Genomic DNA, 144,179 nt, shown 5'->3' with positions numbered 1-144,179 from the left:
AAATATCCATTCCTATCACTGCAACTATATTTGCAAAGACAACTATAGGTTGAAAATACTTGGCATAGGCATCATCTCATCTTAAGAATATTTAAAAACAAATCCTTTCACGATTTTTCTTTGCTGACTGAAATCCCTTTTATGTGACATTGTCATCTTTGCCACAGCAATCACTTGTGCAAAAATAACTTTCAAATAATATTCCATGTGAATAAAATGAATCTACAGTTTCTTTTTGCTCCCAATTATTTATTGCTGTTTTGCAGTCAATCTCAAGGTATTTAATAATTTCAACAAAGCTACTATTAGGTCTTTACTTTCTTAAAGTTTTCTCTTGAATGTTTAAAAAAAAACTCAATCCAAACATTCATACCTTTCTTTATAACAACAACTTCTCATTTCTGGAGTCATTCCAGTGAAACTTCACTGCTCCCTTTCCATGGCCTAACATATATTTTATAATGGAGTATTGGAACATAATCCTGCCAGTTGACAGACATTGCTATTGGGTGCACTCATTTTTAAAGGTTTATATGCCTGCTCCTTTCGATCTCTCCATCCTTCCATTCTGTTAAGAATCTCACAACTTACAAACATATAAATATGGTCAAATGCTCTATCATTGTCCCCAGTGCCTCCTTATCCAATGACAGTCATGCAAATCTCCTGAGACAGGAATATGGGAATTGTAAACCGATCAACGTGGATCTAGTCCCCTCTTTGTAGTCACATGATAATGGAGTTGTTGACTGGCTACAGTGATAAATCTCCCTCATTAAGTTGACAACAGGTCCAGACATGAGCTGAGGAACACCCACTGGAGTGAAGAATTTTGGGAAAAGTAAGTACAAAGTCACTTACTTCTCTGAAACAATGTTATACACATTACATATCAAATCCCAAGTTGCTCATGTATTTTATCCTAAGTTTTTATTTTCTGAAAGAAACCTAACTTTCATTTGAAAGATTCAACATTAACTATTACCTTCTTCCAAACTGTAGGGGATTCTATGATTCTATTTGCCTCTCCTTTACTAAAATGTATTTTCACAGAATAGTTTGAACTTAGAAGTATGTGTTCTCATCAGTCTTTCTGATGTCGCCTCTCTATTCTCCCTCACTGCTGCACACCATCTGGACTGGTAATTTCCGGTACATTTCTTCTTGTTGTGGCCCTTCCTTGGAAACTTCTTCACTCATCTTTTAATCTTATTAATACTTATTAAGAATCACTGTCATTCATTTCACAGGACATTGTGGCATCTTTGTCTCTATCTGGTCCTATCCAATTATTGGCCACCCGTGTACATCTTACAGGGTTTGAAAGTCTTTACTATTTCTGTTACCCTGACCAACAGGCTTCTTTCCTAAGATCTCTGCTTGCTTATTTGCTTTGCCTCTAACACTTATCATAGTCTTATATTATTTTCAATGATTTATTAAATCCCTCATATATCTGAAGTAATCTGTTTTGTCCGCTTTATTCCTGATCAGAATGTGTTTAACCGGCACCTAAATCTTTTAGACCTAAATGTTTTCCATATCTAGGCCAATGATTAATTCATCCGAGTCAAACCTTACTTCATCCTCCTGAAAGTAGTCAATTTTCATTCTGACTGTCTTATCTTTAAAATTACTTTCTCTTAGAACTACTTCCAAGATGCATCTAATTAGGCTGCAGCCAAATTTCCACCATGATGCCGCTATGCTTCAGGTCACTTGCCTGTACTGTATCAATACATTGACCCAGGGTCAGGGCTGCATCCTTCCTTAATGGACATATAACATATAAAGGAAACAGCATTGGAAATTATCTAAGAACTACCCATACTTACAACACTGCCTTTCGTACAAAGCCCTCTGTCTGTAGAACTCATCCTTTGCTTCTTTTGCACTATTTAATCTACAATGAATTTTTCAATAAAGGAGCAGATTGCAATTTCTTAAAATTACCCAAGTTCTCACATTAATTTCTATGATGAAATTGTGTCTTATAATATAGCCACTTCTGACTTTTCTTCTTTTTCTCTCCTTCCCAAAAATATTATAATCAAGAACACTTAATTCCCAGTCATACCCGATCTAAAGCCAAGTTTCTGACAAAGTTATATGTCAAGTTCTTCCATTCTACTTAATCCATTTAAATTAAGATCATCTTTCTAATGATTTCCATATTTGAAAGTAACTCCTGCAATCCTGCCACAGCAGAATTCTCACTGTCCTCTCCCCTTCTTTTCCATTTTCTGCACTTTTCAGTTTCTTCTTAAGTTGGCCTACCTTCCCTGAAGTATGTCTATCCCCATCTGCATGAGCTTACTCTTTTAGACAACAGTTGGTTCTGATAAAACACGATAGTTCCTTTGTTGCACAATTTCACATTATAAGAAAATTGTACAATATCCGTGCCATTTAAGCTAATGGGGCTGGTGTTGCATTATAGCCAATACAGGTAAGGAATGTTCATATTCTACAAATTCTTCAATCACGTTAAAGCCAATTTGTGTAGAAGAAACATGCGAAATAGCAGAACCAACTGTACTTTGTCCCATAACTAAACTCATTTTAGGCAGATGAGGAAGAGACCAATACACAGAATTTTCTAGGCTCCAAAAATAATTAGTCTCATGACATGTTAGTAAGTAATCTGTTTATCAAACAGAACTATCCAAAAAAATTAAAGTCCTGTCCTTCTCATGAACCTTTCACAACCTCAGGACCAAAGCATTTTGCAGCCAATGAAATACTTCCAAAGTGTATTTATTGTTGTAAGTATGATTCCTACCACCTTAGGAAGCATACAAACCAATTTGCATGCAATTAGTTCCAACAAGTAGCGAATGGCAAATGAAAAGGTGATCTATTCTTTAGTCATGACATTGAGGGGGCAATATTGGTCAGGATTCCAGGCAAAACTCTCAGTGGTTAGCGCTCTTAGTCTGAACATTGGGGGGGTTCAAGTGTGACTGCAGATATTTAAGCACAAAAATATAGTCTAACACTCCCACTGTGGAAGTGTTAGACTATATTTTTGTGCTTAAATATCTGCAGTCACACTTGAACCTCCGATGTTCAGATTAAGAGCGCTAACCACTGAGAGTCACTACTAATGTGTGTCAATTTTGCCAAGGTTATTGAAAGTATTCATTTTAGTATACCAGCAGTCATTTAAAGTCCAACAGAAACCCACACAAAATTCACCAGACACTTGTTGGTGGGAGTGTTCAAGAGAACAAAGAATTATCTGACTCAGCTAAAACCCTTCAAGAGTGATTTTTTTTCTAAAGAACAGTTTAGAAAAATACTGCATCAGCTGATCTGCCACTGATTAAAAATCACACACGTGCAATTGAATCTATGCAAGTTATATCAGCTACAGCATCCCAAAAAAACAATTGATAGAAGCAAAGGGGACCTATAATTCCCTGCTGCTGGATAGGAGTGGGATGGCATGGTGGCTCAGTAGTGAGCACTGCTGCCTCATGGTGCCAGGGGCCCAGATTCAATTCCTTGGGTGACTGTCTATATGGAGTTTACATGTTGTCCCTGTGCCTGGGTGAATTTCCTCTGGATTCTCTAGTTTCATCCCACAAAACAAAGATGTGCAGGCTAGATAAATTAGCCATGGGAAATACAGGATTACAGGGATAAGGTAGGGGAGCTAGGTCCGGATGGGATGACCTTTGAAGGGTCAGTATGGGCAAAACGGCCTGCTCCCACACTGTAGGGATTCTATGAATGTTATTGAAGTAAGATTCCTAGCTATTGCACCAATGGATGATACTTTTCTTTCCTAAACCTAGGAGCGAAGGCCATTATTAACACATTAGAATTGGCATGTCAATGGTAGCCAATTGCAGCAGCAAGAAGGAGCATCCTACTCGAGGTTACCTGGAGGCTATTCAGGGGTCAGAGAACTAGTACCTGTGAAGAATTTTCAACTTATGTGGGAGTTATGTCATCTGATAAAGAAAGATAGTAAATGCTTATCTTCTGACAAGCACTAGGGATTTGGCTTTCAGCTGGCATGAGGCCATTTACGGTTGTCAAGGTTGATATACTCACTGAAGTAACTTGAAAACTGCTTCAGCCACATCCCCTCAAGACAATGGCAACTTGTGGGTGCTTCTGCACATAGACCTTCCCCAGACAAAGTATTTTGGAGACCATACAGAGAAAAATTAATGCACACTCCAATTCTTCCCCTTTTCCTTGAACAGATGTCCTTTCATCAAGGCCTGATTTTGAAAATGGCAGGGTTTGGATGGATAAAAATATTCAATGCACCTCCTATTGATTGGTTAGAGAATGATCTGAGAGCACCAGCCTGAGAACAACCTGCCCACACAAACTCATAACCATGGAATGTGCACAGGATCATAGAACAAGCCTGCTATGGAAGGAGGCCATTTTGTTATTGGAATTCACACTGGTTCTCTGAAAGAGCCTTTGGTTTTTTTACAAGTCACATTCAAAGAGTCATAGAGTCATAGAGATGTACAGCACGGAAACAGACTCTTCGGTCCAACTTGTCCATGCCGACCCAATCTAGTCCCACCTGCCAGCACCTGGCCCATATCCCTTTAAACCCTTCCTATTCATATACCCATCCAGATACCTTTTAAATGTTGTAGTTGTACTAGCTTCCACCACTTCATCTAGTAGCTCATTCCATACAGGAACCACCCTATGCATGAAAAAGTTGTCCCTTAGGTCTCTTTCATATCTTTCCCTTCTCACCCTAAACCTATACCCTCTAGTTCTGGACTCCCCCAACCCAGATAAGAGACTTTGTCTATTTATCCTATCCATGCCTCTCAGGATTTTATAAACTTCTATAAGGTTACCCCTCAGCCTCCGATGCTCCATGGAAAACAACCCCAGCCTATTCAACCTCTCCCTATAGCCCAAATCCTCTAACACTGGCAACATACTTGTAAACCTTTTCTGAACCCTTTCAAGTTTCACAATATCTTTCCGATAGGCTGGAGAACAGAATTGCACACAATATTCCAAAAGTGGCCTAACCAATGTCCTCTTCAGTAACAATATGATCTCCCAACTCCTGCACTCAATATTCTGACCAATAAAGGAAAGCATACCAAACGCCTTCTTCATTATCCTATCTACCAGCGATTCAACTTTCAAGGAGCTATGAAGCTGCACTCCAAGATCTCTTTGTTCAGCAACACTCCTAAGGACCTTACCATTAAGTGCATAAGTCTTGCTAAGATTTGCTTCCCAAAACGAAGCATCTCACATTTATCAGAAATAAACTCCATCAGCCATTTCTCAGCCCATTGGCCAATCTGATCAAGATCCCATTGTAATCTGAGGTAACCTTCTTCACTGTGCACTGCACCGCCAATTTTGGTGTCATCTGCAAACTTACTAACTGTACCTCTTATGCTCACATCCAAATCATTTATCTAAATGATAAAAAGTAGTGGATCCAGCACCAATCCTTGTGGCACTCCACTGGTCACAGGTTTCCAGTTTGAAAAACATCCCTCCACCACCACACTCTGTCTTCTACCTTTGAGCCAGTTCTGTATCCAAATAGCGAGTTCTCCTTGTATTCCATGAGATCTAACCTTGCTAATCAGTCTCCCATGGGGAACCTTGTTGAACACCTTACTGAAGTTTGTATAGATTACATCTACTTGTCTGCCGTCATCCATCCTCTTTGTTATTTCTTCAAAAAAACTCAATCAAGTTTATGAGACATGATTTCCCACCTCTGCTTCTCAAGCCATCAGCCAATGGGAAAAAATTCTCTTGAATAGCTCTGTCCAAACATGTTAGTACCTGAAGAAAGGATTATGCCCAAAACGTCGATTTTCCTGCTGCTTGGATGCTGCCTAACCTGCTGCGCTTTTCCAGCAACACATTTTTCAGCATGTTAGTACATTGCACACATCTACTCCAAACCTTCTCTTTTCTAAGGAGAACTACTTCAGCTCCTCAACCTATCCTTATAACTGAAGTTCCTCATCTCTGGAACCATTCTAATAAATCTGGAATAGAAACAGCAGGTCTGACAGTATATGTGAAGAGAAATCAGAGTTAACGTTTTGGGTCCAGTGACCCTTCCTCATGCAACTTCTGTTTTTGTTTCTGTTTTACAGCATCTGCAATTCTTTCTGTTTTTATCTCATAAATCTGGATATGTTTCTGCAGTGTCTCCACTGGTAGAAGAATGTAATTGCAGCATGATGCGATCATTTGAGTAGCTTCTATTATAAATGTGAACATATGAATCTTTAATGGAAAATTGTTGACAGGAAATATCATCAGATATAACAATTGATAAAGTATTATATGTAGTTCAAGTCACTCAAACTGTTGGATGCTGCATAGGTTAAATTTTGGAGTAATCCTTTACAGTGCTAATCAGAATCTCCTTAATAAATGGACTGATTGGACGAAAAACAGTGACAGGCTCTATTGTTTGCTTTTAATGATAATTAATCTGTGCAGTAATTCAATTTTAAGTAAATGTCAGAGCCTTTAATTAAAGAATGAATTAATCATTTCAAAAGTATGATGCCAGAAGCCATTTCGTCACTCAAAGGGTGGAGGAAATCTGAACTTGCTCTCTGTCCCAAAAAGCTGTTGAGTCTGAGAACATCGATTGAATTTTTCGAAACTGGAATTCAAAGATTTTGTCAGGTTACAATATTAAGAGTTTCAGAATCAAGGGAGGTCAATGAAGCTAAAATATATATCAGACAGGATCAAAATCAATAGTGAAGCAGCTTTCAGGGGCTAACTAACCTAATCCCTGCCCAATGTTCCTTTCCTGATCAATAAAAGTAACAGTTTTCCATTCAACATACAATTCTCAACAATGCAAAGAATTTTGCTTGCATGCTGAATGCATAAGCATAGGTTTGTGCAGTTATCAATACTATTTAGCGACTTCCACATTTACTTCCTGCTTTTGGTGATTATCCATTATTTAGTCAAGACATTCAGTCCAACTTGCATTTATGCCCACAAGTCCATCGCCCATGCACATTACTTCATCAAAGACTATACCCATAGGGCTGAAGGTCTAAGTCTCCTCCTTAAAGACATCTGAGATGCTATTCACCTCAATTCCACTATTTGATAGTGATTCCACTATCTAAAACTGGGCTTCCTACACTGGGGTTCAAGACACCACGTATGGCAACAAGCAGAAAGGTTAGGCTCGCTTCCTTTTCCCTTGTTTTAATATGATTCCTTTGCCCCCAGCCACTGCTCACTGGGGGCAAGGAAGGTGTGCCAGTTTTCAGAACCACAAAATGGAGTCACAGTGGGAAAAGGTTTAGGAAGCACTGGTCTAAAGACACTGAGTAAAGCATTTTTTAAACTGAATTATATTTGTGCAATAAAATGACTTCTTCATTTTAAGTAAAAAAAAATGTCTTGATGCTGGGAATGTTGTATAAATCACACAATTCTGGGCAAGGAAAGTAGAAATGAGCACTTCTCAACATCATGCCAAGTTGCAGACATTTTTGTACAACATCTGTTGAGGGAATTCTGTGTCATTTGAAAGAACGGTTTTTCAACTCCTTCTCACACTAGCCACTACTCGGCTGACACCCTGCGATGACTAAATGTATGTGAGGGAATGCCAAAGCAATACTGTAGAACAGGAGAAAATCCAGAGCAAATACATGAAATTGTATGGCAACACACCTGATTAAAAAAAAACTCAATTGAGTCCAATCACATCAGACTGTAAATCTTTCCAGTTCATGTCGTTACATCGCCAGTGATGACTTGATTCTGTCCAACCAATATTAAGGATAGAGATTAAACCCCATGTCCAGAATTCTTTGTCACCATTAAATGTCTGAGTGGAAAGTTTACCTCCAAGAAAGTTCAATAAAAAGATATGAGAGAAAACACAGAATAATAAGGAGATCAGAAAGTATTTTACCACTGAAGATCATAAGCATTGAGAGAATCAGGATGCATTAGGGTCCAATGGGTTTGCTCTCCCATTTCACAAGATCATGGTGGACTATGGTCAGAGAATTTGTTGGTTTATTGGTAGAACTTTTGCATAAGTCCTTCAATTGTGAATTGAAGTTCCATTCCATTGATTCAAGCACATAATCTAGGTTCACATTCCAGTGCATAAATGAGGGAAACTTGACTGTCAGAAGTGCAGTCTTTTGAATAGCTGTTAAACCCAAGATTTGTCTGCTCTCTCCAATGATTGTGAAAGACCTCTTGGCAACATTTTAAAAGGGAAGAGCATTCTAATTCGTATATTTATCCCTTAGCTAACAACTAACAAATTATTTCACTGTTATTGCATTGCTGCTGTTGGACATTTGCTGCAGCCAAACTGGTTGCCGTGTTTCCATGCATTGCAACAGTTATACATTGATTATTAACTGTAACAGACTATCCTCTGGATGTAAGTTTGCTCGCTGAGCTGAAAGGTTTGTTTTCAGATATTTCGTTACCATACTAGATGACATCAATAGTGAGCCTCTGGTGAAGCACTGGTGTTAGTGAACGGCACTATACACTTACAAACCTTTTTCCGTACAATCTTGTGCACTTGTGAACCATATGACAAATGCAGTTCATTACTTTTAACTTAGCTATAAATCAAGTTGTTGATTTTTGTGGCTTTTGACTGAAAGGTGCCATGCCAAAATATTTGTCCAACATTTTAGAACATAGAACATAGAACATAGAACAATACAGCACAGAATAGGCCCTTCGGCCCACGATGTTGTGCCGAACATCTATCCTAGATTAAGCACCCATCCATGTACCTATCCAATTGCCGCTTAAAGGTCGCCAATGATTCTGACTCTACCACTCCCACGGGCAGCACATTCCATGCCCCCACCATTCTCTGGGTAAAGAACCCACCCCTGACATCTCCCCTATACCTTCCACCCTTCACCTTAAATTTATGTCCCCTTGTAACACTCTGTTGTACCCGGGGTAAAGGTTTCTGACTGTCTACTCTATCTATTCCTCTGATCATCTTATAAACCTCTATCAAGTCACCCCTCATCCTTCGCCGTTCCAACGAGAAAAGGCCGAGAACTCTCAACCTATCCTCGTACGACCTATTCTCCATTCCAGGCAACATCCTGGTAAATCTTCTCTGCACCCTCTCCAAAGCTTCCACATCTTTCCTAAAGTGAGGCGACCAGAACTGCACACAGTACTCCAAATGTGGCCTAACCAAAGTCCTGTACAGCTGCAACATCACTTCACGACTCTTGAATTCAATCCCTCTGCAAATGAACACTAATACACCATAGGCCAAATTACAAGCTCTATCCACCTGAGTGGCAACTTTCAAAGATCTATGTACATAGACCCCAAGATCCCTCTGTTACTCCACCTGACTGAGAACCCTACCGTTAACCCTGTATTCCGCATTCTTATTTGTTCTTTCAAAATGGACAACCTCACACTTGGCAGGGTTGAACTCCATCTGCCACTCCTCAGCCCAGCTCTGCATCATATCTAAGTTCCTTTGCAGCCGACAACAGCCCTCCTCACTGTCCACAACTCCACCAATCTTCGTATCATCTGCAAATTTACTGACCCACCCTTCGACTCCCTCATCCAAGTCATTAATAAAAATTACAAACAGCAGAGGACCCAGAACTGATCCCTGCGGAACTCCACTTGTAACTGGGCTCCAGGCTGAATATTTACCATCTACCACCACTCTCTGACTTCGACCAGTTAGCCAGTTTTCTATCCAATTGGCCAAATTTCCCTCTATCCCATGCCTCCTGACTTTCCGCATAAGCCTACCATGGGGAACCTTATCAAATGCCTTACTAAAATCCATGTATACTACATCCACTGCTCTACCCTCATCCACATGCTTGGTCACCTCCTCAAAGAATTCAATAAGACTTGTAAGGCAAGACCTACCCTTCACAAATCCGTGCTGGCTGTCCCTAATCAAGCAGTGTCTTTCCAGATACTCATAAATCCTATCCCTCAGTACCCTTTCCATTACTTTGCCTACCACAGAAGTAAGACTAACTGGCCTGTAATTCCTGGGGTTATCCCTATTCCCTTTTTTGAACAGGGGCACAACATTCGCTACTCTCCAGTCCCCTGGTACCACCCCCATTGACAGTGAAGACGAAAAGATCATTGCCAACGGTACTGCAATTTCCTCTCTTGCTTCCCACATAACCCTAGGATATATCCCGTCAGGCCCGGGAGACTTGTCTATCCTCAAGTTGTTCAAAATGCCCAACACATCTTCCTTCCTAACAAGTATCTCTTCTAGCTTACCAGTCCGTTTCACACTCTCCTCTTCAACAATACGGTCCTTCTCATTCGTAAATACTGAAGAAAAGTACTCATTCAAGACCTCTCCTATCTCTTCCGACTCAATACACAATCTCCCACTACTGTCCTTGATCGGACCTACCCTCGTTCTCGTCATTCTCATGTTTCTCACATACGCATAAAATGCCTTGGGGTTATCCTTGATCCTATCCACCAAGGATTTTTCATGCCCTCTCTTAACTCTCCTAATCCCTTTCTTCAGGTCCCTTCTGGCTATCCTGTATCCCTCCACTGCACTGTCTGAACCCTGTTTCCTCAATCTTATGTAAGCCTCCTTCTTCCTCTTTACTAGACATTCAACCTCCCTCATCAACCAAGGCTCCCTCACACGACCATTTCTTTCCTGCCTGATAGGTACATACATATCAAGGACACGCCGTATCTGCTCCTTGAAAAAGTTCCACATTTCCACCACATCCTTCCCTGACAGCCTATGTTCCCAACTTATGCTCCTCAAATCCTGTCTTACAGCATCGTAATTTCCCTTCCCCCAATTGTAAAATCTACCCTGTTGTGCGCACCTATCTCTCTCCATAACCAAGGTGAAAGTCACAGAATTGTGGTCACCATCACCAAAGTGTTCACCCACTAACAAGCCCATCACTTGTCCCGTTTCATTACCGAGTACCAAATCCAATATGGCCTCCCCTCTGGTTGGACAATCTACATACTGAGTTAGAAAAGCTTCCTGGACACACTGCACAAACACCGCCCCATCCAATCTACTTGATCTAAAGAGCTTCCAATCAATATTTGGGAAGTTGAAGTCGCCCATGACTACGACCCTGTGGCTTCTGCACCTTTCCAAAATCTGTTTCCCAATCTGTTTCTGCACATCTCTGCTGCTATTGGGGGGCCTATAGTAAACACCCAACAAAGTGACTGCACCTTTCCTATTTCTGACTTCAGCCCATACTACCTCCAAAGGCAGATCCCCCTCAAACTTCCTTTCTGCAGCCGTTACACCATTTCTAATTAGCAATGCCACCCCCCCTCCTTTTTTACCACCCTGCCTAATCTTACTGAAACATCTGTAACCAGGAACCTCCAACAACCATTCCTGTCCCTCATCTATCCACGTTTCCGTGATGGCCACAACATCATAGTCCCAAGTACCGATCCACGCCTTAAGTTCACCCACCTTATTTCTGATACTCCTTGCGTTGAAGTATACGCACTTGAGCCAATCTCTGTGTCCGCAAGTATTCCCTGTCAGTGCTACCTTCTCCACAGCCTCCCTACATTCTTGGACATCCTGACAAACAGCTAGCTTACTTGCTGGACTACAAGTCCGGATCCCATCCCCCTGCCAAATTAGTTTAAACCCCCCCGAAGAGTGCTAGCAAACCTATCCCCCAGGATATTGGTGCCCTTCTGGTTCAGGTGCAACCCGTCCTGTTTGTATAGGTCCCATCTTCCCCAGAATGCAGTCCAATTGTCCAAATACTTGAAGCCCTCCCTCCTACACCATCCTTGCAGCCACATGTTCAACTGCACTACCTCCCTATTCCTTGCCTCACTGTCACGTGGCACCGGCAACAACCCAGAGATGACGACTCTGTCTGTCCTAGCTTTTAGCTTCCAGCCTAACTCCCTGAGCTCTTGAATGACCTCCCCACCCCTCTTCCTACCTATGTCGTTGGTGCCAATGTGTACCACGACTTCTGGCTGCACACCCTCCCCCTTAAGGATTCTGAAGACACGGTCCGAGATGTCTCGGACCCTGGCACCCGGGAGGCAACAAACCATCCAAGAGTCTCGCCCATGTCCACAGAACCACCTGTCCGTCCCTCTAACTAGAGAGTCTCCTATAACTAGCGCTCTCCTCCTCTCCCCCTTTCCCTTCTGAGTCTCAGAGCCAGACCTCACGCCACAGACCCCGTCACTGCAGCTTACACCTGCAAGGCTGTCCCCCCCACACTTCCTTGAGTCAACAGGTTGCCAATTTGCAGATGATGGTCATAAGATGGCTGAAGAATTTAATTAGCAATTGATTTGTAATTAAGGATACCAGAGAGCAGGGGAATCCTGAAGTGGTTGAGTATGAGATGCCTGACAGCATGCTTGAAAAAAGCAAATGTTTAGATAGATTAGGTAGAAGGAAGATGAAGTGCCAGGACCCAATGAAAAATATCCTAGAATTTGGAGACAGACAATTGCTGTATCGCATAAGTTATACTTTAGGCACAAATCTGTGTCAAAAACAAGAGACTAACTGAAGTAGAACCCATTTGTAAAATGGGAGACACAGATAATCTATGTAGTTACAAACCAGTTGATTTAGTATCTATGGTAGGTAAGATTTTGGTAAAGTCAAAAAGGAAACCAATGTAGTTAGTTCAAGTTTGAAAATCCGTCTTTGGTCAAGTCTTTAGTCATCTGACTTAATACCTTTCAATGCAGTTCGATGTCAAATGTTGTTTCATTGTGCTCCTTTGAAGAATTTTAGATGTTTTACATTAAGGTTGCTATGTAGATTCAAGTTTTTATATATGAACGTACAAAAAAGGAATAAGAGTAAGCCACTCAGTCCTTCCAATCTGCTTCACTGTTTAATAAGAATTTGGCTGATCTGATTTCAACTTCAACTCTATATTCCTGCACACCCCCTATAATCTTTTATCCTCTTGGCAATCAAGAATCGACCTACCACTGCCTCAAAAATATTTAAAGATTTTGTATCCACTGCCTTTTGAAAAAGATAATTCCAAAAATTTAAAATCTTCTGGAAGTAAAAAAATGCTTTCACATCTCATGTTTGAATAAAGACAGGAACAGGCATGGGCCATTCAGCCCATCCAACTTATCCCACTACTTTACATGATCATGGCTGATTGAACAATTCAATGCCTTCTGTTCTCCACATCTCCATAACCCTATGCACCACTGGTAATTAGAAATATATCAAACTCTATCTTAATCATCCTCAAAGGCAGAATGTCCACAACCCTCCATTGCATAGAATTCCAAAGGTTCACACCCAATGAGTAAGATAATTTCACCATTTCACCATTCCATTTATTTTTGAATGGTGCTGCCTGGTTTTAGATTTCTCAACCAAAGGAAATGCCTTAGCTGCATCTGCCTGTCTCTTCGTTTAAGTATTTGTAGCTTTCAATGAGATCACCCCTCATTCTTTGAAAGTCCAGAGTATCTAGATGGGGTTTGATGAACTTTTATTGCATCCCCTCTCTCACAATATCTTTCCTGAGATAAGGAGACCAAAATTGTACACAGTGCTCTAGATATGGCCTAACCAAGCTCTTATACATGCTAATTTTTCAAGGAACTAATTCTCTAAGTGATTTAAGTTCACTTAGATCCAGGTTTCCTGATTACTTCTATGTTGGCAGGTTTAAAATGTTTTTTCCTTTCCAGCCTCTTTCAACTTCCTTGCAGTCTCCTTCTCACAACCCTTTCCATTTGTAGCCTCCTTCCTTCTCAAAGTTTTTTCTCCTGTGCCCAAATATCCTCTTCTTCATGCTCTGCCATTCTTCTCCCCCTTGTACCTAATTACTGCTCCATCCCCTTATGTCTCCTTTCTTCTTTCTGTACACTCCCACTCTGGTGCCCTCTCCTTCTCCTCCTCAATGCATACCCTATCTTCATCTCATATCCTTGTTGCACCTTTCATTTCCACCCCACCAGCAACCCACTCTGACTTGGCCAACAGCAAACACTGCTCTCTGTACTCTCACCATCTGAGGGCCAGACTTGGTCAATGGAAGGGTACAGGCCAGATGGTTTAGGTGAGGAATAGTTGGAGGGATGTGGAGGAGAGCACTTGAGGAGGATAGGTGGGGAGAGGTAAGCAATGAGGGAAGTAAGAATCTTGGAGGGGATGAAAAAGGGGGAAAGGACAGGAGTAAAGTGAGAGTAGACTAGGAGAGGTGGGAAACAGTCATCAGGGAGAGGGAAAGGACAGAAGAGAGCAAGAAGGGGAGGGAATGGGGAAAAGGAGAAAATAAAAGAGAGGGAAAGAGGGAGGGAAAAGAAGATCAGATGAGGGAAAGGAGAAGGGACAGGGGGATTGGAATGGGAACAGAAGGGATGGGAGAACACAAGGACATTTCAAGCTGGAGGCAACCTCTGAAGACAATTTTTTAAAAGATTCAAATGTGGGCACAGCTGCCAAGCTATCAATATTGATAGAGACTTCTTACACAGTATTGCCTCATACCTACTGGATAGGTCAGAAAAAGGTGTCAATGTTCCTGGCCTGATGCTAGGGGGATATCGCCAGGCAATGTGTGTTTTGGCCTCATAAGTGTGGGGAGGAGGATGCTCCTGGCTGAGTCCCCAATATGCTCCCATGTCATGATTAGGTTAGATTCCCTGCAGTGGGTAAACAGGCCCTTTGGTCCAACAAGTCCACGCCGACTCTCCAAAGAGTAATCCACCAGACTCGTTTCCCTCTAACTAATGCACCTAATACAATGGGCAATTCACCTGACCTGCACATCTTTGGAAACCAGAGCACCTGGAGGAAACCCATGCAGATACGGGGAGAATGTGCAAGCTCCACACAGACAGTCAGCCAAGACTTGAATTGAACCTGGGACCCTGGTGCTGTCAGGGAACAGTGCTAACCACTGAGCCACCATGCCAACATGTTTAATTGTTCCTAATTAGTTAACAAATGATATAAGGTCTGAAAATGTGTTGCTGGAAAAGCGCAGCAGGTCAGGCAGCATCCAAGGAACAGGAGATTCGCGTTTCAACACTCCAGCATCTGCAGACCTCACTTTCTCCTCAAAAATGATATAAGGTGGACAGCTCATTTAAATATAGCTCTGGCAAGATCACTGAGAGTTGGATTGTATCAGGCAGACAACTCTAAACACAGTTTTCAGAAATTCCCCTCTGACCATCTTCCATGAGACAGCTAAATTCCCCTTATGACTCATGTAGCTTCTCCAACCAGAGAAACGGCTTCTCAGCATTTGCCAATCAAGTCCCCTCTGAATCTTACATGTTTCAATTTAGCCCATTACAATCTGTCCACAGGGTGTAACTGCGGAATCCCGCAAGGAATGAATGCTCCCGAACATCTGCTATTGGTGTGCTGTGTAAATACATGACACATAATACTAGGAAAATGAATTATAAAACTATCTTATTTTGGTTAATTTTGTACATGCTGATAAGCAATATGCATACTTATATTGGAGATAAAGAGACAAAAAAAAACAATGTGCATTTTTAGACATAATGTACAATGGTGTAATTTTTGGAAAATATGGAGAGGGATTGTTAATCAGGGTATTATATTAAAATATTTATGTTTGAATCCTTCAGTATATTTTATCTAAAATTTGCAGCCAATTCATAATTTTGATGATTGCTTGCCTTCTTTGCCTATTGCTATGTAATAATTAATGTCTTTACGTAGGAAGATGCATGTTTTCCAGCACAGAAAAAGTCAATTTAGCCCAACTTGTCCATACTGTTGGTTATGGTCTCCATGCACCACTTCCCACTTTCCTTCATTTTGTTCGATCAACAGATTCCTCTCTTCATGCGTTCCCTCCTATGTTTATCTGACTTTCCCTTAAACGCATCTTAGTGATTATTGAACTGCTCATTTTAATATTTAACTTAAATAAATTGTGAAATGTTCTAACTTTTCGCTGTGTAATGCTGAGTTTGATATACATACAAAGATTCTCACGGTTTTAAAATCTGAGGCGATAAGGATGGAGCCTTGAACATTTTCCCATGCATACTGTTCTTGGCTCCAATCCATGCTTTCCTTTCCCGTCCTATAACAGTAACAGTTTCCCTCTTCCATTTAGCAGATCATCACACTACCTCTGTTGAATTGCTATTCCTTGCAAAGCCTTCCATAACGTTTTCATCACTCAGGTAAAGGAAAAAGAAAGAAAATTTGACCAATCATTTTAACTGAATCATGCTATTGGAATTTGTTTATGAAAGGCTGATGATTGTTTGGAGTTTCTTTTAGTCATAATTTCATTGGTGTACCAATTCAAGGTCCGTCAACAGAACAGAGGTGAGCTTGAAATAACATGAAGGCAGGAAGCACTTAGACTACTTAGGGATTACCCAGTGATTAGATGTTAAATCATATTCAATTATATTTTCTGATGCATTCACTTTGATTTTGAAACACTTTGCTGCAGTAATGTTTCTTCTCACAGAAACCATGTGTGCTTTTTAGTTTCATTTGCCTTTGTTTTATGCTTTTAAAATATTGACTTGTTGACCTTAGAAACTTTGGGTCATTGGAATGTATATGTCTATCATGATCCTTTTGTGATCCTTTGTTCGTACTTGGTACCCTATGGAAATGTTTTCTCTGGACTGGTAGCCTTGGGGAGCTGATGGTGGGAAGTTAGAATGTAGTATTCCCCAGTATTGTGTCAATTTTTGTACAGTTTCACCGGAATGAATGAATATTATTGAGAAGAGGGGGTCTGTTGCAAACAGATTGGTTTGTACAGTCCCATTCGGGTTGCCTACCCTGCAGGATTATCTTGGAAACTTGGAATTTAAAGACCAATTTCTGGATGTGCTGCCAAGAATTCCATGGGATAGAAATCAGAGGCATGTTAAAAAGAAAACTGAATTTTCTTTATTAGTTATTCATTATGAAAATATTAATGATGAAGGATAAAGCAGTAGAGCAACAGGAAGTGAAAGGTCATGTTTTAAACCATTATAAGTAATTTGGTGGGAGATGACATCACAAAAAATTAGAACAAAATCCCTCTCACAGTAATGAACCTGATAGGTGATGATGAGAATGAAGGAGGAGCTATAGGGAGGATGGGATTGGTGGAAGTATGATCAAGGCAGGGGGGATGGTGGAGTATTTGGGGCGGGTGCTTGCTGTGTTGGAATATAGTGTGTAACTGAGGGAGGAGGGGTAATTGGGGTTAGGTGATGTTTGAAGGTTACCTTTTAATTCTTTGTCCTGGCAGTAACTGACTTTGGATACCAGCCTGTTTTGCTATCAGAACAAGTGGTACAAATGGCTCAGCTCCTACAAGGCCAGAAGCAGACACAGCAAAGTTACAAATCATGCCAATTCCTTTTAGTAACCTGTGTCACAGTGGAAATGTCACGTCCCTGTTGTTTTATACAATCTGATGCTGACTGCAGTAAAGCTGCCAATATAAAGCCATTTATTTCTCATCCGGGTGTGTTTCAAGGCCTGATCCAGAGTTAACTTTCTCACTGAGCGAGACTGTACTTGGAAGTGCTGTGATAGTATCTGTGTAATCTTACACAGATCACTAGAACACTGCCTTCCTCCAATTGTGTTTTCATGTGCAACCATCAATTTCCTTGGCTGCCTGAATCCTAAGTGCTGAGATGCCTTCATTAAACCTCTTTCATTGCATTCTCTTTTGAAACTATCGGTCAACCCTTTGGCCAAGCATTAGGTCAACAGTCCCAATACCTCCTTATGAACTTTGAGCTAAATTTTCTTGGATAATGTTTCCTTGAAATGGTTTTTTAAATTCAATCACGGGACGTGGGCATTGCTGGCTGCCCATCCCTGGTTGCCCTTCAGAAGGCTGTGGTGAGTTGCCTTTTGAACTGCTGCAGTCCTTGCGACAATACATGACAATAAACACATCTTATCAATGCAAATAGTTATTGTTGTTGGCTGATCACAGCAAATGGACCATTAATTCAATCTGCTGTTCCTAATCAACACATTCCAGCCCTTGGACTTAGCATGGCAAATAGAAGTAATACAATAATTTGGGAAAACTTGTTTTTAATGGTTTGCCCTTACCATACATCATTCAGTGGCTATAAATTTAAAATAACCCTTTCATTTGTGAATGTTCTGTGGACTCCTGAGAGATGCAAATCATTGGCATTTGGAGGCCATACTGGAACATGCAAGGCACTATATAAATGCAGATCCTTTTGTTTGCTTTCCTGAACTGAGGAGATAATAAATCTTCTGTTTATATTTTCTTTTCCCCAACATTACTGCCATACAACAGTAATGCTTATTTTCTGCAGCATCCATGTGTGTGTGTGTGTGTGTAGGTGCAAGACACAGTGAAAACACCAGTTGTGTAGATTGCTTTATTAATATTCCATCACCTGGAAAAGCATGTGGCCAAGGAACCAGTGACAAGCAGATCCTGGTAGAGGTAATGCCTATGTGAAAGAAAAAGTGAGGGGAGGGTGAAGATCAAATCAAAATAGAGTTGGAGGGGGAAATAAAGCACTCCACTCCCTGCAATGTCCACCTCTTCCTAAAGACATTGAGAGTATTGGTGGACACCACATGGTCCTTCTCTAGGGACACCTGGGCTCAAACATAGCCGCAGAAGAGTGGCAGGCAGTTAACTGTAATAATCCCATCCACAGCCCGCTCCTAGACAATGCAGATCCCTTTATCTGATCAGGCTTTGTTATTACCAACTTGTCCAAGTCAAATATCATCCATTCCTGCTCTGCCTGGACTAATTTTAATCCATTCTTATTGAGTACAATCACTTATACAGATTGAATAATTTTGTGCAATAAGTGCTTCACCTTTTTAAAAAATATTTTTTCATGTCATGTCTGTGTAGGACACAGTGAACAGCAACAAATGTGTAAATCTTTATTTATATTCCACCACCAGCAAGAAAGGAAACACACGAATGGCCAGTGACAAGCACTGCCCTTCTCATCAAAGGGCAATGCTGCGTGATCAAAAAGTGGCCCTACATGGAGGGCAGGGATTAAATCAAAATAGAGTCAGTGGGGAAAATAAAGCATTCCACATCCTGCAGTTCCCACCCCTCCCTGAAAACCTCAAGGGTGTTGGTAGACACCACGTGCTCCTTTTCCAAGGACACCTGCGCATGGACGTAACCATGGAAGAGGTGCAGGGACATTCCTGTTTAGTTTTTGTCTGGCTCTTTTTTAAAACAAGTGCATAAATCTTTATCTATACTCCACCACTGGGAAGAAAGGATACACCCAAGTGGCCAGTGACAAGTAATGCTGTTCACATCAAAGCGTAATGCTGCGCGATCAAGAAAGTGAAGGGGTTGGCAGGGATTAGATCAAAATAGAGTTGGAGAGGGAAATAAAACACTCCACACCTTGCAGTGCCCACCTCTCCCTAAAGACATCAAGAGTATTGGTGGACACCACATGCTCCTTCTCGAGGGACAGCTGGGCTCAAACATAGCTGCAGAAGAGTGGCAGGTAGTTGGCCGTAATAATCCCCTCCACAGTCCACTGCCTGATCAATGCTGATCCCTTTACCTGATCGGGCTTTGTTATTACCAACTTGTCTAAGTCAAGTATCATCCATTTCTGTTCTGCCTGGACTAATTTTAATCCATTCTGATTGAGTACCATCATTTACACCTATTGAATAATTTTGTGCAATAAGTATTTCATCATTAAGTGCAATCATGGCCCATTATCCCATTTGACTGATCATGAGTTAATGAAAGAGCAATTCAAATTATAAAACATCTTGGGGGCCCCTGTGTGTTATTGCATTTCAGGAGTGTTTGAGCACTATGTTATGGGATTAAGTTCAAATTGTAATTAATATATGCTGTGCTATTTATTGGTGTGTTCAGAATAATCACAATGGCGCACTCAAATCTTTGTGGACAGACCAACACAGGCCAAATGCTATTAACCTTAATGAGCAGTGTTTGATGATGGAGAACAAGTTCCTAGATTTCCCTGTCAATAAACCACTCTGACAGTCAAAACAAACACATAGAAGGACTATCTAAGAGCTGGCTGAATGCTAAAGCAGACTGGGCATTCTCAGCTTTCTTTTCAATACCTAATCTCTCCTCTTTCTTATTATTTGACTGCACAAAAGATCTCAAGGAGGACTGATTTGAACAAAGTAGTAAATTTTACCTTCCATTAAATATCCTGAATATTCACAAAATTAAACACTGTTCATCATTTGAGCCATGGTTCTGAATCAAAATGCCATTTATTTTCTTTCGTGAGTAGGACAAGGTCACTGTAGGTTAAGCTAGTAAAAAGTAGTTTGGGGTTTATATTAGAAAATAGAGTGCTTACAACACAAAATAGTTCTTTAAATAAACTAATGGGAGGAAAAGAATAAACACTGAAATAATTTGTAAAGCAACTTGCACCAAGCCTTATTCATCCATCACCCTCTCTCTGTTCTCTGACTCACGTTAGCTCATCTTTAAGCAACAGTTCAGTTTTGAAATAATTACATTTATTTTCAAATCCCTCTGTGGCTTTCCCCACCCTCCCCTTCAGTAACCCTCAAAGGTCTCTGCAATCCTCCAGTACTGACCATTTGTGCACTCCACATTCATTAGCAGAATTTTCCAGCAAGTAATTCCTCAGTATGTGGGAATTGACAGTGTGTTGTATCCCGATGCAATAACCACATGGCTAGCAGCTAAGATACAGTTAGGATGTGAGTCTTTCCTTTAGTATTTCTTCATGACTCAACATAGCTCAGCAGGCTCCAATTCAGAAGGTAGTGATCTCTAACTGTACTCTAAGGTGATGATACACCAGGTCCAAGAAACTGAATAATTGGTCTAGGTTTCCACTTTTCATATATTGAGTAGATTCTCTAGACTAACGTTTCAAGAAAGAAAGAAAAATGGAACTTTGCATTTATATATCATTGCTAATTTCTCCGGAGTGCCCCAAAGCATACTGCTGCCAATGAACTGCTTCTAAGACAGGGTTGTAGGGCTGAATCAGGTGGGCTGGCATTACAGAATGACAGAATCGTTACAGCTCAGAAAGAAGCTATTCGATGGGGGAAACCATCAGGCAGGGAGTGGGATTTTTTCCCAATGTTCAGCAAAGACCTACTCACTGATGCTCAATTTCGGTTCCACCAGGATCACTATGTTGCTGACCTCATTGCACCTTTAGTCTAAACATGGACAAAAGAACTGGACTCCAGGGGTGAGATGAGAATGACTCCCTTTAACATCAAAGAGGTATTTGATCAAAGCAGCATTCAGGTAACCACCTGATGAAGCAGTGCTTCAAAAGTTAGTGCTTCCAAATAAACCTAGGCGAAAGTGGGGACTGCAGATGCTGGAGATTAGAGTCAAGGTTAGAGTGGTGCTGGAAAAGCACAGCAGGTCAGGTAGCATCCAAGCAGCAGGAAAATCGATGTTTCTGGCAGGATTCCTGATGAAGGATTCCTGCCCGAAACTTCCAAATAAACCTGTTGGACTATAACCTGGTAATGTGTGATTTTTAGCCTTGTCCACCTCGGTCCAACACCGGCTCCTCCAAATCATAGTATTTGATCATGGAATGGATCAAGAAACCCTAGCAAAACTGAAGTCAATAAGAATAGGGGAGAAATTTCTGCTGGTTGAAATCATACCCAGAATAAAGGAACTTGGCTGTGGTAGTTGGTGGTCGATCAGCTCAGTCCCACGACATCACTACAGACATTTTTCGGGCTTATGTCCTCTGTCCAGTCATCTCCAGCCAGGTCAGAAATAGGGATGCTTGCTGATGTTTGTTAAATATTCAGTGCCATTTGTGGCTCCTCAGAATATTGAACAAGTGGTGTGTGTCCATATGCAGCAAGACTTGGGCAACATCCAGACTTGGGCTGGTATGTGGGAAGTAATATTGATACCATGCAAATACTAGGCAATGACCATCTTCAACAAGAGAGAATTTTATTGTGTCTTAGAATCAGAGTCATAGAAGCATTCAGCATGGAAACGGGTCCTTTGGTCCAACCAGTCTATGCCAAACATAATCCCAAATAGTCCCACCCCCCCTGCTCCTTGCCCATATTCCTTCAAACCTTTCCTACTCATGTACTTATCCAAGTGTCTTTTAAAAGTTGCAATTGTATCCACATCCACCACTTCCTCAGGAAGTTCATTCCACACATGAACCACCCTCTGTATAAAAGATTTGTCTTTTTAAAATCTCTGTCCTCTCACCTTAAAAATGTGTCCCTTTGTCGTGAAATCTTCTTCTTTATAATCAATGGCATTATCATCACTGAATTCCCTCCCAGTATCACCATTCTGGAGGTTACCATTAACCAACCATGTACAATAAATGCTGTGACTACAGGAGCAGGTCAGAAGCTAGGAACTCTGTGGAGAGTAAAAACATAAGAACTAAGATCGGGAGTATGCAATTCAGCCCCTCGAGCTTACTGCACCATTTGATATGGTCGTGGCTGATTTCATCTCAGCTTTAACACCACTTTCTTATCCAGTCTCCATAACCTTTCAACCTGTTACTAATTAAAATTCTGTCTATCTTTTCCTTAAATTTACTCAATGTCCATATCAACCACACGCTGGAGTAGTGAATTACACAAATTCACACCCTTCTGAGTTGAAAGTGCATTACTGTTACTTTACTACCATTGGATCAAAATTCTAAAATTTTGTAACAGTGCTGTAGGTGCACCTACACCACATGGACGACAGTGGTTCCATGGACTATAGTGGTTCCAGAAACAAAGTTAAAAACCACACAACATCTGTTTATCATCCAACAGGCTTATTTGAAAGTACAAGTTTTCAGAGTGCTACACCTTCATCAGGTAGCTAGAGGGGCAGGAACATAGGAATTTATAGTAAAAAAAAGTGTCATACAATTGATGCACAGTATTGAACAAACCTAGCTTGCTGTTAAGTCTTTTATTACTGAGAAAGGGGATGCAGGTTTTGAGTGACTAACATGTAAATCCCAGAACTTCTTTCAGTTCACAATCCCAAGATAACTTCAGGTTTTATAAAAACAAAGTGACATCTCAGTTCAGTCAATGCATTTCAGGTGTGAGGTTAGAGTTTGTCTGCATTCCAACCTAAGTCAGACTGGTTCTAGTTCCAAAGCAAGAATTTATAAAATGTCACATGGACTGACTGCTTACAGATTGTGTGCTTTTTGAACAAAATAGAACGTATCTACAAATACAAGTCTGCAAATGCAAATTCACGCCATAGGCTTATATGTGCGTGTGCATGCAGGTGAGGGCGAGAGAGTGAAAGATAGTGTGTATGTGTGTGTGAGAGTGTGTGTGCATAAGTGTGATGGAGCATACACACACACACACCACTCACACAAAGCATACACACACTTGTACACATGATTATACTCACATTGACCCTCTCTCAAACACAGTCCCCCTTAGACACGCGCACACACACCCACACTCACACTCACGCACACACCCTCTCATAGGCTTATACTTTGTTACACTCACACGCTCACACTCTATCAAGCACACACACACACACATATACACTCTCTCCTTCTCTCCTAATTCTAACTTTGGAAATAGAACCAAACTGACTTAGGACTGGGATACATCCAACTCTAAATTCACACCTTTAATGCATTGTCTGAGCTGTGATGTCACTTTTTTTATAAAGGTTTAAGGTATCTTGGGAATACGACTTGAAAACAAGTTCTGATATTTATATATTAATGAATCGAAACCTGCATCTCCTATTCTAACTAATTAAAGACTTAACAGCAATCTAGGTTTGTTCAATACTTCGCATCAGTTGTATGACACGTTGATCTTTTACTCAGTTCTGTGTCCTATGATCCTATTACCTGATGAAACAGCAGCACTCCGAAAGCTTGTACTTACAAATAAATCTGGCACCTCCAAATCATGGTTCCAGGAGGCAGCTCACCTGCATCTTCTTAAGGGTAATATAGGCAATGACTGCCACATCTTCTGAACAATTACAAAAACATTTCAATGGTCACCAGTTAGCTGGATTTTTAATTCAATAAGAAATTTGCCTAAACTGAAAGGAAATGCAATGCTACAGTCCGAAGCAATCCCTTAGCGAAGGAACTGACTGATCGGAACTGTCACTGCAGTCAATTCTGCCCTCTAATGTTAAGATTAGGCATTGCAGTAGGCCAAACAGGAAATATATTATTTCAATGAAAACAAACCCCACTATGACTTATTTAGATTTCCTTTGGTTCTGTTGAAATTGAACTTTATGTTCATCAGTTGAGTCTCCTTAAGAAAAGGTAATGTTCAAATTTATTCCTGCGATGATGACATTGATAAAACTATAGCTCTTTGTTTTCTGCATATTTCACACTTCATTAGAAGATAAATGAGGCCATCAGGTGAGTTTAAACTTCAAAAGCCCCCCACACTTTTTAATGAACATTAAAATCTTTGGACACGCATCTTAAAAACTGTGTGAACTTATGTAATTTTCACATACTTTCCTGCTGTCCTGAACCACATTCTCTCTACCCAATGCCACTAATATCTCAGTGTTCAGCCTGACTGGACCAGGTCATTAAAGAAAAAAAATGCTTAAATTTAGATTACAATCTTCATAACCTCCTGAACTGCTTTAGAACCAGTTAATAGTTTTGAAATATTGTCACTTACATGACTTGTTCACCTATCAATCCAGTACTTGCTGCCCTATACTGCCTGATTGTTTGGTAAGACCAGGACAATAAAATACTCATCCTTATTTTATTTAATCCTTCCTGGCCTTGTATCTAGCGGCTTCTGTAACCTCCTCAAGCCTTATAACCCTCTTTGATTTAAATGCCCCTCCAACTCCAACATCTTGTGTGTCGTCTGCTCCTTTCGTCATTCAACATCTTTTGATTGAGGGGGTTAGAATCCAATCCAAGCTGGGATTCATGAAGCATTTCCTTTTCAAAGTGGAAGAACAGGGCTAACATTTCAAAGACCGGTGGTCTGTCCAACCTGGACTGGAATAAAAGTAAACCAGGAAAAGTAAAGCGTAAGAAAAATGGAAAAACATCAATTCAGGCTAACTGGTTTGAATAATTGTGTACAAGTACAGGTATTTGAAATACAGGAGTTCTATCTGGAGAATATTAAACCAGTTCTGACCAGTTTTATGGGATCCAGTTCAACTAGTTTTACCATTAATGGAAATATGAAGGGTCAGAACTTATGGCATTCACTGTTTTTAATATTTAAATAACATTGCAACATTAGGCAACATTGAAAGTGTGGCTAACAATAAAAATCTAAATGCTGCTGTCTACGATTAGCTTTGTGGAAATGGCACCTTACCCTATAAGTCACCATTGAAATGTGTGGCATTTTTACTTGGATACAGTGTATAGTAAATATAGACTAACATTACAGAAAGTTGGTACTTGTCCACATCTGGAAATGTGTTGCTGGAAAAGTGCAGCAGGTCAGGCAGCATCCAAGGAGCAGGAGAGTCGACATTTCGGGCATGAGCCCTTCTTCAGGAATCCTGATTCCTGAAGAAGGGCTCATGTCCGAAACATCGATTCTCCTGCTCCTTGGATGCTGCCTGACCTGCTGTGCTTTTCCAGCAACACATTTCCAGCTCTGATCTCCAGCATCTGCAGTCCTCACTTTCTCCTAGAAGAACTTGTCCATATCTGCCTAAGAACACTTTTTAATGGCATGGTAAATATTAATTACTTACGAAAATCTTCTCTAGCCCTGAAAACTAACTTCTACAAGCATGACGTTGCAATTTTTTTGGTTTTAATTTTGTTGCAATAACTTCTTTAAAAATTTGCATTTTTATGTCTGTTTCTGATACCAATTTAATCTTCCATCTCTGTTTTCTACTCTGTACTTGAATTGCCAGTGAATATAATATTTTGACTCCTCCTGGTTCAGATGCTGAGCAATTCATTAACATTTCTTCAACATGATTGCTTAAAGAGGTCACTTACTTAGTTTGCACTAGGTATGGAGAGGGCACTGCACTGTTCACACTTTTTACTTGCAGTACTTACCTTGAAATATCTTACTGGAATTAAATAAACAAAAAACAAGAACTATGCAAAGCAGTTACAAATTTGTTGCATGGTTATGGTCAATTCTGACCTATTTTGGGAAAGAAAATCCATGCAACACAGAGAATCAGCAAATCCCACAGGGAAAGCTGCAGAATGCTTTATCATGTGTACCTTTCAGCACTAGTCAGCTGCCTTCCAAAAACAGATTTTCCACAGCACGGGAACGTAATCCTGCTAGTTTCTCCATGAACCTCTTATCCACCTGGGTTTGGGGTACGGGGCTGGGGTGGTGGGGACAAAGGACGTGGAAGAAGATATTCAGGTCCTAAAATTATTAAATTGAACATTGAGTCCTGAAGACTGCAGGACCCCCCAGGGGAAAATAGGAGGCTGTTCTACCAGCTGGCGCTGAACCTTGCTGGAGCATTGCTGTTGAAATGGCAACCAAAGAAAGCTTGGGTAATTTTTGTGGATACCTTTATCCGTCCTCACACTCCAGGCCCTATCATCTCATGAGCTGTTTTCAGTACAGTCAACATATTTTCACCTTCTTATGGCCCCTATTATCAGCTTTTCTCATTTTCTGGCATATCAATGTTTGGGCGGCACGGTGGCACAGTGGTTAGCACTGCTGCCTCACAGCGCCAGGGACCTGGGTTCAATTCCTGCCTCAGGCGACTGACTGTGTGGAGTTTGCACGTTCTCCCCGTGTCTGCGTGGGTTTCCTCCGGGTGCTCCAGTTTCCTCCCACAGTCGCAAAGATGTGCGGGTCAGGTGAATTGGCCATGCTAAATTGCCCGTAGTGTTAGGTAAGGGGTATATGTATGGGTGGGTTGCGCTTCGGCGGGTCGGTGTGGACTTGTTGGGCTGAAGGGCCTGTTTCCACACTGTAAGTAATCTAAAAAAAATTCCTTTGTTCACCTAACTATCTTTCCCTCTCTCTGGGCTCCATTACTACAATCATTACACGCCTTTTAACACCACCATCCCCAGCTCCCCATTCCCTACTCCTGACTTCAGCATATGTATTATATTTTGCTTGTTCCTACTGGTACTGATGAAGGGGCACTGCACCAAAAATGTTGACTCTGCTTTATCTCTACAGATGCTGACAGACCTTCTGAGTTTCTCCAGCAATTTCTGTATTTGCTTCAAATTTCCAGCATCCACATTTCTTGGTTTTATTTTACTCCTCATCTACCTGTACTGTCCCCATCTGGATACTTTAGCTTGCCACTTCTGGTTCAAACAATGCCTCCTTGTAATATTCCAGCTCTGCCGATTTTTCATTCTCTGCACAGTTATAATAAACTCTCTGTTCTCAAGGTTAATTCACAATACAATATTAGTTTTCAGTGTACTCATTCTGAGTAGATTTCTGTGTTGAGATAAAGACTAGCAGAACCAAGCATGGACCATGACTTTTCAGCATTGATATCAAACATTGTTAAGTTGGGTACAGCATGAGCAGGTGCAAAATAAAACTCTGCTTCACTTTTCATATGGATATATTTTCAACCTAACTTCAACATTAACTGCACCATGGGGACGTTTTCATTTCTTTCACCAGTCACCACTGGGCCTTTGGAATGACATTGTCAACTTGTGTCACTTTGGACGAAGGTTGACCCCAAAGGCCTTGATTTGGCCTGGACACAATCTCAGTCTCAGCTCGACAGGTAAGATTTTTTTCTCAGTCTGAGAAGGAAAGCAACCCAGGTTAACCAGGAGATGAGATTGAATATCTATCCATCCTTTATATTTGTGAGTCTTAAGGATGCTTGGAAGTTGAACCATTAGTCCCTTCCATCATTGTGATGATTGGCTCCAATATCATGGTAATGCACTTCAATATATTTTGTGCTCTTGGCTTATAACTAAACAGGAGGTGGTCCACTCTACCAGTTATTGATTATGATGGCATTCCTTTGAACTTCATCCATTCCTGGGGAACAAATCTCTACATTCTCCTCAGCAGCAAATCAAGTTCACGTGTTTCCTGGCAAGGTCAAAATTTTAAGCATATGATATAATATTTCTGTGGCCATTTTAGCCTTTTGTGAAGCTGTTCTCCTCAAATTGTAAGCATTGAACTTATATCTTATTTCCAAATTACATCGATAACATCAACATGCTGTTGTGCCATTGGATTCTCTGAACACAAAAGTGCTTCCTTGCCAGTTCATATATTAAAGTTGTAGGAAGTTTGTAGTCCTGTTGTCTGGAAGCATCCATGTGACATAGTAAACACCTGCAGGATAGTAATGTATTCATCAAATTAACTTGAAGCTGTGGAGTAAAAGAAATATTAGAAGAGAAACATTCTAACTTAGAAGTAAAAAATTCAAGATTCCTTTCAATCATTTTGAAGTGGAAATATTCTTTAAGTGATGAATCTTTATGCAGAAAATGGTATTTCCAACCATGATTCAGTGAATAGTGTTCTCACCTCTGAGTTAGGTATGGCTTCAAATACGAAGGAAATGCTACACTGTTGACGTTTCTATCTTTTGAATGAAAGGTTAAATTGAGATCATGTCTGCCTCACAGGTAGATGTAAAGGATCTCACAGTATAATTTCAAAGAGGGGACATTTACCAAATACATACATACATACAAATTAGGCCATTCAGTCACAAAGTCATAGAGTCTTATAGATGTACAGCTCGGAAATAAACCCTTTGGTCCAACTCGTCCATGCCGACCAGATATCTACAGACAATAGACAATAGACAATAGACAATGACAATAGGTGCAGGAGTAAGCCATTCTGCCCTTTGAGCCAGCACCACCATTCATTATGATCATGGCTGATCATCCTCAATCAGTATCCTGTTCCTGCCTTATCCCCATAACCTTTGATTCCACTATCCTTAAGAGCTCTATCCAACTCTTTCTTAAAACCCAATCCAGTCACATTTGCCAGCACCTGGCCCATATCCCTCTAATTGGATTAGTGGTGCTGAAGAGCACAGCAGTTCAGGCAGTACCCAGGAGCAGTAAAATCAACGTTTTGGGCAAAAGCCCTTCATCAGGACCTAGTTACCTAGTTTTTACCTTTTTACCATATCCCTCTAAACCTTTCCTATTCATATACTCATCCAGATGCTTTTTAAATGTTGCAATTGTACTAGCCTCCACCACTTCCTCTGGCAGCTCATTCCATACATGTACCATCCTCTGTGTGAAAAGTTTTCCCCTAGGTCTCTTTCATATCTTTCTCCTTTCACCCTAAATCTATGCCCTCTAGTTCTGGACTCACCCACCCCAGGGAAAAGACTTTGTCTATCCATGCCCCTCAAGATTTTATAAACATCCATAAGGTCACCCCTCAGCCTCCAAAATTCCAGGGAAAACAACCCCAGCCTATTCAACTCTCTTACAGCTCAAATCCTCCTATCCTGGCAACATCCTTGTAAATCTTTTCTGAACCCTTTCAAGTTTCACAACATCCTTCGATAGGAAGGAGACCAGAATTGCATGCAATATTCCAAAAGTGGCCTCACCAATGTCCTGTACAGCAGTAACATGACCTCTCAACTCCTGTACTCAATACTCTGACCAATGCAGGAAAGCACCTTTTCCACTGTCCTATCCACCTACGATTCTCCTTTCAAGGAGCTATGAACCTGCACTCCAAGGTCTCTTTGTTCAGCAACACTCTCAAGGACCTTACCATTAAGCGCATGAGTCCTGCTAAGATTTGCTTTCTCAAAATGCATTTATCTAAATTAAACTCCATCTGCCACACCTCATCAGACCATGTCTGAATTGATCGTAACCTCTAATCTGCAATCCCGCCTACCCCATATAACCTTTTAACCTCTTACTTAACAATCATTGATCTAAAAAAAAATGAGGATTCTTCTTCCATTAACTTTACAGTAAGACAGCACCAAGGAGTCATGACCCTCTGAGAGAAAATGTTTCACTTCGTCTCTGTCCAGGGTCCTAGCCAGTTAACAATTCTTAACCAAAATCACAAAAATGAGCAAATTGTTATCATTAACACATTGCTGTTTGTGGAATCTTGCTGTGAATAATTTGGCTGCTGTGTTACAATAGTGGGGAAAAAACAACAAATGTACTTAATTGGTTACAAGGACATAAAAGATATCTTGTCTATGCAAGTCATTTCTTCTTTGTATTCACTTAGTTTAATGACTCATCCAAAAGATGTCATCTCCGACATCACAGCATGCACACAGTTGCCCTTGGGAGTCAGTCTAGACTTTGTGCTGACAGTTTGGGAGTGGTGTTTGAACTCATGACCTTTGGAGTCAGCTGAACCATTTTTGACTTACCTGTGGACAAACTGCACAAACGATTCCCAATGGATCATTGTGAAACTTTATTTTGAATTTTTAAGTGAGTTACGAAATGTGTTTATAACATGAGTTTTAATTGTTTTTTAATTGTTCTTTTGATTTTAGTGATACTGTGTTTAATATAATTTAATACTGTATTCAATATAAGCAGAAAATCATATATCTTTGGTTGGGATACTGAACATTTCCTGACTGATAATTTAGGTTTTATGAGCTGTTGTAGCTCTGCAGATAGCTTGTTACTTGTGGGGCTTCAGAAAAGATTTATATCTCAGGAGGACTGGATTAAAAATATTTTAAAGTTCAATAGAGCTACTCATACCCGATGCTGCCCACAATGTACTTTTAACTGAAGTGCTTTTTAAAATTTGGATTTGATTTATATGTGAAATATGATTCAGTCACATTTACAGCCTTCTCATAGAATCTTACAGAATCAAGGAGACAATTTGGCCTATTGTACCAGTTTAATTCATCCCACTCTCCCCTGCTCTTTCTCCCATTGCCCTGCAAATTTTACCCTTTGAAACAAATTTCTTTAGGAAGCTACTACTAAATTTGCTTCCACCAACCCTTTCAGACGGTGCATTCCAGATCGCAACAGCTAACTGCAGAAAAACAAACCCAGAAGTTTTGCTCATCTCCTTTTGGTTCTTTAAGCAATTATCTTAAAAGTGTATCTGAAGTATATTGGGCCATATTCTGTGGCTTGTTTAAGGGGAGGTTTTACTTTGGTGGCAGAGTGCAGGCTGCAAGGAATTGTACATTATGTTAATCCATTAACCATAAAGTAAACACCTTATCTCCCATGGGGTTAAAGGTCACCTGAGCTGATGCAAGTTGTATGTAGTTCACAAGAGAAATCTGCCCACCTAAATTTAATTACACATTTAGAGAAAACATACGTATGCAGTGCTCTTTGACCTGAACCCAAGAGCTCTGCTCTGGGAAAATGTAGCTTTGCAAGTACATACAGTGATCCAGTTTAATGAAAAACTTTCTAAAAATATCCTCTCTTTTGACTGCCGTAGTCACTAGACAAGATTATATTGTAGGGCATAAATACTGATTTTATAACTCGACTCTTTGGTGCTAAGGACAGAGTATTTCCTACACTGGAGTTTTCTGCAACTGCAATTAAATGTGGCGGAAAACTGTGGCTTTCTCTAGCCTTTAGATTACCAGTGACTGCCCCTGAGGAATGTGAGTTGGCAGCTGGGGAGGCCAGGTCCTCACAGGTCTCAGATTGATGATGCAAGCCGACAGACCTTAGCATTTCAATATTCCATCACTGTATCCTGCAACACCTCAACCCTGGCTGCTGTGGGTGTCAGGTGGTGAAATTAATGAATGTTTGGAGGGAAATGGCAACAGCTAGATTGCATTGTACAATAAACATTAATTATACTTTGCATAATACCAAACCAACGAGAAAGGTATTAAAATGTGGCTGTCATTGTTTGTTTAGATCTAATTGTTTTGATGTCTTATTCCTGACATTATTAAAACCTGCTTTAAATCTCCAAACAAGGCGACAGATCAGAAAACATAGTGATTGATGTTTTGCTAGCAAGATCCCATCATTTTGGAGTATAACCTGATTTTGGGTCATTATTGACGAGTAATTATAGCGGGTTTTTCAGATAGTGTTGTGGTTAAAAAGCAGGAGATCTGTTTGCAATACATTTACATACGTAAAGGTTAAGTAAAAGTAGTTTGTTTTCATTTTTTTAGTGACGTGGGTTGGACTCCAGCAAAACTGCAGGACCAGTCAAACCTCACACAAGCATACCTTCTGTCTTCTGTTGCATCAAAAGCTGTTGACCATAAGATAGTAGAGTCATAGAGTCAGAGTCATAGAATCACACAGCATTGAAACAGACTCCTCAGTTCAATCATGCCAACTAGGTTTCCCAAACTAAACTGTTGTCATTTGCCTGAGTTTGGCCCAAATCTGTCTAAACTTTTCCTATTCATGTACCTATCCAAATATCTTTTAAATGCTGTAACTTTATTGCATCTACCACATATGAACCATGCTATGTGAACAAGTTGCCCCTCAGGTCCCTTTCAAATCTTTCTCCTCGCACCTTAAAAATATGTCCCCTAGTTTGAATTCCCCCACAATAGGGAAAGGACCTTTGCTATTCACCATATCTATGCCCCTCATGATTTTATAAACCTCTATAAGGTCACCCTTCAAACTTGTATACTTCAGTGAAAGAAGTCCCAGTCAATCCAGCCTCTCCTCATAATTTTTGTTTTCAAGTTGTTTGATCACCAGAATAAAGGCTCCCTATAAATGGCTCTGTCTCTTAGTGATGTCCCTTATTTTGGTAAAAATTTTCTCCCTTCCCTCCCTTGTATGGCTCAACAGTTCACCAGGTAAACTTGAGCAATGAATGGTGCAGTTGAAAATGTGTTGCTGGTTAAAGCACAGCAGGTTAGGCAGCATCCAAGGAACAGGAAATTCGACGTTTCGGGCATAAGCCCTTCATGTCATTCCTGATGAAGGGCTTATGCCCGAAACGTCGAATTTCCTATTCCTTGGATGCTGCCTAACCTGCTGTGCTTTAACCAGCAACACATTTTCAACTGTGATCTCCAGCATCTGCAGACCTCATTTTTTACCCAATGAATGGTGCAGTCAGACACCAGATCTTAATGTTTTACATCAATACAAATGAGCTTCATTGTAGTTCTACCATTTTTTTGCCTGTATCCAGCCCCAGCTGCAGCAAGAGGAGACAAGAGTTCAATTAGAATCAGGTACGTCTCAGGGGGAAATTTACCAAAACTCAGCTGTGTGTCAATTTCGGGGAATTTCTTGGAGGATTTCTCAGGCTACTTGTCCTTTGAACCATACCACGTTAGAGTCCCTTTTTAAGGGAGGGCCTTTCTTTCCCTGACGCCCAATGTAGCAAAACTTCTTGACATTGCTGAATGTGGGAGCATCACATGGTGGAAAGCCTTTAAATGGTTGTTAATTAAACTTTAATTAAACAACAGGAAAAGCAAAGAAACAACAAACAAAAAAGCTGTATTTAGTTCTGTGACTAAATAGGGGCTGTTTACCTTTCAAATGACAATGAATCCACAGTATATAATGATAGCTTCACCTAATTCATATCCACTGGAACTGGGTATCAATGAAGCCCTCTCAAACTTGTAGCGCTTGATTTTATATTGCTCTATAATGCTGATGTTTCTCCTGCATGTCCTCTGTCTGCCTGGGAGACTGCTGCTACTCTCTCAGCTTTTCAGCGTCCCTCTTTGTTTCTGATGCAAGGATTATGCAGCTCACACTGTATGGACATTATTGTAAGCCCAACACCACATCACCACTCACCCCCAAAAAACATCACCAGATCACTCCAAACATCAGAACCTCACCTTCAGGAGACTACACGATGCTCTTGCTGGGAGAATGGGCTGCACTGTATCTACGCTCAGCCTGTGATCAAGGATTCATATCAGAGTTATCAGCCAAGGCTGCAGATGGTAGCTCTTGTCTCTCCAACAGCCATCCCTGTAAATACCTGGACATTGAAATGGAAAAGGAATCTGAAAATTGTCAAGCATATAGCCATCATTTCAGTTTACCTGGTGCAGATCTCTAACTAATAGCACTGATGATGGTAAATTAACCAGTTGTTCTATGGTGCTGAAACCAGCGGTTCTATGATATGATGCTCTCAACATGACATTTATACAGTCTTTAACACCCTGAATATGCTCAAGCCAGCCATATCGACAAAGTCTTATGCCTGGACTGCAGCATTGAACTCTTCCTGGGGAAATGAGGTGAAGCAGTGTCATCTGGCAGAAATCGGTAACAGCCTTAATTGAGAGGTCCCACATAGCTCCCTAGATGTTCCATGGAAGCAGCCAGTTGCTCAAAATCCAATGTCAGTTAACAGGCCCTGCCTGTGCCTGTGTCCCAAGTTGTCCTCATTTAGTAATCGACCACATGCTTCATCCCTCTGGAGGAAATGACACTGACAGACTCCGGGCATCCTGTCCCTCCTTTGCCTCCTGGGGAGACCTTCTCCTGTGACCTCTTTATGTGAAGACTGTTTGGCAGCTGCTGTTGGTCCTGGGATTTGAAGTTGATGATACTGAGTCTTCTTCTCATCGTCTCTTTACACTTACACGTTCTTATTTCCATAGATGGTCCGCAAAGCTGAGTGGCAGGAAGTTGGGTGTGACATTATAGGAGGTTTCACAGGCTACATGAAGGCTGATGTGAATGCTCCTTCCCAGACCCTCTGAGATTTGTGAATTTGGAGTGTACTAACTAAGTAGTAGCACTTGTAGATTGCAGATTTAAAAGGAAAGAAAGAGTTGCATTTATATAGCAGCCTTGATGGCACTTCATTACCAATGAAATAGAGTCACTGTTTTACTGCAGGAAAGGCAGTGACTAATTGGAGCACAGAAATGTAGTACAAACTGTGATGTGCTCATGGTGGACATCTGTTGGAGCATTTTCTTACTCCCCTTTGAAATAGTGACATCTGAGAGACAGCAAATGGGATTCTCAACTGGACCACAACACACCAATGGTGCAGTGCTTCCTCAACTCTGCACTGGTCTGTTGCCCTAAATATTGTGACTCAAGTCTCTGGAATGGACTTGAAACAATAACCTTCTAGGTGTCAGTGATATTAGTGCTATCAATTGAATCATAGCCAAATAAGGGAAAATATTCTTGAAGTACACAGAAAAAAAATTGGTTAGCTTGGGAATATGTGGAATAAAATTTTATTTCAGTATGATAAAGGTATAGGAAGGAGGAAAAGCATGTTAGTCAGCTTATCAAGCAATGCGGCTTGAGATCAAGTTTTGCATGAAAACATTCCTATGAAAAGCCTTAAGATGTAACAGTTAAGTTATTGCTGTTTCAAATAAGAATGTGAGGAGCATCATTTATCCTAGACAATCAACCAATTCTTGTATTTCCATTGGAGTCTGGGACATATACTAGACAAGCTTTCAGAGATAATGCAAATACTATTCAAGTATTGGGTGGAGCAGGCTTCCAAGAAATTTACCAAAGGATGAAGAATTATTTTTCACAAAAAAATTCAGTTTTTTTGCAGCTTTCAGCAATTTAGAAGATTTAAAAGCTATTTTGCGGTCAAAGGGAGTAGTCAGGCCATTGGTATTAGAATATCACGAGGACTAAAAGGGTTCAAGTCATTAAAAATATGTGGTACCACTTACTGGTCCTACAAGAAATATGAAGGGCAAACCTATGTTTTGGTGCCCCCATGTGGCACACTTTTGCTCAGCATTTATCATCAACTAACACCAAACAGAGAATTAAGTGATGTAATGGTAAGTGCATTATTTGTGTAATTCAAAGGTCTAGGCTAGACCTTTGGAGAAATGTGTTCAAATTCCACCATGGTATCTGGGGAAAATATAAGTTTAACAAAAATCTGGAATAAACGCTTGATTCATTTTGAAATTACTGGACTGATTATAAAAAAACCATCAAGTTCTCTCAAGCTCTTCAAGGAAGGAAATATGCCACCCCTACCTAATCAGGCTTGTATAGAGTCCACAGACTGTAGTGATTATAATGAGGTCAGCCAGGTGTACTTCATGGAATTTGAGTTCCCTGATTGGGACTGTTAATCTGGTCCAATTGGAGCCCTAGCTGACAGATCCTGATACTCTGAGAGCCGGCCCAGTTTCAAGGACTCTCCATGTGTGAATAAAGAGTGACTTGCTGATGAGATACTGTCCTCTGTGGAGTTATTTTACAAACCAACACCACAATGTTGTTGACTCTTAATTGTCCTCTAGAATAGTTCAGGAGGCAAGTTGTAGGCAGTTTATTCATTAGATGCTCAGAGGTAGTTAGGAATGGGGAATAAATGTTCACATTGCCAATGATGCTCTGAATGAATACTTCTTTAAAAAAATACTTAACTGCTGATTGGGGGTACTTGCTCTGTGCAGATTGGCTGCTGTGTTTCCTACTTTAACAGAGTCAGAGGTCACACAATTATGACAGAGACGAGGAGGAATTTCTTCTCTTAGGGGACAGTAAGTCGGTGGAATTCTTTAACTCAGAGGGCTGTTGAGGATGGGTCACTAATGTATTCAAGGCTGAGGTAGATAGTTTTTTTTAATCAGTAAGGGAATTGTGGAGTTTGAGGAAAAGGAAGAGAAACTTTAGGATTATCAGATCAGGCATGATGTAATTGAACAGTAAAGCAGATTTGATGGGCTGAATGGCCTATTTTTGTCCTATGCCTTTTGGTCTTATTAGAACAGTAACTACACTTGAAAATTACTTCACTAATTGTAAAGTGTTTTGAAATGTCTAAGACTGTGGAAGTCACAACAAAATTGCAAGTCCTTTTTCTTCAAGCTGTATTTTTAAGAGATTCTTATTTGGCACTGGTATAGTTTACGACGGAACCTGATCTACACTGAGTAGCAGACAGCATGATGGGTTGCTACAGTTGGTTTAACAGCACTTTAGTTGAGAAGAGTAAAATAGGCCAGGATTCCTGCTGTCTGCAGGTTGAACAAGGATAGGATGACACTTGGCTGGGACTCCATGGACAATCCTCTGCTGCTGTCATATTAACAATAAGGTAAGAGATGATACACGTGCATATGGAAATATTCATTGCAGAGGAGTCAGGGGAAGATGTCGCTGGTTTTGAGCTGAATGCAGCACAGAGAGGTAAAAGGGACAGAAAACATTGTATGCCTTTAGTGTAGTCTATCTAATTTGTTTTGTCTGTGGACAGAAAATCAGATTATCTCTTTCTGAGTAAATAATCCTTCCTGACTTAACTTCTTCAACAGGTAACACACAGGCAACAGCAATCGGTATTCATGGGAAGTAAAGTGAAAGAACGAGAGAAGGAAGGAAGTAAACTAATAAATTCTAATAATACTGAAGAAACTGCTGAAATTCAGAAAAAGTGCAATCAAACATGGGTGGCACGATGGCACAGTGGTTAGCACTGCTACCTCACAGCGCCAGAGACCTGGGTTCAATTCCTGCCTCAGGCGACTGATTGTGTGGAGTTTGTACATTCTCCCCGTGCCAGTGTAGATTTCCTCCCACAGTCCAAAAATGTGCAGGTTGGGTGAATTGGCCATGCTAAATTGCCCATAGTGTTAGGTGAAGGGGTGAATGTAGGGTTGTGCTTCGGGCTGAAGGGCTTGTTTCCACACTGTAAATAATCTAATCTAATGCCCAGCATTAATGAACTTCCAATAGGCTCTTGGTAGAAGTGGCAAGAAGCAAAGCAGGAAATCTTTATCAAAGCAACACTCCAGAAATCAGATCTATCATTCTGGTGTGGACAAGATAATGCGGCTTATTAGATCTACATTATTATTCCACTACATCTATTCCCCAAAATATGGCTGAAGTGAATGTGTACAGAAGTCCATAAATTAATCCTTTAGAAGAAAGAAGTAAAACGTAACTGGCTAAACAGACCTTGGATGAACTCCAATAAATAAAAAAAAGTTGCATTTATATCGTAACTTTCACAAACACAGGGCATCCCAAAGCTCTTTACAGTCAAGTACGTTTTGAAGCTCAGCCATTGTTGTAATGCAGGAAAACATGATGGCCATTTTATGTACAATAAGGCCCCACAAATAGTGATGAAATAAATATTCAGGTATTCAGTTTCTCAGCACTGTTGGGTGTAGGATACATTCTAATCAGAGCTATTCTGTTCTGTATCTAGTAGTGGTTTAGAATCTTTTACAAACTGTTCGGAAGATATTTTGCCCAGGATTGCTCGGTCCCCAACGCCTTATCTTCACCATGGACATCCAGTCCCTGTACACCTCCATCCCCCATCACGAAGGACTCAAAGCCCTCCGCTTCTTTCTTTTCCGCCGTACCAACCTGTACCCTTTCACTGACAATCTCCTTCGACTGACTGAACTGGTCCTCACCCTGAACAGCTTCTCTTTCCAATCCTCCCACTTCCTCCAAACCAAAGGAGTAGCCATGGGCACCCGCATGGGCCCCAGCTATGCCTGCCTCTCCGTAGAATATGTGGAACAGTCCATCTTCTGCAGCTACACTGGCACCACCCCCCACCTTTTCCTCCGCTACATCGATGACTGTATTGGCGCTGCCTCGTGTCCCACGAGGAGGTTGAGCAGTTCATCCACTTCACCAACACCTTCCACCCCGACCTCAAATTTACCTGGACCGTCTCAAACTCCTCCCCTTCCTAGACCTTTCCGTTTCTATCTCGGGCGACCGTACCAACACGGACATTTACTATAAACCGACCGACTCCCACAGCTACCTAGACTACACATCCTCCCACCCTGCCCCCTGTAAAAACGCCATCCCATATTCCCAATTCCTTCGTCTCCACCGCATCTGCTCCCAGGAGGACCAGTTCCAATACCGTACAACCCAGATGGCCTCCTTCTTCAAAGACCACAATTTCCCCCCAGACGTGATCGATGATGCCCTCCACCGCATCTCCTTTACTTCCCGCTCCTCCGCCCTTGAGTCCCGCCCCTCCAATCGCTACCAGGACAGAACCCCACTGGTCCTCACCTACCACCCCACCAATCTCCATACACATCATATCATCCGTCGTCATTTCCGCCACCTCCAAACGGACCCCACCACCAGAGATATATTTCCCTCCCCTCCCCTATCAGCATTCTGAAAATACCACTCCCTCCTTGACTCCCTTGTCAGGTCCACACACCCCACCAACCCAACTTCCACTCCCGGCACCTTCCCCTGCAACCGCAAGAAATGCAAAACTTGCGCCCACAACTCCCCCCTTATTTCCCTCCAAGGCCCCAAGGGATCCTTCCATATCCACCACAAAGTCACCTGCACCTCCACACACACCATTTACTGCATCCGCTGCACCCGATGTGGCCTCCTCTATATTGGGGAGACAGGCCGCCTACTTGCGGAACGTTCAACACTTCAACTCCGCCTCCCATTCCACCAAGGATATGCAGGCCCTTAGACTCCTCCATCACCAGACCATAGCAACATGACGGCTGGAGGAAGAGCGCCTCATCTTCCACCTAGGAACCCTCCAACCACAAGGGATGAACTCAGATTTCTCCAGTTTCCTCATTTCCCCTCCCCCCACCTTGTCTCAGTCAAATCCCTCGAAGTCAGCACCGCTTTTCTAACCTGCAATTTTCTTCGTGACCTCCCCGCTCCCACCCCCACTCCGGCCTATCACCCTCACCTTGATCTCCTTCCACCTATCGCATTTCCAATGCCCCTCCCCCAAGTCCCTCCTCCCTACCTTTTATCTTAGCCTGCTGGACACACTTTCCTCATTTCTGAAGAAGGGCTCATGCCCAAAACGTCAATTCTCCTGCTCCTTGGATGCTGCCTGACCTGCTGCGCTTTTCCAGCAACACATTTTCAGCCCAGGATTATTTTTTGCCAATTATCTGAAATATCTTTGCTCTGGTTCCAACCATGTTGTTAGTGTAAACAGTTTCTGCCAATCAAAGAATTTTTTTTATTTCAAAAATATACTTTATTCATAAAATTATCTACAAGTACATACAAATGTTCTAAATCATATCTGTACAGTCTCTACAGAGAAAAACACAAAAAAAAATTGGAATTTTGACATTTCTCAGAGCTTCTTTCCAGTTGCAAAATCTAAGGCAGTTTCTACTAATGCAAAAAACTACTTATGTTCATTTTGACGCAAAAAAAAACTCCTCATAATTTTGTATGTGCATATTAAATGTTCTCTTCTCTTGTATAAGAATGATACTAACTTCTCTTATCTATCCATTTAACTAAAACATTGTATAGTGCCATCATAAATATTGCATGGCTCAGAGGTATATTACGTTGAAGAAACAGCAGTGAGTTTGTCTTTGCTGTTTAGGGTTTTGAGAGCAATATTTCTCCATCAAAGGTGCATCAGAACTTTTCAAGGGAATTTGCAAAAAAATTCCAGAAGTACGTGAATAAATGGTAACCGGTAGTAGAATGTGTGATTTCGGAATCGAATGGATTGTTTGATTTACCTCAGAGTTGACACTGAGAAACACTAAGTATGGCAGCAAGATTGCTGGGTAAATTCATAATTCCAAGACTGGAAAGAGGCAGTGATCACACTCCGGCTTATTCAGAGTGGTCTGGTGGGATCAGCTCAGGTGGGAGGGGGGAGTGGAGGTGCCAGGTCATGTTGGAGGGATTTGGTGCTGGGAGGTCAGTGGGATGGGGAGTGTGTGTGCCAGTTCTGATGTGATTGGGTTGTGTATTATTGGAATGTAGACCAGTAGGGTTGGGTCCTAATGGGGGTAAACAGGATGACAAATCTGGGGAGGTCAGGTGACATGGGGTAGGGGTTTGCTCAGTCCGGCGGGTTTCGGTCATTGGAAGCAGGGCAACTACTGAGCCCAGTGGTGTCAGATTGGATCATGTAGGTGTCTGGGTTGTGAGTTACAGTTTGGGGTTCAGTTGTAAGTCAGGGGTTCCGTTTAATAGTTACCTAGGAGTCAAGTATGTTTTAATTTTCTAACTATTCTGGGGTAACTATTAAACTAGAGTGAAAGGCAACTCTCTAAATTCTCTGCCCATAAGGAATGTTTTTGGAGGATATAAGATGCTCAGTATTTGCCAATCAGCATGTTGAATTTTCTGGGCAATTCCTTGGGGTTTTTTTTTTTGCCACATACTCCCAATGCACATCTGAGCTGCTGCAATGACTATTTGGCCATTGGAATATCAAGGCTATTTTAAAACAATGCATCAATAGACATCAAAATCTACTAAGGAGAACCTGCTAGTCAAGCACCTTATATCCTGACTCCCCCGGTGACCCTGACTGACGCCTCCATATGGTTTTGATGGACTGCAGATGGAAGAAAATACTATAAAAAGACATTGCAAAACAAATGTTTAACTCTCCATTAAAACAGATGTCCAGAAAAAATATTGAACACAACTTGTATTTGTACAGCACCTTTTAATGTTGTAAAACATAAAATGCCCTGCAGACATTACCAAGCCAAATTTGACACTGGACTGCATAAGGGGATATTGAACAGATGATCAAAATCTTGGTCAAAGTGTTAGTTTTTAAGAATCCTCCTTAAACAGGAGAGTGAGTCGGAGAGATTTACTCTGACGATTCCAGAGTTTAGGTACTTAGCATCCAAAGGCATGGTCAACAGTGGTATGGTGAAGGAAATCCTGGATATGCAAAAGACTGTAATTGAAGGAATACCAATTTCTTCGTGAATTGTTGAGCTACAGCAGGTTACAGAATTAGGGAGAGGCCAGAGTAAGGAGGAATTTCAACAAATGGGTGGAAAATTTTAAATGCAAGCTCATGCTTGACAGTAAGCCAAATTAGTGAATAGTGAGACGTCTACCATCTTGAAAGAGAAAGAGCTGAAGTGGTGACCAACCAGTTGTTATGTTCAGATTATTAAGCCAACTGTCAAATGAGGGACTGTGGAACTGTGTAAAAATCACCTCCTAAACAATGAGGTAGGAGGACACGAGACAGTAATCATGGTTTCAGCAATGACAGACCCAGTCGTGAAGGGCTGAATATAGTTCAATAGTATGTGTTAGATCAGTTGTTTGATCATAGAATTTAGTAACAATTCTGAATTCATAGAATTCAGTTACAATTCTGAAGCTAAGTTAACCAACTGTCACAATTCTTAGGAAAATATGCTGATATTCAATTCCCACAATTCCCAAGATCATCACAAGAGTTGAAGATTTAATCAAATTACTGAAACATTCCCAATTTACCCATGTGATGGACTTAAGTTTACTGAAAACACTGACTAGGTTTCTGTACTTAAGCAGAAAGTATTATTTGTTACAAGGAAATCAATTCTAACTAAAGAGAAGACAAAATATGAATTATCAAGTGATAATTCTGCTAACTTAAGCACTATCCACTTCTTAAATCCCTACACAGACATTCAGAATGACCTGAACATATAAACAAGCACAACAAGGAGGAATGATACTGGGGAATCGCAGCTCGATAGCTCTAGTTCACAGGATTCGATGAACAGTCCCTTCTGCCCTTCATGAAATATCCATCTATTCTAACTCCATTTTCCTGCACTTGGCCAGTGGACCTGTATGTTATGGTGTTTCAAGTGTCCATGAATGAGCTGCCAGAAGAAGTAGTGGAGCTTGGTACAATTACAAGATTTAAAAGGCATCTGGATGGGTATATGAATAGGAAGGATTTAGATGGATATGGGCCGAAAGCTGGAAAATGGGACGAGATCAATTTAGGACATCTGGTCAACATGGATGAATTGAACCAAACTGTCTATCCTGTGCTGTACATCTCTATAACTCACTGATAGAAGCGTATACAATTACAACATTTAAAAGGCGTTTGGACAAGTACACAAAAAGTAAAGATTTAGAGATATTAGCCAAAAACAAGCAAAAGGGACTAGTTCAGTTCAGGAAACTTGGTTGGCATGGATGAGTTGGGCTGAATCATCTGTTTCCATGGTATATGACTTGATGCCTGTATTTATATAGTTCTTCAATGTATTGAGAATTCCCACTTCTCCAAACTTTCAAGCAATGAATTTCAGATACTGTGAAAAAAATCTTTCTTCAAATGTCATTTGCACCTCCTTACCTTAAAACTGTGTTCCCTGGTTATTTACCCAGTACTAGGAGGGAAGGTTTCTTCTTAAATACCATGTCCAAGCTTACGTTCCCCCGCCCCTGCCCCACCCCAAACTTTGCAATCTTCAACCAGCCTTCTCTGTTTTAAAGAAAACTGCCTCTCTTTATTCTCTCTTCATTGCTGAATCACTCCAGCCCAGGCAACACCCCGTGAATCTCTTCTGCACCCTCTCCAGTGCAATCACATCCTTCCTGTGGAATGGGAACCAGAACTACACAGAGTGCTCCAGCTTAATTAATGTAATATACAGCTCCATCATAACTTCCCTGCTCTTGTAATCAATGCTTTGACTAATAAAGACAAATATCCAAATGCGTTCTGAAATACTTGTCCTGTTGTATTCAAGAATCTATGGACATCCTCTGATCCATTGTATTTCCTACATTCAGAGCATACTCCCTTGCCTTGTTTGTGTTACCAAAGTGCATGGACTCACACTTTTTGACTAAATTCCATTTGACACTGTTTTGTCCATCTGATGAATCCATTTATATTGTCTAACACTTACCTCCTCACTACTTACCACACCAGCAATTTCTGTATCATCTGTGAACTGATAACCCCTACATTTTATATCCAGATCTTTAACGTACACAACAAACAGCAAGAGATTCAGACCAAACCCTGCAGAATGACATTGGACACAGGCTCCTAGTCACAAAACACCCTTCCACCTTCACATGTTGCATCCTGCTGTTAAGCAAATTTTGGATTCATTTTGCCAAATTGTCCTAAATCCCATGGTCTTAGCTTCTTAAACATTCTGCCATGTGAGAAATTGTCAAAAGTCTTACTGAAGTCTATACAGACTTCAACAACTGCGCAACCCCTTATTTACATACCAGTCACCTCATCAATATAATTTGTTCAAATTTGTTAAAGATGATTTTTCCCTTATGACGTCTTGATGACAACCCATGATTAATCCTTGCCTCTACAGTGTCCCAACTACATATATTAGACTTACTGACCTGTATTTCTTAGTTTGTCTCTACCAGCCTTCCTGAATAGTGGTACTACATCAGCTGTCCTCCAGTCTTCTGGAACCCCTAGTGCGGCCAGAGAGGATTTCAAAATTAATTTCAAAGCCCCAGCAAACTCTTCCTTTGCATCCCACAGCAGCTTGGGATGCATCTCATCTGAACCTAAGAATTTATCTACTTTCAGGCCTGTTAAGACTGCTAATATCACCTCTTTCTCAGTGCTAATTTGTTCAATACCTTTGGATTTTCTTTAATGTTGCAGACCAGTGATTTTTCAAGTCTGCTTTTTACTCTCCTAATTTTTTTTTTGAACAACCCACTTCACTTACGACACTTTTCTCAGAAATCTGCTGTTTGAGACTTTGACATCTATCGGGAGTTTCCTTTCTTTACAATCTAATCCTGTGTATCGCTTGACATTCAGGCTTCTTTGCACTTGTTAGCCCTTCCCTTTATATTTATGAGAACATGTTGGCCTTGCACAGTCACTATTACCCTTTTGTATGTCTCCCACCCTAATATAGATTTTCCTGCAAATAGCTTCTCTTAGAGCATTTGGCAAGATTCTGTCTTACCTGATTAAAATCTGTCCCCCCAGTTAAGAACTTTTATTTCCAATCCATCTTTATGAATAAAGACAATCACCTTAAAACTTACTGAATTATGTTCACTCGCACTGAAATGCTCCCCCCCTCCTGCCTCACTGACCACTTACCTGATTTTATTTCCTAAAATTAGGTCCAGCTTGTGCAGGATTTTTTATTTGCTGGCTTAAAAAGCTATTATTTCCTATTATCTTTACACTTCTTTTGAGATTTGCCTACCTATCTGTCTTACTATATCTTCCTGACTGTTGGGGTCTATAGTATACCCCCAGCAATGTGGTTGCCCCATTTTTGTTTTTACATTCTGCTATATGGCCTCATTTGAGGAATCTTCTAAGATGTCAACCCTCTTTAATGATGTAATTCACTCTTTAATCAATAGTAGAACACAATCTCCTCTTTTAAAAACCCATATCTCACAGAAAGATTCTATAAGCTGAAATATTAAGCTGTCAGTCCTGTCCCTCCCTCAGTTATGTCTCACCCAAATCATATCCTCATGTCTTAACCGACACACCAATTAATTTGCTTTGCTTACAAGACTCTGCATTAAAATTAATGGCATCCAACCTTGCCATTCTCCCTTGTGCCTAATCTTTACTGTATTCATGCTGCCTTCTAGACAGATTTGTTTTGTCTTCTATACTTGTCTGAGCATCACCGCCTACTGTACCTTCACTCCATATCTCATCCTCCCAATCTACCCAGTTTAAAGTCCCACTGCCCTAAGGGTGGCATGGTGGCTCAGTGGTTAGCACTGCTGCCTCACAGTACCAGGGTCCCAGGTTCAATTCCAGCCTTGGGTGACTGTCTGTGTGGGTTTTGCACATTCTCCCCATGTCTGCGTGGGTTTCCTCCCACAGTCCAAAGATGTGCAGGTCAAGAGAATCAATCTACATTGCCCATAGTCAGAGGGAAATGGGTCTGGGTGGGTTACTCTTCGGAGGGTTGGTGCAGACTTGTTGGGCCGAAGGCCCTGTTTCCACACTGTAGAGAATCTAATCTAATCTAAAGTCCCCCAACCCCACCCCACTATTAGCAAGTATGTTGATCCATTCTGATTCAGGTACAACCTGTCAGACTTGTACAGATTCCATCTTAGTGGGCGGCACGGTGGCACAGTGGTTAGCACTGCTGCCTCACAGCGCCTGTAGACCTGGGTTCAATTCCCGACTCAGGCGACTGACTGTGTGGAGTTTGCACGTTCTCCCCGTGTCTGCGTGGGTTTCCTCCGGGTGCTCCGGTTTCCTCCCACAGTCCAAAGATGTGCGGGTTAGGTGAATTGGCCAAGCTAAATTGCCCGTAGTGTTAGGTAAGGGGTAAATGTAGGGGTATGGGTGGGTTGCGCTTCGGCGGGTCGGTGTGGACTTGTTGGGCCGAAGGGCCTGTTTCCACACTGTAAATCTAATCTTGTCCAAAAACGAACCCAGTGATCCAGGAATCTAAAGCCCTCCCTACTGCTTCAACACTTCAGCCAGATCAACATCTCGTCCATTGACCTATTCCTACCCTTATTAGCATGTGGCACAGGGGGTACTGCAGAGATTGCAATTTTGAAATCCTACTTTCTAATCTACTATAGAGCTTTCTAAATTCTTGTTGCAGGATCTCATCCTTCTTTCGACTTATGTCATTGGTGCTAATGTGAACCACAGTCTCTGGCTGTTCACTCCTTCCTTCAAAATGCCCTGCAGCTATTCAGTGACATGCTTGCCTCTAGCCACAGGGAGGTAACATACAATCCTGGAGTTACATGTGTGGCCACAGAAATGCCTTCACTATTGAATCACCTATCACCATTTTTCTCCTAACTTTTCTGTTCCCATCTTGTGCATACTTCCATGCTGAGGACTCATGGTCTCCACAATTGATCCTGATTGCACCAACCAATCTGTCTGTGGAATAAGTTTACTCTGCACACAACCATGTTGCAGTGACATTTTAGACATCTTCCTCCCACTGTTTGAAAAAAGCAATGGTATAAACATAACTTACAATGAGGTCCAATAACCTTTTATTTAAAGTACAGTAACTCCTTCCACAGTCCTTGGTTTAAAGCAATCATTTTCCTATTTTGGTCCACAGTTCAAAATAAAGAATACAAAAATGTGGTTTTTCATGACATACAACAGCAACTTTTCAGTTTAGGCCCTAGGACTCCTAAGAGCAATGTCCGAGATCCATTTACCCACTTATTCAAGAACGTTTTTTTCATTGTTAGGCCAGAAATTAGGAATGTTTGAAGATGACTGCTTTGGGTTCAGTACCATTCCTGCGTGCACCAAGACATGAACAACGTTCAGGCTTGGACTGAAAGTGCCAAGTAAAACTTAAGCTACACAAGTGCTAGGCCACAACCATCTCCAAAAAGAGTGAGTCTAACCATCATCCTCTTGACATACAGTACCTTTACCATCACTGAATCTCCCACCAGCAGCATCCTGGGGTTACCATTCACTAAGACATTAACTGGACCAGCCATGCAGGTGTAAAAGCTCGACTGAGCTGACAGAGACTAGGAATTCACTTTCTGATTCTCCAGAGCTTGTTTGCCATCTACAAGGTAGAAGCCAGGAGTGTTGTATTGTCCATTTGTATAGATATATGCAGCTACAATAACACTCAAAATGATCTGTACTATTCAGATAAAAATAGTTGATTCCGTTGACAGCCCATCCACTATGTTAAATATCTACTTCTACCACAATTTCTGCAAGTGTGCATCATCTGTAGGATGTACTTCAAACCCACCAAGACTTCTTCAGTGGTACCACTATGTCTGTATCTTCCACCATCTAGACCCACATGAGAACAGGTCTATGGGAAAGTTCTTATCTTTGAGTTGAACCCCCACCACCTCCAAGTCACATACAATGAGGACTCTAACCATTCCTTCATTGTTGCTAAAATCCTGGAACTCCCTAAAAACAGTATCTGTTCACTTTCACAAGGCAGTTCATGGGAACTTGCTGCTACATTTCCGACATTGCACAAACGGCAAGTTTCAAAAGTACTTAGTTGGATATAAAGCACTTTAGGACATCCTGAAGGTGTGAAAAAATGTTTTTAAATGCAAATATTTCTCTTTCCTATTCTGTTAATCAGATTTTATTTGCACTTCAGGTCATCACCTGTTGGTGGCGCTGTCAGCCTGACTTTACCAAGTCTTTGCAACAAGATACCTATTGCTGGTAAGAGATGCAGATAATGGCGAGTGTTCAGCAGGTCCCAGTGTCATTGGTATTCCCTCATGTGGTTTAGTTTCCCACTTGTACTCTGTTTATATATCCACTCCTGGCTTGACCTTGCCATTACAACATGAAGTGGAATTTGCTTTATGAGCAATTAGTTTTGCACAGGTTGTCAAATGTTGTAGTAAACTCTGCTAATACTAATATTACAATTTGTTTGTTTTTTTTTATCGACACTCTGATCTTTAACTGACCATACCTCTTCAAATCAAACCGTGTTAATCAAATTTCCTTTCCTCGTTATTTATGTATTTCATTATCTGTATTTCTCACCTTTACTTTTGACTAATTTTAATACACAATCATGTCAGACAAAACTTTATTTCCTAATTTTAATTTTATCCCCAATACAAACCACTAAATTTAAAAAATGGAAAATACAGGAATAATACTTTCACCATGACAGTAAAACAATAGCTTCCACTTACAAAGCATCTTTCCTAATTTCAAGTCAAGACAAAGCACATTGCAGCCAATGAAGACAAATTAATCAGATTATTCAAGTAGTTGCACAGTAGGAAATATGACAAACAATCTGTATGCAATGAGATCCCACAAACAGCAATCTGATGGTAATTGGAAAATCAGTTTTAATGATAATGATTGAGGAATAGGACAGCAGGAATTCCTCCTTTAATCTCTGTCAACTGGATTTTCCAAGTCTACCTGATAAAGCAGATAGGAGATTCAAGTCGAATTGAAAAGATGACCTGTCCGCCAGTGCAGTGCTCCTTTAGTACTGCACTGGAGTGTCAAACTGGACTTTTGTATCAATTCATGGAGGTTCAACTCCCAAAAGTTCCCCGACATATATCTACTTGGTGTACGGAAGCATATACCTACTTCTTCTCACCATTCACCACAAACAACACATTCACTACACTATATCCTTTCAACTGATAGTATTCCTTCATACAGTCATAAAATCTTGCAATATGAAACAGACCCATTAGTTCAACCAATCCATACTGAACATAATCCCAAACTAAACTAGTCCCACCTGCCCGCTCCTTGCTCGTATTCCTCCAAACCTTTCCATGTACTAAATTCCATGTTCATGTACTAAATCTAAATGTCTTTTAAACGTTGTTTTCAAAAGCACCGTGTCAATTGGGAAGAGAGTACCACGAATCAAGACCCACTATTCCAGAAGTCATGACAAGTGTATAACTACCCAGTTAAACCACCATGATGATCAATTTGTTTGACAGACTGCTATTCTGAACAAAAGCAATGCAAATCAAATTTTGTCATTAACAAGAAAATGACTTTATTGTCAAGAAACTTATTCTTTAATACTGGCAAAAACTGGATTATTAATATACTTACATTATAAGCCTTTTCTAAGAAAACACACTCTCATTCATAACTGAGGTAGGCAAAGAAAAATACTGTTGATGGAAATGTCAACAGAGAAAAACAATTCCAGTGGTTCAAGACCATAAAGGTGGAAAGTTATTTCTCACAGCTCTTTTGATTTGTGTACTCATGATGTAATGCTGTTGCAGAGCGATGGTCAATCTTTGATTCAGTAGTTGATTAACTGGACCGAGGCTTTTTTCTTGGATCAGATCTCTGGGGTTTTTTTTATTTTAGTTTTACTTGTAGAGATAAAGAGTGAAAGATATTTCTTCCACAGCAAATTTCTGGATGTCACTCAATGCACTCACAAGTCTATAACAAACTGCAGCTGTTGTTAGGTAGCTTTTCATTCATTTGAAAGCTCTGTTACTACTTTTTCTCACAAAGAATCAATTTCATTGCTGTGAAAAGTAAAACAGAGTGGAATCTTAGAGGAGTCTCAACAGTGTAAAACACGATGAGATTTGTGGCAGAATCAGATGAAAAGTCTGGCCAGGCCTATCACAACATTCCTGAAGAAAGGCTTATGCCAGAAACTTCGATTCTCCTGTTCCTTGGATGCTGCCTGACCTGCTGTGCTTTTCCAGCAACACATTTTTCAGCTCTGATCTCCAGCATCTGCAGTCCTCACTTTCTCCTCTTACAACAACAGGAGCGTATCACTTCATCTTTTCTACTTTGTCAAGCAGCATGTTACGTTTCTCACTAGACAGTGGTGAATTGCCAATTCAAGCTTAATAAATGCCTTGTTGATAGTTCAACTTGCCTTGATAATACCTAGAGTCAAAAAGTGCTGGAAAAGCACAGTAGATCACGCAGCATCTGAGGAGCAGAAGAGTCAACATTTCGAGCATAGCCCTTCATCAAGAATGTGGACCCGGGGCGGTGGATTAGGGGTGGGGGGAGCTGAGAGATAATACCCAGCTTCCTATCTTACCAAATGTGCCGAACAAACTACATATTGAGAAAACTCAGTGTGATACCCAGATTGCGTTTCTGGCAACATCAGCTCAGTGCTTGTTTTTGAGGGACTTCATTTGCTTAGGACCAACCAACATCTTAGGACAGGATTTCCAGGTATCTGCGATTTGGAGATGCCAGTGTTGGACTGGGGTGTACAAAGTTAAAAATCACACAACACCAGGTTGTAGTCCAACAGGTTTAATTGGAAGCACACTAGCTTTCGGAGCGACGCTCCTTCATCAGGTATCTGCTGCATGCACCCTCGTTCATGGACCTTGGCATCAGCATTTGCCATCTGCTCGTGACCATCGTGGCACCTCTCCAATTCAGTTGCTGACCGTTCAGGTAGTGCAGACTTGTATTGCAGGACACACCAGCAACAAGCATTGAAAGGCAGTAGCAGGAACATTTTGTACGCACTGACATTGACTCAGCTCATGGATTGAATGAAGCTGCATCTCAGGGCTGCTTGCTTGCTGTGTTTGTGCTCACTCAATTAGCACATACCTGCATGCTTACACTTGCCGTACCTTGCCACGTCTGTTAGCCCATTGCCAAAAGCTGCCAGTACTGATGTTTTAGGGGCTCTTTAGTGCAGACTTACAGACAGGCTGCATGTCATGCTTGCCAGTAGGGATCAGTCCTGGGGAAGGGGCGTGATATCTTGCTGTAGTACACAATGAAATGTCAATCTAACACCTACAACATGTTCAAGATGCCTGCATAGCAAACACCCTACATGTTCATTCAAATAAATACCCATATCAGTGGGGGATGGTCCTCAGTCCAGTGAAGGAGGTCCGGTACTGTCAGTCATGGTCATATTCTGCATACAGTCCAAGGGCTTGGTCACAGTCAGTCTTCAGCTTGGAATATTTCCCATCAAGGGATCTGTCTGATTATATAGTCTGGGCAGTGAGAAACAGGCCATTCTATAGAGTGAGCAGCAACACTCAAAGGACTTCTATAATGTCAGTCTGAGAGCTGCAAAAATAACAATCAGGGTCTGGTCTGTGATGTCCATGGTCTACACATTGGAGTTGGTCAGAGCCTGGGACAAGTCCATTGGCTTGAGGGTGTGTCTATCGATCATCACAGAGGGTGGAAGGAGAAGCCTCTTGGGCCAGGAGAAGGGATCATTGCCAAAAAAGACTGGAGAAGGAAGCAGAAGCCTTTGTGGTGGTTGGAACAAGTACAGTCATGGGGGAAACTCTAGGTTTATGAAGGGTTTGTGGAACAGCATTGGAGGGCATGGTAGGCTACTGTAGATGCAGGTTATTGACACCACCACAGCCTCCACAGTGGGAGCATAAAGGAATAAGGTGGGCATTGTTAAAGTGTAATGTCAAAGTTCATGGGCAAGGAAGGCAGCTGGAGGTAAGGTTCAATGTTGTTGTGGTTCTGTTTGCCGAGCTGGGAGTTTTTGTTGCAAACGTTTCGTCCCCTTTCTAGGTGACATCCTCAGTGCTTGGGAGCCTCCTGTGAAGCGCTTCTGTCATGTTTCCTTCAGCATTTATATTGGCTTGTCTCTGCCACTTCCGGTTGTCAGTTGCTGTCCGCTGCAGTGGCTAGTATATTGGGTCCAGTCGATGTGTTTGTTGATAGAATCAGTGGATGAGTGCCATGCCTCTAGGAATTCCCTGGCTTGTCCTATAATAGTAGTGTTGTCCCAGTCGAATTCATGTTGTTTGACATCTGAGTGTGTGGCTACTAAGGATAGTTTCAATATTACGCTTCTCCACAATGGGGGGGTGGGAGGGTGGAAAAGGGATGTTAGGTTAGTGCAAGGTAAAAGGTGGCATGGAGGTTCAGAATGGGGAAAGTCAGTGTCAATTTAATGGGTGAAATCACGCTACCCATATCTACTGGACATTTGGACACTGACAGGGTAAATATATGATGGATCTGTTTGCTAATTCTAATTACATTTAATTTGTAAACATTTTTTTGCACATAAGCAATGCAAGAAGGATGAACATGGTGATGCACAAAACACTTGTCAAAGGAGGATTAAACCTTGCCATTGTTGCTCCCAAACTAACGTTGGCATCTCAGTAAAGCAGGATTTAGCAGCAATAACTGAAATAGAGGCAAATGTTGGTCAGAAGCACCCCATTACTTATGGAACTTCCAAGGGTGCCGTGGGATGAGGGGAATTTCATATGTCATGTAAGTATGATGTCAATAATGAATGCAATGTGAAGTGAAATGGTTGTGATGGATCTGGATGGAAAAGCTTCCTCTTGGCATTAGTTCTCAGCTGGAGAACCACTTTTGCCAAGTCGGTGCACATTCTGCGACCAGAGCTGTGGTGAACTGGATGATATGGCTCTGTCAGGCTGGTTTCACACCTTGATATGGTTTGGGAGGGCTCTCTGGTATAGTTTGGTGAGAGTGCTGCACCATCCTGGTATATAGCATTCTTCCCAATTGGACCAAACAACTAGGTGATGTGACAGATGCTGAGGAACTGGGGGAGCATGAACAGTCATCCAAAGAGAGGATAGTGAGAAGGAGGAACCTCTCCTTATGAATGACAGAGTTCAGCTGCATTAGTCCTTGCAAGATAGACATGACCTGATTGACACATGAGTGCTGTCAAAGTAATGGTTAAAAATCACACAACACCAGGTTTTAGTCCAAAGCACTGCTTTCAAAGCGCTGCTTCTTCATCAGGTGGTTGTGGAGCAGAATCATAAGACACAGAATTTATAGCAACGGGGTTGCACTGTCATGGAATAAAATAATAATCAAATTTAACTTAAGCCTTTAATCATTTAGAATGATCATGTTAGTTTCAATTCCTTCATATGTAAATCCCATAACTTCTTTAAACTTACACAGTCAAGATAGCACTGAACAATAGGTGCCATCTCAGCTTAGATAATGCATAGAAGGTGTGAAGTTAAAGTCTGTCTGTGTCCGAATGTTAGGTCAGGCTGATTCCATTTCTAAAGTGGGATTTACAGAATTGTACATGAATTTATGCAGTTTTTGAGCAAAATGAAATGTAATTCTGCAAGTACAAATTCACCCCACAATTTGTACTTGCAGAATTACATTTTATTTGCTCAAAAAGCTACCTTGAGAATGTTACTTTTAAAGAAGTTCTGGGATTTACATATGAAGGAATTTAAAATAACATGATCATTCTAAATAGTGTTGAAAATCACACAGCTCAAAGTTATAGTCCAGCAAATTTATTTGGAAGCACTAGCTATCGGAGCACTGCTCCTTCATCAGGAATGAAAGGCTGAAGTTAAATATGTTTAATATTAATTCCATGACACTGCAAACCTGTTGCTATAAATTCTGTGTCTTATGATTCTGCTCCATAACCACCTGATGAAGATGCAGCCCTTCGAAAGCTAGTGCTTTCAAATAAATCTGCTGGACTATAACCTGGCATTGTGTGATTTTTAACTTTGTTCACTCCAGTCCAACACCGGCATCTCCAAATCAAGGTCACGTTTGGCATTGTGGGTGTAAACTGAAGCTTGAGTGAATTTTCTCTTGTTCCCTTTGACTGACTAATAACAAAGCTAATTCAGATTTGTCAATTTCTGGCCTGTATATGATATCCCTTTACTGGATGTCAACGAGAGATTTTAAAGAGTAGTTTGAGTCTTGTATTCAGTATTACAAAGCGATCTTTTTTCAGAGTTCTCTACCACACACGTTACAATGGATACATGCAACATTGACATCGGTGCTAGCCCCATTTCCTCTGCCCTACACATCCAATCCTATGAATACACATTCAACGGTGGACAACTTCATGGTCAACCTCAGGTCCTCCTATCATCTTGTGATGTTTGCCAGACCCCCTTTAACCTGTCCTTGAGCTCTTACAATACATCTTATGGACCACATTGCAACACCAATTGTTATGTTCCTTCCTAGACATTTGCCAGCTGTTTACTGGTAACTTTACAATGATTCTCCAAGAGTATTTATTGAAATCAGTCTCTGCATTCAAGGCTAATTGCTGATAGAAATCTAATTAAAATTTCCAATGTTTGATACATTAAAACTACTATTATTGCATGAATGTGTCCACTCTAATATTTAATTATAATTATTTAAATTCCCCATCTAAGGTGAATCATGCTTTCTCCAATTCATTTAAAAATTGGAGGCAGTTTTCCTCTGAGCTGCCTTGTCAGAGTTTTACAGTCTGCATTCTAGCTCCATTTTACTAAGACTCAGAGGCATTTTGTTGTCTGTGTGCAAAGCCCATGAATTGTGGCAAGGTGGCTCAGTGGTTAGCACTGCTGCCTCATAGTACCAAGGACCTGGGTTTGATTCCAGGTTTGGGCGACTATCTGTCTGGAGTTTGCACATCCTCCCTGTATCTGCGTGGGTTTCCTCTAGATGCTCTGGTTTCCTCCCACAGTCCAAAGAGGTGCGGGTTAGGTGAATTGGCCATGCTAAATTGTCTACTATGTTCAGGGATTTATAGGTTTCTTCTTAGTCATGAGAAACGTAAGGTAATGGGTCTGGATGAGATACTCTTCGGAGGGGCAGTGTGGACTTGCTAGGCCAAGGGGCCTGTTTCCATACTGTAGGGATTCTAATTCTAATTGAGCTAGATGAAATGTTGCATCAGCTACAATTTTCTCCCAGCATTTTGTGTCACAGAATCATATAAACTCTACAGTATGGAAGCAGGCCATTTAGTTCATCGAGTCCACACAGATCCTCCGAAGAACATCCCATCCTGCTACACTCCACGACACTATCTCTGTAACCCTGCATTTCCCAGGGTTAATCCACCCAGCCTGCACATTCCTTTACACTATGGGCAATTTAGCATGGCCAATCCACCTAATCTGCACATCTTTGAATGGTCTATTAAAAAACCAACAATAGCCATTTTGTCTTACTCAGCCATGGGTATCTGCAATACTGGATTATGACACAACGTGGGTAACCATTGGGCACGGGGGACAGAGTTTCAGGGACTCTGAAATGTATCTAAGAACAAGAAAACTTGGTGACGTGGAATTTAAAGGGTGACTAGGGTAAGATCATGGAGGTGTATATCTGAGGGAATTCCATGCGTCATGTGACTTACGTTGCTGGTGAGGGTAATGGTAAATGGCCAATACTTCTCTGGGTTCATGGCAGTCGAGAGTGTAGTGCTGGAAAAGCGCAGCAGGTCAGGCAGCATCTGAGAATCAGGAGAGCCGATATTTTGGGCAAAAGCCTTTCATCAGGACTGAGGCTGTGAGCCGGGGGTGGGGTGGTGAGATAAATGGGAGGAGGGCGGGTTTGGGGAAAAGGTAGTTGAGAGTGCAATAGATTAATGAAGGTGGGGATAATGGTGATAGGTCAGTGGGGATGGTAGAACTGATAAGTGGGAAGGAAGATGGATAGATAGTACAGGTCATGAGGGCGGTGCCGAGTTGGAAGGTTGGATCTGGGATAAGGTGGGCGGGGGGGGGGGGGGGGGGGGGGGGGGGGGGGAAGAGGGGAAATGCCAATTTTTTGATAATGATCTTTCGGCAGATATCTGCTGAGTGGAAAGTTGTCCTGGGAATAGCACATTGTAAGATGGGGTTATAATTGATTGTGAAGGATGCCACAAAGGCAGGGAAGTAGTTAATGTGGTGCGCTTGGTAAGATACAGTAAAAATATCTCATTAAATCTCACTGTGAGAATCCCTCCAAAACACTTAATACTACTTGCATTTATCCAATAACATAAGATTCAGCCATTAGTCTTATGTCATAGTAATGTAAACCATACAATTCCACTTGATCGTCAAGTTACAGGGGAAAAAGACTCTTCCAGTATTGGTTAGCTATATAACAATGCTCATCTTCCATTTTCCAGTTTACAATCCAAAAGGAAAAAGAAATGTGGTCCCTTACAAATGTCCCAATTTTTTTTAGATGCTTAAGAACTGCCTTAAATTCTGAAGCCCTGTCCCCATTCTCTTCCACAGTATTTTTATTTTAACCCATCCATGCTTCTCCATTGCGACCCATATACGAAAATAATTTAATAAGTACAGTGGACATATTAATTACTTTAATAAAAGAAATCTAATTGAACTGCATTTTATGCTATTAAGGAGTAAACATAATTTGAAAATACACACAGAGGTTATTTAGCACAAAGATAAATGCAGTTTGGCACAAGTAAACACAATTTGAAACGACTGATGAAAAATAAGAGAAGGAAATTGCATCCAATGGTTTGAGAATCACAAGCTAGTGATCAGAGATTGTTGAAAAAGCACACTGACATGAAAAATAAGTATAATAAATTTTTTATATATAGTAAATATTTTTGTATGCAAGCAACTAATGCCTGAGTAATACTCACACCAGCCTTTATTTATTTTCTAATTAAACATTTAACATTCATCTATCACAAATACCATTGTGGGAGTAGTTTCCACTTGTTTTTGCACCCAGATTCCAGTGCAGAATTGGCTGAAATAGCACAGCAGATTGGGGAATTTTACACATTAGTAAGTTACTCTCAAAAGCACCTACACTCATATTTTCTGTGATTCAAGATTCAATTTTCTCAATTCCGGCTCTGCTCACACACATGGCCACACCACTGGCTGGAATTGTGAAATCTGCTACTTTAACTAATTCAGGAAACACTTGTCAAACTGTACTCATTTTTGGTGGTGGCAGTAGACATATTTTAATAGGTTTTCAATTTGCAAAATATTTAATATACAAATAAACAGGTTAGTGTACACCGGTGAAACTTTTAAATGGTTTGGTACATTTCTGTAAAATCATTTACAATCAACCCAAAAATACTGATCAAAAAATATACCCACTTATTGGTAAGCAAACCTGTCTGGAAACCTCGAAAACACAATCCCTTTTTTCTCATGTCGCTCGTGGTCAACTGGACCTTTCTACACAAACACTGGTTTGCTTCCTTTTTCTCCAATAATTGTTTAAATGAAAGATTAAACAAAGAACAAATTACCTGTGTACAGTAGACAATAACTGATATAGCTGCCTACAATATACATGTGATGCTGCCGTAATGTGTTGAGATCTAAACCTTGTAGCAGTTATTTGCTGCCTTTGCTGACACTGTCACACACTGTGTGCTACTGATTTACAGTGATCTATCCACCAACAACCCAGATCCCCTCTCAGTGACAAATCCTGTAGAATTTCACCATTTAGTTCATGTTGCTATAGATCAAGAAGAAAGCTTGCAATTTTGAGGCAACTAAAAATGGATAACGTGACTACCTTAACAGCGATGCCAATGTAATGAGAATGATTTTTAAAATAACATTGTCATTGGTTACTTTGTAAAGAAGATTAGGAATGCTGATGTAAAACATTGTTATCCGACCATTTCCTTGCATATGTTCAGTGAAAGGCCACATTTAAAGTTAATACAGAAATCTTTCAAGTATCTAACTTTGGGTCTGAGGTAATAAATTTAAGTTAGTATGTCCTATAAATGAAATTTCCAAATCAGCTTTCTCTGTTCTATTTTGTATATCTTGTTATCACCTAAGGTAATTACCAAAATTTGACTTTGGAGTCTATCAGCAATTCAAACTTATTCAACCATATGGTTAGATCATGGTTGATTTGTAATTTAGCACCATTTACTTGCCTTGGCTCTATAATGCTGAATACCTTCTCGAACAAAACTCCACTTCCAATCTCTGTATTGAAACTGAGTGGCTCCATGGCCTTAGAGTGGACAGAGTTCTAGATTTTCATTAATGTTTTTGTGAAGTGTTTCCTGAACAGTCTAGCTCTAATTTTAAAGGTTATACACCTTGTCCTTGATTCACACATCAGAGGAAAATGATTCTCTCTTGTTAATCATTAACCATCTCAGTTATCTTCCATACCCCCTTCATTTTCTGAACTCGAGGGAATACAAGGCTAGTATTAGATTAGATTACTTACAGTGTGGAAACAGGCCCTTCGGCCCAATAAGTCCACACCAACCCGCCGAAGCACAACCCACCCATACCCCTGCATTTACCCCTTTACCTAACATTACCTGGCCAATTCACCTAACCTGCACATCTTTGGACTGTGGGAGGAAACCAGAGCACCCGGAGGAAACCCGCACAGACACAGGGAGAATGTGCAAACTTCACACAGTCAGTCGCCTGAGTCAGGAATTGAACCCAGGTCTCCGGTGCTGTGAGGCAGCAGTGCTAACCACTGTGCCACCATGCAGCCCACTATTTTTTTTATAAATGAACCAGATATTCTGAAGGCTGATGTTCTTTATTAGATTAGATTACTTACAGTGTGGAAACAGGCCCTTCGGCCCAAAAGGTTGCTTGGAAATTAAACTGTTGTTTTCTCTTTTTAGAATATAAAATGATAGTTTTAAATGAAAACAGTGCCTGGACAATCTGTGCACTGTTTATAATGAATAACAAATTTTATGAGGATGGGTGCATCATATTTCAGCTCCCTAGAAATAGAAAGCTGGCCCCTTATTGTTACCATTCAGCTTTTTGAGAGATGTAGCATCTGAATATATTTAAATGCTAACTGTACTTGCAGTCAAAATCTAACTGAATAAAACTACCTACAAGTTATCAAGAGAAACTTCAGCAAGAGGGAAACTTGTCACTTTAAATGCCAATGATTCCCTTAATGATACTGGTGCTGGCAATCTAAAGATCCCTTTATCGGTCTGAGGGTATTAAGTTATTGAATTTCCTCCCAAAGGTTCTCCACCTCACTAACTCTCTCTCCAACTTTCAGACACTCTTTAAATCCATCTATTTGATCTAGTCTTTGGTCACCCACCGTAATATCAGTGCTGAATTATGTGTGGTAATCACCCCTGTGAAGTGCCTTGCAACGCTGTACTAAAGATAAAGGTGTGATATATATACAAATTGATTTTGTGAAGTTAAATCCATAACAAGTTATGAAGTTACGTACAACAGCTCTGGTCAGTTGCGGGCTGGCATCTGAGGGGGAAACAAAAAAAATGATCATGAAAGTTGCTAGGCTATCATAAAACCCACTTGGTTGAGTAATATCATTTAGGCCAGAGGAACCTGCTCTCTAATTCAGTTTGGTCTACCTGATACTCCAATATCCACATAAAGCAGTTGACTTTTAAAGCTGTCTAGAAAACTACTTAGTTGTTAAAAAGATTAATCTAGAAGCAATCGTCCCCCCTTTCCTTCTACATTTCAGGCAGTAGTTTCCAGGCAGTAGCAAGATAATAACTGGGCAATCTTATTTTAATTGTGAGAATAAAGCACTGCCTGTACAGAAACCATCACACTATATTCCTCAGCTATCAAACAGCTGACTGCTGGGCTTTTATAAATTTTTGCAGTTTGCGTGACTTTTGAATGGATCCTTTCTTTGGAATTATATTTTCCTCCACCTCCAAAGATTTTTGAAAATTAACATATTCACCCATTTGTTAGTCTGGAAGTAACAAATTTGTAGGTTGTCTCAGCCACTGTGTCGGAATTTGTCAGAGCTAGCAAATGGGAGTAGAGTTTTTACAGCAGGATGTTAGATATGGATTGACATGAGCCTTTTCAGTGAGTTGTAAGTTTTTGATTAAACGACGTTTCTCCTCAGGTTTGTATTTACATCGTATCAACCAACAGAAAAATGCCTCAAGAAAGAACTGTGTAATTATTGTAATATTAAGCTAACACAGTGTGGCATAGGTATGTGTTAAATAGAAAGTGGGCTACACCACTGCTGCTTCATTCGGAGGCTCACTGAAGATGTTACCTAGTTTGGTGACAAAACATTTGAAAATGAATCTTCCAGCTCAGCAAGCAGAATTACATTCAGAACCTCAACCAGAGCTACAAATCTTCTCAAAACTCACTAATACAAATGTGTTCTATTGGATATCCTCTTCACATTTTTGTTCTTTTTTCAGTTTCTTTAATAGCACTGACTTCAAAGACTCTGTGGTGAAACCCATACTTGGCATTGTTAAGAACAATATATAACTTTATGTTGCATTTATATTTTGTGTGTTAAGAAAGGGAAAATATGCTGTATTTGTATGTTTGAATGTTCTTCTGGTTTGGTGATGAGAAGTCTGGAGGTCTGTTCGATTGCATTCATTTTAATGAGGTTTTAATTGCTTGAGGTGAATAGTTCTGTAAAATAAAAAAGTGGAGAAGGGAAGTATGCTGTTGCTTAGTGACAGGTGTCCAATGACAAGTAGAGAAAGACAGAATAATACTAAACAAGTCAGTCAGGCCATGTATGATATGTGCCAGAGAATGAGGCTAGACAGAGGGAGTAGAATCTTCCCAGTTTCAGAATGGTAGGCCATGGAGAGAAATTTAGGAAATGCAGGAGAGATGTCTAACAAGGACTTCCTAGATGCCAAGAGCAAAACGTTCCATTTTACAACCAAATGTTGAACACTGAGCTAACATTCCCACTAGTGAGTGATGAAAGGCCTATAAAAATACATGACCACTCATTAACAGCCTGTTTAATAATTAATTGCACCTCATTAATATGCATTTTCCCATTCTAAAAGCTGCTGAACAGAAACAAGACACTGAAAATTTCCATCGTGGAAATCAGTGGTTAACTCCCGTTAAAGCTTGCTCCTCCAGAGTTGCATTTTGGATATCAAGAACCAGTATCACAGGATGCATTCCATGGACAGTGACTGCTTCACACACAATCTATGTCCATGGACTTTGACATCCGACTCATACATTGCATCTTCATGGCATATTTACGTATCATATAGTTGTGCACTGTCATACTACTCTCTTGAGTGCACCGGATCTTCCATGGTAATGCTGCTGGCAAGACTCTTTGCACCCAGGGACAGGCATCCAGCTCACAGACTGTACTAGGATGCTCTCAATATTATTTTCTTGCACCCTTAGTGTTCATTCACTTTGTACTAACTTGGACTTTCACAGTATCTGTGCCTTACCACTAGTCCCTCAGCCACAGTTAACAGGAGGATGCCAGATGAAAGAAAAACACCTAGTGGCTGCACAGAGCCAAAAAGGAACCAATTGCAATTGTATCAGCCAGAGTCTGAGCAAAGAGCCTTACTGTAGAGATCGTGGTAATACTTCACTGAGGTTTAAGTGTTTGTGTTTGAATACTTTTCTGATGACTGTCATGAACTCTCTCCAACCTTTTTCTTTAGCTAGTGTATTACAAATCATGTTAATTTTTCTGGTGCAATCAATGTTTTATTCTTTGTGTTAAAAGTAGAGCTTCTTGTGAATATATTCAGTAACTGATGTATATTGTTAAAACACAGTCAGAATCTAAACGTCAAAGTTTAATTCTGGGATCTGACTTGTCCAATATTAACACCATTTGAAATCATAACAGCATGGACACACATTTAGTAGTATTGCATCAGCAGCCAGTTATAAATCCGGACTATATTTAATTCCATGTCAATAGAACCTGTAATGGGCAGCAGATTGTAATACCATCCAGTTTACATTCCCCTCAAGTAAAGTTTCACAGCCACTCATTCCTGATTATTTTCATACTTATTCACAGATTACTCAGACACTGTGAATATAGAACCCTAGCTCTCAATCTCCCTTGCTTAACACCATTATACAACACTTCTGTTGGCAGCAGGTAGCCCACCAGGGGCTGGAAAGGGTTTGAGGTTAAGCATCCATGAGGAAAATTTTCCCTGCTTTGACTCCATAACATTCAGCACCTCTCTACAAGTCACAATGCCCATCCACTGCCAATATTTTGAAGGTAATCATGCAAAATAATTAACCTGGGAGTTAGTTGGAGCAAACGGGGAGTTAAGTAACTGTTATTTGGACTGTTACCAATCTCAGCAATAGACATCATATGTAAGCGATTATAATAATGGAATAGATATGTAGTCCTGGGACAATTCACATTAGATTTATTGGTTGCAGATGTGAAGGATTAATGTTTGAGAATGAGAATAGAAATGATTTGTGTACAATCTCTGAACTTGCTGCCTTTTGATTTAAACCCCAGTTGAATATTTGTAATTTGTATAATTTACCTAGGAAAGATTTTATTTGTGAGTGTGCCTGTTTATGTGTCGGGGCAGTTGGGTGGTGTTGCTGGTTTCTATCTGGTTGATTGAATTAGCAATTTAGTTGACATGAAAACAAATGAGTCACACAAGGGTAATTGACTTAATGGTAGCTTAAACCTGATTTAGGATAGTTCAACATTAATGACACCTCATCGCTGCTCACTTACTGCCCTGTTCCCTGAGACCACTTATGAAGGATGATAGGACAAGGGTGACAGCGGAAACAGGGTCAGATGCTAATTAAATCCTTACAAACTACAAAGCTGCAGTCCTCAATCTAGTACTGTTTTCCACATGCTGTATATCCTCTGCACCTTCCGTAAAGAGCACAATTTCAGCCGCTACATTAGAAGAAAAGTGAATGATGCGATGTTAGGAGGGTTGGCCATGTGGTTTCTTCTGCTGAATGAGGTCATTGATATACAATGTGGATTACAGCAAGGAGCACCTTATAAAACGCAAAAGCAGGTCATTACTTTTCAGTGAACATTGTAACTGTCGTACTATTCACGGGAGAATACACTAACACTCAAGCTTTGGATCCAATCCAGTAAAGCATGACCCCCAGGCTAATAAATATGTCTCGTCAGTGAGATGGAGCTTTCCCTTTTGTCCAGAGCTTTTCAAAAGCTGTAATGCCTCGGTCACATTAGAATTGAGATTGGAATGGATCCGTACATTCACCCTACTTCCCTACCCACTGGGAAAAAGAATCCAGATCGGATAGTTGACATTTCTTTTGGCACACCAGTGATAGTTAAGTCAAAAACTAAATCCCACCAGTTTCGTTAGTCACACAACCCTGGATACCTCTGTGATTGACAGGTCTGCTATTACAGCAAAGCATTCTGCAGGTCCCTGTGTGTAATTTAGCTCAAGCAGAAAAGAAATGAGAAGTTAGATTTATTCAAAGGCTGTGTTCATGGTCAATGCCACTGGAGAGATTGGGGAGGTGGCAGCAGCAGCAGCAATGGCATTGCGGCCCAATGCAGAAAGAACGAAGAGTGAGGGAGGTCACCAGTATCTGCTGAAGCTGCTCTGAGAACAGGCAGCTGAGGTCTCCCAGAGAGTGAGATAAGCTGAGGACTCATCAAAGGCTGCTGAATTTTTAACTTAATTCCTTTAATTTTCTAGTTTAAATTAATAAGGACTTTAGTGTTAACTATTATCTTATTTTTTTATTTTTCTACTTATTCAGTGAAGGTAATGGTTTTTAGTTTTGTTCTCTTACTACTAGATACCTAAGTTTTTTTTTACCCAGATACCTTTGCACCCAAGATGGCACTTTTCACTGTACTCCTATACTTCTGTACTCAAGTGCACATGACAATTAAATGTAAATCTGACAAGATCTAATACACATAAAATTAGAATGTTTCTTTTAATGTGGCATTCAGCAACAGAGCCATTCAGCAAACAATCACTGAATCTTAAGTTTGATGTACAAATAACTACAATATCTTTCACTATTATAGGGAAAACAAGTAACAGTCATCTTTGATAAGATCCATAAAGGAAATGAAAACAGAAATTGCTGAGGAAACTCAGCAGGTCAGCCAGCATCTGTGGAGAAAGAAAGAATGAATGTTTCATATCCAGTGGCCCTCCTTCAGAACCTTTTAAAGACATATTTAATAAATTAGCTTTTCCAATACGACAAGTAGCTACTGCACTATATTTGAGGTGCATAGGGGACTGTTGCAATTAGCTATAAGAGAAGGAAGCCAACTGACCCATTAACAACCCATTAAGAACCCATTTACCCCCTGAAAGTCTGCTTGGCAGCTAAATGTGGGGCTTGTGCCCCTAACTATGGAAAAGATCCCACCCTTGGGAGCTGCCAGCTAATCTGATTGGCCAGGAGTTCCAGCAGCTCCAAAAACTCTGTTGTGGAAACTACCAGTATTGGAGGCAAACCAATCATGTCTGGTTCAGCTGAACCTACCCATATAACTGTTGGCAGAATATAAATATTGGTCTGTGATGCCAACACAACTAAAGCAGAAGAAGCAGAGATCAGGTTGCAATCTTTAAATTACTAGCAGATAGCTTTATTTTTAGTTGCCATTTAAAGATATGAGATTTTTATTTATATGGCCCCTTTCACAATCCCAGGGTGTGCTTTACAGTCAAATACTTTAAAACTCTAATCACTTTAGGAATATAAGAGATGTGACAGACAATTTGCACACAGCAAGCTCACACATGCAACTGTTAAAGGGGCAGATAATTTGGTCTTCAGTGTTGGTTGGACTGAAACAGAGACTACCAAGTCTTTGAAACAGAGCTTGAACTCACAACAAAAACATCACTGAATATGCACTTCAAGTGCTGTAACCTGTGGACATAATTGTAGCATTATCAGACTAGATATCCAGAGGGCAAGGTTAATACCCTGGGGGTATAGTCTCAAGTCTCATCACAACAGCTGCTGGAATCAGAATTTAATTAATAAATCTGGAATATAAAGCTAGTTTCCATAACCATAGCAACTATTCTTTCGTTGCTGTAAAATCCCATCATGTTCACTAATGTCCTTTCAGGGAGGTAATCTACTGGAGTTGCTTGCTCTGGCCTATTCCAGACCAACAGCAATATGGTTGTCTCTGAGGTAGCCAACACTCAATTAGGGATGGGCAACATTGCGCAATCTCTTGAAAAAAGGAAGAAAAGATAATAACTGAAAAATACTTGTAATGCTGCTGACCCAACAGCTGGAAGAGAAGTTTAGGCTGGAGAGCAGGCACAGGGTCAATAAGACAAATGGTAAATGTTTCTAAGTTTCTAATTTGCTCGCTCAGTGGTGAGAGTCCCACTGACTGAGCCATGGTTTTTGCTCCGTTGTCTGTGCAGTGATCTATTTACTCAAACAGTTCATGAAGTTAGAACTAGAATTAGGTTTCTTGCAACGTGTACTCAATTACAGAAGTTCAGAAGTACAGTGAAAATCATACAATGTCACCACTCACGGCACCATTTTAGGTACAAAGTACCTAGGTACAAGTCTTAGATACAAAATAGAGAAATAAATGTTACATTATTTCTCTTTTTCTATCTTACACTATGAAGATAAAGTTAAAAGGATAAACATTGCAGTCAGATAAACAGATTACAGATAAACATTACATTGCAGTAGATCAACGCAAGTGGCTTCGACACAATGTCTGACTGGGCTGGCAAGCCGTTGACCACCTACACCAGTCCTCAGACCAACAAACACCTCGCTCCACTCTGGACACATTAGCCTCCCACTCCACTCTGGACATCCAGTATTCCCAATATGAAGAAAAAATAACTTGAGAACTAAATTGAATTCTACAAATAGAAATAATTGCATTCCATTTTAAGCTAAATGTAACTTTGAAGTCAGTGATCAAAAACTGTTCAATATCTTGAATTACACTGATGAAAGAATCTTAAAATCCCCTCATACAGGCTGTAACTATGACAATCTTTGGGGGCATTCTGGATCCCTAACATGTGCATAACTGAAGCAGGAAAGATGTTGCTCTTGATGAAAGAATTCTGTTTCGAGTTGGGTTTCAGAGAAAATGAGGATTAGAAGCATGTACAGAAGCAAAATACAGTGGATGTTAAAGATATGAACTAAAAACAAAAAGTGCAGCAGAAACTCAACATGTCCGGCAGGATCTGTGGAGAGAAAAAAGCAGAGTTAATGTTTGGATCCGATATAACTCTTCTTCAGAACTTACTTGAAAGTGTTTTATATAATTTTTTGAATCTATCTAAAATGTATCTGTCTTACTATAACAAAGGTGAGAGCTTCGTACAAATGCTAAATATTTGTACAGCTATGATGCTGTCCAGAAGTCTTATCTCAAAATATCCTAACATCATAATGACTTGATCGAGGAAACAGTTTTTTACTATTTTATAGCAAATGCCAGACTCTCACAGATCCTAACTCCAAACCTATCCCTAACTCTGCCTGTTTCTAATGTATTTTTCTTGCACATTCTTGATTTTAATTACTCTGTCATTGTACTTCCAGCTTGCTGAGCCTGAGTGTTTGGAATTTCTTTCCTAAACCTCCCAACCTAAGCCCCTCCTATAGATTATTATCTTCACTCCATCACTGGCAGCACTATCTTCAACTGCCTACCCTGACCTCTGCAGTTCCCTGACCAAACATCTCTGCATCTTCACCTCCTTCTCTTTCTCTCCTCATGTAAGCCCCTCTTTATTACCTCCCTGTTTAACCAAGATTTTGGCCAGCTGCCAGAATATGTCTTCATAAGGCTTGAAGTCAATTTTTGTTTTGAAAGCATTCCTGTGAAACCATGAGATTCTTGGCTATGGTAAAGGTGCTATATAAATTCCAGCTGCTGTTTCATCTTCTAATTAGAGCCATTTTCTAAGTTAATAAAATGATTAATTTGACAATGTTGTTCTTATCAAGTCTCCGTGTGTTTGTTTAATTTTTGAGTCAAAATTAGTTACCAAAGGCTGTGGCAAAGAAGTCAAATTAGTATATAAGACCACTATGATTTCTTAATGCCAAATTTGGTGTTTAGGCCAATATTTGGAATACAAGTCAATCCCCATCTTTTGCTAAGAAATTATGTATTCACACTAGCAGTTGGTTCATTTTTCAGCTCAGCTTATAGGTCAATACATGGAACCAAGTAGGCAATGTGGATCATGTTGCTACAGAAATGCACAGGAATATAATACATTTCCACGCAACAAACTGGAATATGTGCTCTGGCAAAAATAATGAAGTATAAAAATTATCAATTAACTGTATTGCTTATGGCTTTAGTGAAAACTTGGAATCGGATTGGAAGAAATGGAATCCAACTGAAAGTAGATGAACAAAACCAAATGAACTAAGAAGAAGATGGACCGCACTGGATTGTCTCCTTGAAATTATCAGCATGGTTATATCATCACCAGAAATGCAATATACTTACTAAAGTCAGTGAAATCAACCCCTAAATCCAACAGAGATTTCACAGTAACAGCCACTTAACGTAACTAAAATATTTGGGTTGCTGCAGACAAAGATCACTCAGAGACCAGGAAAAGAGCTCAATGTCAAAATTGTCAGTTTCAACAATTTATCATCAGACAGCAGCAAAAATCACAAGAACCCATTAAATCATATCAGCAACATGAATACAACATCCATCAATTTCAATATGTTCAGCAACTGATCTGTGAAGTGGAAAGATTTGAAAACCGTTCTCGTGAAACCTGCAGACATGAGAAGACAAGATTCCTAGTGGGACAAGCCGACATGACTAATGGAATGAAATTAAAGCTTATTGTAACTTTAAAATGTAAAATCATGTCCAAAATCAAGTTCCCTGTGGGATGTTTGTACATGATCATGATAATGCTTGAACGGATGAGTACAGATTGAAGTTATAATTGATCATGCGTTGAATTTGTCCTTGCGCCTTAGACAAAGAATGCAGCCCTTTAGTGTGAAACATGTCGATATCTCAACCAATGAGATCAAGATGTGCATGCAAAGAAATAACATCCTAATTGCAGGGGATCTAATGTCATAGTTCAACCAGGCAATGTGTGTTTCACCAAGCTATATAAGGATAAGGTTCACACTAAATGGAATAGATGAATTGTTGGCTAAAAAATGTTCTCCAAAGAGTGGAAATATGCACGTTGCCTGCTTGTTGTTTTATGTGGTATCACCATCAAATCATGGGATGTAATTAATGTACAAACTATTAGATCAGTCAAAAAGTGCAGAATATGCAATTCAATGGATAGTGAGAAAGAGGGTTTATTGTGAATGAATAATTCTGAAACTGAAAATGGCAAATCTAATTCAAAGTGAGTTCTAAAGAAGAACCATATCAGGCTCAAAATGATTAACGCAGCTTCTCTGTTCACAGATGCTGCCAAATCTGTTGTATTTCTCCAACACTCTGTTTTATTTCGGATCCTTACAATTATGCCATAGCCAAAGTGATAGAAAACTAATTTGATGTACTCTTTGTGTCAGTAGCTAAAAGACAATGAATTTTATGGTTTCAAAAATGTTTGATTGTGGTTTGAAGGTATTCTTTTAGAACTTCTTCATCTAATGGCACATTACATTGATTTAAATTAAATTACCAGAGTTAAGCTTTTATTACAAAATGGTGACCACCCATGTTAACATCAATAGTTCATATTTTATATTCGTCAGATAGGTGGACCACTGTTTTTGGAAGGAATTTTTGAAACTTCAAAGTTGAACTTATACAGCACAATCTATTATAAGTCTAATTATTTAATAATTCAAATTTATTTAACGGCTAACTTGACAGTTTGGTGTGATATTTACGTTGCTTAATTCAATCATGGGACAAATCAATTTTCGTTATAAGTCAACATTGTTAAGATCTCGGTATCACCTTTCATTTTGCCAATGCAGAATTGACACCTTTTTGTGAAGAAAAATAATGAAATGAACATCCTTAATATTAAAATCAAAGGGCCTAATTATCAAGTCTGCTGAAAGCCAGCCATATGCCTTCAGGGCTAAAGGGGTGCATTACTCATTAACCTGTAAACTCCATAAGGGTTGTTAGTAATGTTGCTGAGAGTGAAAATGACAGAATAGGAGTTCTTATTACAACTTTATAGAAACATGCATTAAGGTAAAGTAGCTTTGTTCTGAGTGCTGGAGGCATACCTTTTCCAAAAATGAAAAAAAAACTAAGTTATCGAGTTGAATTGTGCAGTGATGAATACATTTGAAACTGTAAAACACGTAGCACTTTGAATGGGGAAATGACCTGAGGACACTGTTATCCAGGCTTTTATGGGAAATCAGTCATCTTGTAGCTTCAGAGAGACACACACTATTCTGGGAACAATCCACTGTAGTTGGATATTAATTAAATTTATTAAACAAATAACACAGAGGCCCAGGGAGGCAGGGGTCCATCTGTTTGCTTTGTGAATTGATCTCTGTGGAGATGGATTTTGAATGGTAGTTAAAGTTCAGATGCAAAGCTCAGCAGATGGGTCCCGTGTCTCTAGTGAGGAGATTTGGAGGCGATCCAACATCTATTTTCCCTCCAGCTTTTCTGCGACTGTGAGACGGCATCTATATTCCTGTTTTGTTTATTTGAATGAGGCTTTAAGTCTGATTGATTTGGTTGGAGTGGCGCGTCTCGACTGATCCCAGTTTGTGCCCGTGTGGTGTAAACGCAAATCGGGAGATAATTAGCAAAATTGAATCCTGTTGACTTAAAACCCTGTGTGTGCACATGTTGCTACAACACAGCCCCAGCATCTGAATTTGACAATAAAGCCACCATGCAGGCTGACATCCTATCAGTGATTTACTAAAATGAATAATAAATATGCTTTTTCAAAATATTATTTTAGGATTAATAAATACACCATTTTTCCCTACCCCATCATCTTGCGTTTATATATTCCATTTAATATTGTAAAATATCCCAAGGTGTTTCACGTGGGTTTAATCTCACAATATTTAACAACATGCCAACAAGAAGATGTTAGTATATGATAGACACAGAGGTAACTTCTAGGGAGAATTTTAAAGGTGGAGCGAGGATGTTGAGATGGTTTTGGGAGGGAAATTCAGAACTTTGGGGTTAACCAGCAGAAGACATAATTAAAATCAGAAATGCATATGAGGCTCGAATTGGAGGTGCTCAGAAAGTACTTCAATACTGAACCAAAAGCCAATATAGACCAACAGACATAGGGAAGATGCTGATCAAAACCTGATGAGAATAAGAGAATTGGCACCTGAATTTAGAATGAGCTCAGGTTCACAGAGGATGCAAGGTGGGAATTCAGCCAAGACAAGACTAATATAATAGAATTCCCCATTTATATCATATCACCTAGAGTCATTGAGACATACAGTGTGGAAACAGACCCGTCAATCCAACTCTTCCATGCCAACCAGATATCCGAAATTAACCTAGTCCCATTTGCCAGTATTTGGCCCATATCCCTCTAAAGCCTTTCTATTCATATACCTATCCATATCCGTTTAACCTATGTCTAGTTGCGGACTCCCCTACTCTGGGGAAAAGACCTCTGCTATACACCCTTTCCCACAACTGTCATGACTTTACAAATTTCTATAAAGTCAACCCTCAGCCTCCAATGCTCTTGGTAAAATAGCCCAGCCTAGTCAGCCTCTTCCTACAGCTCAAACCCTCCAACATCCTACTGACTTCACCTTAATTGTGATTGTTTTTCACTTCATAAAAATATTTTTATCTATAAACTTGCACCTTGATCTTATGTGAAGCAATTACTGATGCAATAGTTAGCATTTTTGTCAAGGTCCCTGTACATATTCCTGTTAAATGCTAGTCTGGTAATGAGTTACCATTCTGACTCTCTCAACCTGTCGCAACATTGCATTGTATTCATCAATTAGGTAAGAGTAGTGTCACCAGTCAGATTTCCTACTGATGTTTAAAGCATCTCCTGCAGTAAATCTGGAGTTTCAGTATCTTGGGAAAGGTGCTAGGATAGCATTTTGATGTGGCAGCCTAATTATAAGGGATTATTTATATACCTGCAGAGTCAGTAGGTTTTGGAGGCTGTCTCATGATTATATGATTGCTTTCTGCAATCTGTGTGCTGAAATCATAAAACTTGTGACTAATGGCACCCACTGAACATAGGGAGTGTCCAGTCTGGGTGACTTAATAAGGTCACAATTTTGCGGTTTTCCAGGAGTTGCTGTCCATGTACCACAGCTCTTATTCTTAATTCTTCTGTCTTGCTATGTGGCTATTGGTTTTATTTTAATAGCATTTGTTTGGGAAAAAAATGCTGTTGTTTGGGATTTCAAAATCCTTCTAGTAAGAACAGGAACAACTAAAACACTGGAATGTCAAGTAAACATTCCATGTGACAGTAACTTTGGAGTTTTCAGTGGAGGTGGTACCAATTTTGGAGCTCTTGAGAGACAAAATTTGCATTTATTTATCATCTTTTGTGAACTCATGTCTTCCCAAAGAGCTTCTTTTTAAGTTACTGCTGGAGGAAATGTGCCAGCCAATTTGCCTGATGAGATAATGACCAGTTAATTTGTTTTTCAATAATGTTGATAGAGGAATAAATCATAGCCAAGATGCTAAGGAAACACTTGCCTTCTCTTCTTCTCGTCACATTGATTTTTTTACATCTACTTCACCGGGCAGGCAAGGACTTGATGTTGACATCATATCTGAAACACAGAATCTCCAACCGTGCAACATGCCCTCAGAATTCATTGTACCATCAATCTGGGTATTGGGTTCAAATCACTGGAGTGGGATTTGAACCCAAAACATTTTGAATCAGTTGTGAGAATGCTATCATTGAAATGCAGCTAAGATGTGGATTGAATTTGAGAATATTGTCCCTTTACTTTTAACCCAACTTGTTCTTTAATTGGAATTTCACTTCACTTGTCATGAAGTTTTTACATATTCTCAAAATTGCAAAATGTGTAGATTAGATTAGATTACTTACAGTGTGGAAACAGGCCCTTCGGCCCAACAAGTCCACACCGACCCACCGAAGCGTAACCCACCCAGACCCATTCCCCTACATTTACCCCTTCATCTAACACTACGGGCAATTTAGCATAGCCAATTCACCTAACCTGCACATTCTTTGAATTGTGGGAGGAAACCCAGGCAGACACGGGGAGAATGTGCAAACTCCGCACAGTCAGTCGCCTGAGGCGGGAATTGAACCCAGGTCTCTGGCGCTGTGAGGCAACAATGCTAACCACTGTGCCACTGTGCTGCCCATTAATTGCAAAAACATGATTACTTGTTTAAAGAAAGAATGGAATTGCATTGCTCTAGCATCTTTAGCAGTCTTGAGCATAGAGCACCATTCAATCATGAGTTCTACCAACTGAGCCAAGGATGATTTAATTTGATTTTAAAACTCAGCAATTTCCATTTTAAGAATCAATTAAAAATGGTTGACAGATCAATGGGCATCATGATCATTAAAGCATTGAGACTTTAAAAGCTATTTTTTTATTTTCTCTGTAATTTCAACAAGGTGGATATAAGCAAAAGAGCTGTCTTGACAATAGAGGTTATTTGAAAATTACTGCTCTATACCACATGCTTTTCCAGGGGTTCTTTCTATTTCAAAATAACTTAAAAACATGTTGATATTCTGCAGGACAATAGCTTATTTTTACTTGTTAAGTCTGCAATATTCTGCATGTACAGAGTGAAATCACAAGTGAATATATAGTTATCAGTGGTGACTCACTTGGTTATATGTTAACATCTGAGTCAGGGGTCAGTTCAAATCCTACAGTGGACACCTGAGTACAAACTCTCTGCTGACACTCCAGTACATTGCTGAGGGAGTTCTGCAGTGAAAGGAGATAATGATTTCTGGATAAGATATTAAATTGAGGTCTTTCAGATGGATGTAGGCGATCTCATGGCCCAATTATGAAAAAGGTCTTAAGAAATTATCTCTCATGCCTTGGCTAATATTTAACTCTCAAACAGCATAATTGAAACAGGTGGTTTGGTCATTTTCATATTACTATTTGTGAGAATTACTGTACACAAATTTGGTTTCTTACATAACAACAGTGACTACATTTAGAAAATACCTTATAGGCTGTAAAATATTTTTAGACATGTTGCGATTACAAACATGCCATATAAATGTAAGTCTTTCTTTCTTTGTAAAGTTAGTCAACGAACTGAAATTGTTTCAATAATAAATCAGATTAGGAATCAACATGAGTCAGGCTGGAATGAAGGAATTTTTAAAATTGATTTGCCTCTTCTGAACGAGAATAAATTTTTGTAGAAATGGTAATTTCATGTTTGAGTTTTGGACATTATGTAAACAAATGCACGCTTTTATGAGTCTATGTCCCTCCATATCTTTTTCTTTGTTTTTTTGTGAGAAGTGGGTGTGTTTGTTATCCATCTCTAATCGTCCTTGAACTTGGTAGGCCATTCAGAGGCCAGTTAAATGCCAACCACATTGACTCTTTGTTGCCTATTGGGCATGAAGTTCATCTCAAGCTGAAAATGCTTCTCATTCTTAGTGGCATAGTGGGTGATGTTGGTTTGTAAGTTATTCTCTCCCTACATTTGTAAAATATATTTTGACATGGTATCAGTTTTTGTTAAATATTGAACTTATAGTTAACTCAGTACATAATTTCCTACTACCTTTAAACTCATTGTCTATACCAAGCAATCCACATAGCTGTATTAATTCATGCATAAGGCTGATGATGTAGACAATGAGTTAAAAGGTAGTAGAAAATTATTAGGTGTCTTATGACCACTAAAATTAAATGGTATGAAGAATCCAATACAATGGTAAAGTTGCTATTTTTAACACATATATTAGTACTATACATACATGTTGCATTGAACCAGTTGTCCTTTAACTTTTGTAGGAGCAAATTACTGCAAATACTGGAATCTGGGCTGAAAACAAAAATGCTGCAAATCACAGCAGGTCAGGCAGTATCTATGGAGCGAGAGAAAACTAACGTTGACTCTTCATCAGGATTACAAACTAGAAATCTAGAGAATGTTTTCTAAGTGTTTGTGAGACCACATTTTGCTCTATTTTAGTTAGTATCTCATTATAACAGATATATTTGCATCATGATGGGCAATGAGACTGAAGTAGTATCCTATTTCTAATCTTCCTTTCCTCTCCAGTGTCCTCAGGCTTGATGCTGTACTAATCTTTCCTGCATTTGCATTTAGATTCATCCAATCATAACCCATCCCTCCAACTTCACCAAAATGATTGAAACAAAATCATGAATGAAGTCTTTCTGCTTGTGTGGAGATGCTGTTGCTCAGGTGAGATCTTAACCCAAGTAAAAGTCGTATTTCAGGAAGCCGGTTAGTGAAGGATAAAACTGAAACCAATCTTTACAAACTTCATTTACACATTGCCAACATACATCTCCTAACCCAACAATCACAGTTTCAGTCTGTATCTGTATACACCACATAATTTAATCAACCTGCTCAGTCATTTTCTGTTATGCCCTTAAGATAGCTGGGACTAGAAATTGATATTCTGGCCCAGAATGTGCGAATGTATCATTACGCCACAACATCCCTTTGTATCATTTTAAAAGGGTTTGAAAGAATCTCCATTGAATGCCACCACTGACTCACATTAAACACATGCAGTATACAATTAACACTACTGGTTGACTGTTGTGATCTTTTGGCATGGATGTAAAATTCATCAAGTTTCACTGAGGATTTCTCTCTGTGAAGCCCAGTGAGCTTTTCCATTGTTTTATCCCTCTTGGTCAATGCTAGTCCAATTCTATCATCTTGCTGTAGTTAGAAGAACTTGCCTTTCACCAGATATCCTGAAACTGACTAGCATCCCTGGCATTTGTACCAATTTTAAAATGCTCTTGAGCATCCGTTTGAGAACTGGTATTCTGAAGCTGACAGTTGTTCCCCTGACATAACTTACAAGGGAAGATTGGTCTTGATGACAGGAACTAACTGCCCTGGTTGATGGGATGATGCAGAGGATGGTTGCCTCAGAACTAACAGAAGAGGCCACACCATCACAGGCTGCCAGCTTGGGCTATGGTGCAGAGGAACACGCAACAATGCTGCAAGGAGATCAATGACTTTTTCCACTCTGCCAGGGTAAGTGCCATTATCTTCACCGCTACCTCACCCCTGCTATTTATCCCAACTCCCACCAAGGCGAATGCCCAACCACTCTCACTGTCACATGTAACATCTTCATCCCTCTTCTTCCACTAACCCCACATGCTCTTTGCTCTGTCTACTCATTCAATTGGGATATCTCACTATCTTTCCCCCACCTGTATCAGCTGTAATAATGTGTCACCCATTGCATAATCAACATTTGGTTAATTAAGGTTCCTCTGTATTGGGCACAAAGTATAACCCTTGGCTGTGACACTTTCGCTCTTTTGTGTCTTGCAGGTTTGAGTGGGTTGTCCACTTTCTTGGACTATCCCTCACAAAAGCACATCCAGCATCTCTGAGGCGGAAAGTTCAAAGCCTCAGAGGAAGCACTGGCAAGGTTGCCTCCTGCACCCTCCACAAGCTTAGACACTGACAGCTTGGCAGATACATTAGATAGGTTAGACTGAGAGGGACAAACTGGTGTGCACAACTTTGCAATGTCAACACAAATGACTGAGGAACAGATGCCTGAGGTCACTGGCACTTGGAGGCCTGTCAGAGATGGAGGTATGTGCTGAGCCCCAGGCATGACGGGACCCTTGAGGGGTTTTCCTCAAAATTGATAATAGCTTCATGGTCATCATTATACTCTTAATTCCAGATTTTTAAAATTGAATTCAAATTCCACCAACTGCGATGGTGGGATCTCTGGATTAACAATCCAGCGGTAATATGACCAGGCCATCATGTCCCCTTTGGATATGCCCAGTCATTGATCCTCAGCATCAATGTCCTTACAAGGAGACAGTGCAGTGCCAGTAAACACCTAACCAAAGTAGGCACCTTGCACAGCACGTTTAGAAGCCACCTTCCAGGAGCCTGCAACGATGCTACCTGCAACCTGCCTGTAACCCTCATACTGTGGGAGTTCAAGCCAAGGAGGGGCCATTTGCCTCTGGCAAGGACACACTCAACATGACTGGGCCCTTGACACAAAATGCCCCAGGACTGCCCAATCAAACCTCCAAGGCCAACAGGCTCCAGTGTAGGGCAGACTCCCTCCACTCCAATTACAGATCCTGGGACTGCACTGAAATGTAGAACAAAGGAAACCTCTTGGTGACATATCACTGTAAATAAAGCATTGGGTTTGCTAAATCATGCTGAGAATGTCCCTGAATCTGTATGCTCATGTCTCTATGTACCCCTTTCTGTTAATATCTCTCTGTGAGGTCAGCCATTAGTTCACATGCAGGATGTTCCAGGGAACAATGCCTGGCCTGCAAAGCTGCTGCACCATTTATGAACAACATGAACATCACATTTGGAAGCAACTCTGACAACAATGCACCATTGATCCAGATGCACAGATGTTAGTATGGCATCACTCGCATCAAAGGTGTCCTTCTTGCATGAAATGGTCACTAATGTGGTGTTTAGGAGGTTTATAGTACACTGAGATAATGCTTAAGGATTAGCAGAGATTGGGAGCCTGCAGCAATGCCTATGCACTGGATGGGTTTACGTGTAGTGTTGCTGCCTCTTAAAAGGCCTCAAACTGCTGTGTTTTGTCTTCACCTCCCTCATAGGCCAAAGCACATACCCTACCCATTCAAGGTGTTATTGCAGCCATTTTCTTTCCATTAATGCAGTCATAATTACCAGGATAATGGAAGGTGATTGGTCCCTAGCCAACCCATATGCCACTTTACCCCTCCAGCTCTTGGCATATGAGGTGATTGTGATAAATGTGATTCTACACTAGGCTCCCCACCATAGAAGTCAGCGTCATCCTTACCAATGAGGAACCTATCTCCCTCACATGGCCCTATTCCCAATTATGCTTTAGCATATAACTCTCTTACATTTACAGTTGGCCCCATTTACAATTGTCATCTCCCCACCTCCCAGAGTGCAGCCCCCAATCCCCACAAATAGATTCTCTAGTCTTCTTTCTTCAGCAGTGACTACCTTTACCCACTATCCCCTTTCTCCATATATCTACTGGAAGGACACAATGGTCATAGCCCAACCCTGAGTGACCTAACCAGATAGTCCTGGACAAGCAATGCCCAGACCCTGGTCTGATGACGATATATCTCCCTGACTAGGCCAGTAGTAACCCTACATTGGCTATTAGACCGAGAGGGCTAACCGTGACCCATTCTCAGGACCATGGAGGGCCAGACCACTGGGCCGCAATTGCCCCAACTGGATGCCTAATCAAGCCCCAGGTCTTAGATCTCAAAGGCGGCCCTTGCTATATTGCACTGGGACTAATGGGTGCCTTCATTGACTTCTCTGAGGATCTTTCCTTTAAGACTTTGAGACATGGCCAGTAGCTGACAGCACACAGAGTTAAAAGTCATACAGCATGGAAACAGACCCGTTGGTCCATCTTGTCCAAATTAACCTAGTCCCACTGGCCTGCATTTGGCCCTCTAAACCTTTCCTATTCATGTCGTCAGCCTCCAATCTCCATGGCTTTGTGAGCGGCAGGTCATGCCTCACAAATCTTATTGAGTTCTTTGAGGAGGTGTAAGACAAGTCAACAAAGGTCAAGCAGTAAATGTGGTGTATTTGGACTTCAGCAAGGCATGGTAGACTCATTCATAAAGTCAGGAAGTATGGGATACTGGGAGATTTGGCTATCTGGATTCAGAATTGGCTGACTGACAGAAGGCAGGGAGTGGTTGTAGGTGGAAAGTATTCTGCCTGGACGTCAGTGTTGAGTGGGGTCCTGCAGGGCTCTGTACTTGGGCCTCTGCTCTTTGTAGTTTTTATAAATGACTAGAAGGAGGAGGTTGGGCGGCATGGTGGCACAGTGGTTAGCACTGCTGCCTCACAGTGCCAGAGACCCGGGTTCAATTCCCGACTCAGGCGACTGACTGTGTGGAGTTTGCACATTCTCCCAGTGTCTGTGTGGGTTTCCTCCGGGTGCTCTGGTTTCCTCCCACAGTCCAAAGATGTGCAGGTTAGGTGAATTGACCATGCTAAATTTCCCGTAGTGTTAGGTAAATGTAGGGGTATGGGTGGGTTGTGCTTTGGCGGGTCGGTGTGGACTTGTTGGGCCGAAGGGTCTGTTTCCACACTGTAAGTAATCTAAATCTAATCTGTAAGTAATCTTAAAAAGTTGAAGGGTAAATTAGTAAATTTGCAGATGACACAAAGGTTGGAGGTGTTGTTGATAGTATAGAGGGCTACTGCAGGCTGCAGAGTGACGTAGACAGGATGCAGAGCTGGGCTGAGAAATGGCAGATGGAGTTCAACCTGGACAAATGCAAGATGATGCATTTTGGAAGTTCAAACTCGAATGCTGAATATAGGATTAAAGACAGGATTCTTGGCAGTGTGGAGGAACAGAGGGATCTGGGTGTGCAAGTACATAGATCCCTCAAAGTTGTCACCCAGTGGATAGGGTTGTTAAGAAAGCATAAGGTGTTTTGGCTTTCATTAACAGGGGGATCGAGTTTAAGAGCCATGAGATTTTGCTACATCTCTACAAGTCCCTGATGAGACCACACTTGGAATATTGTGTCCAGTTCTGGTCGCCTTACTATAGGGAAGATACAGAGGCTTTGGAGAAGCTGCAAATAATGTTTACCAGGATGCGACCTAGACTGGAGGGCTTGCCTTGTGAAGAAAGGTTGAATAAGCTCAGACTTTTCTCTCTGGAGAGAAGGAGGAAGAGAGGAGACCTGATAGAGGTATACAAGATAATAAGTAGAATAGATAGAGTCAATACCCAGAGACTTTTCCCCAGGGCAGGATTGACTGGTATGAGTCATAGTTTGAAGATATTAGGAGGAAGGCATAAAGGAGACGTCAGAGGTAGGTTCTTTACAGAGAGTTGTGAATGCATGGAATGCATTGCCAGCTGTGGTGGTGGAAGCAGAGTCATTGGGGACATTTAAGCGACTGCTGGACATGCACATGGATAGCAGTGAGTTGAGGGGTGCGTAGGTTGTTATATATTTTACATTAGGATTAAACCTCTGCACAACATCGTGGGCTAGAGGGTCTGTTCTGTGCTGTACTTTACTATATTTTATCTGTTTAGCAGTTCAACCCACACACAAACCACCCTCTTTGTGAAAAAGTTGCCTCTCAGATCCCTTTTAAATCTTTCTTCTTGACAGGTAAGCTGCTGGCACATGGTGCAAGTGTGGGATGGATGTTGCAATGTGGCAAGATGTCCACCTCCTTTGCTGAGGACAGCTGAACAGCCAGACATGCTGATGGATTTGAGACTGGACTAAGAAGCAAGGCAAGGTTAGGCATGTTGGGACACTGAGCATGCAGGTAGGAGCCAACTGAGTGAGAGTTAAGAGAGGAAAGGAGTAGCCCTGAGATGCAGCCTGGTCTTCACTGGGCGAGAATTGGATGCCCACTTCTGCATAAAAGCATCCTTGCACTGGTATTACAATAAGAAGTGACGGTGCATACTGAAGTGAAGCTTTACAGTGCAAAGGCATCCTGCAAGTGGATTGGAGAAATACCATGAGAGTCTGAGAGGCTGGCAAAAGTCAAATGCCAGCAGCTGTGGTAGGATGCATGTGGCTAGTGCCCTGAAGTAGACCTCAAGACATTGTTGCCAGGCATCCAAGATGGAGGAGTCCCAGAGGACCAAGCTGCGAGCTGAAGTTGCCAGATGCCCATTCATGTCGGGGTAATTGTGAATGCTCAGTTTTATCATGGTGGGTGGTAGAATAGGAAGCTGCATATTAATGGGGTGAGATTCATTGTTAATGAGGCTGAAAAAACATTGTGCAACCTCACAGCTTTGAGGAAATTTTGCTCCCTAACAAGAATCTCATCTCAATGCCTGAAACTCTGTTTGAAAATGCAAAGAGCTGCTCCCAATGTTAAGAAAGGCCTGACCCATTTTCTCATGCGATTCTTGCAGAGATCTTGCCACACCCCGCATGGCTCAGGCTCCAATAACATTTCACTCTATGGCACTATTCAAAGAGGAATAAGGGAATTCTTCCTAATGGATGGAACACTATTTATCCCTCAACTGACATCACTAAAATAGTTCTGGTTCTCATTATCTAGTTATTTGTTATAAATTGGCTGCTGCATTGCAAACCCTACAACTGTAGCTAGATTTCAAAATGTTCTTGTATCACTGAATCCAGAGATGCCTTTTGGATCAATTGGCCTTTGCTGCTTAGGTCCACCTGAATCTTCTCACAACCCTCTTAACATAGACTTCTCTTCCATCCTCAGATCATTATCAAACATAGCATCTGTGCTTGTTGCCTTAATTTCTGTTTGCATCTTGACTTCTATCTTCAATGATTTTATTCAGTAAAGGAGTCTGTCTGGATTCCCAATGAGATTTAGTAGTGGTTATTTTAACTTTACAGTTTTTAGTTTTGGCCCTCCCCACAGTGGAAACACTACCATTAAGTCTACCATAATAAACCCATTTAATAATCTTAAAGACTTCAAAGAGGTAATTTTTCAGCCCAATTTTTGCTAGGGTAATGAACTGATCAGTCTGATCAGTCACAGTGATGTTTACACGTTCAAAACACCATTAATAATCGGGGCAGAGGCTTTACATGGAGATCAGCCAACAGAGTGTTATAAGATATGCTACAAAACGAGTCAAATTCTGTAGATTTGATATTATAGCAGATCAAACATTTTGAAGGCACTTAATTTCAATAGATGTGTTTAAAGCTATCAGTGACTTTAAATGTTCCTGATCCAGACGGCAATCAGTTCAGGTTACACAAACATTCTGCAGGTAAGTAACATGGATTTCACATTCAGCAGAACAGATGTTAAACAAAAGGAATCATTTCAAAGAATCATCATCCCATAGTGGACTTTTCTACCCATGGTCATTGGCGAGCACGTTTCATGGAATGAACATTTTCAGGTTGGATGTGAATGCTTCACAGCAGATAATAGCCCAGGGAGCACAGCTAAGTTAACTTCTAGAGTGTAACACACCTTTGTCAGGAGGTTTCACAAAAATCATGTGATTTACCTTGTCCAATAATGTCATGGAGTGGCAGTCAACCAAATGTATTGCTCTGTAGGCACCAGTAAAGGTCACCATCAACATTCCTCCTAAGCTGTGTGCACATGCAAACTTCACAAGCCAACCCCTTTAAATGACCACATACAAATAGCTAGACGGGAAAATTCAAGGAGACTACACATTGAAGCAATTTTCTCGCCAACTTATTGGCGGAAATATTGGTCCATGCTCCACTCACTCTTTAGTTCACAAGATCCTTTCAGCCAATCATCGGAGATTGAGGTAGAAAATTTGTCTTTATTCATCGCCGGGCATTTCTTTTCTGTAAGTCGTTGTCTTAAAATGATGATTTGCAGCTCACTTAGAGGACATTAGGACTCAGCGATGTTTGTCCAGGATGAAGGCACATATACCAACTGTATTTTTTAATATTTCCAGTGACCTTTGAGCTGAATTTGAACTTACACATTGGTATGGTGGGATTTGAATTCAAGTTCTCTGGATTGTCATTCCATGGCCTCTCCCTTTGGATTGTTGACCTAGCAACAGGAATATCACATTACGATACCCTTGATGAATATTCTGTAAATTGCCCCTTTACAGGGATAGCGCTATTTTTCCAGCCAACCACGTACACCTCAACCGAGACCAGCAACTAAAACAGCCCCTGATTTTCCCCAGTTGCTGACTTCATCAAGATACAGAGCATAATAATCTTATCGTAAGTAAGTATTCTTGTACTTATCAAAGTTTCTGCAGAACGCAGAAACAGTAAGGACTTATTATATGAATCTGTAACTTGAATATTAGTCTGCCTCAATCTACAACATCCCAACCTAAGATTGTTTGAGGGTATGCTTGATGTTTTCAATGTGAGGCAACCAAAGGCAATTTTTCAGAAAAGCAAGCAAGAATGTACGGGCACCTGGATCAATAATGACCTTCACTCACAGTGCATCAGTGCTATTGCTTATATTCCAGAAGGAACAGATACAATGAGACATGTAACCAAAACCTTTAATAAGCAGATATGAGGGTTGCAAAAACAATATAATGGGTATTTAGACCAGACAGGTCAGTGAGCTTACTATCGGTCTCAGAAAAATTATGTCCTGCTATAATTATAAAATGGCATGTACATACATTTCTACTGATAGAGACTTCAACATGAATCTGAACAAGGAGCAACTGGAGACATTGGAAGACCAGCAGAATTATTCTGCTGTCATTACCTGAGGGTGTTAAAGCCTAGATTTCTTGTGATTTCAGCAGTTGGTCATATTTAGTTTCTGTTAGTCATCGTGGTATTTAATGTTATGCAAGCCTTATTTCTTTTACCTGCCATGTCTATTTTTATATAGAATGAAGTAGTTGCTCAGGATGGTCTCACTGTCCATTAGTTACTGTAATACATTTGAAGTGTACAGTCACAGGTATAATATGGGAAACAGAGCAACCAATTTGTGCACATTGTAGTCTTTCACAAAAGAACATCAAAATGGTAAGAGTTTTTTGAGCTCTGAGATGCAGAGGGAGCTGGGTATCCCAATAACCACAAAATATTAATATACAGCCTTACCAATTAATCAGGAAAGCTAATGGAAAGTTATAATTTATCGCAAGGGGAAAGCAGAGAGTTATACAGGGTACTGGTAGAAACCATATTTGGAGTCCTGTGCATGGGTGTGTATTTGTCACCTTTCTTAAAGGAGGATGTAAAACACATTGGAAGTGGTTTGGAGAAGGCTTATGAGACTAGTACCTGGAATAGATGGTTTGTTTTTAGAGGAAAGGTTAGTATCTGTTGAACTTTAGAAGAGTAAAAGGTGATTTGATTAAGAACATATAAAATCATGAGCAATCTTGACAGGGATGTAGCAAGGATGTTTCTTATTGTGGGAGAATTAAAAACTTGGGGTCACTACATAGAAAAATGAGGAGTTACCCATTGAAAGCAGAGATAATATGAAATTCTTTCTTATACGAAGGTCATGATTCTTTGGAACTCTCTTCCTGAAAAAGCAGTGGAAGAAGGGTCTTTGCATATTTTTTGTCAGAGGTGGATAGATTCTTGATAAACAAGGAGAGTGAAAGGTTATTAGATATCGGGGGAGTGTGAATTTGAGGTTACAATTAAATCAGCTATCATCTTATTAAATAGTCAAGCATGCCTTAAGGGTCAAATGGCCTACTGCTCCTCCTTTTTCTTATATTCATATAACCTGTCTCTTTGTAGTGATGGTTGGGAATTTGTTAAGATACCCAGGAGAACTCCTCTGCTATTCTTGGAAATACATTAGTGCCATGGACTTTTTAACATTTGCTTGAGATGGTAAGTTAGACCATAGTTTAACACCTCACCAAAAGACAGGATCTTAATTGTTCAGTGCTGCGCTGGAGTAGCAAGCTATATTTTGCATTCAAGTACCTGAAGTCAGTTTTGAATACACAAATCTCAGATCAGGGATGAAAGTGCTGTCGTGACTTACATTTATATTTTATCTATTTTTATTTTGGCCTGCTCAAAAATTTTGTTTCTGCTGTGTATAAGATTTTTCTTTCTCATGTTAGATAGATCTAATATAGCTTTAATAAATACATTGTAGTTTGAATACACAATATACTGTGGATACATAGAAAACAGATAGATGTATACAAAACATTTAGAATAATGGCTATCTCCACCATGGTTTAGGGACCAATATTAAATGTTTCAGTATTTACAGATTTATTCTGTTCTGTGGGTAGGTTTGTTCACCACTGGCGAATTATGTGCACTAGTTGTTGATGTATTATGCTAATTAATGATTCTCTAGGTCAGCAGTAGTGATAGAGAGCTTCAAGGAGGATAGGAGACCTGCCTACCTTTAGCTGTGATTATTCTGACAAGACTTGTATCAGGGTCAGGGGTGGCTGATACCTTGGCCTACAGGCTCATTGTTCTCTGATGCAATGGCAACTGTTACGTGAATGGGACTTTGTAAGGCACTGACCTGCAAAAGACATGATATCCAGCTGGCTGATCTGAAACATGCCACAGCTAGTGGGCATCCTCCTATGATGCTTCATGGTTTGTGTAAATGTAGAATAGATGAAATAATTTACCTTTCAGCAAAGATGTCTGTTCTAGGCTCATGATCAATTTCAGAAAACTAAAGGGTTAGAAAAACAGTATTTATTTTCCATCTTTCACAATATCAGGATATTCCAAAGAGCTTTATAACTAATGGAGTAATTTTGATATGAAATGTAGGATTATAGTGCAGTCAATTAGCATAAAACAAGCTCCCACAAACAGAAATTCTATCCAGGGGTCCCTGACTTCTCAATGTGCGACTTATGAACATACAGAGGATAAGTTTAAAGATCCAACATAAAATAATTTCCTGTATTCATATATTGTTACTTTATATTGCTCTGCATTTTGTTCTGATTTTCATACAAATCAATTTGCGAGCAGACTCAAGAACAGAACTGATTTGCAATCTGGGGACTGCCTGTAAATAGTTAGATAATTGTTTGGGTAATGATTGTGGGATCAATGTTTGCCAGAACCCCAGGAAAACATTTCTTTGAAATTTGATTCTGGACCTTCTATGTCTCCTGAGATGACAGATTTGGAGATGCCAGTGTTGGACTGGGGTGTACAAAGTTAAAAATCACACAACACCAGGTTATAGATCAACAGGTTTAATTGGAAGCACACTAGCTTTCAGAGCGTCGCTCCTTCATCAGGTGGTTGTGGACAACACCACCTGATGAAGGAGCGGTGTTCCGAAAGCTAGTGTGCTTCCAATTAAGTCTGTTGGACTATAACCTGGTGTTGTGTGATTTTTAACTGAGATAACAGACGTAGCCTTGGTGCAATGTCTGATCTGTGAGATGCCACTTGTGACAACTCAGCACCCCCTGAGTAATATAGGCTGAAGTATCAGCATTGGTTGCAAACTCATGTGTCCAGAATGAGTCTTAAACACGGGGACATCTGACTGACCATGTTACAAACTGAGTCAAAGCTGCCACTTTCCAAAATGATCATCCAAATGGTGGAAAAATGCAATGACTGAGAAATATTTCAACTGAATAATTGATATCTTAATTTCTCAGATTGTCCCACTGCCTTAGGAGACAGACCATGAGACCGCTGGTACACTTTGGCATGCTGCGTTCCTTTGTCACTGCTGTGAAACATTATTCTGTCACATCTCAAACCTCAGACTTTGAGAACACCTACCGGCACCAAGAGGCATACCCTTACTTTCTGCCGATTCAGACCCGTTGGCAAGACAATGATCAGTATGGCCACGTGAACAACATTGTGTATCACGGATACTTCGACACTTTAATCAACCATTATCTTATCAGGTATGGAATTTCTGTTATTTACACTTAGCTCCATCTAATGATGCTGAAGTAAAGGTTTTAATGTGACACAAAAATAAAAGCTTTATTATCAGTGACATAGAAGGGTTAATCCTTTTGAACAGTTTATCTCTTATCAGTTGTAATTAAATGTGTTTATAATAAATTATTTGGTGTAATTAATGTAAAATCTTCTTGCTTGTACTGTTATTAGAACCAGATGCTGAAGGATCAACAATATTACAACATGGCGATACAGGCTTGCCAGCTGTCTAACTGTAATTACTTTAATCTCAGCTTGTTATCTAATTATCACCTTTGTAAAGGGAATACTACCCTCTTAATGCATGCTGCTGTTTCAGATGATGATGAAGAGTTTAAAACAGCTGTCAGAAAGCTGGGGCCTGTGTTAATGTCTAGTTGAGGAGGAGGTACTGCAAAGGCCTAGTTTGGGCCTAACCTGCTTCCCACAGGAGGCCCCATGTTCAAGCTGCCTGGCTTGCTCTTGTGAATAGCTTGCATCATAGAAATGTAGACCTTGGGAGTGGATTCACCAGCAGAATCTGCCCTTAATGTGAACCTTACCCATACCCTTTTATCGCTGACCCCTTTTGTGTTCTTTGTGCTTTTGTGTCTGTTTTGGGACTGCAGGGAAACCAAAAATTTTCCAGATAGATGGAGCGTTAAGTGTCAACCACTTTCATAAATCAGCTGAGATGTGAAACTTTTGCTCTTCAGTTGAATAAGAAGTCATTAACAAAACAAACAAGGTCACTGTTGGTCAATTGGAGATTTTATACTCAAAGTTAGACAATAGAAAGTCATGTGAAAACCTTGTTTGATACTGAGTTGAAAAAAGGATAAGGGAAAAAATATAATAAACAGTGCTTTTTATTCAATAACTTCATAAATATTTAGATTTTTGTACCAAGCATCACCAAGCAAACATAATATTAGCTGCAAATAAATGGCCTTAAATATTGAAAGAATTCCATTCAGAAATGATGATAGCATCCGTTGGGAATTTGAAAGATAGTACTAATTGAATTAAATTTAGGTTTGTGTTCGTTCAGTTTTGCTATGACATTCTGTTCCGTCAATCATAGCAAATATAGAGGAGAGGTTATAGGCCAATTGACAGAGCTAGAAAGTAAAGTCAAACTTTTTCTTTACAGCTCATTGAGCTGAGGGAAGTTGGTATTGTGAATTGGAATGTCAGGCTTTCAAACTTTCACTCATCAAATAATCCTAAATCAGGTCCAGAATGATTCCTTGATTCTGCCCGAGCAATATGCCCTGGCGTCAAAATAACTTTCCTGATTGCATCAGTATGTCAATCATTCATTTTGCACACTAATTACCTTTGGGCTTGTCTGAATGAAATTGCTACTTAGAACCAAATTAGGAGACAAACACTGCATTGGAGAACCATTCATATCTTTCACTCTCTTTTTTCACATCAGTTTACACCTACTGTATGAACAAAGGTTAAAATGTCTGCCTGACTCAGTCACCAGGATTGACCAGGAATTAAAGATAAATCACCTGGATTCTGTTGTGGCCAAGTCCGGGAGAAAAATCAAATGTGTCTTTTACATTGAATGTTTTTGCTCATAGTGATTAAAATATTAGTGATAAAGACAATGTTGGGCCAGAAAGAAATGGAAAGCCAAATTATGAAACCTCCAGAAATATGTCCAACCAGAGGACGCCTGACAGAGTGAATACAGGATCCCAGTTATGGCTGGAAAGCTGAGCACATTTTATTTTTGCTCTAGACAATATTATACATTCAATTAGTATTACCAACCACCAAAATCAAAATGATTCATTGCATTGCAGGTTATGAAATCTTGCTGTGCACAAATTACGCTCATCCTCGGAGTGTGAAAAATGCTTTATAAATCTCTGCTGTAAAAGAGGTTAACAGAAATACAATATGGAACTAAAGCCAAGCTGCTTTATCTCAACCAATGATAAACGAGCAGATGATAACCTAGTGTTCATCTCTACAGCTTTAACTCTATTAAGTTATTGTTGATAGCACCCTGCTGCTTTCAAGTAAAACCATAAGACCATAAGACATAGGAGTGGAAGTAGGGCCATTCGGCCCATCGAGTCCACTCTGCCATTCAATCATGGCTGATAGGCATTTCAACTCCACTTACCCACATTCTCCCCGTAGCCCTTAATTCCTTGTGACATCAAGAATTTATCAATCTCTGCCTTGAAGACATTTAGTGTCCCGGCCTCCACTGCACTCTGCGGCAATGAATTCCACAGGCCCACCATTCTCTGGCTGAAGAAATGTCTCCACATTTCTGTTCTGAATTGACCCCCTCTCATTCTAAGGCTGTGTCCACAGGTCCTAGTCTCCTCACCTAATGGAAACAATTTCCTAGCATCCACCCTTTCCAACCCATGTATTATCTTGTAAGTTTCTATTAAATCTCCCCTTAATCTTCTAAACTCCAATGAATACAATCCCAGGATCCTCAGCCTCGTATGTTAGACCTACCATTCCAGGGATCATCCGTGTGAATCTCCGCTGGACATGCTCCAGTGCCAGTATGTCCTTCCTGAGGTGTGGGGACCAAAACTGGACACAGTATTCCAAATGGGGCCTAACCAGAGCTTTATAAAGTCTCAGAAGCACAACGGTGTTTTTATATTCCAACCCTCTTGAGATAAATGACAACATTGCATTTGCTTTCTTAATCACGGACTCAACCTGTATGTTTACCTTGAGAGAATCCTCGACTAGCACTCCCAGATCCCTTTGTACTTTGGCTTTACGAATTTTCTCACCGTTTAGAAAGTAGTTCATGCTTTTATTCTTTTTTCCAAAGTGCAAGACCTCGCATGTGCTCATATTGAATTCCATCAGCCATTTCTTGGGCCACTCTCCCAAACTGTCTAGATCCTTCTGCAGCCTCCCCATTTCCTCAGTACTACCTGCCTGTCCATCTAACTTCGTATCATCGGCAAACTTCGCTAGAATGCCCCCAGTCCCTTCATCCAGATCATTAATATATAATGTGAACAGCTGCAGCCCCAACACTGAACCCTGTGGGACACCGCTTGTCACCGGCTGCCATTCCGAAAAAGAACCTTTTATCCCAACTCTCTGCCTTCTGTCAGACAGCCAATCCTCAATCCATACCAGTAGCTCACCTTGAACATCATGGGCCCTTACCTTACTCAGCAGCCTCCCATGTGGCACCTTATCAAAGGTGATACTCAGGACATCCTCTTTTGCATTTGTTGTATAACCAGTTAAAACTTTAATTCTTGTCCAGATTGTAATGTCAAACATTTGTAATAAACTCTTCACCAACTCACTTCTTTAAAGACATTCCTTAAAATGCATTGCTTTGACCAAGCATTTAATCATCTCACCTGAACTTTTTGTCTTTGGTTTAGCATTCAATCTCCTTCAGCCTCTATGAAGCAGTTTTCAATTTCATTTACATTAAATACACTGCACATGTACAAGTTATTGTAAAGGGTCTGATTTGTCAAGAGACAATAGAGGAGATTAAACATTATAGTCTAGAGATGGGGTACTTAAGTGGAGGGAACAATTTATTGAATCAGAGCACATAAATGTTATTGGTATGGTAAACCCAGATTACCATTTTAAAATATTCCAAGAAAATCAAACCAAAAATATAAATAGAAATTTGTGAGAAGTAAATTTGAGCAGTTAGGAAATTGCCTTTATTAAGGGGATTAAGTGCTTTAAAATCTAAGTAATAGCAGCAATTTGTCTTGATCTCAGCAGAATTCTATGATGATAATATTTGCAGATTGTCCATGGGAGTGTGTCAGTATTTGCAGGGGATCCCTGGGCATGCATTCATATTCACAGGGAGTCCCAGGAGTGTGTCAGCATCTGTTAGGGGATCCCTGGATATGTGTCAGTTATTACAGGGTGTCCTTCAGAGTGTGTCAGCTAATTCAAGGTGTCCCAGGAAGTTTGTCGACATTTGTAGGATTGCGACACAGAACTTTAGAGACTATTGAAATTTGAAGAATGCGGTTTGATGGACTGACTGCAATTTTCTCAGCCTCAACCCTATTTCTAGAGATAAGATGAAACTGGACAAGAAATACAAGAAATGCTACTTTTTGATCTTTATTGTGTTCATTTGCATTATGTGTAGTTGATGACTATGTGCCACAAATTAAATAATTTAAAATAGATATATCAAAATGGATAGGAAGTGTTCTCCATAGTACTTCACTTTTGAAGCCTTTGCTTTTCCTTCAATCCATACTGTGAGGAATCCTTATACCAGCATCCTTAATGAAATCCTCTTTTTCAACTGCACTTCCTTAGACATGGTAAGCCCACTTCCTGAAACTTGGCTTTTTGTGTATATTTTGTTGATATCTGTATTTTCTTAATTTACCGACAGTCAGTTGCTCTCATGCAACAGGATCTAATGGAGTTATTAAACTGCTTAATTTTCATAAATTCCTCAGTCATTCCACTGGATAAATTTCCATTAGAAGTAATTGAAGGGGTCAGCTGTCTTTAATACGGTAGTATACCATGGGTTGTGTTATGAAAGCCGAACTTTATAACACAGTAATGTTTTAAACTGTTGCCTGTAGTAAATGGCAAAATAGAGTTTTGAGAAGAGGGATGAGATTTCCTGTGAACTCTGCCCACAGGCATACACTAATAGCATTGTGAGTCTACTTACACCAAATGAACTACTGTAGTTCAAGAAGGCAGCTCAACACATTCTCAAGAACATATAAGAATGAACAATGAACACTGGCCCAGTCAGTGACACTCATGTCTCATAAATGAATAATTAATATTTGTAAGAGCTGCCATAGTTGTTGCTAAAAGAATCATTCAACATAGAGGATAGTCATGGATTACAAAAGGAATTTGCTCTGCATTTCATGATTGCGGGACTTCCCAATTAACACTTTCAATGTGTAGCAATTATTGTAATATAGGAACTGCAGTTGCTAACTTGTGCACAGCAAGCTCTCACAAATAGCAATATGATCATGACCAAATTATCATTTTTCTACATATTGTCTGATGGTTAAAATTGGCCAGGACACTACTGTCCTTCTTTGAAAAAATGCCATGAGATCTTTTATGTCTACCTGGGAGTGAAAATAGGATCTTGGGCCAATGTCCAAACCAAACACAGCTCCCCTGACAGCACAGCACCACCTCAGTGGAAAGGAAAGGGACCAAAATAAAGGAAAAAGGGTGAAATTAAAACAGTAAATTACTAGTGCTCTGTGGAATAACGTATCACAGACAACTATGCAAATTAGAACAACAATTGTTCATCAAATAATATTGATTATTTAATCATGGGAGAGGGTGAGTGAAAGCATAAGAAAAGCATTTTCACAGGTGATACCACATCCTACCACCACCCCCCACCCCCCACCTCACCACCCCCTCCCCAGACAAAACATTGTTGTTACGAAGTCTGCATTTACACAATTGTGATGGAACGTGGACTGCATTTTGACAGACAGGTTAGAGGTGAATAGGTGTCATTTAATGGTCATAATGATTGCTTCTGTTACTTTACTGATGATTGGGAAGAATCGGGTGGATGTGTTAGCTTTTCCTACTATTTAGTAGCTGAATTCTGTGGAGCTCAACATCACTTTCTCATGGGCAAGTCAAAGATCCCAGCCAGCGATGACCACATCCCATAAATATTTATTTTTTAAAAAATGCTTTTGCTTTTCTTTGAAATAATTTCAAACGACCCTTTATACACACATAATGGAAAAAATGGAGCATATATTTAACATCTCACATGCAGGACAACACCTTGGCCGCTGCAGTGCTCCCTGAAGACTACATTTGCGTGTGTGCTATGCACTAGTCCTTGAACCAAGAACTTTCAGAATCGGGGCAAGAGAGTGACCAACTGAATCAAGACTCTTTGATGTTGAGTGAGCACATGAAAAAAAACAAGGGTGGAGATTGAGTACTGGGATGCCTCTGGTGGATTCTGTGAGCATAGAAAAATTAGTGATTTATTTATGAATAGGAAATACTGTTAGCTTACAAACTGAGAGTGGCTTGCCTCTATTGTTGTAATGCATTTACTGTCAAGCTTTTATTCAGTGTCTCAAAGCTGGTCTCAAAGCATGTGAAGATGCATTGAAGCCTTTTTACTAATGAGACATTTATGTCTCATCTGGAAAATTTATTGTGTCTTGTACCTTTTTCAAATAAATTGTTACAGAATGAAGTGAAAGTCAATCGGATTTCCAGGCCATTATTTCCCTGAAAATTCAGGGTTGAATGCACATCATTCTTAATTACTGCGGGGAAATTTCTTCCCATATTGTTGACGCAATAAATGCTTTTTACAACAAAGAATTAACTGTGGAGCACCCTGGTAATTGTAGCCCTGCTCTGAGCATATTTCATTTAAATTGGAATGGTGAGAAGAGGATTAATTCAGACATAGTTTGGAAAGACCAGTGCAGGGGAAAGTCTTAAAAAGGACAATGATTGGAGGTGCAGTCCTTCTCACAATTGAATAACATAGAAATATGTGGAAAATTGTGACCATTAATTTTTACACAGTGTAAAAATCCATGGCAAAGGTCATGGGTCTTTCAAGCTGGGTTTCTCCTGTGGGGCTGTAATTTAATTCAGATCACCATTAGCATAGAGGAATATACTCCACTGTTCCACTGAAATTAAATTACTTCAGGGGAGGGGATTCTAATGAACTAGCATTTAAATGATCTATGTCCAATCAGTCCAGTTGTCTCAGCAAGAGTGACCTAATAAATGTCTTTTCTCAGAAATCATGGTCTGACAGCATGTTATTGCCAGTTAGATTTGCTTTCACAATGATTCCATTTAGAGCTTGTTTAGTTTCTGAATAGTTTAAAAGATGTCCTTTGAGAGTTGGATTATTATTACGGTGCTTTTTTTTATTGCCTCTTTTACACTCTGTAAAATAATTAATCAATATCAATACATATATCTATTTACTCTTGTGTGCTGTAGGTAAAGGGTAAGGATTATACTGAACTGCGAGGAATTTAGCATTGAGGATACTTGTAATAGGGAAAGCATATGCAATTCATTCCCTGTTTTAACATTTTATACATACTCTCCTTTCATTTTTATGTTTATATGATAAATTTGACTGTCCCACCATTGGTGGCTGTGCCTTCAGCTCCCTAAACTCTAAGCTATCATGTGCCCTCCCGAGTTCTCAACAGTATTCTTGCAATCCTTTAAGATGTTCCTGAAAATTTACCTCTTTGACCAAAACTTTAGCCACAGCCATAGTATCATTGTATGTGGCTCGGTGCCAGGTAATTTCTCATAATTGCTCTGCTGACGCACCTTTGAACGTTTTCCAACATTGAATTTGCTACATAAATGCAGTTTCTTGTTGTATATCTGTATTTCGAACAGGTTGTAATCACTCTGTAATTAGTTTATCAGTGGAAATAATTAACAAAAAGTGTTTGCACGGGCAAAGTTTTAGTGTAGGAATAATGTGTATTGGATTATACTGCTCACAAGTGTAAAGCATGCTGCTTTTCACATAATGTCCATGTAGCTATTTGTGTCACAATTGGCCTATTTCTCCTGAAGCATATTTGTTGATAGCTCACAGCTCTGATTATGTTCTTCTAGTACCTGAAACTTGTGACAGACAGGAGAAGTTCGTTGAGTGTATTTGTGATAGTTTTCTTGAACAACATGTAATGGAACCGACAACGGAGTAAACTTTCCTAGATCTGGTCCTGTGTAATGAGACATGAACAATTAATGACTTCATAGTTAGGGATTCTCTTGGAAGGAGTGATCACAGTATGGTTGAATTTAGAACACAGATGGAGTGTGTGAAGATAAAATCCAATATCAGGACCCTGTGTTTACAAAGGGGACTACAATGGAATGAGGGAGGACCTGGCAAAAGTAGACTGGAAACAAAGATTTTATGGTGGGACAGTTGACAACTAGTGGAAGATTTCCAAAGAAATTTTTCAAAGTGCTCAGCAAAAGTATATTCCAGTGAAAAGGAAGGACTGTAAGAAGAGGGGTAATCTGCCATGGGTGTCTAAGGAAATAAGGAGGTTATCAAATTGAAAGAGAAGACATACAAAGTGGCCAAAAACAGCATGAAAGTAGAAAATTGGGAAAACTTTAAAGGTTAACAGAAAGCCACAAAAAGAGCTGTAAAGGAAAGAAAGATAGAACATGAGAAAAACACTAGCACAGAATTTAAAGACAGATAACAAAACTTTCTATAAATATATAAAACAAAACAAGAGTGACTAAAGTAAACGTTGGTCCTTTAGAGGACAAGAAGGGGCATTTAGTTATGGGATATGATGAAATGGCCGAGGCATCGAACAGGTATGTTGTGTTGGTCTTCACAGTAGAGGACACTAATAACATGCCAGTAAGTGACAAAGAGACAAAGGTAGGTGAGGACCTGGAAACAATCATTATTATGGAAGAGGTAGTGTTGGTCAAGCTAATGGAGCTAAGGATAGATAAGCCTCCTGGCCCTGAAGGAATACGTCCCAGAGCACTAAAAGACATGGCAGAATAAATAGCAGGTGCGCTGGCAGTAGTTTTCAAAATTCACTGGACACTGGAGCAGTCCCAGCACATTGGAAAACAGCAAATGTGACACCACTGTTTAAAAAGGGAGGTAAACAAAAGATGGGGAATTATAAACCAGTTAGCTTAACCTCTCTAGGGGGGAGGGAAGATGCTTGAGTCTATTATCAAGGAATAAATAGCAGGGCATCTCAAATAAATTGTCCCATTGGAGAGACGTAGCATGGGCTCATGAAGGGCAGGTCATACTTGACAAATCTTTTGGAATTATATGCGGAGATTTTGAGAAAGGTGGAAAACAAGGACCCAGTAGATGTGGTGTACCTAGATTTCCAAAAGGCCTCGACAAAGTGCCGCACAAAAGGCTGCTACATAAGATCAGGATACATGGTGTTAGGGATAGAGTATAAGCATGGATAGAGGACTGGTTGACTAACAAGGAAGCAAGGAGTGGACATAAATAAGTGTTATTCTGGCTGGCAATCAGTGACTAGTGGTGTGCCTCAGGGATCGGTGTTGGACTGCAATTATTTACCATTTATATAGATGATTTGGAGTTGGGGACCACATGTACGGTGTCAAAGTTTGCAGATGAATGGCAGAGCAAAGTGTGCAGAGGACTGTGAAGCTTTGCGGAGGAACATAGGTACATTGTGTGAGTGGACAAAGGTCTGGCAGATGGGACACAAAGTTAATAAATGTGATGTCATACATTTTGGTAGGAGTAACAGTAAAAAAGATGCATGGTAAAAAGTTGCAGCATGCTGCTATAAAGAGGGACCTGGGTGTCCTTGTGTATGAATCACAGAAGGTTGGTCTGCAGGTACAACAAGTAAATAGGAAGGCAAATGGAATTTTGTCTTTCATTGCTAAAAGGGTTCAGTTTAAAAGCAGAGAGGTAATGTCGCAACTGTATAGGGTGCTGGTGAGGCCACACCTGGAGTACTGTGTGCAGTTTTGGTCTCCTTACTTGAGAAAGGATGTACTGGCACTGGAAGGTTCATTAGATTTATTCTGGAGATGAGGGGGTTGCCTAATGAGGAGAGACTGAGTAGAATGGGATTATATTCATTGCAATTTAGAAGAATGAAGGGGGATCTTATAGAAACATATACAATTATGAAGGGAATTGATAAAATAGAAGTAGAGAGCATGTTTCCACTGGCAGATGAAGCTAGGACAAGAGGGCATAGCCGCAAGATTAGTGAGAAGAGATTTAGGACTGATTTGCGAAGAAGCTTCTTCACTGAGGCTGTTGTTAATCTATGGAATTCCTTGCTCAGAGAAGTAGTTATAGGGTCATAGAATCATAGAGATGTACAGCATGGAAACAGACCCTTCGGTCCAACTTGTCCATGTCGACCAGATATCTCAACCCAATCTAGTCCCACCTGCCAGCACCCGCCCATATCCCTCCAAACTCTCCCTATTCATATACCCATCCTTTTAAGTGTTGCAATCGTACTAGCCTCCATTACTTCCTCTAGCAGCTCATTCCATACACACACCTCGTCTGCGTGAAAAAGTTGCCCCTTAGATCTCTTTTATATCTTTCCCCTCTCACCCTAATCCTATGCCCTCTAGTTCTTTGATGCTAGATTTTGTTTTTGCAAAATGAAGGAATTAAGGGATATGATAAGTGGAGCTGAATCCATGAAAAGATTAACCATGATCGTATTGAATAACGGAGCAGGCTCAAAGGGCCAGATGGTCTACTCCTGCTCCTAGTTCTTATGTCTCTTCCCCAAACTATGCAGCTGCCATCTTCCACAGGCTGAGCACAAAACAAGTAGGGCCCTTCAGTACCACACTGTATATAATTGTTATAGTATTAGCATACTGACAAATAGTGGTAAGATGTCCAGCACAGTGCTTTGGGAATTGATTGTTCTAAGCGTTCTAAACTGCCTTAGCAAGGAGCTGATTGGTACCAAATTTGTTCACATCAACCAAATCAATAGAAAGTGTCTGCAGCTGGAGTCATCTGAATATTTTGTCCCAGGAAGGACTCACATCCCTTGGGATAGATTTGGCCCAGGATGTGACTTCTAGTGAGACAGGTACTGTTTTCACAGTAGAAGATATTAATAGCATACCAAAATTACTAAATATTCAAGGAGCTAAAGGAGGAGAGGAAATAAATACAATAATGGTCATTATAGAGAAAATGCAAAGGAATTGAATGAGGCTAAATTCCAATAAGTCTCATGCACCTGATGGGGTTATTCTTGGATATTACAGGAAATAGCTACAGAGATAATGGATGCACTGATTGTAATCTTCCAGGAAATCTGATATTCTGGAAAAGTCCCAGAGAGTTGCCTACGTTGCATCTTTATTTAAAAAAGGAAGGGGTAAAAATAAAATAACTATATGCCCGTTAGCTTAATGCCTGTTATTAGGAAAATATCAGTCTATAATAAAGGATATAACAGCGGAGAATTTTGAAGCATGTAATGCGATAAAGCACAGTCAGCATGTCTTCATGAAGTGAAAATCATACCTGACAAATTTAATTCAATTTTTTGAGGAGGTAACAAACAGAATAGTTAAAGGGGAAGCAATAGATGTAAAATGTTTTGATAAAGTATCAGACATTGGATACTTAATAAGACATGAGTCCATGGTGTTGGAGGTAGTATATTAGCATGGATAGAGGGTTGGCTAACTAATAGAAGACAGAGAATTGGGATAAGGGGGACATTTTCAAGATGGCATTCTGTAACTAGTGGTGTGCCACAGGAATCAGTGTGGGGCCACAATGGTTTACAATATAGATTCTTAAATTGTAAGAGGGAAATGAGTGTACCATAGGCAAGTTTGAGGATGACACAGAAATAAATGGGAATGCAAGTGGTGAGGATGACACAAACAGCCTGCCGAAGAATATAGACAGTTGAGTGAGTGGGCAAAAACATGGAAGATGGAATACGATGTGGGGAAATGTGAGGTTATGCATTTTGGCAGGAAGAGTATAGAAACTGAATATTATTTAAATGGAGAAAGACTGCAGAAAGCTACAGGACAGAAGGATTTGAGAGCCCTCATCCGTGAAGTACAAAAGCTAGCATCCAGGTTCAGCGAGTAGAAGTGAAGGCTTTTTTTTAAAAACATAACGCAGTAAAAAAGTAGACAGTTTGCTCATACTACATAAGGCATTGGTCAGACTACAGCTCGAATAGTGTGAATATTTTTGCCCAATCATCTAAGGAAAGATATAAGACCAGAAGACCTAAGAGGAGAAGAAAGAAACTTAGCTCATCAAGTCTGCTCTGCCATTAAATGAGATCCTGGTGGATCTGATAATCCTCAGCTCCACTTTCCTACCTTTTTTCCATAACCTTTGTACTCTTAGAGATTAAAAATGTGTCTATGTCAGCCTTGAGTATACTTAATGATCCAGCCTTGACCGCCCTTTGTGGTAATGAATTCTAAGATTCACAACCCTCTAACAAAAGAAATTTCTCCTCATCATACAGGCATTGGAGGCAGTCTAGAGAAGTTCACTAGGCTAATACCAAGTATGGAGGGACTCTCTTAAGAGGAGATGTTAAGTAGACTGGGTCAGTACTAATTGGAAAAAAGAACAACGAGAGGCGACTTTATTGAAACAGACAAGATTCTTACAGGACTTGATGGGGTACTTGCAGGAAGGTTGTTTCACATTAATGGAGAGTCTAGGACCAGACGGTATAATGTCAGAATAGTGCATTTTAGACATAGATGAGGATGAATGCTGTGTACAGTTTTGATTTCCTTACTTAAGGAGGGTACTGATTGCTTTGCAAATGGTTCAGAGAAGATTCACTGGGTTAAAGGGTTTTTCTTGTGATGAAATGTCGAGCAGGTTGGGTCCATATTCACTGGGGGTTAGAAAAGAGAGAGGTGATCTACTGAAGCAAGATTTTCTTACAGAAGATATATGATCGAATGAGGTGATCTAGAATTACGGGTCACATTTTAAAAATCAGGGGTATCCCATTTAAGGCAGAGATGAAAAGAATTGATTTGCTCAGAAGACCATTATCTTTTACAATTCTCGTTAATAAAGAGCATTGGATATTAGGTCATTGAACATTTTCAAGACTAAAGTTAGGCAGATTTTTGATTGAAAATGGAGTTAAGGGTTATGGGGGACAGGCAGGAACAGATTTAAGGCCAACATCGTATCACTATGACCTTATCAAGTGACAGTGCAGGCACTTCCAGTCTTATTTCTTAAGACCTTAGGGTATTTAGATTATAGTCACAGAGTTATAGAGATGTACAGCACAGAAACAGACCCTTCGGTCCAACTGGGCCATGCCAACCAGATATCCCAACCCAATCTATTCCTACCTGTTAGCACCTGGCCTATATCTCTCCAAATCCTTCCTATTGATATACCCCTCCAGATGCCTTTTAAATGTTGCACTTGTACTAGCCTCCTCCACTTCCTCTGGCAGCTCATTTCATACACATACCACACTCTGCATGAAAAAGTTGCCCCTTAGATCTCTTTTATATCATTCCCCTCTTACTCTAACCCTATGCCCTCTAGTTCTGCACTCCCCCACCCCAGGGAAAAGACTTTGTCTATTTATCCTATCCATGTCCCTCATGATTCTATAAACCTCTATAAGGTCACTCCTCAGCCTTCGACGCTCCAGGGAAAGCAGCCCCAGCCTATTCAACCTCGCCCTATTACTCAAAACCTCCAACCCTGGCAACTTCCTTGAACCCTTTCAAGTTTCACAACATCTTTCTGTTAGGAAGGAGACCAGAATTGCATGCAATATTCCAACAGTGGCCTAACCAATGTCCTGTTCAGTCATAACATGACCTCCCAACTCCTGTACTCAGTACTCTGACCAATAAAGGAAAGCATACCAAACGCCTTCTTCACTATCCTATCTACCTGTGACTCCACTTTCAAGGAGCTATGAACCTGCACTCCAAGGTCTCTTTGTTCAGCAACACTCCTGAGGACCTTATCATTAAGTGTATAAGTCCTGCTAAGATTTGCTTTCCCAAAATACAGCACCTCACATTAACTAAATTAAACTCCATCTGTCACTTCTCAGCCCATTGGCCCATTTGAACAAGATCCTGTTGTAATCTGTGGTAACCTTTCTTGCGGTCCACTGCACTTCCAATTTTGCTGTCATCTGCAAACTTACTAACCATACCTTTTATGCTCACCTCCAAATCATTTATATAAATGATGAAAAGTAGTGGACCCAGCACCGATACTTGTGGCACTCCACTAGTCACAGGCCTCCAGTCTGAAAAACAACCCTCCACCACCACCCTCTGTCTTCTACCTTTGAGCCAGTTCTGTATCCAAATGGCTAGTTCTCCCTGTATTCCATGAGATCTAACCTTGCTAACTAGTCTCCCTTGTGGAATCTTGTTGAATGCCTTACTGAAGTCCATATAGAAGAAGGGCTACAGCCTGAAACAGCCTACTCCTCAGATGCTGCCTGATCTGCTGTGCTTTTCCAGCAACACATTCTCAACTCCATATACATCATATGTACTGCTCTGCCCTCCTCAATTCTCTTTGTTACTTCTTCATTGCCAAAACTTGAGAACAGGTTCACTGTCCTTCCTACAGATCATAGTCCCTGATACTTCAATTCAAGATCTGCTGGTGAAGAGGTAAAATAGCTTGAGTTACTTTGTACCTATGGTCTATGGTTTATGCTTCATGCTCACAGTAGGATTTAGAGAAGCAGGGATAGATCTGCTGCCTAAAGATTACTAGCTAATATAGTTGGCTACTGGTAATTAGGAGAAAGTGAGGACTGCAGATGCTGGAGATCAGAGTTGTCAGGTACCCACATAGAGTCATTGAAGTGTGCAGCATGGGAACGGTCCCTTTGGTTGAATTCATCCATGCTGACCAGATATCCTAAATAAATCTAGTCCCATTTGCCAGCATTTGGCCCATATCCCTCTAAACCCTTCCTATTCATACATCTATCCAGATGCCTTTTAAGTGTTGTAATTGTACCAACCTCCATCACTTCCTCTGGCAGTGCTTTTTATACACACATTACCTTCTGCATGAAAAAGTTTACCCCTTAGCTCCTTTTTAAATCTTTCTCCCATCCCCTTAAACCTATGCCCTCTAGTCTTTTCTCCAGGGAAAAGACCTTGTCTATTTACCCTATCCATGTCCCTGTGATTTTATAAACCTCTATAAGGTCACCTTGCAGCCTCCGATGCTCTAGGGAAAGTAACCCCAGCTTATTCAGCCTCTCCCTATAACTCAAACTGTCCAATTCTGGCAGTGTTCTTGAAAATCTTTTGTGAGCCCTTTCAAGTTTAACAACATATTAAAATTTAAGATGTTAGTTTCAGAATGAACTATACAGCTTTCAAACTTAATGTAAAATTCTATCATGTTATGGTCACCATTTCTCAAATGTAGAATTATTTGAATTTGACTTTAAAGATTGCTAGGCTTCAAAGAGGAAAAAATGCTATCAGCCATCTTCTAGACCCACATTTATTCTTGGAAACTCAGGGAATTAGGGATTTAGGATGCAATGACAAAAGAAATTGAGATAAAACATGAAGTAAGGTCTTACTGAATGGCAGACCAAGGTCAAGGGGAAACATGACCTTCTCCAGCTTCTATTTCATCTGACTTGTTATTGATTTATAGTCTGGCAGAAAGCAATGGGAACATTCCTTTCATGGTTATCTTTGTACCAGCTGATAGAGTGTTGAATCATGTTCAAATCCACCAAAGGTTTTTTTCTTCTGTGTTTCTTACCTTCGCAAGCTTAATGACAAAATAGTCAATGCTGCAATATTGCAGGCAAATGGGCATGATAATGAGAAAAATACAGAAATGAAAGATGAACCTAGGGGAGGTATAAATGGGAAATACATAATTATCACCAATGGCTGCAGTCAGAAAAATATGAGAGGTTATGATCTGAAACTGCTATATATAATGTTGAATCAGGAAGGCTGTCACATGCCTAATGGAAAGATGAGATACTGTTCCTCAAGCTTCAAATGGCTTAATTGGAACAATATAAAACATAGACAGAACACAGAGGCCAATGTGGGATTTGTCGCACAAAACAACTTGGTTTCCCCAGTGTAATGGAGGCCACTTTCAACTAAATTGTAAGAGGAGTGTTTTGTGCCTTGGATGATGGAAAAGCAAATTCTATACTTACATGATAAGGGGTGGTGGGAAGGAGAGAGGTGTTGAGGCTGAGGATTGAACCAGGGTTTCGCAATGGGGATATCCCCATTGGAATGTCAAAAAGGGAGGGGAAGAACTGTTGGATGGTTGCATGGCACTGGACGTCAGTTAGCTCAGTTGGTTGGTTTGCGATGCAGAGTGATGCCAACAGAGTGGTTTCGATTCCCACACTGGCTAGGTTATTATGAAAGATGTTCCTTCTCAACCTCCTCCCTTGCTTGAGGTGAGTCTCAATTAAACTTACCAGTAGGTTCTCTCTCTAATGAGAGAGCAATCTCATAGGATTGTGGTGACTTTTGCTTTCCTTACATATGAAGGAAGGTGGGGTGAAGTGGAAGACTTGCTGTGAACTGGTATCTGGAAGGTGATGTGAATATCTCAATTGAATAGAATGACATTCTGCCAATATCAGAGTATCACAAGCTTCCCTACAAATCAGTCTCAGGTTAAGCATTTGTTCACAGGCTCATTTTTACAACAGGTTTTTGCATCAAAACAAATTGTTTTTTTTTCTGTGCAGAGAGTAAACTTGTTGAACTGGCAGAATTCATGGAACAGCAAGTGATGAAAAAATTGGCATCTCAAACCAACGACTCATTAATACTATTAGAAGGTCAGTTTCCTGTCAGAAAAGCAGCCACTCCTTATAGAAATGTGACTATCCTTCATACATTGAGTCAAAGTCACTGGAGTCAAGAGGCTACTTGATTCAGCTGGTGGATGAAAGACTAAGTTTTAGTCCTGCCTTGACCCAATGTATGAATGTGTAGAAAAGAAAGAATTGCTTTTAAAAAGCACCTTTCACAAGCTCAGGACATTTCAAAGTGCTTTGCAGCCTTTCAAAGGTTACTTATTTACTAACTTTCTTTTTTATTTGTTCTTAGTGTATGAGTATCACAACACTGACAAGGGCAGAATTTGTTGCCCATCCCTAATTGTCTTTGGGGGGTAGTAATGAGTCACCTCTTGAGCTGCTGTAGTCCACCTGATGTATGTACATCCACAGCATTATTTGGAAGAGAGTTCCTGGATTTTGATCTAGTAACAGTGAAGGCAAAGTAGGATAATGATTGACCTGGAGGCGAACTTGCTTTCCTTACACCTGCTGCCTTTGTCCTTCTAAGCGGTAACAATCAGGTGCCAATGAAGAGGACACCAATAGCTGCATTGAAATGTAGCTGGTTTGTGGAAGTTATGTGATAATGACAAGATAATTTGATTTTGGTGATTTCTATTAAGGGATCAGTAAGGGTACCAGGAAACAAACCTGGTTCTTCTTCAAAATAGTATCTTGGATGTTTCAAATGGGACCTTGGGTTGACAGCTCATCTGAAGCAAGACAGCTTGGACAGTTCAGTCCTTCCTGGATATTGTACTCAGGAATCCAACAGATCATAAAGCCTTCCCTTTCTGATATTTCCACACTTCTGACCCAGTCCCCAGTATTTTCCCACCTTCTGAAATAGCCTAGCAAACCACTTAGCCAAGAAAGCAGCTCAATGACACCTTCTCAAGTGAATTTCAGGATGGATATCTTGCTGGCCAAGAGTGAATTTGGACAGAAGACTCAAAACCTCTCTTTGCTGTTGGTGTTGTGATGACTGTACCTATAGATGTTTGATTGTTTCCTTTTTTTAATAAACATAGATACTCCTTGACTTACACAGAAATGGGATGACTGTAAAACAGCGCATTTCCAATGTGAGAAAGCAAGGACTGCAGATGCTGGAGATCAGATTCGAGAGTGTGGTGTTGGGAAAAACACGACAGGTCAGGCAGCATTCGAGGAGCAGGAGAATCAACATTTCAGGCATAAGCCCTTCATCAGCAATGAGGCCTTATGCCTGAAATGTTGATTCTCCTGCTCCTTGGATGCTGCCTGACCTGCTGCGCTTTTCCAGCACCACACTCTTGACTCATTTCCAATGTGAGTTTATTTAAATGGCACGTGAGGTTAAGTTAACCCCTTTCTTTCACAGCTGCAGAAACTGGGAGAGAGGATATTTTCTCCTTGCACTTCATCTTCCCTCCCCCCTCCATGCTTCAACAGAAAAAGAGTCATGGCTAGCTATCCTCTTCCTTCTCTCTCTCTCTCTCTTTCCCCACCATCCCTCCAACTGCTCCTTGGGCCCACCTGGCACCAGATGTGCTGTCAGCAACTGCTGCACGTCCCATGCCCTCCGGAGTGGCAGGATGCGAAATCCCAGGTGACAATCACCTGGAAATGCTTTTCCAGGAACAGCTGGAGCCCCTTGATTGCCTCGTGTACCTAGGCAGTTCCAGTGCCTCTTGTCCTATCAATCGGCTTGTCAATTTGGTTTAGCTCTTGCTTTGACTGAGTGGGCCAGGGAAGTGAGGAGAAAAAAGGATTGGCGGGGGAGGGGGGTGGCAGAGTAGAATGGTTAAAATTAATTGCTACATAAGGAAAATTGAGAGATAATTATTCCTGGTTTCCTGTCGGTACGTAAGCGAAGATGACCTCATTAACTTGCAGATTGTACACAATTCAATTACTCAAAGATGGAAAATACATTTTTAATTACCTCAGCGGCTGGGGCACCATTCATCTCCATTTGCACTGGGTCTTTTGAATACTGTTTGTGCTGGGAGGTAACGTCATTTATAGGAGGCCTTTTTTTTAAGAAAAAAAACACTTTTTTTCATAGCTGGCTTTAATGGGAATGATGAAATGCAGCAATGTTACATGTGCACCAAACTTGTTTGCAAAATATCACAAGTTTGTTTTAAAAGAGAGATAGGGTTTAATGTGGCAGCAGGACTAGATTATGACAGCTGCCTGTCGCGTCTCAAGTCTTTGTTGATTCATGTCATCGGGGGACTTTAGTCTTAATTAAGGCATTTGGTGGAATTTATTAGCTAGAGTTGCAAAACTGTTGGTTTATTTTTATACCTGTCTCCTCTCCCCTCCCTTTGCTCCGTCGGAGTTAACTGAAATAAAACGCTTGCACCAGACTGTGGTTCGGAGGGCGGGACAAGCCTACTCGCAGACGTCTCCATGGACGCTATAAATGTTGTTCCTTGGTTGACCCAACACACGATACACTTCAACGATGCAAAAAGAGACGTGACCTAGTTGAGATGAGCAGTCATGTCCCTGAGGGAGGAACGGAGGAGGAGGAGGGTTGAACTTAGGTCTGTTAGTTGTGAGCATTGACAATAGTGGATCATCAAGAAGGGCTACTTTCCCTTTTAACCATTTTGTTTACTGACCCAGCGATGTGGCAAACGTAGAATTGATGTAGTAGCTTTCACAACCTCAACACTTCACATTATATAAATAACTACAACTTGATTGCTATAATATTATAGGAAATATGGCATCTAATTCCCATGTGACACTCTCCAACAAACAGCATGCAATTGGCATTTGTTGGTCACGGGATTCAGAATAGTCAACATTCCTTGCTCTTCATTGAAAGTATACCATAGAATGTCCATTGGAGAGGACAAATTAGGCTTCAGTTTTTCAACTCCTGTGGAAATAAGACCTCTGACAGCACAGCACTCCCTCAGTACTGAGCAAGAGTGTCTGTCAAGCTCTGTGCTCAAGTCAGTGGAACGAGTCTTGAACTTTCCACTCAGAAACAAGAATACAACTTACCGAATTCATAACTGACACTCCAACCTGACAGCATTTTCAGAAGCTCACTTAAAATCTGTGAGATGTGCAACAATGTACGAGCTTTGAGTTTGAATATCACTTACCGTGGATACTTCAGTCATGCACTGGAGTTCAGTCAATTCATTGCATTTGAGCAAGGAAAGGCCGTCTGGTGGCAAGAGGTGCTGCCAATAGGGCACTTTGCCTGCACTCTCTGAACAGTCTTTCAGCTCAGTACACATCAGCATCAGCAAAGAAGGAACTACTCTCTAGTGCATCCCCATCCCATATTGTTCCATACAAAAACACCTCACCTTCTATTCTCAGTATTGGATCTCCTAATTCGCACCAAGGCTGGAATTATACAAACTACTCCTAGAGCAGAAGGCAGACAGGAGCTGGATAAAATTGGATGGGATGGCATGACCATGGTACCCATTATCTACACATCTCAATTAGAAATGTACAGATGGGGGTGGCATTAGGCACCCTGCCTATTTTTCTGCAATTGAGGCCCTGAAACAGCCAAGTGATAGCCACAGAAGAGTCTTCTCCAGGTAGCACTTGTATTTTACTGCCTGTGGCTGCGAATGGGAAAGGTGAGAAGGGAAACCCTGACCACTTGATGAGGCCATCAGTCACATTCTGGCATCTTGCCTGCAGAATGGGAAAGAGCAGGGGTAGGGGCTTTCTGATGAACCACCATGTGCCTTGTTAAGCACTACCCTCCTCTTGAAAGGACTGCACCTACTTGAACTACCCTTCCATGTCCACCCCCAGTACCTGATCACTGCACCCATCCAACCCCAGTAAGTTCATCCAACTCGCCTGTCCCTCCAGCTTGGTCCATATCTCCTCTTGGGATACTGACTGCAATTCAAGCAATAGCCACTGCTGCTGGTGGTGCTGTTGGGTCTGAACAACTGGCCAGCCCTTTGACTGGTTAACATCTGTTGGATGTGGGACATTATAGATTAAAGAGAAGCTGAAAGGTGGTCATAATCAAGGTATCCAAAATTAGGAATGATTATACAATACTAAACTATAGCCTCTCTTCCTCCTGGGGAGGGGGGTGGGGGGTGCAGAAGACACAACCCCAGGTCATAAACTAGCTACACCCCTCACATCTGGTCGTGGCTTCCAGGACTAACAGCACCGTCTAAAATCTAGCCCAACTCCCATTCACTAATTAGCCTTGTGTTTACTGACCCAAATTGACTCATGGTCTAGCAGCGCTTCGATTTTAATTCTTCTATTGGTCTCCACACCTCCTAACTTCCTCCAGCCTTACAACTCTCTCCAAGATCTCTAATTCCAGCTGTTGCAGTTCTGTTCCTTGAATGTTCACAATATTAATTACACCACCATTGGTGGACTTGCCTTCAGATGTCTAGGCCCTAAACTGTGGATTACCCTCCTTAAATCTCTCCTACTTTCTATTTTTCTTTCCTCCTTCAGGGTGCTCATATCTCTTTGACCAATCTCCTGCTCAACTGTCTAATATCTCCTGCTGTGACTCACTATCATAGTTTTGTAACATCATCCCTACGAAGCATCTTGAGGCTGACATTCATTTTAAAGGTGTTATAAATTGGTGTGCCACTGCACTACTGACAGAGTGCTGCACTGCAGGTGGTGCTATATTTCAATGAAATGTTAAGCATTTGAAAGAAAACTGGGGGAAATTACCTGTGGAGTGCTGGTCACTATTATTCCTCAATCAATATTATATTAAAAAGTGGTCTTTTTCACATTGCTCTTTGTGGGAGCTTTATGTATGAAAATAAACCACTGTGTCTCATCCATTATAACAGTGACCATACTTCAAATGTACTTCATTGATTGTAAGTTGTTTTAAGACATTTGGATGTCATGTAAAGTGTTAAGTAAATCATAAGCAGCACTCTCTCTCTCTGGTCTCATATTGTAATGTTTTCAAGTCTCACTCCAGTGCTTGAGCCCAGGAAATCAAGACTGCCCAGTGTAGTGTTGAGGAAATGCTATATTGTTATATTCTATATTTTTTCTGTCAGATGAGGTGGTAAAATGAGTCAAGATATCCTAAGACACAAGTTTGAAGAGGAAGGGAGGTATCCCTTGTGTTCTGACCAATTTTTATCTCTCAATCTAGATCACAAAATATACAGTAGATTTGTTCATCATCACATTGTTCATGGGAATTTCTGTGCACGATTTGGTTGATGCATTTCCTACATTACTATAGTGACTGTACTTTATTAGTTGTGAAGCATTTGACATGTCTTGATCTCATGAAAGGTGCTATATAAAGACAAGTACCACTTTAAGATTTGTTGACACATTTTATCAGAGTTGAAATTCACACAACACCAAGTTATAGTCCAACAGGTTTATTCGAAGTACAAGCTTTCAGAGTGCTGCTTCTTCATCAGGTAGCTGGCTAGTTCTGTAAATCGTCCCTATGAAGCATCTTGGAGCTGAAATTCATGGTATAAATTGATGTGCCACAGTAGTACTGACAGAGTGCTGCAATGTAGGCTATGCTATATTTCAATGAAACGTTAAGCATTTGAAAGAAGACTGGGGGAATTATCTGTGGAGTGCTGGTCAATGTTATTCCTCAATCAATATTATCTTAAAATATAGTCATTTTTACATTGCTGTTTGTGGGAGCTTTCAGTGTAAAAATTACCACTGTGTATCTCCATTATAACAGTAACCACACACTTCAAATGTACTTCATTGATTGTAAGTTGTTTTACGACATTTGGAAGTCATGTAAAGTGCTAAGTAAATCATTGACAGCGCTCTCACTCTGGTCTCATATTGTTGGGTTTTCAACTCTCACTCCAGTGCTTAAGCTCAGGAAATCAGGTAGCTAGCTACTGGTTGAAGGAACAGTGCTCTGAAAGCTTGTACTTTCGAATAAACCTGTTGGACTACTATAACCTGGTGTTGTGTGATTTTTAAATTTGTCCAACACTGGCACCTCCATATTTGATCAGGCCATTTTGGAGCAAAGAAGATTGAAGATGGTCTTAATCAAGGTGTCCAAAATTAGGAAGGGTTTTGACAACACAAAACTATTCCAGCAGGAGGTGATTTGACACGCCAATATAAAGAACCACAAGGAAGATGTGAAGTGTTTAATGCAATGAGTTGTAATTTGGAATATTCTGTACTGGGCAGTTACTAGGGTCCAGTCTGAACTAAAGAACCCATGAACTCACATTGTTGCAATCCAGGTAGAAGCTTTTGTTCTGAAGCTGTAGACTTTGTAAAACTAGAAACAAATCTGAACAAGGCCATGAACATTGCCTCATGACTCATCAGAGTCACATGGCTCACCTCTTAAAAGGACACTGTCCCAGCATAACGAACACCACATATAACAATAACAGAATGCACTGCCTGAAAATTTCAAGAGAATAGGATGTATGTAAGAAAAAGACAAAAAAAAATGTAGGCCTGTGTGCAAAACAGCTGGGAAATGGGTACAATTAGAGAGCTCTTTAAAATACTAGCACAACGTATTGAACAGTCACCTTCTGTCCTTTAAGATCAATTTTTCTGTGATTAGTGGATAGAAGAATATAAATAAGTGTATTAATAAGCAGTCCCTACTGTAATCAAGAGTAATTTGTAATTTTACATGTGGCATGAATTATCTGTAAATCAGAAGTAAGTAATTCCAATTCATGGATGTTACATAAATTCTCTTGATTGTGGATTATGATCATACCTAGTGTAAAAAGTGAGTCATTCCTGATGAAGGGCTCAGGCCCGAAACGTCGAATTTCTTGTTCCTTGGATGCTGCCTAACCTGCTGTGCTTTAACCAGCAACACATTTTCAGCTTATGATCATACCTAGACTATCTTAACATCTACATTAAAACATGTTTATTTCAGGTACCAACTTTTTGATTGTCAATGGAATAAATGTTTCTTTGCTCAGTTTACCAAATGAATGACCAAACCCACATCTAAGTTGAGCAAAAGTCACCATTCATTAATTTATGCCTTTGAGGACCATTGTTCTTTTAGAATACTTGATTTAATCATTTTGAAGAAAACTTGGGAATTGTGACTTGGCCAAAGATCATCCCTCAACCCACCCAATCAAGAGAGTTTATGTCAAAATATTACTCATTTCATCTATTGTTTCTGTGGCCTCTCTACATTGTGAAATCGGTTTGTCCTTTAGATTGGAAACTGCACTGAGAAGGAATTCAATTTGAAATTACAGCTAAACTGAGTCTGCAACTCCCCATATTGTCAGTCTTGTGTCAGCATCCTCTTAACCGTATCGGGATCTCAGCTATGCTAGAGGAAAGCCATTTACTAGTATTGGACAAGGAGTAGTTTAATGCACATCAGCAACTAGTTATAGGTTACATTGATATGATACTCAGAGACTGTGAGGAGAACCTGGATTTCAGGTTTTATTATTCTGTTGAGATCCAAAACTATTAAGCACATAAGTCTATATAACATCATTACAAGAGGTAGTGTTTAAGGATCTCCTTAGTATTAAACCTTTCAAAATCTCCTGTTCTTGTTTGGTTATTTGTTTGGTCAAGAAGGTGGATTGCACCTTACCTGATTTATGCACACGGGCCCACTTGGTATTCATTCCTTGCCAGGAGTCTACCACAACTATGCCAGTGAAGTCTCCTCTTTCAACATACAGTGAAACAGGCAATTGCCTCTTATGGATTAGAAATAGATCTAACGGTGCAAACGATTAAAGAAGTAAAAACCATTTATACCCTCAGATTGTCTTGGTTGTTTTCAGCTGCTGAAGTACTTTTGTAATCTGAGCTCCAGCTAACATCTCAGATGAAGCCTGTTTTGCTGCCTATAATCAAAATGGCAGTCCTGCCTGTAATCAAAATGGCAGTCAAGATGTGTATTTCAATTGGAATTTTTAAAAAGAAAAAGATTTGCATTTATGTACCATTGTGCATGAAATGTGTATTAAGTACCATTTCGGAACATCCCAAAGAGATTTAAAGTCAATTAAATGATTTTGGAAGTACAGACATTGTTGTAATGTAGGACAAGTGACAATCAATTTGTATATAGCAAGCTCCCACTAACAGCAATGTGATAATGACTGAATAATTTATTTTGGTGACATGAAGGACAAATATTAGCCAGGACACAAGGAAGAACTCTCCTGCAATTCTTCAAAATAATGCTACAAGATCCTTTACATCCACATTATCATGCAAAGGGCTTTCCTTTAACATTTTATTCAATAACAGTGTATCCAAACTTGCAGAACTCCCTTACTATTCTCTTTCTTATGTGTCAACCTTGGTTTTTATGTTCAGCGCTGTGGTTTTGGCATAAACCCACAATGTTCTGACTCAGAGGTTAGAGTGAACCTAACTGAGCCATGACAGCAGTAAGGCAGAAGTACCTAATTCCACACAGTTACCCATCCCTGTGGGAGGCTGCTAACTGATAGCAAGGTGAAACAAAATCAACTGTGACAAGTTAAAGAAAACAACAGGTTTAAAATATGTAAATGTGACGAACAATTCATGCAAGAATATGTTCTATTGAGAGGGGAATGCCCAGGGTCAATTAATTAGAAACAATAATGTCTTGTCCTGGGCAGACTTTGTTTTGTGCAGGGAGAAATCATTTTTTAAAAATTCAGACAGCCACGGAATTCTGGAGATAAAATACAATTGTGACACTGCAATTGGCTAATAAATAGAAGATGTAATCTAGACAGATTCTTATTTCTTTGTCATGTGAAAAGTCTACAAGCCACAAAAAAACCCAGCATAGTACATGCCCATTTACACCAGTTATTAGTGTTTTTTTTACCCAACACGCTTACTGGTTGTCACAGGGGCACCCAAAACTTGAAAGGATGACGCAGCTCATCAAAGACTGACAACATTAGGAACACTTGTGAGGTTTTATGTTAGGTTCCCAACGGGCGTGCTCATTTCAGGATTTGCCAATAAACTAGGGTTGGACGACAGGGATGTGGTTTAGTTCTCATCCATCATTGAAAAATGCAATGGCAGATTAGTACAAGATTACAGCAGAATTTAGTCACGATATTGAACACCTCCACTAATAGAGGAGAAAGTGAGGACTGCAGATGCTGGAATCAGCATCAAGAGTGTAATGCTGGAAAAGCACAGCAGGTCAGGCAGCATCTGAGGAGCAGGAGAATTGATATTTCGGGCATAAGCCCTTCATCAGAAATGTCAATTCTCCTGTTCATTGGATGCTGCCTAACCTGCTGTGCTTTTCCAGCACTACACTCCCACCTCTACAATAGAACCAAGTACACAATGAGCTGGATTTTATACTTTCTCAACAGTGGGACTGAATCCCCAGCTGCCTGCTGTTGCACCAGTTACATCATTGGCAGAAATGGCATTGGGTAGCCCACTCACCTGAGGGCAAATTCAAGCCTTTGACTCTTCTTCAGAGAGTGACTGTGGATAGTTTTAGATCTAACTGATAGGGCAAACAGTTCCTTGACCTGATTCCTTCCTATCTTTATAACCTCAAACACTTCTATAACCATCCAAAAATATTTGCTTCCCCCAATTCTGCCCTCTTAAGCATCATCATGTTTACCTTTTGGTGATCATGCTGTCAAATACCAAGGTCCTAATCTTTGAAATTTCCTCCCTAATTCTCTCTGTCCTGCTTAAAGGTGTTTCTTAAATCATTTGATAAAAATTTTGGTCATATGCTTTAACGTTTCTTTATAGGGATTGATATCAAATTTTCTAATGCCTATGTGAACTTCCTTGGAATGTGAAGTTCCATGATAATTACAAATTGGAGATGAACTTTTCATCAAAGGACAGCTCTTCTGACAGTGCAGATTCTGGATTGAGGGTTTTGACCTATGATAGGCACTATACAAATGCAACTTCTTTCTTTACTCTTTCATTTTAAATGTTTTGAATACGTATGGGTTGCACATCATGTGAAAATTTACATTGCTCCTACAAATCCAGGCACAATTAAATTCAATCGCATCACAAACTTTCAACTTTATAGTTATTAGAAACAGAAATCATTAAATTATTTTGGCGTAATCAGACAATATTTGAGGTAATCATGTTTTTGTACATGTGCATTTTAATTTCCCCAGTGACATGGAAATGAATTTTACTAACATGTTAATTTTGTGTGTTAATCAGTGGCTCCAAGCTGGATAAAAGGATTTGCTCTGTAAAACTGTTTGATACTGAAACAGGTCCTTTTGACCCTATCAAAATTGCCTTTATTCCCCTAAAGACGGGTAAAGTTAATTAAGCACTCAATGGGTTTATAGTGCTTAAATTAAAATATATTACCCTCATTGTGTAGTCATCAAATTAAAGCTTACTCCTCCTGGCTACATGACTGTCTAATGTGCTTATCAAAATTCATGATGTAATAAGTGGGATTTGGACACTGCAGTCAGTCCAATTGTAAGTTATCCCCCAATCTTCCACAAGATGGTGCTGCTCTCTACAAAATTTACACTTCAAACAAATTAAAAGAAGAAATTGTGTATTTGGATAGCACCTTTCACAACCTAAGGGCATCCCAAGTGCTTGACAACCAATGAATTACTTTTAAAGTGAGGCCACTATTGCCCTGTAGTTACTTGTAGCAGCCAATCTGTGTACAGTTAATAATGTTCTGGCTCACAGTATTGAGGCAATGACTATTTTCTGCAATATTGTCTGGGTAGTAAGTGTTAGCCAATGTTTCTTTGAATAATGCCCTGAAATCTTTTACATCTTCCCCCAAAGAAATGGGAATTTGATTTATCATATCATTTCAAGGATAGCTCCTTTGACAGTGATGCATTCCCTCAGTGCTGCATTGAATATATGCTAAAGTTCAGGGAAATTATCTTGAACTCACAACAGTTTTATGCAGAGTCAAATATGCCACTCCTGATGTGATCGCTTATAAACGGCACATTTGTGTGTCTATAGCTAGTTCCCTTGAGGCTCACATCTAATATGTCTCAGGATTTACATATTTTCTGCAGTTTGAAAAGCATTTTGGAGAGATAACTACAAAAATAAAACCTCAAAGCAAGAAAGGTGGGGAGGCAGAGACATACAGGGAGTGAATCTCAAATTGTTAGCAGCTTATATGGCTAAAACCCTTATGCATATAAGAAAAATAGCTTTGTTAGCTAACTGTGATGACACCAAAGACATTTTGCTTTTGCAAATTAAAAGACCACAAATGAATGTGGAGATAATCCTAATGACTAAAGAATAATGTTTTATGATCAATTGAAGTTAGAAAAGATCGTTGTTCACCTTATAGTTTGGCATTCATGAAGCAATGGATTTAAGGCACATTTCCACTTTGTCAGTGCCTTGTGTGGTATATAAAATTAAGAAATTTTAACAGAAGGCATTCAGCTTAGATATAACTGTAATTGCATTTATTAAATACAAGTCATTTTAAGCTGATTAAATTCCCTACAGTGTGGAAATAGGCCCCTCGGCCCAAGAAGTCCATACTGAGCCTCCGAAGAGTAACCCACCCTCTGACTAATGTACCTAACACTATGGGCAATTCACCTAACCTGCACATCTTTAGAGTGTGGGAGGAAACCGGATCATCCGGAAGAAACCCATGCAGACATTTGGAGAACGTGCAAACTCCGCACAGCTGCCCGAGACTGGAATTGAACCTGAGGCAGCAGTACTAACCACTATGCTACCGTGCCACCCAGAATTGCCACAAATTTATTTTTATATCAAAGGGCAACAATTATGATTTCTCTCTTTAAAGATACATTTTCATGTAGACTACAGTTGAATGAAATAATTTTTGTTGTTTTAGATTTTGTTTTGTCTAAAACACAATCTTAAAATGTTGGAGTGTCTTTAATCTTGTGCACAAATCTAGTCTGCAAAGCTCAACAATAGCAAATTACATTTATATAATTGTAACAGTGAACCATCCCAGGCCATTTGTCAGGCCCATTCTAATATAAATTTGACACTTTGTAATGTTTCCATAGTATTATAACATTTGACCAAAGCTTGGATAATGTGGATTATTTTAACGGAAACAGAGGAGAAGATACCTAGTGGAGGGAATTCCAGAGGTTAGGATTCAGGGAGTTGAAGACAGCGTTGCCAGTGGTGGCACAATTTAAGTTAGCAATACGTAACAGACCAGAAATGAAGGAACAGAGAGATCCGACATTCCCTTCATTATAACAACAGAAGTAAGGATATTCACAGATGATTACATGATGTTCAGCACTAGTCACAAATTTTCAGATAGTGAAGCCATTGGTATGCAGCAAGACATGGGCAACATTCAGGCTTGGGCTGATAAGTGGCAATTAATGCAAATGCCACGCAAGTATCAGTAATAACTATCATCCTGAGATTAACCATTGATTGAAACTGAACTGCATAAACAAGAACAGATCAAAGGCTGTGAATTTGGTTATGAGTAACACACCTCATGACTCCCTAAAAGCCTGTCCACCATCCACAAGGTGCAAGTCAGGAGTGTGATGGAATTCTATCTCCTTGCCTGGATGAATGCAATTCAAGCAGCATTCAATAATTTCAACAACTTCCAGGAAAAAGCAGCCACATGAATGGAACCCATCCATCACACAAAGCAGTTACTCCCTCCCTCTCCAGCACATAGTGGCAGCAGTGTGCTTTATTGACATAATACACATCATGAGTTCACCTAAGCGCATTTGACAGGACCTTCCAAATCCATGTAGGGCGAGGGCGATAAGTACATGGGAGCACCACTGGTATGATGTGATAGCTGATGATCTATAACTATCATGATCTGATACCTATGTTAGGTCCCATAGTATAAATAGGAGATGTGGGTCACATGGTATTGAAGAAAATCAATTAACTTTTATTACATCTCCTAGGATCTACATATAATCACAGAAATGACAGGCAAGTGTGTGTCTGTGCTCAAGCTGAGAATTTAGATGTGCTGTAGCATGTTCCTTCAACATATCATGCTGAAGACAGAGCTCAGTAAGATGGCGACTGAGTACATTATACCATTAGGTCACATGCCATAATATATTGATGGCATCATTAACATGTCCATTAAAGGTATACCGCACATCTACTTTGAGATATAACATAACAATCCTTTTTTTCCAAAGGAAAGAAATCCCAAACGCTGTCAATTCAACAATTACACAGACATGTAAGTGCAGAGTTAGCAAGATTATTAATTCAAATGCCAGTATATAAGTTTGGAGGTTTGACAACTCGTTCTGATAAACTCATTTAGAGAATTTTGCATTATTTTCAGTGGTTCTTGGATAACAGTTTGGTTGCTTTGATGCCAGTTACCATCACTCAGTATTATCATACGTATTATCATTGAAGTTTCTTCCTCATAGTATATGTGTGTGGGTAGATTTTCATACATTAGTCTGAGCTGGATTCAGTTCCTTGGCAATTTGTACCACCATAATCAGTAATGATTTCCGATAATCTGGTTTGGTGGCTTATTCTCAGAAATCCTTGTTGCTATCCAGGTTTTCGTGAATGGGTTGCTGACTTCCACCCTGGTGCACAGTTATGGGAATTCTCTACCTGCTCACTGGTGGTATATCTGCTTCATTCTCCTTCTGTCATTGAGGAGGCAAGTCCTATGGGTGTTTCACTGTCTAGTGTGAAGATGGTTTGAATCTCATAAATGGCTATAATGCTGAGATCTGTGAGTATTGGTAATCTTGCTAGTGCTGAACCCATTGGTATCTAGCTGGTAGAAGATTTCAGGAATCTAAGCTAAATTTGGAGTGTGGTGTGATTGTGCCTATGTGTGGAATTGGTGATTTGCTATAAGGTGTAAGATGGTCTTTTGTTGGGAGTATTTTGAGCACACATTTTGGGGTAAATGTCTTGGTAGAATGCATAATAGTAATATGTTGGCATTAAGGAGTAGCATGGTGGCTCAGTCATTAGTACTGCTGCCTCACAGCGGCAGGGAACCATGTTCGATTCCAGCCTCGGGTGACTGTCTGTATGGAGTTTGCAAATTCTCCGCGTGTCTGCGTGGGTTTCCTCCGGGGGTTGCGGTTTCCTCCCACAGTCCAAAGATGTGTAGTTCAGGTGAATTGGCCACACCAAATTGCCCATAGTGTTCAAGGATGAGCAGGTTAGGTGGATTAGAGATGTGAAATGTAGGGTGATGGACTTCGGTGGGACATTTTCGGGGGGTCGGTATGGATTTGGTGGGCTTCCATGCTGTAGAGATTCTATGATTTTGTCCTCTGTCAATTTTGACATTCAGCGTATGTCAACCTGTCATTTGGGGAAGTTTGATGTTGTTTGTGTTGAAGTTAATGTTCATCTTATAATGTCCGCAGTGATTTTAACGAAGTCAGCCAGGTCAAGCTCATAGAATATGAGTTTCCTGGTTGAGGCTGTTAATCTGGTCCAAACTGGAAGCCCAGACCAACAGATAAAAACAGGAGTGTCAGACATCCTGACAGTCTGAAAGCTGGCTCTGAGGAAGCTGGATCAGTGTCAAGCACGTGTAAATGAAGGGTGATTTGGTGGCCTCTGTGGAGTTATTGCAGTGGCAATGAGAGCAAAGCAAGCTCCTGAAGAATTACACTTGTAACAGTCATCTTTGAGTTGGGATAAGCATTTCTGGCATCATGCCGTTATTTGGAAAGCTTGACTTTTCGATCGTGCCATCAAAGATTGGGCCCAGTGTGTGGAAAGAATGCATTATTTTTCCATTCAAATGACACTGGGACGAATGAAAGGCAATGAGTAGTTCTCCAAATGGACCTGCAGCATTTTTTGGTTAGTAAGAGTCAAACTTTCCCTAAGGCACTGGATACTAAAACCTGATGGATTTAGTTAATTAATATTGCAATCCCAAGCCTTCTCTAATTCTGAGTCCCTATCATTTGTACTCAGCAATTTGAGAACCAGGGGAATTCATCTTGGAATTTTTGAATCAGTTAAGATGACCAGCAGAGAGATGTGAATTTGGTTTAACCTTTAATGAGTTGCCGAGAGACCATTTGGTATTTAGCATTAATGAAGTAACCATGCAAGCATGCCTACTAGCTAAAACCCAACTGAACTTCAAACAGGCATTAGAACTGGCTTTGTCACTGGAAAATGCTGCAAATGGCACATATGAGTTGCAGGTTTTCTGATGGAAGTGGACACCTCATCAATCTGACTGAGCTTGGGGAACACTACCTGGGTGAAGGCAATAGCACAGCCTCACTCAGGATATATCCTGAACAGAGGGACTCTAGATCAGCCCACAGAAAACCCCAAAACAAAGCCAAACGTCAGTCAAATGATTTGAAGTTTCTTCAGGATCTGGGCCAGCACGCCATCGCAGTTGCTGCTGGTATCCAGACTTGAGACAGTAAAAGAGTCCCACTCGACCTAAATTGAGTAAGAGAACTCGTTGAGCAGTATCCAGGAGAGTGCACTCCCTGGAAAACCCACTTACATCTGATTTGAACAGTTAAATTGCTTAACAATCAAAATAAATGTATGGTTAAATGGTCATCTGGTTCTAACAGATACAAGAGCAGCCATTTCAGTGACCATTGAAAAAATCTTTAATGAAATTTGCTCTGGACCACAACCCTTAAGTTGTGCAAGACCTTGGTTAGACTGAGGGAATCTTTACAGATTAAGGGGAGAGCTTTGGTTTCTGTCTCTTATGAGAAGCAGTTGGTTCAGTTACAACTGATTGTAGTAAAAGGCTTGGGCCAAAGCTTGATGGGGTGAAATTGGTTGACAAAGATACACCTAGATTGGCTCAACATTTTCAATTATACAATAGCTGCCTGAGTGAAGTCCTAATTAAATACCCAGAAATTTTTCAAGAATTCCTAGGGACTATCAAAGGAGCTACGGCCACCTTGCCTGTTGACCAGGAAGCAATTCCACAAATCTGCAAGGTCCACTCAGTGCTATTTGCCTTACAGGCAAAAGTATAGGCAGAAATCAGAAGGCTGGAAGGTGAAGGAATTGCCAAAACAATCCAGTTTACAAAATGGGCAGTACCAATTCTGAAGCCTGATGGGTGAGTTCATCCTTGTGGTATTTTAAACAAATGGTCAACCACTTTTCGCAGCTGGATATATACCCAATCCCTCGCATAGAGGATTTATACACAAGGTGGGGGGGGGGGGGGGGGGGGGTTGTCCTTCACAAAGTTGGACATGAGCCATACATATCTGGAATTGCAGTTAGGTATGGATTACCAGTGGTGTACTACAGTTAATACCCATAAGGGTTTATACCAATATATAAGATTGTTATTTGGGGTATCATTAGCCTATGAATGATGGAGTACACTTTATGAGGTTTACTCCAGGTTGCTATTTATCTAGATGATGTGCTAATAACAGGAAAGAGTAATGAGAAGCACTTAGGACTTGGACATAGTCCTTTGGTATTTCTCCTAGGCAAGCTTATGCCTTAGAGGGGAAAATGTGTTTCAGGCACCCCAAGTGGCCGACTGAGGCTTCAGAATCAATAAGATTGTAGTACACCCATTGGAAGATAAAATACAGATGATCAAAGGTGACCTGGTTCGAACATTGGAGCTTAGATCTTTCCTTGAGGTGGTGAATTATTATGGAAAATTCACACAGAACCTGGCCTCCATCCCTCTTAAAAAAGGGTCAACTTTGGAAATGATCACATAGCCAAGCTATAGCTTTTAAGAAATTGAAGAAACGGCTATCATCCTCTAAGGTGTTGGCAAACTATGATCTGTGAGACACGTGATGTCTCCCCATACAACATTGGGGTAGTATTGGCACACAGATGGCCCAATGGAGAGGAACACCCAATGGCATATGCATCCAGGACTTTGGCTAATGCAGAGCATAATTCAGCCCACAAACCCCTGCTAGGTCTACTTAAAGAGGACAAGGCCGTGCCACCCATAGTTTCAGGCCAAATCAACTATACAAAGTGCATATAGTTACAAATTGGAACACTGTCCGGGAGGTCAAGTTGCAAATGTCGATGCGTTGACCCACCTCCCACTGGCAGATGCACTGGCAGTAGTACCGCTACTGGAAGAGTCTGTAATAATTTTAAATTTTCTGAACATATTTCCAGTAACAACTGACAATATCAGACTTTGGACACAGAAAAATCCAGTCCTGGCAAAACTGAAACACCTCGTGCTGATGGGGGAACCCAAGGGGCTGTCACAATCTGAACTGAAACCTTTTTGGACCCAGAGAGACCAATCACGGTCGAGGACGACATTATAATGGGGAGCAAGATTGTCCAGAGCACAGGTCATTGCCAGATATTGGCTGACTCCCCCAGGATGATCCAGGGATCTCCAAAATGAAGGTATTAGCAGGATGTTATGACTGGTGGGCAGGATTGGATGCAGATATAACTGTGTTGATGGGGCAGTGTCCAGAGTGCCACCAAGGACAAAAATTACTGCCAACCGCTCCCCCACATACATGGGAATGGCTGGGTAAATCCTTGACTTGGTTACATGTTGATTACACAGGTCCTTTCATGGACTCAATATCCTTAGTCAAGTTAGATATCCACTCAAAATGGCTGAACATGCATAGAGTTCATTCATCAAACGTGGGCAATGATGGAAAAACTGCGCACATCTTTTGCAGTATGTGGACTCCCAGAAGTGTTGGTCACAGATAATGAGGCATTGTTCATCAGCGGGGAATTTCAGTATTTCCTAAAGGACATAAGAACAACTCCATATCATTCATCATCCAGTGGTCGAGCAGAAAGAGCAGTCCAAACTTTGAAGGCAGGCTTCATGAAACAGCCAACAGCTTCACTAGATACCAAACTGTCCCAGTTCCTATTTAATTTTAGTACCATATTCATGCCATATAGGTATAGCTCCAGAGAGTTACTAATAGGGAGAAGACCCTGCACCAGGTTAAATTCGATATTCCTAGACAGAGCAAGGAGAGTGAAACAGCATCAAGAATGCCAATGTTAGACACAAGACTTTGCTAAACAACAGAGACAGTTTACTTTAGGGGACAAAGTTCATTACAGGAACCACTGGCATGGCCCTGCATGGGTAAGAGGCATGGTTGATGTGAGGTCATGTCTAGAGACATATAAAGTTCGGGCAGGTGGGACGGTCCTGAACAAGCAGGTGGAACATATAAAAGCTGCAAACTCAGGAACAAAAATACCTGGCTCCTCAGAACAGTCAAAAAGGCTTGCAGAACCCATGGGTTCTCCCTCTCTGTCAAATGTTGAAGATACTTTGGAATCTGAGATGGACATGGCCGATGTCATCACTGCAATGCCTTTGCCGCCTGAAGAAGAAAATGAATTTCTTCTGAGACTCTCTGGAAACGAGAGGCAAGTTACTGTGCAATGCACTCCTTAGGCTTATCCAAGGCAGAGTCAGAGGAACCTGTCCTAGTGCTAAAATGCCTCAGGAGGAGCTACACGATGAAATAAAAAGCCTCAGGGGGGAAGGGATGTAGTGATTGTAATGAGATCAACCATGTCGACCTCATAGAATATAAATTCCCGATTGAAGCTGTTAATCTCGTCCAATCAGGGAGCCCTGGCTGACAGATAAAAGCAGGAATGTTCCTCCCCTTCACTGTTTGATCACACAGCATTGCCCTTTGGTGTGAAGGGCACTGCTTGTCACAGGCCACTTGGGTGTTTCCTTTCTTCTGGGTGGTGGAAATTAAATAAAGATTTGTGCACTTTGTGTCTCTCACTGCGTCTCACACTTGCACACACACCATGGGTGCTGGGGAAAAATAAGCACTACCGCAGTTAGGCAGTAGTGCGGGTGTTAAATTTTTTAAAAAACAGGATTGTGATCACACAGCATTATCCTTTGATGTGAAGGGCACTGCTTTGTCACTGGACCACTTGGGTATTTTCCCTTACTTGAGCTAAAAAAAAAGCAAGAATGTTCCTCCCCTTCACTGTTTAATCACACAGCATTGCCCTTTGGTGTGAAGGGCACTGCTTGTCACTGGCCATCCGGGTGTTTCCTTTCTTCCTGGTGGTGGAAATTGAATAAAGATTTGTGCACCTTGTGTCTCTCACTGTGTCTCACACCTGTACACACACACCATGGGTGCTGGGGAAAAAATAAGCACTACCACACCAGTTGGAGGATGCACAGGTGTGCAGTGGAATCCTGTCTGTGCTCACCCCTGCTAAGACGGAATTTCACATTGACTTCGAGGTCCCGAATTTCCCCTGGGAACCTGTGCCCCACAATCTGAGCCACCTCCAGAATTTTAGTTTTGTCCCTTTTAGGGACATAAAATGGTGGGCCCAGTATTGACAGCTGCTGTACACTGTCCACCTCTTCTCCCTCATCCACCACCCAGACAGGCCTTGGCATGCCCATTTGCCACCGGCAGTGGGGATCGTCAGTGGAGGGCTTTCTATGTGGGAGTCCTCCCCTTTCTGTCGGGGATCTGGGGTGGAGGGTGCTGCACGCAGCAGTTCCCTGCAATTGCAGATTGTGGTGGTTCGCAGACTCCCAGCCCAACTGTTCTGTGGTGCTGTGGAGTCCGTGGACTGTGTATATATTGGGTGTTGGCGCTTGCACTTCCTTTTTGATTTTCTTAAAAACCTTCTTCTCTGTTTTTGGTTGCACTTTAGTCCCACGCTCCTGACCTTCGGGCACCCAGTATGGAGGGGGGAAGGCAGGTCTGAGGGCCTCCTTGTGGGTCTGCTCCTGGGCCTGGCCAAACTGGCCATAATCAGGTCCAGGCAGCGAGCCGTGGAGGGGGTCATTAAGGCTGATTGCCTGCCCCTCTTCCGTGGTTATGTTAGAGTTCGAGGGTCTCTGGAGAAGGAGCACGTGGTGTCCACCAACACCCTTGAGCTGTTCAAGGAGAGGTGGGTGCCGCAGGGAGTGGAGTGTATTATATTCCCCTCCAATTCTATTTTGATTTAATCCCTGTCCTCCCTTCACTGTTTGATCACGCAATATTGCCTTTTGATGAGAAGGGCATTGCTTGTCACTGGTCACTTGGGTGTTTCTTTGCTTCCTAGTAGTGGAAATTAAATAAAGATTTATACACCTTGTGTCTTTCACTGTGTCTCACACCTGTACACACACAGCATGGGTGCTGGGGAAAATATAAGCACTACCGCAGTTAGGCAGTAGTGCAGGGGCAAGGGAAAAAAGAAAAAAAATAAAAAATAAACAGGAGTGTCAGAGGTTCTGCTAAGAAAAAAACCAAGAAAAGGCAGTAGTGTCAGACATAAATACAGTGCGAATAAAGGGTGACTTGATGATAGGTTACTGGCCTCGGTGGAGTTATTTCAATGTTGAAATGTTGTGTGAAGTTCACAATGTGAAAAACTTGGTCATTTTCCAAAGTTTATTTTTTGGTTTATTTGCTGTTTATTTTGTTGATATTTGTGTATGTATGGACAAATTTCCATGTTGTTATGTAATGCCACCTTGTTTGTCAATTGGGTCTTGTTCTGTGGTCTGTCTTGGCTTTTGATACCAAACTTTCCAAACACCTATGCCCAATGTCCTTTGCTGCTATACGATTTGCAAATATGAAGAAACTCAGTACAACTTCTGTTTGGGTGCAACAAACTGCATCAATATCAGATCTTGCTGATTTGGTACACTTTGTTAACCATAGTAATTGTGCTGGCTGCACCTAAAACATATCATTGAGCTTGGCTTCCTGCTGACAACTATTTCCAGAAAGGCATCAGTGGTATGGCCCTTTTTCTTACCAAGTAGGTTTTTCCTGATGAACATGACTGGGGTAGAAGCAATTACAAATCCAGTTAGCCTCTTGGCGGCTCTTCTTCAGGAAGATCACCCTTGTGGCTTTTGCTGTGACATCTGGCAATAAAATCATCGGTAAACTCTCAGGGTTTCCATTTGTATGACATAGCTTGAAGTGTACTCACCTGGAAGCTGATTTTGTGCATTGAGTTAGTCTTCAAGTACTCTCAGTATCTTTTATGAATCAGTTTTAATCAACCTCAAAAACACAGTTTAATTTATTCTGCAAATTTCATTTCTGATAACAAGAAGAATTTTCAGTGATCTCTTTGGGTTCATTTATGATCTGATTAGACTCCCTACAGTGTGGAAACAGGCCCTTTGGCCCAACCAGTCCACACCAACCCTCCAAAGAGTAACCCACCCAGACCCATTTCCCTATGACTAATGCACTAACACTGTGGGCAATTTACCATGGCCAATTCACCTGACCTGCATATCTTTGGACTGTGAAGTAAAACTATATTTGTTGCTTAAATAGCTGTAATACAGTGAAGATGAATCTCTGCCCAGTCCATAATCAAATGTTTGCCCTTTATTTCTTATTGAAGGCCTGTAGCTTTTTGTTTTGTTGAAGTAGAGTGTGGGACTTTTTTGTTCCTTTTTACATAGTCTGCTTTACTATCCTTTTATTTTTTTCCTCTTTTGCTTTTAATTTCCTTTATCTTTGATGGGTGGTGGCCTTTTAAAAGAAATTTACAGCAATTGTGTCTTTAAGAATAATGGGCCATCATTTATTGCCCACCTCTTGTTACATTTGAGAAGTTGATGGTGACTTGCCTTCTTTAACAGATACATTTAGGTACAGTCACAGTGAGGATAGGGCAGGAGATCCAGGACTTTTACCCAGCATGACCGAAGGGATGGCAGATATTTCCAATTTGAGATATGAGTAGCTTGGAGGGGGTCTTGCCACTGGTGGTGTTTCCATGTCTCTGCTGCTCTTGTCCTTCAAGATGGTAGTGGTTGTGGGTTTGGAAGGAGCTGCCAGAGAAACCTTGGTAGATTTCTGCAACATATCCTTTAGATAGCACACAGGTGTAACTAAGCATTGGTGGGGGATATGGTTAGATTCTCTCTTGTTGGCAATCATCATTGCCTGGCATTTATGTTATTTGCTACTTGTCAGCCCAAGCCTGCACATTGTCCAGCTCTCACTGTGTTGTCAGTGTACCTACCCCACATGTACTGCAGCTGTGCAAGAAGTCAGCTCACTGCCACCTACTCAAAGGACATTAAATGCTCCTGTGGCCAATGATGCCCCTATCCCATGAGAAAATACATTTTTTAAAAGTCTTGAGCAGTTGAAATGGAAATTGGCATTGGCTATTCTTTTGTAATTTCTGGAACATATACGATTGATGGTGATATATTTCCAAGTCAGGATGGTGAGTGCTTGGAAGGATACTTGAGGGAACACCATCAACCTTCAAGTTCGCCTCCAAGCCACTCACTGTCCTGACTTGGAAATATAATCACCATTCCTTCACTGCTGCTGGTCAAAATTCTGGAATTCCTTCCCAAGTGGCCTGATGGTCAACCCACAGCAAATGGATTGCAGTGGTTCAAGAAGGCAGCTCACTACCACCTTCTCAAGGGCAACTAGGGGCAGGTGATAAAATGCTGGCCAGCCAGCGATGCCTACATCCCACAAATGATTTTTTTTTGTTAAAAGTAAAACATGGTAAGAAGGTATCTTAAAAACTTAAAATGAATCTCAAGTGCAGATACATGGTACGGATGTAGTAACATATGTCACTAGATTGATTACACAAGATTTTAGAATACTAATCCAGACATGAGAATTCGTAAACTGACAAAGCAGTTTGTGAGTTTGGTAAAATAAATTAAATAAAACTAGAAACAGTGACCATAAAACCGTTGAATAACAGTACGAATCAAATTAGTTCTTATACACTTCATGAAAGGTACTGTCATCCTTAATTTGGGTCCATATGTTACTACATCAATATGGTTAGCTATTAACCTAAGTATGGAAAGACCTAGCAAGCCACCAAGGCAGCTCACTACCACCTTCTCAGGTCAATTGGGGATGTGCAACAATTTAAGGTTTGCATAAAGATTTGTAGCCTGGGTGCTGGTTGCCATGGCTGTGTGTATGTTCACCGAGCTAGGAATTTGATTTGTTGATGTTTCGTCCCCTGTCTAGGTGACACCTTCAGTGCTTTGGAGTCTCCTGTGAAGTGCTGCTGTTCTGTGTCTTCTGGAATTTATTTGGTTCTGTTTCTGCTGCTTCCGGTTGCTGGTTCTGGTTGTTCGTTGTAGTGGTTAGTATATTGGGTCTAGGTCAATGTGCTTGTTGATGGAGTTTGTGGCTGAGTGCCATGCTTCTAGAAATTTACTGGCTGTCCTCTGTTTAGCTTGTCCTACGAGTGTTGTATTGTCCCAGTCGAATTTGTGGTCCTTGTCACTATGTAGGGCAAACAGGCAGAAAGCTAGCAATCTGCATCCATGAACACCAACTAGCCACTAAACACCATGACCAGCCATCTCGAGTAGCCATACACACAGATGACTAGGACCACAAATTCAACAGGGACAACAACAGTCATAGGACAAGCTAAACAGGGAACAGCCAGAGAATTTCTAGAAGCTGGCACTCAGCCATGGACTCCATCAACAAGCACACTGACCTAGACCCAATATACCGCCCACTACAACAAACAACTGGAACCAGCTACTGGAAGTAGCAAAAACAGAACCAAATAAATTTCAGAAGACACAGAACAGCAGCACTGCACAGGAGGCTCCAAAGCACTGAAGATGTCACCAAGACAGGAGACAAAATGTCTGCAAATCAACTTCCCAGCTCAGTGAACATACCCATAACTACGACATACAACAATGTGGGCCTTGGCATCGATGTGCACAATATAAATGAATGATTTTAAATAAATGATTAAAGATGTTGCAGAAGGACTACTTCCATTGATCTTAAATCAAGAACGAGGGAACCTAATCTTGAAATTGGAGTGAGGCCTTTCAGGTAGGAAGTCCGAAAAAATGTTATCACAAGAATAGTAGTAGATGTTTCTCCTCAAGGGTTGTGATTGCTGGAGAATAATTGGAGCTTTACTTTTCTTGGGTAAGGGTATGAACAAATGTGGAGACAAGACATTAAATGGAATGAGGTACAGATCAGCCACAATCTAACTGAATACTAAAGTATACTTGTCGAGTTGAATTTTCCATTCCTGCTCCAATATTCTTCAATTCAAAGGTGTCAATGACTGACTCCAGTTTCTCAGTTTGCAGATTGAATGGGAATTTCTGCAATCCCAGTAGGAAGAGGCAGCCTTGCTAGAGGCAGTTAGAGTCTGGGATGGAGAACCTGACCAAAGCTTTCAGAATATGGAATTGTGCAGCCTCTCATAAAGTGAGCTTTTTATTGTTTTTCTTGAAATGGTAACGTTTGCAAGGCTGTGGGAAAAGAACAGGTATTTGGAACAAATTAGAGAGAGTAGATAGGGAAAAATTGTTCTCTCTCATGAAAGGATCGAGAAGAAGAGGACATCGATTTTTGTTTTTGAAATGTGTGCTAAATAAGCAAAGGTGAAGTGATTAAAAAACACTTTCATGCAGTGCACCATTAAGTTATGGAAAGCATTACCAGAGAGTATAGTGGAGGAATGTTCAATTGAGGCATTCAAAAGGGAGTTAGATTTGAAGAGGAAGAATAGGCTGGATTACAAGCAGGAGAATAAGATGAAATGAAATATTCATTTGGAGAGCCAGTGCAGAGGCAATGCAGCAAATGGCCTTGTTCCACAATGTAACAATTTGGATTCTGGTAATTTCTTCAAAGGCACAGTACAGACACAATGGGTTGAGTGGCCTCCTTCTAAAGGCTTTATTCTATATGCTGATTCTAGATTACTGAGAAAGGCATCAACAAAGAAGCACTGGGGCTGCAATTACAGCTCAATTGCATTTTATTGTTGTGCAATTGTCTCTCCATAAACTGTTTTTAGTTATAATTCTTAAACTGACACTTCATAGATTTGAAGTGTATCATAAGTAAGATACGTGTTAAAGCCTAGGGCATCATGGCAGTGTATTCCACTGGCATATCTGAGCAATGTGGGGTTTCATTCTGTTTCAGTGGCAAGGGAGCTAATTGCTGGAGCACTACAGCCAATTGTGTCACTTGATTTTCCCAGGGGACCAGAATGCGATGGGATAATTTTCCCTGAGACACAAGTGTCACCGTGGGGACTTGATGTAATTTGCTGATATGATATTAAAAAATAGCATTAAAGTAATTACATTGAACACAAGGTAGTATTTCACTCGGAAGAACTCATTCGTAGCTTGTCCTGATGATAACCTGGTCATTTTTAATGGGCGGGAGGAAACAGACTAGCATAATAGGTTAATGTATTATATGTTCAGTTTATATCATTAAGCAGGTCTTTTGCTGAGGCTGCCAGACTTCTCTGGTAAATGAGAGTCTGAACAGACAGCAGCTCTTAACCTTTTACATTCCATGTGTCTGATAGCTTCATAGAGCTGAGGATACCACGCTCATTCCTCCTAAAACAAGACCTTTCACTTGTATCACACCTATTGTAAACTCAAAACATCCCAAAGTGAGTGTGGTTGTAGAAAACACAGTAGCTGATCTGTGCATAGAAAGCTCCCACCAACAGCAATGCAGTAAATGACCAGATAATTTATTTCTTAGTGACATTGTTTGAAGGATAAATATTTGCTTGGACACCAGAGAGAACTCGTGTGCTCTTCCTTGAAATAATGCCATGGGACCTTTTACATCCATTTGAGAAGTCACAGGCCATTGCCATCTCCTCTGACAGTCCATCACTTGCTGAGTACTGTGTTGACAAATCTGTCTCAAAATTGTGTTTAAAGTGCCGCACTAGGTTTATGTGAATGGCAGCTCTAGCAGCCACCGGATGGAACTGACCTCAGGGGTTTGTTGGGGGCTGTTGGTGTTCCACTGGATCATAAACCATTCCAGAATGAAGACCCCAGTTGAACCCTAGATGCAGGTAAGTTGCAGCATTGAGTGGGGAGGGTTCGATGACCTTAGAGAGTTGGTGAGTGGGCTGGAGGAGGGATTTTTAACCTCCATGCTAGGAGGAAAGGAAGGGATGGGACTATTTTCAGAGTGAATGTGCACAAAAGGAAACACCTTCCCTCAAGGATAACAGCCCCCTTTCTTCTTTCCTTTTCAATATCTCCTAAAAAAAACAGGCTGCCAATGCCATTGTACATGGGTATGGCAGAGGTGGGGCAGTTGAGCTTTTAGCAAGTTCAAATTATATATCATGGAGTCCACTCAGTGTGGGTAGACACCTCCCATTTTTTATTTACTTCCTCCATTGTGGCTGAATACACTCATTGGGGGCATGTAAAATCTAGCTCCTTGTTTCCCAAAACTTTACTCCACCCATGTATTCCTCACCTTATGACAAGGCTCATTGTACAATGGTCAGGTAAAATCTTACAGAGGTCTGAGCAGCTGGGCAATTGTGCGACTCATGGCAGAATCAGACAAGGTGTGGCAATCTATCTTGACATCAGGAGCACCTTGGTCCATTTTTGCATTGTATAAGTGGCCTTGTGAAATTCCCAGGAGGTAACAATGAGTTAACAGCCCACTCACTTCATTCATTTTAAGCTTTCTATCTTGCCAAATTCACCAACAATCTGAGTGTTGAGAAAACTCAACATGGAAATCAGAGCAGGTACCTGGCAAATTCAGCTCATTGCTTAATCCAAAGAACTACTGGATTAGTTGGACGCTAGGCACCAAGATATCAGAGCACTCTCCATGGGTGCTGGTCACATGTGCCCACATTCACGGATATTGACTCCAGTCTCTAAGAATCCTCGTGGCACATCTCTGACCCACTTCCAAGAAGTTTCTGCACTTCAGTGCTGCACCTCAGGACACAAGGGCAGTCTTTATTTCAAAGCTGCAGCAAGGACATTGTGTGCTCAGGGATATCCAGCCCAGAACTGGACCAGGCTGCGTCTCCCGGCTATTCAGTCACTGTCATAGTGTACAGTCACTCTTAGCCTACTCGGATGCTAAAAGCATTGTTTGTACTGTCATATTTAAGAACATAAGAATTAGGAGTAGCAGTAGCTACAGTCCCTCAAGCCTGGTCTGAACCTTTTGCCGAACCTTCGCATCAACTTCACTTTCCTGCCTAATCCCCATATACCCATTTCCTTACATCCTAAAAATCTAATGGTCAGATCCTTGAATAGACTCAACAACTTTGATTTGAGAATTCTGCAAATTCATATTCTCTGAGTGAAAATAAATCTCTCCATCTGCATCCTAAACAGCTTACCCCCTATCCTGTGATGACTAGTACAAAAGTCCTCAGCCTCTCAGTATCAATCCAATCAAACCCTCAAAGAAGTTAAATTGTGATATATCGACCACTGAAAATCCAGGAAATAAAGGTCCATTCCACTCAAAGTTTTTCACAAAGTAACTTTAGCCTAGAAATCAGTCCAGTGTTTATTCCTGTAAAATTATCAACCTTATTTGTGGATCTGGCTAAGAAGTCATTGTTTCCCCAACTGACGAAGTAGTATTGGTTGTCTGCATTGACGCGTGGTGACCTGAGGGGGTGAAATTGAAACACAAGATCCCCTTCATTATGGACTCCTCACTGGTAGTAGAAAAATAATCCAAAGATTCAAAAAGATCCAAAAATAGTCCAGGTTATGCAGGTTGGGTGCATTGGTGATGCTAAATTGCCCATAGTGTTCAGGGATGTGTAGGTAAGGTGCATTAGTCAGGGGAAATGTATAGTAATAGGGTAGGGGAATGAGTTTGGGTGGAATACTCTTTGAAGGGTTGGTGTAGACCTGTTGACCCAGATGGCTTGTTTCCACACTGTAGGAATTCTATTACTCTATGAAAATGGTCTGCTCTCATTCTATGAAGAAAGAGTGCAGTACAGCTGAATGCTGGCCAAATGTTCTTTTGCTATGACATCTTCTTGTGCTGCCCATTGATTATACTGAGCTTTGGAGAATGGCTATCTATACCTCTCAGGAAACCCATTCTTTTTGCTCTATTGTTCCAATGAGTTATAAAGTAATAGCATAATGCAGCACAGAAGGAAACCATTCAGTCCATCAAGCCTATGTCAATTCTTTAGGAGATCCAATCTCTCACTAATCAGATAACATGCTTCTGTTTTGTTCTTCTTGCCAATAGGACAATTTCAAACCTTCCCACATTTACCAAATGTGTGCCCATACACATAACCTGTCTATAGCCTTTTGTAGCCTCTTATTTCCTTTGTACTACCTGTTTTCCTTTGTATTGTCAGCAAATCTAGCAACTATATCTTTGGTTCCGTCGTTCCAAGTCAATTATCCAAATTGTAAAAAGTTGACAATCATCTCTGATCCCTATGGCACACCATTCATTAGATCTTGGCAACCAAAACAAAAAACATTTAGGGTCACTAGACTCAAAATGTTAAGTCTGTTTTTCTCTCTACAGATGCTACCAGACCTTTTGAGTTTCTTCAGTGCATTCTGTTTTTGTTTCAGATTTCCAGCTTTCACAATTCTTTATTTTATAATAGATGTGTATGCCCACTGTGTTTCCTGTTAGCCAGCCAATCTTCTATCCTTGCTAATAAGTTAACCCCAAATCCATGAGCATTTTCCACAATAATCTCTGATGTAGAACCTCATCTAATGCCTTCTGGAAATTGTACACCGGGGCTCCTTCATTCACCAACTATGTTACTATTTTTAAAAGTCCAATAAATTGATTGAACATGATTTCCCTTTCACAAAAGCATGTTGACTCAGCCTAATTACATTATACTTTTCCAAGTGTTCTGCTATAGTGTCTTCGTAATGATTTCTAATAGACATTAAGCTACTGGTCTTTTGTTTCCTGTATTCTGTTTTCTTCCGTGTCCCTCATGATTTTATATACCTGTATAAAGTCACTCTTCAGCCTCTGATGCTCCAGGGAAAAAAGCCCCAGCCTATTCAGCATCTTCCTATATCTCAAACTCTCCAATCCTGGCAACATCCTTGTAAATCTTTTCTGAAGCTATTCATGTTTAACAGCACCTTTCCTAAAGCAGAGAGACCAGACCTGAACCCAGTATTCTAAAAGTGGCCTCACCAATATCCTATACAGCCGCACAATGACATTCCCAACTCCTATACTTAATGCACTAACCAATAAAGGCAAGCATGCCAAATGCCTTCATCACTACCCTGTCTACCTGCAACTCCACTTTCAAGGAATTATGCACCTGGGCCCCCCCAGGTCTCTTTGTTCAACAAAACTCCCCAGACCCTACCATCAACTGTGTAAGCCCTGCCTTGGTTTGCCTTACCAAAATGCAACACCTTACATTTATCTAAATTAAGTCCATCTGCCACTCCTCGGCCCACTGTCCCATCTGATCTAAATCCCATTGTATTCTGAGATAATCATCTTCACTATCCATTACGCTACCTATTTTGATGTCATCTGCAAATTTACTAACCATACCTCCTATATTCACATCTAAATCATTTATATAAATGACGAAAATGCAGCGGACCCACCACCGATCCTTGTGGCACAATGCTTGCCACCAGCCTCCAGTTCAAAAAACAAACCTTTATCACTATCCTCTTTCTCCTATCTTCCAGCCAATTTTGTATCCAACTGGCTAGGTCCCCTGGACTCCATGTGATCAAACCATGCTAACCCGTCTACCATGTGGAACCTTGTTGAATGCCTCTCTGAAGTCCAAGTTGACAACATCTACCACTTCATCAATTTTCTCTTTCACCTCTTCAAAAAACTCAATTCAGTTAGTGAGACATGATTTCCTCCACACAAAGCCATGTTGACTATCCCTAATTAGTCATTGCCTTTCCAAATTCATGTAAATCCTGTCCCTCAGAATCTGCTGCAACAACTTACCCACCAGTGACATTAGCCTCACTTGTCTATAGTTCCCTTACTTTCCTTACCACCTTTCTTAAATAATGGCACCACACTTACGAACCTGAAGTCTTCCGGCACCTCATCTGTGGCTGTCGATGATACAAATATCTCAACAAGGAGCCAAGCAATCCCTTCCCTAGCTCCCCACAAAGTTCTCGGATACACCTGATTTGGTCCTGGGGATTTATCTACCTTAATGTATTTTAAGGCCTCTAGCACCTCCTGTTCTGAAATATGGACATTTTTCAAGACATCACTATTTATTTCCCCAAGTTCCCTACTTCAGTATCCATCTCCACAATAAATACTGAATAGTCATTTCGTATCTCACCCATCTCCTGTGATTCAAGACATAGACAGCTTCATCGATCCTTAAAGGGCCCTTTCTCTCCCAAGTCACCATTTTGGTCTTTGGATTCTTCTTCAACCTCTTGGCCAAAACTACTTCATGTCCCATTTTTGCCCTCCTGATTTTCCTCTTAAGTATACTCCTGCTGCACTTTTCCCCCAGAGGTTCATTTGATCCTTGCTGTCTATACCTGACATATGCCTCCTTTTCTTGACCAGAGCCTCAATTTTTCTAGCTGTCCAGCATTTCCTGCACTCCCATCCTTGCCCAAAACACTAACAGGAACATACTGCCTCTGAACTCTCATTATCTCATTTTTGAAGTCCTCCCACTTTCCAACCATTCCTTTACCTGTGAACAGTATCCTGCTATCACTTTTGAAAATTCCTGCCTAATACCATCAAAATTAGCCTTCCTCCAAGTTAGAACTTTAACTTTTAGATCAGATCCATCTTTTTCGATCACTATTTTAACACTAATAAGATTATGGCCAATTAGCCCTAAGTGCTCCCCAACGGACACCACAATCACTTTCCCTGTCTTATTTCCCAAGAGAAGGTCGAGTTTTGCTCCTTCACTATTAGGTATATCCACATGTTGAATAAGAAAATGTTCTTGTACAACTAAACAAATTCCTCTCCATCCAAGTCCTAAACACTATAGTATTCTCAGTCTATGTTTGGAAAGTTAAATCCTCTATCATTAAAACCCAGTTATTCCTACAGATATCTGAGATCTCCTTACAAATTTGCTTCTCAATTTTTGGCTAACGATTGGGGTCATGCTACAATCCCAACAAGGTGACTATCCCTTTCTTCTTTCTCAGTTCCACCCATATAACTTCACTGGACATTCTCCCAGGAATATTCTCCTTAAGAACAACAGTAGCGTTACCGTCAACCAAAAACACCACTCCCCCTCCTTTCTTGTCTCCCTTTCTATCCTTTCTATAGCATCTATATATCGGAATTTTAAACTGCCAGTCCTGCTCCTCCCTGAGCCACATTTCTGTAATAACTGTGACATCCTAGTCCCATGTTCCCAACCATGCTCACAAGTTCACTTGCTGCACTTGTCAGGCCTCTTGCATTGAAATAAATGTAAGTTAATTCATCAGTCTTACCTTGTTCTTTGCTGTGCTCTTTCTGCCTCAACTATTTAATTTGTTCCCCTTATCTAGTTACCAGCCTCAGACTTATTTGTTTTCCCACAATTCCTTTGGGTCCCAACTTCCTAGTCTACTAGATAAAGCCTCTTAAGTAGCATGACCAAATCTCCCCACCAGGATATTGGTCTCATTCCAATTCAGGTACAACCTGTCCTTCTTATACAGGTCACTTCTACCTCAGAAGAGATTTCAGAGGACCAAAAATGTGAATCCTTACCCCTTACACCAACTCCTCAGCCACGCATTTATCTACGTTATCATCCTATTCCAACGCATATGGCTTCAGGAGTAATTCAGAGATTACTAACCTCCTGCCTAATTTCCTGTATTGTCTCTGCAGAGCTTCATCTTTTTTTCTATCTATGTCTTTGGTACAAACATGTATAATGTTCTTCTGCTGGTCACTCTTCCCTTTCATAATGTTTTGCACTCGTTCCAAGATATCCTTGATCCTGGTACGAGGGAGGCAACATACCATTCTGATGTCTCATTGAAGGCCACAGAAATACCTGTAGTGCCCTTGACTAGAGAATCCCGATCAGAATCAATTGCTTGGAACCTAATATTCCCCTCCTTTACTGTAGAGCCAGTCAGGGTACCAGAAACATGGCTTGTCAGTGCTATATTCCCTTGAGAGGTCATCCCACTATCATATCCAAAACAGTATACTTGTTGGGGATAGCCACAGGAGACTCCTTCAATACCTGCCTATCTCTCTTACCTTTCCTAGCAGTAACAATCTACCTGAGTGTTACTGCAGTTTTGCTACCTTCCGGAAACTGCCTTCCATCACATCCCCAGCTCCTCATTGCCTCCTATTGCCACTCCAACTGATGTAGGTGATCCGGCTGGATTCACAGCCAAACACATTTCTCGCCCACATAGTCTCTAGGAACATTGAAATGCTCCCTGATCTCCCACATCCAACAGGAAGAGCACATCACTTTACCAAAAGCCATCTCTGCCCCTTTAACAATCGACAGACCCAGTATTTCCAAGTGAAGACTGATACAAAATACCTTTTCAATTCATCTTTCATCTTGTTATTTTCAATAATTAATTTCCAACTCACTTTCTAGAGGTCAAACCATTACTTTGTAAATTTATTTCTTTTTGTTAGCTATCTATAAAAACTCTTACTGTTTTATATTTCTAAATAGCTTCCTTGCCTCTATTTTTCCCTTCTTATTAATTTTTTAGACACTTTTATATATTCTGTACAATGTTCTGACCTGTCACCATAGGCCTTTCTTTTAAAGTTTCTTGTCAGTAACATTTATAATTAATCATGGCCCTTGGTCTTTCCCTTGGAGTTTTTTTTTCTGTTTGGAACATATTTATTCTGTACATTCTGAAATATCCCTGAAATGTTTGCCATTGTATCTCTACTACCTTATGCCTTATACTAATTTGCCACATTAGGTTCTTGTGCCAGTGTTGTAGTTATTGTAATTAACCTGTTCAGACATGTTTTGACACACCTTTGGTACGTGTGGGACTTGAACCTTCTGTTGGTCTGACCTGGTCTGAAAAACACAATACTTGATCGAATGTAATAAACACAACCTACTGTGCTGATGCCATAAAAATTTGTTTGAAGAGGAAAGGGTTTGGGAGGAGATAGACCTGCAACTATGCTCCTAGCAGTCTATGTAACAATGCAGGTTGTATTCATGTAACCTGCAAATGTTTACAGTAAGGCAATAAGCTTCCTATTTTGCACTCAACAAGACTCCTCTAGTTAGGACAGAATGGTGGCTATCCTTAGCTGCACCATACCATTTGTGGTTTAAAGGAATTTGCACACACAACACCAGTCACCTTAAATCTGCAAAATCAGGTTTTCCATCCTTTGGCCACTGGAAAGTTCCTCTTCGTTATGATTTTAATCTGAGCATTTAGATCCCAGGGACCTGCAGAGTAGAACTTAAGTGTTTCTGCTTTTCTTGTGTCCTTTGTAACTCCATTGCATGCATCACTGATGTATCCATGTGCTTTACAAAAGACTCCGGTGGACAAATGATTTGTTCATGGCAAACTCAACAACAAACTCATTTTAATAAAGTAGAATGTTACATGGTGCTTCCTGGGAGTAGATTGAATTTATTAGTCAAAGGTTAACACTGTGGTACAAAGGAGGAACTAGAAAATTAAGGTACTACATATGCTGGAGACCTAAAATTTTAAAACAAGATGAAAATGTTACAAATATTGAATAGATTTGATAATGCAAATGGAAAGAGAAATGGATTTAACTTTGCCATTCAATTGCATTTTATCAGACATTCTAGGACAGGCTGCAAAAGCTTGGTCAAAGAGGTAAGTTTGAAGGATGTGCTACAGGAGGTGAGAGAGTGAAAATGTTTATGGAGGGAATTCCAGAGCTTAGGGCTGAGATAGCTGAAGGCATGGCCAGCAATTTTGGGATATAGAAAATCTTGTGTGTTCTTTCTGAATATAATTCCAGTCGATGAAAGGCCAGGAGCATATTGCTTCCAGACAAGGACTGAAGCTTGTGCAGATAATACAGTGCATTGCTCTTTATTGAGGGCTAACCTTCTGCCTTTGAACACACGATGCATTAGTGAATATATGTAATCTGATAAGGACAAAATTGAAGTTCTCATTGCGTCAAAACCAGGAAGGAACTTTGTTTCAGTAATTTAATTCCATAATAAATTAATGCAGTAAAACTGCCTCCCTTTGCAGCAGCTGCAGTCGTATTCTATAATGTGAGTGCATGTCACTGGAAAGGCCGAGTCTTAACTCTAACACACAGTAGTATTTGGCTGTCTGATGTTCAATCAATCCCAGATAGCTAGATGGCCATTCTGTTCACTGACTCTTGGTGTTCAACTTGAGTTACAATGCATTTGATTAAACTCAGAACGTAAAGCAATGGCTGGAATCTTCTAGGATTTGAGCAATGTGGGCAATGGCAAGATTCCTGGTAGAATCCGACTGTCTTGATATCAGGAGCATCTTACTCCATCTTTTATGGTTCTCATAAGCGACGTGATGGGTTTCTCATTCGGCAGCAGCGAGTTAGGGAGATTTTGTTTTTTAAATGACTTGAGGATAACCCAATTTTTCTCAATGTTCAGCTTTTTATGTTATCAAACTCATCAAATAAGCAAAATATTGAGGAAACCAGAGTGGGTACCTTGTGGCTTCAAGTTGCTGCTTGCTTTGAAGGACCTTCATTTTACGTGTGACTTAAGTGCAGCTTGATTCATATTCTGTACCAATGGACATTGGTGATGCGGGATACACCAGTAACCAACACTGAAAGGCTGCAGCAGGGACACTGTACACAGGAATAAGCATTTAACTTAAGGACAGGAATAGGATGCATCTCAGGCATGTTTGCTTGCTCTCTTAATGTTTGGTAACTTAGTACTCATCTGCATGCTCATTGCATCCATGCCTTTCATTAACCTTCCCTACCATGCTATGCCTGTTAGCACATTGGTGCTTCAGCCAGAGCCAAAGACTATCAGTATTACTGTATTGAGGAGCTCTTACTGTGGACACATACAATAGCTGCTCTTCATACTTGTCAGTAGAACTGACCAGGGCAAGGGCTACATCTTGATGTACAGCAGATCAAGACATCAATTTAACATTGAGTAAAAAGTGAGGTCTGCAGATGCTGGAGATCAGAGCTGAAAATGTGTTGCTGGTTAAAGCGCAGCAGATCGGGCAGCATCCAAGGAACAGGAAATTCGACGTTTCGGGCACAAGCCCTTCATCAGGAAAGGGCTGATGAAGGGCTTGTGCCCGAAACGTCGAATTTCCTGTTCCTTGGATGCTGCCCGATCTGCTGCGCTTTAACCAGCAACACATCAATTTAACATCTACAGCATGTTCCAGCTGCCTGCGTGGAAAACACGCCACATGTGTATCCTTCCAAACAACCATGTTGGAAAATAGTGGTGGATAGACCTCAGTCGAGTCAAGGGCTGTCAGTTAGGGAATCCTGATACCTACAGTCACAGGCACAGTCTGCACTCAGTCCATGGTCAGTCAGAGATAGGGACAATGTCAGATTGCCAACACATGTTGTCCTTAGCAGCTGTTCAAAGATGGCACAGGCATAATGGGTGCCATTCCTTTTGAGATTCCCGCTGAATGACGAGTTGTTCTTGGAGCAGTGTGTGGTAAAATGAAGCCAGAATCAGGTGTGAGGGATATCATGAGGCAATGTTTGTAGCTAATGCAACATGTCTGGTAAAATGTAATGACAAGTCTTGCTCAGCTTTGAGGTGGAATCCTTCAGAAAACTTGGCACTATTCAGCCATCATGTTGTTGTGAGTGGTATAGTAATAATTAGATTAATGCTTTTGGTCGAGTAATGAATAGGCTGAGAGTGATAGTAGTAGAGCTATACAGCACAGAAACCTTTCAGTCCAACTTGTCTGAGCCAACCAGATTCCCTAAACTGATCTAGTCCCATTTTCCAGCATTTGGCCCATATCATTTGTGGGCGGCACGGTGGCACAGTGGTTAGCACTGCTGCCTCACAGCGCCTGAGACCCGGGTTCAATTCCTGACTCAGGCGACAGACTGTGTGGAGTTTGCACGTTCTCCCCGTGTCTGCGTGGGTTTTCTCCCACAGTCCAAAGATGTGCGGGTCAGGTGAATTGGCCATGCTAAATTGCCCGTAGTGTTAGGTAAGGGGTAGAGGTATGGGTGGGTTGCACTTCGGCGGGTCGGTGTGGACTTGTTGGGCCCAAGGGCCTGTTTCCACACTGTAAGTAATCTAATCTAATCACTCTGAACACTTCCTATCATGTACCTATCCAGATGTCTTTTAAATATTGTAATTGTACCGGCCTCCATCACCTCCACTGGCAGCTCAGTCCAAACACACATCACCCTATGTGTGAAAAAGTTGCCCCTCAGGTCCCTATTAGATCTTTCCCCTCTCACCTTAAACCTATGCCCTCTAGTTTTGGACTCCTATCCTCTGGGAATAAGAAATTGACTGTTCACCCTATCCATGCACCTCAAGATTTTATAAACCTCTACACGGTCACCCCTCAGCACCTGACACTCCAGCAGAAAAAGCCCCAGCCTATTCTGCCTCTCTCGAAAGCTCAAATCTTCCAATCCTGGCCACATCATTGTAGGTCTTTTATGAACACTTTCAAGTTTAATAACATCGTGTCTATAGCAGAGAGACCAGAATTGAATGTGTATTGGGAAAACATTCTCTGCTGTTCTTTGAGTGGTGCCTTACGATTTTGTATGTCTGCTTGAGAGGATGGAGCATCATTTTAACATCTCATTTGAATTGTGGCACCTCTTACACTGCAGTGGTTGCATACTCAAATATGAAGATGGTACTCAATGAATGGTGTGAAAATTATAGTTTTTCTGTAATTGATCATCCTGAGATAAATTTTGTATATACATATTGGGGCAGCACAGTGGCTCAGTGGTTAGCACTGCTGCCTCACAGTGCCAGGGACCTGGATTTGATTCCACCTTCAGTTGACCATGTGGAGTTTGCATGTTGTCCCAGTGTCTGTGTGGGTTTCCTCCGGGTGCACCGGTTTCCTTCCACAGTCCAAAGAAATGCAGGTTCAGTGAATTGGCCATGCTAAATTGCCCATAGTGTTCAGGGATGTATATGTTAGGTGCATAAGTCAGGGATAAATATAGGATAATAGGGTATGGGAATTGGCCTGGGTGGATTACTCTTCCGAGGGTTAGTGTGGATCTGTTGGGCTGAAGGGCCTGTTTCCACACTGTAGGGATTCTATAAAATATTTGATAAGTGAGAACCTTTCTCACACTTAGCACTCTTCCCCATTTTAATCATTCCATTCTTTCAATTACACATTAACAATTTGTCTAGTAGTTCAACTAGGAATTGCGTTGTTCTGAGTGAAACTAAGCCAGATGGACATCAACTTGCATATCTTCAACACAGAACACCTTCTGAGGTGTTTGGTAATACGCTGAGCTTAACCGGAAGATTATAAGAAGTTATCCAGAGTTACAACTAGGCAAAGTAAAGGAAAATCTCCTCCAATTACTAGCCAGTGATCCTATTCTAGAAAGTGGGTGTTAAATGAGAGCATGCCAGAAATACTGCACTATTTCTTTTTGTGGTGATGCAGTAAGCCTTTTGGAATTTGTAACAGGCCATGCCTGTAGCAAATTTAGCCTACTGTATGAACTTGGTTCTGAAAAGAAAAGGTTCTGACCATTATTACAATTCCTCCAAAATAGCTGAGTCATTTGTGTGCAATAAATTACTTCTGTTTTGACTTGTAATCCTAGCCCCATTTTTGGGAGAAGCCCAGATCAGGCGTACCTCTCAGATAACTCAATTTGACAGAAAGTCAGATTCCAAAGATGTTTACATAGATCTAAAGGAATGGCATTTCTCTCCCAAGTAACAGCATCAGCTGAAGTTACCATTGTCCTCTAAATGGTCTTTTGATGAATTAAAATCAAATTGTAATTTCCCAAATATTCTTTGGGGTCAGTAATGTAATTCCCTATCATAGTTCTCACGTTAGGGATGTAATGAATTATGTGAGACAACAGAAGCCTTAAAATATAATTAAAGTTTATAAAAGAATCAAACATCAAATTCAATTTCTAATGGAAATAGTAAACATTGAATAGATCCCGGAAAAAACAGAGAAAATATAATCTTATTTTTAGTAGGACATCCAGTTTTAAATTGCAATTGTTAGAATAAACATTTTGTTTAGAATGGTCACCTAATATTAAAGTAATATTTACCTTAGTGCCCCAATGTGTAAGAGACACTTTAAACTATTTGATTGAACTTGACACCTAATTAGTCTTTGCTTTCCAGTTTGCTCCTTTAGACTTATTGTGCCTTTGAGTTGCTTAATTAATATCTTAGGCATTTGTGTGACCTCTCAATTCTCATGAGTTCTCTCCTATTCATGCACCAAATTTGGTTTGCTCAGTCAATTTCCCTTGGATGACAAATCTCGGCAATTGTAAAGACATTTACTTAACTGTCAAATTCTACATAGTTCCTGAGCCTCTCAAATTCCAAAGAAGTGAGTCTTGATAAAGAATCAAACTGGGTCAAAGTGTTTCCTATGTCTCAGGTCTTGCTTTAAGGTTTTAAAATTTACTAACTGAATGCAGTATATCTATCAATCACTACTTAATGGTGTTTTCCTGGGTTTTAAAGGAAGATGTGTGCATATTTTGAGTGCATGTTCTATCTTATTAGTGGATTCTCATTGTTGTAAGAGCTAAAGTTAAACATATCTGAATGTGAAACTGACCTTTTGTGAATTGCATTTGAGTTTTTTTTCAAGAAAGTGTGGCCTTTTAAACTTAGATCAAAAATCTCTGTTATTGCTATAGCTTTACATCAGTCCCTCTCAAAGTGGACTGATTGGCATGTATTAAAATGTTGTCACCAATTTGTGACAGCAAAACAGGACTAAAATGCTAAATTATGAGGAAAGGGTTGCATAGATTAGGTTTGTAATCCACTGAAGGCATAAGGTCATAACGTGATCTCACTGAAGTATCAAAGATGTTCAAAGGACTTAATTGTGGATAGAAGTTATTTCCTTACATTAAATATTCATGAAGTGAGGGGCATAACCTGAATACTAGATTTCAGCGATGATGTCAGGAAGCCATTCTTCACATGAAGGATAGTGGAAATTAGAACTCCTTATCCTAAAGAGCTGTGAGGCTGGGCTGGGGTGAGACTGGGACAATTTAACTGAAAAGCTCAAACCTGGGCTTGACGTAGGTAGAGGGAAGGTAAATGGAGTTAAAATGCGGATCAACTATAATCTAACTAATGAACATCAGGTGTGAGGGAGCCTGTTCCTGTTCATAGTTTAAGAAGTTCCTTTAACAGCAATGTTTTCATTGCTGTGCAAAGTCCGTTTTTTTATAATAAAGTTTACTCAGCACTTCCCAGGCCACTTATTTGTAGCATTGGAGATTAATTGAGATGTGATTGTGCACCCAGACAGGCATAGGGAGAACCAGGGATCTTGGTGCTGTGAGGCACCAGAGGTTAGCACTGCTGCTTCACAGCACCAGGGACCTGGGTTCGATCCCGGTCTTGGACAACTGTCTGCATGGAGTTTGCACATTCTCCCCATGTCTCTGTGAATTTCCTCCAGATGTTCCAATTTCTTTCTACAGTCCAAAACTATACAGGTTAGGTGGATTATCTATGATAAATTGCCCATACTGTCAAGAGATGTGTAGGTTAGGCAGATTAGCAATAGGAAATGCAGGGTTACAGGGATAGAATAAGGGATTGAGTCAGGATGGGATGCTCTTTGCAGGGTTGGTGTGGAATTGATGAGCCAAATGGCCTGCTTCCACACTGTAGGGATTCTATGTAAATCTATTTTGAGAATATTGGTCTGGATATCAAATGTGAGATCATTTCTCCTCCCTGAATAGACTGATGGGTGCCTCTGTTGAAGATCTCTTTAAAAGGTGCAACAAGTCTACAATATGAGATGCATTGATAGGGTTGATGGTCAGAATCTTTTTTTCCCAGAGTTCAAATGTCCTAATACTAGGGGCCACGCAATGAAAGTGAGAGGGGAAAAGTTCAAAGGAGATGTGGGGGACAATGATTTACACAGGGAGTGATAAGAGTCTGGACATGCTACCAGGTGGAGTGGCGGAGGCAGATAAGAAAGGGGGGTTTGAGGGATTTTTACATAAGCACATGAATACGCAAGCAATGGAGAGATGTGGACCAAGGGCCTGCAGAATGAATTTGTTTAATATGGTATCATGCTTAGCACAACATTGTGGGCTGAAGGATCCGTTCCTGTGCTGTATCATTCCACGGTCTATGTACAATTAATGCTGTACTCCCTCAGTACTGCACTGAGGCAAAGCCTTAGATTGTGTGCTAGGATATTGGAACTTGCTTGAACTGATAACATTCATGCATTCATGTAGCATCCTGAAAATAGCAAAACATCCAAAGGTGCTTCACAAGAGTGTAATCAGATAATAAAAAAGGTACCAAGCCGCATAAGGAAATGTGAGAACAGATGTTTAAAAAGCTGAGTAATTGTTCTCAGGCGTGACTTAAGGAGGAGAGTGTGTTAGAAAACTAAGGAAAGGAATTCCAGCTCCTAGAGCCTAGGCAACCCCCTGGGTTGGGGGTGGGGAGGTAATTGACATGGCAAGCCGATTTTGAGGGGACTGATATTTCATGTAAGGAAGATACCTTAAAGATAGAGTCTGTAATAATGCAGTATCCTTTTGCCCTGCAGATACTGCGGATTAAATGCAAATCGCCAGACCTCGTCAATGGTGGGATTTATCGTGAGCTGCAAGTGTTCGTTCCACGCATCCATGATGTTCCCTCAGAACCCACTGGCAGCCCTGGGGGTGGAAAAGATTGGCCGAACCAGTGTGACCTACCGGGCGGCTCTCTTCAAGCCGCGCCGTGGCCGCATCTCGCTGCCCTTGGATTACAACGTCCTCTCCGACGGGTGCTACTCAGGTAGCTCATTACTGGCTGGGTTCGAGACCTTGGCCTGCACCACGGCAAGATCCACACATGTCTTTGTAGATGCAGCCAGCGAGAAACCAAAGGAGCTGCCCGAACACTTCCGGAAGCAACTTGAAAAGATTCTAATGCAGCCAAGAGCTGCCAATCAAATGCTTTAAAAAGTGTGATCGCCCCCTCTTGCAAGGTAAATTTAGCGTCTGCTCACGGCTGCCAAATTAGAAAGTTACCTGAGAAATCTCTCCAGTTCAGTAACCACTGATGGTTCCTTGTGCATTCACGACCTCTTGGCAGCTTTGGCTGGAATTGAAGACCTCATTCCCAGCTCAGAGCCAAATTTACCTTTAAGAGCACATTAAAGCCTTGGCAAAGAAGCAACTGTAGATTGGGCTTTGTGAAAAATTGATCTTGCCAACCATGTTCGTCTGCTGTGTAATAATTTTGTTGGATGTCTGTAAACGTGATTTGAATATAAATGACAATATATTCCTGTCAGGATGAAAGGAAAGGCTGGTAAGTGTAGGGAATGCTGGATGAATAAAGAAATTGAGGGTTTGATTAAGAAAAATAAGGAAGCATTTGTCAGGTAGACACAGGATAGATCGAGTGAATCCTTGTAAGAGCGTAAAGGCAGTAGGAGTATGCTTAAGAGGGAAATCAGGAGGGCAAAAAGGGGACATGAAATAGCTTTGGCAAATAGAGAAGAATCCAAAGGGTTTTTACAAATACATTAAGGACAAAAGAGTAACTAGGGAGAGGTTAGGGCCCCTCAAAGTTCAGCAAGGCGGCCTTTGTGTGGAGCTGCAGGAGATTGGGGAGCTACTAAACGAGTATTTTGCATTAGTGTTTACTGTGGAAAAGGTCAAGAAAGATATAGAATGTAAGGAAATAGATAGTGATATCTTGAAAAATGTCAATATTTCAGAGGAGAAAGTGCTGAATGTCTTGAAACACGTAAAAATGGATAAATCTCCAGGACCTAATCAGGTGTACCCTAGAACTTTGTGGGAAGCTAGGGAAGTGATTGCTGGGCCTCTTGCTGCGATATGTGTATCATCAATAGTCTCAGATGTGGTGGCGGAAGACTGGAGGTTGGCTAATGTGGTACCACTATTTAAGAAAGGTGGTAAGGACAAGCCAGGAAACTATAGACTGGTGCACCTGACATCGGTGGTGGGCAAGTTGTTGGAGGAGTCCTGATAGACAGGGTGTACATATTATTTGGAAAAGCAAAGGCTGATTATGGATAGTCAACATGGCTTTGTGCATGGGAAATCATATCTCACAAACTTGATTGAGTTTTTTCAAGAAGCAATGAAGAGGATTGGTGAGGGCAGAGTGGTAGAGGTGATCTATATGGACTTCAGTTAGGCTTTCAACAAGGTTCCTGGTGGGAGACTGGTTAGCAAGGTTAGATCTCATGGAATAGAGGGAAAACTATCCATTTGAATACAGAACTGGCTCAAAGGTAGAAGACCGAGAGTGGTGATGGACTGTTGTTTTTCAGACTGGAGGTCTGTGATCAGTGAAGTGCCACAAGGATCGGTGCTGGGTCTACTACTTTTCATCATTTATATAAATGATTTGAATGTGAGCATAAGAGGTATAGTTAGT

General features: G+C 40.6%; 1 protein-coding gene across 1 annotated transcript; it reads left to right on the top strand.

The window, feature by feature from the left end:
- Nucleotides 1-85,113: 85,113 nt before the first annotated feature.
- On the top strand, nucleotides 85,114-142,726 carry LOC132824313 (uncharacterized). Its single transcript, XM_060838659.1, has 2 exons — nucleotides 85,114-85,343; nucleotides 142,327-142,726. Exons 1-2 carry the CDS (start codon nucleotides 85,114-85,116, stop codon nucleotides 142,724-142,726), a joined length of 630 nt encoding a protein of 209 aa, XP_060694642.1.
- The last annotated feature ends 1,453 nt before the right edge of the window (nucleotides 142,727-144,179 follow it).

The sequence above is a fragment of the Hemiscyllium ocellatum genome, chromosome 18 (assembly GCF_020745735.1).
Source record: "Hemiscyllium ocellatum isolate sHemOce1 chromosome 18, sHemOce1.pat.X.cur, whole genome shotgun sequence".
In the NCBI taxonomy this organism is placed as follows: Eukaryota; Metazoa; Chordata; class Chondrichthyes; order Orectolobiformes; family Hemiscylliidae; genus Hemiscyllium; species Hemiscyllium ocellatum.
This window is presented reverse-complemented; position numbering and strand designations above follow the sequence as displayed.

Excerpts from the sequence above, each read along its gene's own strand:
- LOC132824313 (XM_060838659.1), top strand. The coding sequence starts at position 85,114 with ATGAGACCGCTGGTACACTTTGGCATGCTGCGTTCCTTTGTCACTGCT. Across the intron at positions 85,344-142,326 it reads ATCAACCATTATCTTATCAG|ATACTGCGGATTAAATGCAA; the intron begins GTATGGAATTTC and ends TTTGCCCTGCAG.